At 35.1% G+C, this 141580-nt stretch overlaps 11 protein-coding genes, 2 long non-coding RNA genes and 1 pseudogene across 33 annotated transcripts in view; 7 read left to right on the top strand and 7 right to left on the bottom strand.

Annotated features, from left to right (window-relative positions):
- LOC100262933 (uncharacterized) overlaps positions 1–19399 on the top strand; it is an 80302-nt gene extending 60903 nt beyond the window's left edge. For both annotated transcript variants that reach the window (XM_010650286.3, XM_010650287.3), the window contains 14 exons: positions 4886–5047; positions 5282–5611; positions 5703–5785; positions 6086–6190; positions 8125–8353; positions 8581–8946; positions 10978–11079; positions 13873–14016; positions 14482–14570; positions 15585–15667; positions 15782–15897; positions 16800–16885; positions 18250–18349; positions 18790–19399. In XM_010650286.3, the coding sequence (XP_010648588.1) occupies positions 4886–5047; positions 5282–5611; positions 5703–5785; positions 6086–6190; positions 8125–8353; positions 8581–8946; positions 10978–11079; positions 13873–14016; positions 14482–14570; positions 15585–15667; positions 15782–15897; positions 16800–16885; positions 18250–18349; positions 18790–18855 (2061 nt within the window). In that variant the 3' untranslated portion in view covers positions 18856–19399. The remainder of the gene's footprint in view (positions 1–4885; positions 5048–5281; positions 5612–5702; positions 5786–6085; positions 6191–8124; positions 8354–8580; positions 8947–10977; positions 11080–13872; positions 14017–14481; positions 14571–15584; positions 15668–15781; positions 15898–16799; positions 16886–18249; positions 18350–18789) is intronic.
- A 1960-nt stretch (positions 19400–21359) lies between these two features.
- On the top strand, positions 21360–32322 carry LOC100242379 (potassium channel KAT3). Its single transcript, XM_003631783.4, has 13 exons — positions 21360–21832; positions 22690–22905; positions 23448–23609; positions 25470–25527; positions 25651–25968; positions 26613–26852; positions 27073–27171; positions 27250–27282; positions 28500–28685; positions 29030–29107; positions 30424–30499; positions 31261–31410; positions 31914–32322. The coding sequence occupies exons 1-13, from the start codon at positions 21657–21659 to the stop codon at positions 32015–32017; spliced, it is 1896 nt and encodes a 631-aa protein (XP_003631831.1). The 5' UTR covers positions 21360–21656; the 3' UTR covers positions 32018–32322.
- LOC100268084 (uncharacterized) lies at positions 22368–34377 on the bottom strand. 3 transcript variants are annotated; one of them, XR_785583.2, is made up of 5 exons: positions 34079–34360; positions 32637–32688; positions 32261–32422; positions 27964–28109; positions 22368–22852 (listed from the first exon to the last, which is right to left on the bottom strand). XR_785583.2 is itself a non-coding variant. In XM_002281971.4 (4 exons), exons 1-3 carry the CDS (start codon positions 34185–34187, stop codon positions 32266–32268), a joined length of 318 nt encoding a protein of 105 aa, XP_002282007.1. In that variant the 5' UTR covers positions 34188–34377; the 3' UTR covers positions 27823–28109; positions 32261–32265. The 3 variants fall into 3 exon arrangements, 2 of the variants coding, with proteins under 2 accessions (XP_002282007.1, XP_019074733.1); XM_002281971.4 differs by lacking the exon at positions 22368–22852 and having other exon boundaries at positions 27823–28109; positions 34079–34377; XM_019219188.2 differs by lacking the exons at positions 22368–22852; positions 27964–28109 and having other exon boundaries at positions 32115–32422; positions 34079–34365.
- A 4741-nt stretch (positions 34378–39118) lies between these two features.
- On the top strand, positions 39119–42285 carry LOC100247517 (FCS-Like Zinc finger 8). Of its 3 annotated transcripts, none has more exons than XM_002284638.5 (3): positions 39119–39552; positions 40474–41578; positions 41677–42285. In XM_002284638.5, exons 2-3 carry the CDS (start codon positions 40494–40496, stop codon positions 41825–41827), a joined length of 1236 nt encoding a protein of 411 aa, XP_002284674.1. In that variant the 5' UTR covers positions 39119–39552; positions 40474–40493; the 3' UTR covers positions 41828–42285. The 3 variants fall into 3 exon arrangements, with proteins under 3 accessions (XP_002284674.1, XP_059592194.1, XP_059592193.1); XM_059736211.1 differs by having other exon boundaries at positions 39153–39855; XM_059736210.1 differs by having other exon boundaries at positions 39172–40281.
- A 3322-nt stretch (positions 42286–45607) lies between these two features.
- LOC100252623 (RING finger and CHY zinc finger domain-containing protein 1-like) lies at positions 45608–54930 on the bottom strand. 4 transcript variants are annotated; one of them, XM_010650280.3, is made up of 12 exons: positions 51920–54930; positions 51197–51797; positions 51023–51110; positions 49958–50017; positions 49826–49858; positions 49535–49612; positions 49301–49344; positions 46991–47031; positions 46788–46870; positions 46583–46674; positions 46377–46488; positions 45608–46111 (listed from the first exon to the last, which is right to left on the bottom strand). In XM_010650280.3, the coding sequence occupies exons 2-12, from the start codon at positions 51400–51402 to the stop codon at positions 46001–46003; spliced, it is 948 nt and encodes a 315-aa protein (XP_010648582.1). In that variant the 5' UTR covers positions 51403–51797; positions 51920–54930; the 3' UTR covers positions 45608–46000. The 4 variants fall into 4 exon arrangements, with proteins under 4 accessions (XP_010648582.1, XP_010648583.1, XP_002284652.1 ...); XM_010650281.3 differs by having other exon boundaries at positions 54669–54906; XM_002284616.4 differs by having other exon boundaries at positions 51197–51458; positions 54669–54906.
- A 2175-nt stretch (positions 54931–57105) lies between these two features.
- Positions 57106–63775, bottom strand: LOC100245761 (uncharacterized). Of its 6 annotated transcripts, none has more exons than XM_002281963.5 (8): positions 63616–63775; positions 63090–63162; positions 60918–61189; positions 59875–60535; positions 59011–59210; positions 58693–58937; positions 57574–58410; positions 57106–57478 (listed from the first exon to the last, which is right to left on the bottom strand). In XM_002281963.5, exons 2-7 carry the CDS (start codon positions 63108–63110, stop codon positions 57716–57718), a joined length of 2094 nt encoding a protein of 697 aa, XP_002281999.2. In that variant the 5' UTR covers positions 63111–63162; positions 63616–63775; the 3' UTR covers positions 57106–57478; positions 57574–57715. The 6 variants fall into 6 exon arrangements, with proteins under 6 accessions (XP_002281999.2, XP_010648575.1, XP_010648576.1 ...); XM_010650273.3 differs by lacking the exon at positions 63616–63775 and adding an exon at positions 63486–63603; XM_010650274.3 differs by lacking the exon at positions 63616–63775 and adding an exon at positions 63278–63476.
- Positions 63776–72099: 8324 nt separating this feature from the next.
- LOC100250909 (molybdate transporter 1) lies at positions 72100–73969 on the top strand. Its single transcript, XM_002281953.4, has one exon. The coding sequence runs from the start codon at positions 72237–72239 to the stop codon at positions 73644–73646; it is 1410 nt and encodes a 469-aa protein (XP_002281989.2). The 5' UTR covers positions 72100–72236; the 3' UTR covers positions 73647–73969.
- Positions 73970–74096: 127 nt separating this feature from the next.
- Positions 74097–77006, top strand: LOC100266346 (molybdate transporter 1-like; annotated as a pseudogene).
- Positions 77007–77143: 137 nt separating this feature from the next.
- LOC109122422 (uncharacterized) lies at positions 77144–80050 on the bottom strand. The gene is made up of 2 exons (XR_002029855.2): positions 77530–80050; positions 77144–77330 (listed from the first exon to the last, which is right to left on the bottom strand). It is a non-coding gene; the product is annotated as an uncharacterized LOC109122422 (long non-coding RNA).
- A 5315-nt stretch (positions 80051–85365) lies between these two features.
- On the bottom strand, positions 85366–93690 carry LOC100853277 (probable ADP-ribosylation factor GTPase-activating protein AGD14). 4 transcript variants are annotated; one of them, XM_019219219.2, is made up of 15 exons: positions 93450–93690; positions 92662–92772; positions 91911–91972; positions 91583–91670; positions 91410–91471; positions 91229–91325; positions 90499–90936; positions 88627–89253; positions 88177–88338; positions 87981–88088; positions 87791–87874; positions 86691–86832; positions 86543–86588; positions 85884–85968; positions 85366–85699 (listed from the first exon to the last, which is right to left on the bottom strand). In XM_019219219.2, exons 2-15 carry the CDS (start codon positions 92758–92760, stop codon positions 85478–85480), a joined length of 2322 nt encoding a protein of 773 aa, XP_019074764.1. In that variant the 5' UTR covers positions 92761–92772; positions 93450–93690; the 3' UTR covers positions 85366–85477. The 4 variants fall into 4 exon arrangements, 3 of the variants coding, with proteins under 3 accessions (XP_019074764.1, XP_019074765.1, XP_059592190.1); XM_019219220.2 differs by having other exon boundaries at positions 85591–85699; positions 85814–85968; XR_009465475.1 differs by lacking the exons at positions 86543–86588; positions 86691–86832 and having other exon boundaries at positions 85604–85699.
- Positions 93691–95098: 1408 nt separating this feature from the next.
- Positions 95099–111887, top strand: LOC100254281 (heat shock 70 kDa protein 17). Of its 3 annotated transcripts, XR_785580.3 has the most exons (16): positions 95099–96162; positions 96949–97181; positions 100906–101065; positions 101894–102139; positions 102249–102385; positions 102518–102854; positions 102971–103132; positions 103316–103390; positions 103479–103579; positions 103719–103788; positions 104059–104115; positions 104253–104314; positions 105589–105661; positions 105765–106004; positions 107210–107247; positions 110580–111887. XR_785580.3 is itself a non-coding variant. In XM_010650267.3 (15 exons), the coding sequence occupies exons 1-14, from the start codon at positions 95407–95409 to the stop codon at positions 105981–105983; spliced, it is 2688 nt and encodes an 895-aa protein (XP_010648569.1). In that variant the 5' UTR covers positions 95099–95406; the 3' UTR covers positions 105984–106004; positions 110580–111887. The 3 variants fall into 3 exon arrangements, 2 of the variants coding, with proteins under 2 accessions (XP_010648569.1, XP_002281944.1); XM_010650267.3 differs by lacking the exon at positions 107210–107247; XM_002281908.5 differs by lacking the exons at positions 107210–107247; positions 110580–111887 and having other exon boundaries at positions 105765–106389.
- Positions 111888–112419: 532 nt separating this feature from the next.
- On the bottom strand, positions 112420–115812 carry LOC104879008 (uncharacterized). 3 transcript variants are annotated; one of them, XR_785578.3, is made up of 5 exons: positions 115509–115812; positions 114290–114352; positions 113144–113511; positions 112746–112850; positions 112420–112658 (listed from the first exon to the last, which is right to left on the bottom strand). It is a non-coding gene; the product is annotated as an uncharacterized LOC104879008 (long non-coding RNA). The 3 variants fall into 3 exon arrangements; XR_785577.3 differs by having other exon boundaries at positions 112746–113242; positions 113329–113511; XR_785576.3 differs by having other exon boundaries at positions 112746–113511.
- Positions 115813–116591: 779 nt separating this feature from the next.
- Positions 116592–127513, top strand: LOC100259403 (VIN3-like protein 1). The gene is made up of 4 exons (XM_002281898.5): positions 116592–116724; positions 123426–124039; positions 124869–125179; positions 126106–127513. The coding sequence occupies exons 2-4, from the start codon at positions 123588–123590 to the stop codon at positions 127281–127283; spliced, it is 1941 nt and encodes a 646-aa protein (XP_002281934.1). The 5' UTR covers positions 116592–116724; positions 123426–123587; the 3' UTR covers positions 127284–127513.
- Positions 127514–128161: 648 nt separating this feature from the next.
- LOC100264575 (uncharacterized) lies at positions 128162–138280 on the bottom strand. Its single transcript, XM_010650264.3, has 5 exons — positions 137969–138280; positions 135247–137808; positions 133245–134972; positions 129350–129605; positions 128162–129249 (listed from the first exon to the last, which is right to left on the bottom strand). The coding sequence occupies exons 2-5, from the start codon at positions 137722–137724 to the stop codon at positions 128672–128674; spliced, it is 5040 nt and encodes a 1679-aa protein (XP_010648566.1). The 5' UTR covers positions 137725–137808; positions 137969–138280; the 3' UTR covers positions 128162–128671.
- Between the last annotated feature and the right edge of the window lie 3300 nt (positions 138281–141580).

Genomic DNA, 141580 nt, shown 5'->3' with positions numbered 1-141580 from the left:
AACTTCCGTATGTTACTATTTATGTAACATGAAATGGTAAACAAAGATGAGGTTTCAACTTCATCTTTTGTTTTCTTTTAATCATCAGCAAATAATATGTATATTAAAGGGCACCTAGCAAAAATAAAGGCGGAAACTTAGGTATATAAGAAGTATACCTATCTATAAAATTTAACATAGATGAATCATCAAAACTAAACCATCTCGCCTACTCAATCCCCCACCCAAGCAACCTCAACAATGAAGGCGGATATTTGATGAGGAGCTCTTTTAAAGGCAATTTGTGCTGCTCCATCCTGTTGAAGATCCTTTGTTCTGCTGTTTCCAAACACATTAGAAAAGGCACGGCACAAGGGAGTCATCATCCTCCAAACCCTCTTCCCATTGTTACCAAGAAAATTGCTATGCCAACTAAACCAAAATGCTCCCTGAAGACAAGGTAAAATCCTAGACACCAAACAAGGAAAACAGAAAAAACCACAAACTATGAACACACTCACAGTTGATAATATGGAAGAATGAAATTAGGGAAGTTGTAATTTTGTAGAGAGAATTAGGCAATCTTGTGGTCAAAGGATTTGTTGTGATTGAGTTAGGAAAGTTTCTAATTTAGGTGCTAGGATTTTTTGTATATCTATGTGAGTCTCTATACAAGCAAAAGATTAAGGAAAAGAATTCTATACCTTTTATTCCTTCAATCTTTCTTCTTCTACAAATAAGAATGTGATTATTTGATTCCTCATGTTTGCACTGGCAGCACAAATTGATTAGTATCTCAACTCTCTCACAAGCTCTATAATTCTCCCCCTATATTGTTTCCTGAATAAAGAAACTGTTGAATATAATGAATTTATAGTGTACAATCTTTCCTTTTTAATATAAGTCACATGTATGGTAGTTAGGACTCCTAGCCTTGTATATATATATTTTCTCAATTGTAAGTAGACACAATGAATGAGAATCAAAGTTTTCTTCTCTCTCTCTCTTAACATGGTATCAGAGCCAAGGGAGAAAACCTAATTCTTTCCAGTTTCCCCGTGTCATCAATTCCGGGAAACCTTCCTGTGACCGTGTTTGTGACCTTGCAGGACCGGAGTACGGGGAAGTCGATTGGCATAGGACGTGAGTCTCAAAGCCTCTATCACCTCACCTCGGATTCATCTCCTACAGTTTGCATTTCCACTGATGCTCCTTTCCTCATTCACAGTTGTTTGGGCCACCCTAGTCTCTCCAAGTTCCAGAAGATGGTCCCTCGTTTTTCCACTTTGTCGTCGCTTTCGTGTGAGTCATGTCAGCTTGGGAAACATACTCGTGTCTCGTTCCCAAAGCGTTTGAATAATCGGGCAAAGTCTCCTTTTGAGCTTGTCCACACTGATGTTTGGAGTCCTTGTCGGACTGCGTCTACTTTAAGATTTCAGTATTTTGTCACTTTCATTGATGACTATTCTCGATGTACTTGGTTATTTTTAATGAAAAATCGAGCTGAGTTATTCTCTATTTTCCAGAAATCTTATGCTGAAATCCAGACCCAGTTCAATATTTCTATTCGTGTGTTACATAGTGTATTTATCTGGTTGTTTATGTGGACGACATCGTCATTACAGGCAGTGATTAGGATGGTATTCAGAAACTAAAGCAACATCTTTTTACCTACTTTCAGACCAAAGACTTGGGGAAACTCAAGTATTTCTTGGGAATTGAGATAGCTCAATCCAGTTCCGGAGTGGTCCTTTCCCAAAGGAAGTATGCTTTAGACATCCTGGAAAAAACTGGTATGTTAGACCGTAAACTGATAGACACACTTATGGATCCGAATGTCAAACTTGTACCAGGACAGGGAGAGCCTTTAGGAGACCTTGGGAGATATCGACGGCTCATAGGTAAATTGAACTATCTCACCATTACTCGTCCAGACATTTCTTTTCCTGTGAGTGTTGTTAGTCAATTCCTACAGTCACCATGTGATAGCCATTGGGATGTCGTAATCCGCATTCTTCGATATATCAAAAGTACACTAGGCCAAGGTGTGTTGTACGAGAACAGAGGTCATACTCAGGTTGTTGGTTACACAGATGCAGATTGGGTTGGCTCACCCACAGATAGATGTTCCACTTCAGGGTACTGTGTTTTTATTGGAGGTAATCTAATATCTTGGAAGAGTAAGAAACAAGATGTAGTGGTCAGATCTAATGTTGAAGCTGAGTATCGAGTTATGGCTTTGGCAACATGTGAACTCATATGGTTAAGACATCTTCTTCGAGAGTTGAGATTTGGAAAGGATGAACAGATGAAACTCATCTGTGATAACCAGGCCGCATTACATATTGCATCCAATCCAATCTTTCATGAAAGGACCAAACATATTGAAGTTGACTGTCACTTCATTAGAGAGAAGATCACATCAGGATGTGTTGTTACAAGTTTTGATCATTGGTCATACTCAGGTTGTTGGTTACACAGATGCAGATTGGGTTGGCTCACCCACAGATAGATGTTCCACTTCAGGGTACTGTGTTTTTATTGGAGGTAATCTAATATCTTGGAAGAGTAAGAAACAAGATGTAGTGGTCAGATCTAATGTTGAAGCTGAGTATCGAGTTATGGCTTTGGCAACATGTGAACTCATATGGTTAAGACATCTTCTTCGAGAGTTGAGATTTGGAAAGGATGAACAGATGAAACTCATCTGTGATAACCAGGCCGCATTACATATTGCATCCAATCCAATCTTTCATGAAAGGACCAAACATATTGAAGTTGACTGTCACTTCATTAGAGAGAAGATCACATCAGGATGTGTTGTTACAAGTTTTGTTAATTCAAATGATCAACTAGCAGACATTTTCACTAAATCTCTTAGAGGTCCTAGGATTAAATACATTTGTAACAAGCTTGGTGCATATGACGTATATGCTCCAGCTTGAGGGGGAGTGTTGAATATAATGAATTTATAGTGTACAATCTTTCCTTTTTAATATAGGTCACATGTATGGTAGTTAGGACTCCTAGCCTTGTATATATATATTTTCTCAATTGTAAGTAGACACAATGAATGAGAATCAAGGTTTTCTTCTCTCTCTCTCTTAACAAACCAACCTTAGAAGGAGCACTAGTACCTTACGCCCCTAGTCAAGATTGGAGAAAAGTCTTTTGGGCATATGATTTCACCAGGAAGCAACTTGACATATGAAGTCTGCATGCCAATCTATTCTCTCCTGCCACAGACAGCAATTGAATAAATAAGCTGCAATAACAACACCATCAACCCCACCTCCCGATAACAAAATCTTATTCAGAACCTCAAGATCCAATGATCCCTACACCTTCCTCTTGCCACACATCAGACACTCAAAGAGATTCTTGTTAGCATCATTATTGAAATGAATCCCAATAGCAGGATTTGTGACTCTTTAGTGGGGAGACAATCTAATAAGCATTCACAAGTCTTTAGTGGGAACACAACCCGATAAACACTGATATGGGGGGTGGAGTGGGTGGGGGTGCAGCTGCCCCTCTGAAATTGGGAAAAAGAATGCCCTCTAAAGGTTTTCTCCATGAAACTGAGATCAAAACCTGACTAATGGTCCTAATGAGATCCTCCAGTAATACTTTTTAGTTAATTGAGAAAAAAATTCATGATATTTATCAATGAAATTACTATTTTTTTAAAAGATCTTTTGCTACAAAATATTTCAGGTTATTGAATTTTTTAATAAAAACTGTCTTTTTTTAAATATATATCTTTTAATTTTTTTTTAAATTATTGAGCTCATAAATATTTGAAATGATTTTTCATAAAATAAAACTTATTTCACTAAAACATTTGGGTATTTTGGTTGTTTGCAACTTATACGTGACAAAGATGATTTGACAATTTTGACTTTGCTTTAAATTTTTTACAAGACTATTTTACTAAAGTACTTATTTTATATATCTTGTGTCTATCCATAAAATTTTTTTATTACCTTTCATACTATATGTAAATGTACCTAATTCATTGATTAATAATGAGGTGATCATATAGACTTGAAAATATGAAAATTTGTACACTTTTGTGTTGATTATTGATTTAGAACTTTTGTTTAATTTTGTCATTGATGTTTGAACTTTTCCGATCAAGTATGAAGCTTTCATCATGGGCCAACAAGCAGCACTTCAGCAGGGTTATTTTTTTTTATAATTTTCCACCAATTTCAAGTAGATATAGATGCAGAGACAAGCTGTGGTTTAATCATTCTAGGAGAAGGTTGATACTTTTAAGCTTGTCTGCAAAAGCATTCCAAGGTTGTCAGAATGCTTAGATGTACTAAAATAAATTAGATTCTCTTGTACATGCAGTTTATGCTTTTATTTTCGTCACAGAAGTGTGAGTGATGACAATAGTTCTCTGCTCACGGTCAGAGGAATGGGGGGAGCTTTGGGGATTCAACACTTGTTTGTGAGGCTGCTTTTTCGTTACCAGTTTGGTTGAGGGAGTTTGGTTTCAGTTGGGTTCAGGGGGGATTTTGTGTTCTCTCCAGGTTGTGTGTCAGTTAGTGTAGGTTGGGGGTGCCCTTTGGTTTTGGGGGGTTCCTGCTAGGGACAGTCCAACTCGCTTGGGGGCTGGTTGTTATTAGGGTGGTGAGTGTTTACTTTAGTTTTCTTTCTCTTGCTTGCCTTTTGGCGTTTATTGTATACTTCGTGTGTACTTTATTGCACCTTTTTGCAAGTGCATTTAATATATTTTCCTTATTTACCTATAAAAAAAAAAGTGTGAATGATGACATATTTCATGTAGCATTCAAGTTTGTGCATACTAGAAATGGAAGTCTTGTTTGCTTATAATTGCTTTGATTTCTTGTAAGCTGCTGTGTATCTGAAGAAGTTTTGCTTTTTCTGCTGCTAGGCTCTGCTTTCTTTGTGTTCTGATGAGTTGGTGTCTGCCAAAGGTGCACTGGACTTGTGTGTTAATCAGATGAAGAATGTATTGAGCTCCCACCAATTGCCTGAAAATGCAACTGTGGAAACTGTTGGTCGAGCATATCATGCCACAGAAACCTTTGTACAGGTATTCTCCTTGGTCAATCCTCTGGAATCCATGGATTCTTGTCCTAGTTTGGGGTAGACGCATAGTTTTAGCATATCATTGTTTAAACGGCTCTCAGAAGCTTCTATTTTTGAGACTTTACTCCCTACTTCCAGAACACCACCATGAATGAGCAACTAAGGTATGGGAAGAGTCTATCATATGATTCAGATTGAAATACATACTGTAGTAATAATTCTTCTGCTTTGTATGCAGGGACTTTTCTTTGCTAGATCTCTTCTGAGAAAGCTTGCTGGGGGTAGTGACTTGTCTAGTAATCCTGAAAGAAGTAGGGATGCTGACGATACTTCCTCTGATGCTGGCAGCTCTAGTATGGGCAGTCAATCCACAGATGAGCTGTCTGAAGTTCTGTCACAAGCAGAGATTTGGCTTGGACGTGCTGAGCTGCTACAGAGCCTTCTGGGATCAGGAATTGCTGCTTCTCTCAATGATATAGCTGACAAAGAGTCATCTGCACGTCTCCGTGACAGGTTGATTGTAGATGAACAATACAGCATGGCTGTATACACTTGTAAGAAGTGTAAGGTAAGATGTACTCCTGGGTTCGAGTACCTAATGATGCCTTTTATTTTCCTTTGAATGATAATAATTTTGTGATTTACGGGACTTCTTTCAGATTGATGTTTTTCCTGTGTGGAATGCATGGGGACATGCTTTGATTCGGATGGAGCACTATGCACAAGCCCGTGTGAAATTTAAGTATGTTAAATTTATATTTGGCTTGTGGTAAAGGGATTGGGAGGGTTTGTGGGAGGTTCTAAGTTCAAGTCCCAATGGGGAAAAAATTTACGTATAAAAAAAAAAGGAAATTATATTTGGCTTTTGTATCTAATTTTCCTTGTATCTTTCTTCACTTCTAATAAAGCGTTGTTTCTATTTTTTTATTTTTTTAATTAATGGGAACAAAATCTCAGTTTACTGCAATGCTTCTTGCCTTCTGCGTGAATTGAGGTGAGGTGTGTTGCTCTAATTCTTTGATGTTTTTCTTATGATGTCCAGGCAAGCTCTTCAGTTGTACAAGGGTGATCCTGCACCTGTCATTCTGGAAATCATTAATACAATTGAAGGAGGTCCCCCTGTTGATGTTGCAGCTGTTCGCTCCATGTAAGATGGCATGTTTCAAGTCATAATCTTATTTTATCTTAGCAATAGAACTCTGTTATTGTTCATGGGCTAGACGTTGGCTAAGGTTTTAAGAAGTTCAAGCCTACACGCAGTTTAAAGATATTATCGAAGTGTTGAGATCAGTCACAATTGGAATTTGTTTTAAGAGCCAAAAAGTGGATATGGATTAATAGCACCTAAACAAAGGGCACACCAAGGCACAGACAATGCAACATGCAAGTGATAAGAAGAGAGAAAAAAAAAAGAAAAAAAAAAAAAAGCAAGCTCCTCCTTACTTAGAGCTAAGCCAATCAATAAAGCCTATCATGGTCAATGAATGATCATCTATGTATGCTCTAACCCATTCCAAAACAAAACTTAAAAGAAAATTTAATTGGTTGATCCGACTCTTCAACATCTTCAAGTGACTTCCTATTTCTTTCCTTTCATAATAGTCCAAAATAGGTACAAGTGTATGACCCTCCAAGCTTTTTTCCTTTTTTTTTATTTTTTTTTTATAGGATCCAAGCTTTTTTCCTTTTCACGAATGATTCATGCCATCTCAAGAGAGTTTGTTTTGCCGTGGAGTTCATCATGTAAGCCACACCAAATGGAAAGAAAACCAACTGCAGCATATGATCAATAGATTCTTCATATTTGCACTTATAGCATCTATTTGGCATTATCCATTCCTTCCTTTTGAGCTGATCATTTGTCAAAATCCATTCACAAGTAGCTTCCCTTGCAAGATATCCCACCTCCATAGGCACCCAGTGATTCCAAACTATGCTTGTGGGAAAGGGCTCTCTTCTTCCATTGTCTAGGGAGGAGTAGAAAGATTTAACAGAGAACTTTTCATACATAAATTTCTTCCAACCCACTTCATCTGCCGCACCCCTCCTGATTGAGCTTGTTTCCAATCTACATAAAAAGGTCACCACTTCAAGTTCTCAATCACAGAGAATTGTCTTGAGAAGAAGGTACTTCATTGACCCCCACTCCGCTACCTGCTCCTCCTACACCTTTGCTACCCTTGGCTCTTTATCGGCGGTCATAGAGAGTAATGCTTGGAAAGATTCTTCCAAAGATAGGTCTCTCCACCATCCATCTTTACAAGATCCCTACTTTCATTGCCAACTATGAAGTGAGATCTACTTTTAAAGACCTCCCTCCTGTTTCTACTTGCCATACAAAACCCCATCCCGTAACCATCTTTCACAGTCCTAGAGCACCATCTGCCCTCTTCTTCCCCACATGTTTGTACGACTTGGAATGATAAATGTATTAAAGTGAGACAATCAAAATATCATTGTTGAGGTATGCTGAAATTTTCTACTTCACTTAAAATATTTCATTTTCAAAAAATATAAAAAAGTGAATATTGAATTAATGACAAATTGCATACCTACAACTACTTGCCTAATGTTATATAAACTTTGCTTTAAATTTAGATAGTGAATAAAACCCCAACTAGTCCTATATGGCATTCCAGTCTATCTTATCCATGTAAAGGTTATAGAGCTAATAAAACAAGTCCATAATATCAAAATGAAGTGCTGAATTATTATTTAATAAAAGAGAGTATGAAGCTTTTTTAGATTGGCCAGTGGTTAGTTGTTCTCGTTAGCAAGTGAAAATAATAGTGTGGATATCCATGTATCTGGGTATGGACTTGCAAGTTTTTTGGATGATCTGAATTCCTTTTAGTGTTCATATACCTAAATAGCTGGTTGGAACTTTCTGAGCATGGTACTGTTGCAGAGGCTATTCTGTCATTGTTTAAACATTATTCTCAAAATCAATATTATCTTTCACATGTATGAATAAGTATGAAGATGATCAGGCTAATTATACTTTAAATGAGCAAAGTGAACTGAGCAGTCTTCTGATGTTGGTTATTGCATCAAATCTGACTGAGGTGATTTGCACTGTAGGTATGATCATTTGGCTAGAAGTGCACCAACAATCTTGGATGATTCTCTTTCTGCAGATGCATATCTCAATGTCCTGTACATGCCATCTACATTTCCTCGTTCAGAAAGATCCAGGCGAGCTCTAGAATCTGCAAGTAGTAACTCCATATATAGTCCTGATTTTGAAGATGGACCTCGCAGCAACCTGGACAGTCTCCGATATCTTGAATGTGTTAACTATTTACAAGAAGTAAGCCAATCATAATGTGCTCTATAATCTAGAGATATAGCTGTCTGACCATCCATGTTTGTGAATTCTGGATGGATTAATTTGCCTACTTGTTTAGCTATTTCATGTTTGAGCATCTTTGCCATTTTATAGCTAATACATAAACATGTATTAGTGATGCATCTGAGAATGTTCTTAGTCTCTCATGGATGATGAGAAACTTAATGTGTACTTTCTCTACTTTGCAGTATGCACGTCAGCATTTGCTTACTTTTATGTTCAGGCATGGTCATTATAATGATGGTTGCATGCTGTTCTTTCCTACAAATGCTGTTCCTCCTCCTCCTCAACCATCAAATCATGGTGTAGTTACTTCATCTTCATCTCCTCAAAGGCAGGATCTTTTGGCAACCGATTATGGGTCCATTGATGATTTGTGTGACATGTGTATTGGATATGGTGCCATGTCTGTTTTGGAGGAAGTGATATCAACAAGAATGTTGTCTACAAATCTACAAGATGTAGCAGTGAATCAATACACTGCCGCAGCACTTGCTCGTATTTGCACCTATTGTGAAACTCATAAGCATTTCAATTATCTATACCAGTTTCAGGTACATTTCTCCTTTTTCTTTGAAGAATCTTCACATCTTAGGTTTTGGATAAAAAAAAGCTGAGAAATAAAATTTAATTGGAGCTTCTTCCACTTGTATGTTTGTTTCCAATTCAGAATGGTGAAAAGATGATTCACTCTCATGCATAGTACCAAATGCATGGGGCATTTTTATGACAAATGTATGCATCATCTCAGTTTGTCACCTGATTATTCTTTTTCTTTTTTTTTCTAATTCTGTCCTAGGGGTTTTTTTTTTAATTAAACCAAATAATCTTGTAAATTGTCAGAATGAGAAAAATGAAATACAAACGAAGGTCATAGTTTAAAAATTTAAGTAGATAAACCTCCATCTTATGTGAAACTTCCACTTATGGATTTATGAATCTTTGAGAAGCTAAAAAGTCCCCTCATACTTAATATCTTCATGGTTCAAAGCTCACAGTCAGTATTCCAAGGTTTGGGTCCCCATGGAGAGTTCAAAGGACTCGGCCATAAAAGATTCCTCAGTTATCAAAAAAGAAAAATGTTCATGGTGTAAAGTATCAACTTAGTGGTATTCGTTGCGACCATAATGGCAATGAGTCCTTTATACAAGTCAAGCATTGTGCAATTCAACAATAACTCGGTCTTGACTCAGCCAACTCACAAGAGAACTCAGAGTTACAACACCAAGACTTGGATTGGGTGAAAATGGAAGGAAAAAAAATCCCTATGTTTCTCAAAGATTCCCCTTGTTAATCAAGAAAAAAATTTCAATCCTTGAGTAGGAACAAGAAATCAAAATAGTGTAGTTTCAAATAATTACTGATGTTATCAATTACATTTCTTTTTATTGTTGTCATTTTTTATTTTCAAGATATTAATTATCAATAATTGATATTGGATGAGAAAATGAGTGTGGTAATATTTTAAGCGTTCAAATTCATCATGCTATTATAAACCAATTCGAATGTGTGTTTTTAGAACTATTTTGGTAATGTCAAACGTGATAGATTTTTTATTAATTTGTTGAGTGTATATTATTGTAATTATTTTCTAAAAATTTCCATTGATATTTTAGAATTTTTTTTTTTTAACTTTTTAACCAACATATTATGGGTATTATTTATTATTAATCCGAGATACCAAGACTAATCCACTATGGGATTTGCTTACTCAGCAACTAATACTGCGATGTTGAACCATGAATATATTAAGCATAATTACCTAGGAGAGAATTATGCTTGAGTTAATTATATAACAATGATTGAATAAGGCACTGGTTAGAGCACTAGATCCCTCGTCAGTGTTCTTGTTACATAGGAGCAATGTATTTGGATTCACTTACTTTTTCCTTTGGACTTCATGGATATATGTTAATAATCTATGTTGCATGGATTTGGTGAGCATCGGATACGGATATGTGTCTAGGTTTCTGATTTTTCACAACTCAAGTTTTCGGATAGGGGGACTCAGCTCAAAAGGATCCAAAAAGTGGCATGGGTGTTAAGATACAACATAATAAAAGGAAAATCAATTAAAAATAAATTGGAAGTTTAGATATCTTTTTTAAAAGCTCTCATCTTTTCCCGCTAATCCCTTTTTTTCCTTGTATCTCTAAATATTCTTACAAAAATTCACTTTTCAGCTAAATCTTCTTTTTTTATGATATAATTATTACTAAGAAAGTTGAAAGAATAAAAGGATATCAATGAAAAAATCAAACAGCTATGCCCAAAGTAAATTAGGAATATCCGACAAGGATTCTATACCCACACCCATGTTATGTCATGTCAACATAGGTATGTTGGATGAAATTGAAGGATCTAGGAATCATAGTGTTTAATAACCTTAGAAAATGCAAAATTTTTCTTTTGCTTTTTATTTTTATTTTTCCATTGAAATGCACCATAGCATCACAGTTCTATAAGGTGTAGTCAAATAATTCAATTTTCTTTTGCTTCATTTTCAATCATGGTTGACTTCCCTTTCATAGGTTTGCATAAGAAGAATTCTCATTGATTTAATTAAAATTTTCTCAATGGTTCAGGTAATCAAGAAGGACCATGTTGCTGCTGGGCTTTGCTGTATTCAGTTATTTATGAATTCTTCTTCACAAGAGGAAGCTATAAAACATTTAGAGCATGCCAAGGTAAGTACTTAGTTACTACTGTTTTGGAATACCTTCCTAAATGATAAATTAGCAACGAAACATGTCTTCAAAAGAAAACGAAAGGATTTTCCAAAATATTGCTACTTCTCCTTGCAAATACCCCAAAGGTAACAAAAATCTAGAATTTATAGGCTTATTTGACCATGTTTTCAAAAAAAATTCTTAAAAAAAAAAAAAAAAAAAAAAAGAAGGTTTTAAGAACAATTTTTAAAAATAGTTCTCAATTGTTTTCAGGAACAAAATCTATTTGAGAACTCAAATATAAGAAACAGTTTTCTTAGCTTATTCTTTGTGAAAGTGCTTTGCACTTATGTATAATCCAAAAGTTGTCAAAGTATTCTTCATATCTTCAGTCAAAAATTTACCCAACACGTTTCTTGAGTCAAAAAACTGTTTTCTGTTCTAAAAAATAGAAAACCGTTCTCAAAAAAAATTCGCTAATAGTCCTTGTGTTCTTCTACTCTATGACAATGCGTCCATCACCACCATCAAAATTTCCTTTACATGTTAGATCAAATGCATCTATATGACCTAAATGACCAGGCAATTAGAGTGTCAAAAAAAAATTAAGATCTATCAATGTTGAAGGTAAAGATAAGAGTTCACTTGCTTTCTATGATAAGAAGCCACCTACAAAGCCTAATGAAAGGTGTAAGAAAGAGTTTGTGACAAACAGACACAATTACTATGGTGCCAAGCTAGGAACAGAACCTATGAGTCTGATTGGTCCTTTAACGTGTCACTTTCAAGCTGAATCAACAGTTTTTCCAAGGTTCTAGTTGCTAAAATTGGAAACAACTTAAAATGGGACTCCAAACCATATCTATTCCTGAATATGCCAACCAATTGCAAAAAGATGTGTCCTTGGTAAGAAATAGCAAGGATATAACAAAAGTGCCTGATGTAATGGCCTTGGCTTGCATGTAGTGCATGCCACACACCTCCAAAATTTAACACCTTTCATCAGTAGCCATTAGAGCCTAATCTCTTCCTAAAGGTTTTCAATTACTCAAAGATACTCATAATTGCACCTGTAGAATTCGTTTATAATGGGAAGTCACAACCTCACAGGTTTATTTCCCACTAGAAGAACACCCCAAGGGGGGAACTAGAAGCAAATACCATTTGCAACAAACTAACTTAACTTAGATTCTTCCATTTTTGTGGTAATTCAATTCCCCTATGTCCATCAAGAATTTTTCATATAAATGTTTGGGTCATGAATAGTACAAGATCAATCTATTTGTTGTGACAGCGGAAGCTTTCATGCAAACATCGTTAATTCAAGAACACAAAGATAAAACAATCACACATATGGTACACGAGGTTTTAATGTGGTTTGGTCAACCATGTCTACGTCCACGGATGAGAGAGAATCATTTCACCATACAATAGAGAATATTATAGAGGATAGAATCAAATACAACCATTAGGTTCCTGAAACATCCCATGTTTCCCTACTCTTTGTATCCATACCCTACCACGAGCCCTTTCGCTCCACCGGGTACCTCCCATTCTTTCTCATATCTCTATCCACCTCGTATAGTCTCTACAGACCCATCCCCATCTCATTACTTTTTCCCCTCATGACCTAAAATATTTATAAAGATATTGTCAACAACTTTCCTTATTCTATAAGGAAATCTAATATTACAATAATATATTAATTTAGAAAATATTCTATATAATATTCTTTACAGAAAAGAATCTTTACTAATTAGGAATTTGGGACAATTCCCAACAATCTCCACCTTGGACCAAATTCCATGAAGTCAATCTTCAATCTCTCCATGAAACAAGCTTTTTGTATCATATCAACACGAGAGAGCAATCGACTCCACATTCAACTAAAATTCCTTTTGTCTTCATCTTGTGTGCTTTGTAATATTTTGCTCTTCTTTAAATCTTCAACCCAAGTTCTCGTACTAGTTTGTTGTGACAGTGGAAGCTTTCATGCAAACATCGTTAATTCAAAAACACAAAGATAAAACAATCACACATATGGTACACGAGATTTTAACGTGATTCGGTCAACCATGCCTACGTCCACGGATGAGAAAGAATCATTCCACTATACAACAGAGAATATTACAGAGGATAAAACCATATACAACCATTGGATTCCTGAAACATCCTATGTTTCTCCACTCTTTGTATCCATACCCTACCACGAGCCCTTTCACTCTACTGGGTACCTCCCGTTCTTCCTCACATCTCTGTCCACCTTGTATAGTCTCTACATATCCATCTTCTATCTCCATCTCATTACTTTTTCCCCTCATGACCTAGAATATTTATAGAGATATTTCAAACAAATTTCCTTATTTTATAAGAAAATCTAATATTACAATAATATATTAACTTAGAAAGCATTCTATACAATATTCTTTAAAAAAAAAAAAAATCTTTACTAATTAGGAATTTGGGACAATTCCCAACACTCCTAACCTCCATATTTGCTCAAACAACGAACCTTTTCCCACCTTTTCAAATGTTGTTTAATCCCATTTTTCCCACTTCAAAGAAGATTCAATTTTATTTTGGTATGTATACCATAATGGCATCTGACCTTGATATTATAAGTGCTTCTTTCTATCATTTACGGAAAGGAAAGAGTTAAACTTGCTTGTAAAGGTTACTTTTGGTACCACCTTTAGGAAGAGTGCCTAGTGCAATTCCTCTACGTTTCCTTTCTTCTTTTTTTGCCCTTTTCTTTGATGTGTGTTCGCTTAAGTCACAAGTGCCCTGTTTTCATTTTCCTTCCTGCTACAGATGCATTTTGATGAAGGGCTGTCAGCACGCCACAAAGCTGGCGATTCTACTAAACTTGTCACCAAGGGTATCCGAGGAAAGAGTGCCTCTGAAAAACTTACTGAAGAAGGACTTGTCAAGTTTTCTGCTCGGATATCAATCCAGGTAAAGACATCTATCAAGCACAGACAGAATATATTTTATAATATTGTGAAGTAAAATAATCTGAGGAAGACTTGAGGCAAAGGAAGCAAATGAGCATCGTCATCCCCTGAGCATTTGCCAGATTTTGAATGCATATACTCTGAAGTCATGCCACTTTACATTCATCCAGTGCATTGGCAAGGACATCATAGTAAAAAACATCAATACTGTTTAATGATATATCACTGTAAATAAGTGCTTTATATCTTCCTCGTTTATTTGTACATGGCTTAGTCTGATACTCAATGGACCAATCAATTTTGTTGGTAGCTTAGCTGTAAAGCTTTTTCTTAATTGTATAAAATTAAATGCAAAGGATCCAAATTGCCTGCATCCTTTTCTAACTCTGGTAGTTTGTCTTTATGGCCAATGCATCTTATTGGGTTTGAGTTCTCACATGCTTCCGGTGGATGTTACTCATTGCAGGTTGATGTTGTAAAGTCTTTTAATGATTCAGATGGACCACAGTGGAAGCATTCTTTTTTTGGAAATCCAAATGATCCTGAAACTTTCAGGTTTGTCTCTCTTGATTGATAGTGAGTTCTTGAACCAGCACTTAGCTATTAAATGCACTATGTTTCCACAAGGTAACTAAAACAATTAGCAGAGAAATCAAATCAACTTTGTTTTGTTTGGCTTAGTTTTAGGTCTCTATATATTATAGTTGGTAGATCCTATGCACCATGTAACAATTAATGATCAAGTCTTTTGACTTTAAAGAGCTGTCTGCTTTGTTTCTGATGCAGCACGCAATCATCATTAGTTTCTATTTTAGATTAGTTTCTATTTCCTACATCATTAGTTTATATTTTAGTTTAGTTTCTATTTTCTACATTATTAGTTTCTATTTTAGATTCATCATTAGTTTCCTATTTCATTCCTAATTTTCCTAGTTTCCAATTACCTTGGTTTCCTATTTCAGTTATTTCCTTTGTTTTTTTACAAACATTATTTAAAAGCTCATTGTAATTGTTAGAGAGGAGATCAATATATTTTTTCAAAATTATTCCCTAATTTTCAGATCCTAATATGATCTTTGTGTTTGTTCTCGAGTGTTTTTCTGTTTCTTTTCGAAACAAACCTTCCGCTGCACCAGTTTCAAAGTTGCCAATGTTTCAACCTGCATAGTTCTAAAATTATTGTTAATGGTTAATTTCTTATGGAAAATTTCCTTGAAATGCATCTACACATCCAGCTCCTTCCCTAGTGATGGATCTGAGTGTAATTTGGTAAATACTCATTAAAGCCCTGTCCAGACATTCAACATTTTAGTAATTCTAATGGTGAAAATGTCGTACATTTCCCTAAGAATGTTATCATCGCATTCAGCCCTATGGAAAGCTATGAGGTTCTAATCTATTCAAGTAAAAACACTCTCATTTTCTTCATTCTTCTAAACTGTTATTATTTTTCACACAAGCTATTATTGATGTTGCATGCTTTAAAGTATTATTTGTCCTTCTATCATGCAACTTCTGAGAAATATTTTATAATATTGATTTTACCTTCACTGTATTGTTGTTTTGCAGGAGAAGATGTGAGATTGCAGAGACTCTAGTGGAGAAGAATTTTGATTTGGCTTTCCGACTGATATATGAATTCAATCTTCCTGGTAGCCATAGCATTGTGAATTTCTTGTTTGAAGTATCATTTGTTTAATGTGGTACATTAGGTTTACTTTGGTACAATATAATTTTTCCTTTCTTGTTTTTTTTTTTTTTGGCAGCTGTTGATATATATGCTGGTGTTGCTGCATCACTTGCTGAGAGAAAAAAGGGTGGGCAATTGACAGAATTCTTCAGAAACATCAAAGGCACTATCGATGATGATGATTGGGATCAGGTATTATGATTTTATATGAATGAGATGTATAGTGCATTTGACGGTGTTTCTACTCAAAGTGTTTTCTCTGGAAATGTTTTTTTGGAGAATTATCTATCAAGTGTCTCTCCAGGAAACACTACAAATGATTTTTCAAAATTTTAAAAGTGTTTCATAAATTTTGCTAAACACTTGATTTTTCTTCGAAACACTTTTTAAGCTAAAAGTGTTTTTTAAAAAGACTACCAAACGGACTCTTATCATTTATCATACAATATTCTTAACTTTTATATAATTAAATAATCTGAGTGTATTACTTAATGTAAAGATTCAAACTTGAAGTAAACTACAAGGAAAATATTTATTAAGAATTAAAAAATGCATGATTAAATGTTTTATCATTTTTTGGCATTTGGACAGATTTTCGTTGTGTCTATAGTTGCTATTTATAGGAGGCTCGGTGCAACTTGGTTAAGCCTTACATTATGAGAGGCTACTAGATGAATTTTCTTCTGCCATTCTGCCCTCAGCCCTTAGTTTGTCTAAAACTTGGAAGGTTGTTGCTACAAATATATTTAACAAACTTGTGCATATAATCTTTGAAAATATTTCTCTTGAGGATGGTTTCATCTGTCAATTACCTCACAGGAATTTGTTGATCTACATTGTCTTGAGCACAAAGGTGTTTTTTGGCTTGTGTCAGCTTTTCTGTATGCTCCTTGTACATTTCTCTACTTCTGCAAAATTTTATTCATCAAGAACTTTTGCTTGCTTAGTTCCATGGAATATTAATATGGGTGGATGTCCCTTCAAAATTCTCAGTTGCTTCCCTTTTTGCAAGTTCTTAAAAACGAATAGTACTTAATAATTGTGAGCATATTTTATTAAATAAATCTTAAGGTGTTTATGTTGGAATGGTGTAGGTCCTAGGGGCTGCAATAAATGTATATGCCAACAGACACAAAGAACGCCCTGATCGGCTCATAGACATGCTGACAAGTAGCCACAGGTAATGCTCCCATTTAGTACTATATCTATGTGTGCTTCCTGTTGTTTCATATGAATGTACTGAAACTTCATCTAATCATAAATCCTGGACATTTTTCATGTTGTAAATTTCAGATACTTGCATTCTTTAGTATTAAAAAAATTAAATAAAATAAAGGTTTACCAAAAAGTAGAGGTCGTAAAATCTAACATGGAGCCTCTAACTCACCCCAACCTGCATGAAATTGAAGCATTGTCATTTGTCAAACAACTTGGTTGTGAGTACCTTGAAGGCAACTGAAGCTGCTGGACTACATGGACAAGTTGGATTTGGTTGGGTAAGGTACAGCACAACATGGTCATGGGCATGGGATTTGTGCCCTCAATGCCTACTATTAATATTGCCAAAGAGGAGTATTTTACAGAGTGTAAAGCATTTCTAGTTTACTGAACTAGAAACCTCTTTTTTATTTTGAGTGATAAAGAAAAATTGGATATCTTGAATATTCAATCATGTCCTTGTGTCAAGATTTGGAATTTGAAGAATCTAACAATTGGATGGAGATGGAAGACCCACATTTATTTCCATATATCTTTATGAACTGGTCAGGGTTCAGTAACCAGGTCAGGTTGGTTTCAGTAATCCAATCAAACTTTTTGCATGCTGTCTTCAAGGCATAAAAGAGATACTGTTTTTATCTTTACCCATGGAAAGTTGAGTTTGTTGTGCTTTTCATGAAATAATTTACCTTCAAATTTTCCAAGAAGACGAGGGATTTGAAGCAAATATTTGGACTATCAATGACAAGCAGAGAGATTTGGGTGTGTTGTGGGAGAACTTCTACCATATCATGATTCTGGATGTCTAGTCACAAAGGAGTATTTACAGATCCCCTTTAGCATGGTCTAGCTAAATTGGAGATTGATATCTCTCTCATAGAAGGGTGATGGCTGTTAATGCATAGTATGCTCCTCTGGTTGAGGCCATAGCCCAAAGCTTAATTCCTTGGGGTAGCCCACATTAGATGAGGATAGAGGTCAATCACAGGATCACAGAAGTGGGTTGTCAGGACTAGAAATCAGTGGATCAAGCAGCTTATATAATGATAGTGAAATGCTACTTGCACCACCGCTTTTACCACTTTGGTAGGTGGCAGGTGGTGATTGGATGTGAAAAAACTTTTATATTTAATGCATACAGGACGAACTTCTATTACATCCAATCACCACCTGCCATATATGCAGGTGGTCAAAAATGGTGGCACATTTTGCACCCTCTTAATAACAATTAGGTTATCTCCTCATTTTTACATTTCATTCTTATTCCTAAATTACCATATATGAATAATTTGAATGCTTTTTCATATTCTTGATTTATGTTTACAGGAAGGTGCTGGCTTGTGTGGTTTGTGGGCGTCTAAAAAGTGCCTTCCAGATTGCCTCTCGAAGTGGAAGTGTGGCTGATGTTCAATATGTAGCGCATCAGGTTCTTCATCCTCTCAACATAAATTTTCTCTAGATATCTTTGTTAATATCTCCTAAAGTAACTAAGAACTTGAGAGTTTGTTGAATGGTGCTTCCAATAGAAAGTTTCTATGATAAGATTCATAAGAATATGGTTATATGATTAATACTTTCATTCTAGAGGTGAACTTTGGTTGATAGAAATAAAACAAAGGGAAAGAAATTTCGTTCTCTATGTGCGGCGGCTTTGTTTAAAGCTGTATTTTCAAAATATGGTTTTTAGATTATAATATATGAAAATGCATTTTCTAGATTATGATATACAAACGTGCATTTTCATATTGCTGATCTTTTATTTTAGTAACGGATATAAACCTCTAGTCTTTTCGTCACATTAGCTTGCAAGAAATCCTTGAATCATTTTTGTGCTTTTTTTTTTTTTTTTTCTCATTTTTGTTGCAGGCATTGCATGCAAATGCACTACCCGTGCTCGACATGTGCAAACAATGGTTGGCTCAGTACATGTAATTTGTTCCCCAAGGAAATGCAGCTATTTCAAATCATTTCCATAAAGATGTAATTCGGTAACCTGGCTGCACATGAAGCAAGTTTTGGAGCTGCCAACCCGGCTTTGCTCAACGAAAATAGAAAGAAATCAGTGGTAACATTATTTCTGCCACTGTGTTCCAACAATCTGTCATTTGGAGCTGCTTTTGATCTTATGAGTTGGCTCAGTTTCATGGATATTGATGTTGTAATTTTTGCCGAAGCTGGGAGGATGTGAAGAGAATACTACTTGAGAAGGACAAATGCTCTCCCCCTCCTGAATTTCTTTTTACTTTCTATAATCTACACCTGTAGACTAAGGGAAAACAACTATATGTTTATTCTTTTGTTGGTTGAATTTGGCCTTGCCTTCAATAATCTAGCTTCTCAATAAACTCTTAAAAGAATTTTCTTCTTTTTTTCCCCCAAAAACATCTTTTTGGGCGGTGATTGTATTGACTACTTCATTGTGTCATCTGGAGATCCTAAAAGATTTGAATAAAATATTAAAATCATGTACACACAATGTCGTGTCTTCTCTCTTTGAAAGCACTTGTATTTGACCCGAAAATGGTAGATGGTATTTCTGTGGGCTTAAGTAGTGAATTTTGACTCTAATGCAACCCTTGTGCTCTTGTTGTTTATTGGAATTTGACGTTGTGATATCCGTCATGTTCATTGCATGTTTTAATATTTTTATTTTTTATTTTAGAAATTAAAAACAAAAAATTGTATCCAAATATTCACTTAAAAGAGAGTATCAGACACCTTATTGTTGGACGCTTGGGGATGAGCAGTCACGAATGGTGGACGTTGATGTATCGAATCTCAAATTCCATAAATCGTCTCACATGCTCTTTCAAAATTTAATTTTTTTTTCTTTTTCCTCTTCTACATACATGAATGAAAAGACATTCGAAAAGCTAATGATTAATTTTTGCTATATTTAATTGAAAGAGTTGATGGTTAAGTTTGCAAATCGAGGATGATGTTTTGGTAAGATGTAATCAGACCATGCCCTCGAACATTGTCACATCTACCCGTGCAAGCTTGTTCTGCCCTTGTCGCTTGTAATTGCATGTATGGCATTATAACATATTCGTCATATCATTTTTTGCATTATCTCTCCCCTCAGTTGACCTTTTAATTAAACATGGCTCTCACGTAGTATATGATGTGATTTACTTGGCTCCCGGGAGTTAACGCTCTTACTTCTTCATACATTCCTAATAATGCTTTATCAAATCTTTGAACCCAATCCTCTTGTGTTTTATGCATCTAAGAGATCAAGGGTATTTTAGGAATATCTTTTAAAATAGTTCTTTAAAAATAATTATTGTAAACAATTTAACAATATTTTCTAAAGCAAGGTTTATTTTGAAACTTTCATATTTTTTAAAAATGAATTTTATACGTACTACTTTATTTTCAATTATTTTTTAAAACAATTCTTAAAAAATTAGTAAAAATAACTAAAACATATTCCCAAATTATGTTATTAAAATGATTTTCTGGTTTTTGATTATTAAACATGTTCTTGTTCTCAAAAACAAAAACTATTTGACCTTGCTTCTCACTTGCCCCCTTCATTTTAAAAGCTATCCACAAATCCACAACCCAAAAAAAAAAAAAAAAAGTCAATTTGATTACCTGGTCTACAGATTTTTAAAGAGAAATAAAAAAAAATTTCAAATTGATCATCCTGTCTCTGTATATATTTGGCAAAATAAAAGTATATTTAAAACATTGTATTATATTGGGTTGGCCGGTTACGGTACTTCCATGAGACTGACCTCTCTCTCTCTCTCTCTCTCTCTCTCCATATATATATATATGAGCAAAGTGCAACATGCATTCCTCCGATTCATTTCCCTTCCTATAAATTTAATTGGCCAATGTCGAAAAGACTATACCGGTACACTTGAAAAGTGAACAAGAATTTCACTACGAACCACTATGTATCAATCAGAATCAACAAGTGCAACCACGGCAGATAAAAAATCCTAGTAAAATTAGTGTTCTAAACTCTTGTTAAGTTATTAGATCACTGACTAAACTGCATACCATCATAAGTATTCTTCTACTTTCAATCGTCGGATATCTCATCCTAACAAACAACATAGCACCCTGTTCATAGTCAATAACCTTTCCAGAAAACTCTTCATCTCGAATGTCTATTAGTTCCGAAGATCAAAGGGTCATCTTGAAAATATAACAATAAAAAATGGGGCATTGATTTCAACGATAATAGTTGTATTTTAAACGGCTATTATCCATAACAAATGGTAAAATAAGAAATCTGGAGCCCCCTAACAAGGAATACCTACCAAGGAATACAATAATTCAACAAGTAGCAGCAGTGATGCCTAATAAACAAGGTTTGAAATCCTGTAGTAAGCTTAGGCGATATCTGATCCGAAGGAGTAGGTGATACAAGAGATCGATGCAGAGGTTCAATAGTCAATGAGCTAGATGTACTAGTTTTTTTTTTTTTTTTTTTTTTGTGCTTAGTTTTCAAATGTAAATTTCTTAAAGTAAACAAGTTGCCTAAAGATCAAGACAAGATTGTATTTTATGCTTTGTCAATGATTCCGATCTAAAATTAATTTATTATGTAAAATAATGTTATATTATACTTGATAGCATGTAGTTCTGAAAGCTCACTGCCACCTTCCCTATATTATTCTAATTAGCTCAAGACACTTGCATAAACAAGAAATTCTCTCTCTCTCTCTCTCTCTCTCTCTCTCTCTCTTTTCTCTATCTGTATTCTCTGGCCAAAGATGTCATCGGAAACAAGGTCACCTCTACCTCTACTGCTCCGACGACACACAAGCAGTGAAAGCAAGAACTTAGCTACGGTTTCTAGCAGTCTCTTGCCAGCATTTGGGACTGTTATAGATGAAGGATATTTACAACTGAAGAAATATACAATCGCTCCCTATGATCGTAGGTATCGGTAAGTATCCTTCTCTTCTCCACATCATTATGGTACACAGTTGAGAACATACAAAATGTAAACATTGACCTGATCTACACATATTTTCTTTCTAGTTTATGAAGCGCTATAATTTTTTCTGCACTAGTGCTTATGTTCTTGTATGAAATTTGTCTCAACTAAGTGTTTTTGTATGTTAAATCTATGTTTAAGTCTCTATCCATAGTCCAAGAGTTGTGTTGTCTTAGAAAAATGACAATGGTACTTGCACTTTACTTTATCACCTGATATTCCACATGTAGCAGAGAGAAGAAATCAAAGCAATCTTTTTGCAGTTTTTCCTAACACAAATCCACCCGCAAACTAAGTATTTTCTTAAAAGAAGAATAAACTTTGTACTTTAATTCCATGATTCAAGTTCAATTGAAAATTCTTATTCTTTTCTATCTTCTCCTGCACATGGTCAAAGAATGCCTAAAGCATTTTGCTTTTGATCAGGTAATCTACCAAGTGGCTCCTTGCTAAAGAAAAAGCAATGGGATATAGCATCACTCTATTCAAGAAAAGACTTCTATTTTCAGAATTCCTTTTTCTGCATCAAGAAATTAGAGAAAAAATAAAATAAGGAGGACAACAAGAAATTTACCTGTCCATAAATGTTTGACTTTGACCTCCATGATAGACGGATCCATCAATAATCCATTATAGTGTGACAGAGTCGTGCACACCTATTGTGACAATGAAAATCAACAACCAAGATGAATACCTACCTTACCTGATTTGGACCAGAAGTGACCCAACACAATTATTTCCATTCCACTGGTCCATCCATCTGGCTTCTCTTGACTTAGTGTAACCACAACTTAGTTTCATTGCAGGTGGTGGCAGACGTTCCTAGTGATACTAGTCATATACTCTGCATGGGCATCTCCATTTGAGCTAGCATTCAAAAAGGTAGCAACTGGGTCACTCATGCCCGTTGATCTGACTGTTGATGCCTTCTTTGCAGCTGATATCATCCTTACCTTTTTTGTCGCTTACCTGGACAAATCAACCTATCTCCTTGTAGATGACCACAAGAAAATAGCAATAAGGTATGCCACTACTCTCCTAAATCATTCCATTTTGTTCAAATCAAATTTGGCCTTAATATGCAACAATCTATCATTGATAAGCATTTCATACAAACATATTCTTCTTTGGTACAATAGACATACTCTTTTCATGTGCATTGGCACATACCATGAACCAGCATGGGCATGCATAAATATAGGGAAAGAACCTAAAATAAGAAGAATAAAAAGAAAACAACAACAAAAATAAAAAATAATATAAGGACAAGAAGCAATAACAATAAGATACCTCCTAAGTTGATCTTATAGGTTACCAAATGATGGCTTTTCTTTCATGCAAGCAAACATGACTTTGCAATTAAGAATCATGAAGGAAGCTTAAAGACACCCAATATCGACAAAAACTATGTAAACATATTTTCTCCTATCACGACCAACATATTTGTTAGATGAGCCTGTAATATACTTTTGCTGATTTCTATTTTGTAATATGATTTTCCTTGAATAATCCAATGCCATATAAGCTAGCTGACAATATTGTTTTTAATTTTTTAATTGTTAAGGTACGCCACAAAATTGTGGCTCCCCATGGACATAGCTTCAACTCTGCCATTTCAGTCTATGTACAGAGTCATCACGGGCAAAATGCACCAAGGGGACATCTTTGGTTTTCTCAACCTGCTGAGACTGTGGCGGCTCAGACGTGTTAGTGAACTCTTCACAAGGTGCATGACCCTTAACATTTGATATCAACATATTAAATAAAACATTTCACAAGGCCAAGAACGTGCCCTTGTGCACCTACACCTTCACTGGCACAATCTAATGCTAACTCTTCGATTTCTTTTTCCCTTTTTCTTTATATATTATGATAAAGGAGAATGATTTCTTAATAATACTTATATATTCACTAGATATATTTACAGTTTATTTATAATGTTTACAATGAAAAAAAGAACAGGAAATTACTTTATTCTAGGCCTAGAATTAATTCACTAAATCAACTACTAATTACAAGAAATAAATCAACCACTAAGCCAGTCCCTAATTACATTAAATCCCAACCTATATAAGTTGTCTAATCTGGCAATTACTGTATCGATTCTCCAACACTCCCCTGCAAGCTGGTGAGTTAAATGTTCTTCATTCATAAATTGTTTGTGATATATTGGAATGGTTGAGCTACAAGTCATTTGGTTAATATGTCAGTCAATTGTCTTTTTGAGGATATATATAAGGGGTGCCTACTAACCCACTATTCAAATTCTCACTGATAAAATGATGATCAACTTCAACATACTTGGTTTTTAGTCATATTGAATTGGACTGTGGGCTACACTGATAGCTGACTTGTTGTCGCAGTAGAGCTTCATAGGGGCTTCCCAACCAACTCTAAGATCATTAAGAATAATTTTTATCCAGAGAAGCTCAATAGTCTATTTGCCATGGCTTGAATTCTTCATTGCAAGTCTTTTGCTCGAGCCTTTTTGCTATTGTATTTAAAGACTAATAGATTACCTTGTTTGGTATTATGAGTTCTAAGCTTTAGTTCATAAATCTGAGTAGGATTTCTTGAATAAGTCTGACAAACGACCTCCTAAATCACCCTTGATGTAGAGAGGAGAATACAAGCTCTATCAATCTTCATCTAGATTGAGTTCCATACCTAAGAATCCTCCTCATCCCAAGCATTGAATTTCAGGTCTTCTTTACTCATCTTTGACCCAAGTAAATGACTCGATTTCCCTTTTTCCTTCAAGTATGTCTTTATCAGCTGTGACCACTCTAGGTATTGCCTCCATTCAATTTAAATGTGATTGGAATTCTTCTGGATTAGAACTGGGTTTTGATTGTTTGTGGCTGTTTGGGTAATAGTGGAAGAGGCATCAAATTTTTCCGCCATCTTGGGGTGATTAGAGATAGGATGAGATTACTGTAATGGGGAAGACACACTAGGAAAAAACAGACACCAAAAAATGGGTGAATGGAAGAGAAATAAAGCTATTGAGCACAAGGCTCTAATACCATAAAAATAAAGAATGATTTCGAAATAATACTTGTATATTCACGAGATATATTTACAACTTATTTATAATGTTTACAATGGGAAAAAGAAAAGGAAATTACTACATTCCAGGCCTAGAATTACTCCACTAAATCAGCCACTGATTACACTGAACTGATTCTCCAACAATATATATATTGGTGTAATTGTAAAACAACAAAGATAATATAATAGTTCAAAATATGAACTCTGAAGGTCACTGAGTAAACATCCCTAGATTAAGGACACAATGACACTATATGCTTTTATATCTGTACATTACACATGAGGCCCAAGCCCAAAGCTCTGGCTATTTTCTCACTTCAAGTTTATTAATGATCTGAAGTATGAGCCCCTTTACCTAACCTGTTGAGTCAAAAAAATTGCTTTCCTATTTCCACTTTCACCTAACAGTTTAAGCCTCAGAATATCCTTGTAGCCATTTTGAAGACGTTTCTGTCACTCAAATAGGCTAGGGAAGGCACAAAATGATGACCACAAGAGCCTGATTTCTCTTCTAACTTAATTTTCTTTTCTCCAGGCTGGAGAAAGACACGCGTTTTAGCTACTTCTGGACAAGATACTGTAAACTAATTTGTGTAAGTATCTAATGAATACTCTAATTGAGGTAAGATGATTATTAGTATTTAAAGAATACTCTACTTGAGGTAAGGTGATTCTTAGTATTGAACTTTCACTTAGTTTTCGTTTATTGGTCACAGGTGACGCTTTTTGCAGTGCACTCAGCAGGTTGCTTTTACTACTGGCTGGCCATCCATCATAAAACATCAAAGAAGACATGGATTGGAGCTCAGATTACGGACTTTGAACACAGAAGCATCTGGCTAGGTTACACCTATTCTATATATTGGTCAATTGTCACCCTCACAACAGTTGGCTATGGAGACTTGCATGCAGAAAATACAGGAGAGAAGGTCTTCAATATATTGTACATGCTATTCAACATTGGCCTCACCGCTTATTTAATTGGAAACATGACCAATCTCATTGTCCACAGTGCTATTCGAACATTTGCCATGGTAATTTCTTTCCACCCATCTCCTTCATTTTTTTCTCTGGAAACCTATTTATTGGGCTTCTCAGTACTAATAAAATCTCTCAAACTGTCAAAACCTCAACTATCAATTAAGTGAACCACTAGCAAGACGAGCACTCAGGAAGAGGCAGTCGAACCAATAAAATCATAAAAAATTGCCTTTGTCTGTCTAGGCCTAAAATAAATGCCTTCTCCAAAAAAAGTCACATTCAAGGAAGTTAGTACCTCCATCTCACATAGCTGCTCGACTACTCAAGGTTTTGAATTTGAATGAATATTCAAAAGTTCAAACTTGTTATTTTCCAAAATAATGAGTCCAATATTACCATGAAATTTCTAAAAGAGAGCACTCTTATTAACATTGTGACCAGTAGACAGTTAATTCCACTGAGGATCATCATGCAGAAACATTATTTGCATTTGACTGTTAATTGATAACTCCTACTCCTGATCACTCTAACATTCTACTTCAAACTGCAAGAATCCTAGCCTGCAATTGACAACATTCACCAGAGAATTCCTAACATTCACAGAAAAATACACCCATCTAATTTTGGTCCCTCCAGACCAAAACATATCTGTCAGGCTATTTTAAGTCCTTTTGTTGTCTGGATGGTGGTTTTGCAGAGGGATGCAATCAATGAGATTTTGCGATATGCAAGCAAGAATCGACTTCCAGAAGGCTTGAAAGAGCAAATGTTGGCACACATGCAACTCAAGTTCAAGACAGCTGAATTGCAGCAAGAAGAAGTGCTAGAGGACCTGCCCAAGGCAATAAGATCCAGCATAGCTCAGCATCTTTTCCATAAAACTGTTGAAAAGGCCTATCTTTTCAAAGGGATCTCTGATGACCTTGTCACCCAGTTGGTAAAGAATTTTCCTTACCTCTTCATCACGATATAAAGATTTTTTCCCCCATGCTGAAGCAACATTAATTGCAATAACCAAAAAGGTTAAAGACTGGACGGTAACCATAAATATGGAAGATAATGACTACCAGAAAGAGAAAAAGTAGTCTTGTAGTAAAAGTATGCGGTTTCTTAAAGATTATTATCCCAGCAGTAGCTCATGGCCTTTCTTCTCACAGGTATCAGAGATAAAAGCAGAATATTTTCCTCCTAAGGTTGATATCATCTTACAAAATGAGATACCTACAGATTTCTACATTATAGCAGCAGGAGCAATGGTATAGCATCTTTCTCTTTCTTAAATATTTATCCTATGTCATCCCAGATGCAAAATCTGAATGTATCCGAAACTGCAGGATGTGCTGATATACAAGAATGGCACAGAGCAGGTATGTTTGAATAGTTTTTTATTTAGACAAAGAGCATTTCTTAGTAGCATATTGTATATTTCCAAACAAGGGTGAGTATATCAGCAGATATTGCACTAGTAAGGGAAGTATTATACAGACCTTAAGATAGTAGTCTGGTTGTTACTTTGCAAATGAAATTCCAAGTCAGAGATGGCAACTTCCACTTCATAAAAAGGAAATATATTTCCTATATCGTGGATGCCAAGTGGTCAAGATATCAACATGACATGGCAAACAATAAAACATGAGAAAAGATGTTTGTATCTATAAGACATCAATACATCCCATACGAGCAAACTACTTAACAAACTTGACCTGTTTGATATATATAACCAAAGACTTCTATTGCGGACCATACTACCTTAAGTCTATAAAAAAGGGCAATGAAAACACAACAAACTAGGTATTAGTGTATAACTGTGATGCGACCTATCAAAAAAAAGTGTGTAACTGTGATTCTGAATATGAGCCTCATTGTATGCTGGTTACTAAATCAATATGTTTTCAACTCAAGACATCTGTAGCATTAAAAACAAAGTATCAGTTCAATTAACTTTGAAAATATAAAGGGGAAGTTTATATTTTGTAAACTGCCAAACAAAGAGTCCATTCGATAAGGGATGATTATAAGAAAATATATCTACATAGAGTAATCTCCACCTGATGAAAGAGTAACCATCTCTTGGATTGAAGCATACAAGATTATATGTAACAGTCTGGTGACAACTTCTACAGTATCAGTGAGATGATGCAGCATTAAATCCAAGCAAAAATAGATTGCTGTCCTTTGGAATTTAAACAACATCCTGCATTAACAAGTTAACAAAAAGTTAAAAAAAAATTGCAGTAAACCATGTCGGGAAGGAGGAATATATTCATATAGCACTATTACATAAATGGTAAAACAGAAATCATGTAATATATCCCAAAAACGAAAAAAAAAAAAACTAAATACATAATCACTGACTGTTGACTAAGGGGCAGCATCCATGCTGTCAGTCCACAAAAGTGAATTTAAGACATGAGCTTTGTCAATGCAATCTTCTACAATGGCACAACTGTCGGTTTTAAATCTTTTAAATTAATAAAAGATGGATACTAACATAATAAAACTGGAGATGAAGAAACATTGAAAAACCAAAGTTTATTTGTCGTTCTTAATACATTAACCAAGTTCCTTTCTTCTTCTTTTTCAGTTTTTGACCAAACAAGGACCTGCAGAGATGGCAGGAGAAATTGGAGTGATTTTCAACATCCCACAACCTTTTACAGTGAGAACTAAGAGACTTTCCCAGGTCATCCGGATAAGTCATCATCATTTCAAGCAAATAGTGCAGCAACAGAACGAAGATGGAAAGACAATCATCTTGAATTTTGTTCAGGTTTGATAATCTTCAAATTTCACAATGAATTAACGTTTTATCTCATTATCGTCCCATTTTTATCAGTCAAAATTTTTCTACTGGGAAAATTAAATGAGATTAAGAGCCTGTTTGGGACTGATTCCAGGAGGGTTAAGAAACAAAACTGAAATGATCTTTTCCACAGAGAGAATTTAATCCCCATATGATTTATAATAAGCTAATCAACCAGGATTTTCCAGCTACAGTGTTTTCCATTAAATAGAAAAAGTAAGTAAACAGTCAATTAGTCAATTTCATTTCAGGAATATTTTCAACTCACTGTAATGCAAATGTATTTGACTTATTGACTCTTCCATGCTCAGTATTTGAGGAGTTTAAAGCAAGAGCTGCAGCAAGAAATACCATTTCTAACAGAATTGTTGGGTGACATGAACATAGAGGTAATTTTCATCTTGGATCAGAATCTATTTATCCCATGGTTTAAAATGTCTGCAGGAAATTTCAAGCCCTTGGGAACTGAAATTTATATTTGCAGAATAAAAGAAAGTTTCTATCTAACAAAATGCTTTTGTGTTCGAAGAGAAACTTGAAAAAAGGGAAAAAGTTAATGCACAACAATAATATTTATTTAGAATTTAGAATTTATCTAAACATGTTTGAAGCATAATCTAGAGGATAATCCAATCATAAACAATCAAATAAATAAGATAAGTTTACAAGAAATTTATAGCTATTACACTAACTAAATAAAGAGACAACAATAAAATGTTTCACACATCTCACTTAATCAAGAAAAATAAAAACTCTAATATTTTAAGTCTGACAGCTTAAAGACTGTGTAATGATCCTGCAGGTTTTCACATGATCACTTTTAGTTGTAAAATGTCCCTGATAAAAGAAAAGTACAAGACAGAATAGTTCGACCATGTTTTGTCCTGCACATGTGAAAGAATAGATGCATTTTTTCTTGGAAAGTTTGCTAATTTTGATCAATATGAGCCATATTATTGTTTAAAAAAACAAATAAAAAGGGAACATAATTACTAATCATGGTTTGATTCATTTTTTTTTTTTTTTTTTGATATAATCATGGTTTGATTCATGCTTACTGAGATGATAATTTATGCTTGTACATCTACGGTAGCAATTGAACAAGTGCTAGAATAGTGTCTAAAAACATCACCATAAACATGCACAAATGCTTTGCTCAAGGTTCTTCAAGAATGTTGTTGAACAACCAATTTCCTAAAAGTTTAATTTGGGCCCACAATGTATATCATGCTCTTCAATATCCTCCCTCACATGTAGTCTTTATTTTTAGGCTTCCACGTGGGCTTCATACATTGGGTAAATAAACATACGGTGGTGAGGTTTGAACACTTGACCTCCCGCTAAACAAGCTCTGATGCCATGTTGAACAACCAATTTTCTTAAAAGCTTAAACTTGTTGGATTTGGGCCCACAATGTATATCATGCTCTTCAACAAATATCATCCATAAATTGCTCTACAAAGTGACAGAAATGGGCATTCCTTCTAATAAAATTCTGAAGGTTCATAATGAAAAGGGTATTATGCATTTGGAAAGATTTCTTATCACACCTTCTGGGTACAATGTACTCCTAAAGATCTGTGGACACCTATATCTCTCTATCATTACAATGATATATTGTACTGTCACAAATTTGAGTCATGCTCTACTCATTGATGGTCAGGTTAAACTTAAGCTAATGTTCTTTATTGTGTGTTGTTTGCAGCATGTGGAATCAAGTCAGGAACCACAAAATACAGAAACATTAAGATCGGATAATGATGAAGGCGCACATATTGAAGGTTGGTGAGCTCAAACCTCACTGGCTCATGCCTAACCTCTATTGACATACACATATATATAGGTTAACTGGGTAAATTTTATGAGATAAAAGTAATAAGCGGTTTTGGCCCAAAATTAGATAATATTCCACATATTACAATTCAAAAATACAGCCAAAGCCATTCTTTTTTGTAAAAACCTTAACAGACCAATTGACAACCCCTGGATCAATGACGACCAAAAAAAGAAAGCAACTTTCACTGATTCAATAGTTCCAACCCCAAAACAAGTGAATTTTTCCTCTGTTTAGTTGGAATTGGAGTCCTCTGTTATATATGGAAGTGAAGTTTCCTGGATCAAGCAAATGAAACAAAGTGTAGGGCCTAGATTTCAATCATGAACATAGATAATTTGATTTACCTATATTTCCAGTATTTTACTTTGCTGCTCAACAAGGGAAGTCCATTTTCATCTATGATTCAAAAATACTTGAACACACTCAAGGTAAACCACATGAGCATGCACCCCCAAAAAGACATAAGAAAAACCAAAAATAAAGGAATGAGTATGTTTTACAAATTGGTATTCTTTGGTTTTCATTCCTTCTTAAACCTCTATATTCTACACCTGCACATGTTTTTGCCAACTTCACAGAACATAAATTTTCTTGTGCAAAAGATGAGGATTATTTAGCTATTTGTCAAATTTATAGGATAATTTGTGCTAGATCATTTAGCTATTTGACAAATTTATAGGGATAATTTATGCCATCTTTCTGCAGGAACACCAACTTCTTATCCATTATCAAGCACACTCCCAATGAGGGTGGTAATCCATGGGCATCATCCAAATGAAAATACAACAGACAGCAGTACAATGGGAAAAGTGATACATTTGACCGACTCGATAGAGGACCTTTTGGAATTAGCAGGTATTACACCATTGCTAGAGGGATACCTCCAAAAGTTTCTTAACATTTCTTTCTAATTTAAATGCACACACACACACACACATATATGAGCCTAAAGAGAAAACAAATGATTCCAAACTACCAAATACCACTGTCTATTATCTTTTCTGTTTTATTATAAAATAAGAGGCATTAACACAACAAATGATAGATAAAAATAAAAGGCCAAGATTGCAAGGTTGATTATAGAAGGCCCGGAAGTTCCAAATATTGCCTAGTTATATTGAACCCAATGTTTGTCAAATTTACATTAGTTACTGATATAACTGAGTTAGCAAGCATTTCCTTTTAGAATTTGAGTTTTCAACCCTAACCTTCAGAAAATTTACTTCTTCACTGAGAATATAATCCTCTATGCTTCACTTTCAAGTTTTACATTGAATGAGTAGAAAAAAAAAAAAAAAAACACAGGAAGAATTGGAGAATGTTAATAATTCTCAAACTTGTCACATTGGTGGATGCAGAGAAAAAGTTTGGCAAAAGGGGAAACACAATTCTCATGGCAAACGGCTCACAAGTGGAAGAATTGAATGCTCTAAGAGAGAACGACCACTTGTATATCTTTTGAGAATGGGAATGATATTTGAAGCGATATCAGCCTATATATTCCATTGGTTAGTTCAACTCATAATTTGCACTTTTAAAAGTTGAAGATGCATGATAAGTAATATTAAGGGAAACATCACTAGCTGTAAATTTTGATAATATTATAAGCTCTTATTACATGTCTGTAAGAACTATGAATAATCCTCTAAGCCTCATATTTGGTTAGAGCAGTGACGACTAGCAATAGAAAATTGTAAGCTCTTACAGCTTTTATCTGCTATCACTGTTGTTGAGCATATCTAAAACAGTATAAGCAGCTTTCTCAAAGTGTTCCTTCTCTTCCTCTAAGAGTTTCTTCTTCTCAAGAGCAGAGTCCTTGCACTTCTCTATCTCTTCCATTACTTCAGCAGAATTTTGATCAACTTCACTGTGAAGAATTATCAAGGAAGAGATGATGGATAATGGAAGATAAAGATCAGCAAAACAGGATAAGAAAGTGAATATACACTTAAGATTTTTTTCCCCTCTGAAACAGGAGAAGCTTTCAGCAAAGGCTCATGCCCTATCTCCATTGGTTAATGGTTATTAAGTCAAGGCTGAGAAGCAACTATTTCTAAAGTTGATGCATATTATCAGCTTACTTTATCATCTTAAGCATGTTCTCCATTGCTGCTTGCACTTGCTGTGACAAACCTGGACTCGTTAAAAAGAAATAGAATTGCCTTAAACCGAATGATCATCAAAATCAAAATGATACAGCATATGCAATCAAAGTCCAATTACGAACAAAAAAATTTCAGAAACTATCTACAGGACCAGAATCCTTGAGATGATTATAGGTTTGACAACAAGAGGAAATAGTACAGAAAGAATGGAAACTCTAGGACAACTGGTGAAAAGACATATATAATTGTTTAAAGAGGTTAACATGTGTCATCATCAGGTTTACTTGACTGTCCAAAGAGCTCCAACTATTCAGGTGATCACAGTTTTGATTATGTAATAAATCATTGTGAAAATCATACCATGAACATTGAATCTTCAAAAATTTGATGTAGAAAGTAAAACTACAGAAATGGTTGTGAAATTACTTAACCATGACAGAAATACAAAACTTTCACCCAATTAGATGGAAAATACTAAGAGAATGAACAACAGGGGACCCATTTGGCAATGTTTTTGAAAACAATTTTTGAGAAGATTTCTTATATACAGGTTCTCAATTGTTTTCATAACAAAATTATGTTCAGAAACTCAAACATGAAAAACAGCTTTCTTGGCTTATTTGCCATGAAGGTACCATACATGTGTGTACAATATAAAAGTTCCCAAAATATTTTTTATTTTTTCAATTGTTATTGAGAACACTCTGGAAAAAAAAAAAAGAATCACATCAAATTTTGCTTAAGAAATAATTTGTTGTCGGAAGAAAGTCTCAAAAAATGGTTTCCGGTCAGATACTTGTCAAACATGCTTTTTCAGTTAGAAATTTGTTTCCAATAACAGTTTCCAAACAAGGCAAAAAAATTTTGATACTGCAAATTCATAGATAATTGTGAAAAGTGGACAATTAAAACCTAATTGCAATAGAAATCACAGAACTCACCTAACTTAGTTCAAATTATATTGCAAAAATAGATTGTATGTTGAAGTAACAAAGATCAATTCATATTATCACATTATCATGCAAGAACAAGTATTCAAATCTTATATCAGAACCAAAAGTTTTTATTCATTTGAAGGAACCACATGCATGCAAAAAAAAAAAAAAAGAAAGAAAATAGTGACAGAAACACACGAAATTTCATGTGATTAATAAAATTTATAAACAAAATATTGAGATTACTGATTCTATGAAAACGTACAAATAATTGTGAAAATGATAAGAACAAAATCCTAACGGTAGCAATGGAGATACGTTAAACCACGCAATTCTCAATCATTGAATGCATAATTTAAAAAATAAAAAATAAAATAACAAACACTATTGCAATCGAGAGAGAACAGATTTCGGATCACATTTGAATAATTTGAAAGAAGCGCGTATGAATATAAGCATATAAAGAGGGGAAAGAGAGAGAACCATAGATGAGAGAAGAGAGCTGCGAATCGAGTTCTGGAGGAGGAAGAAGAAGTTGAAGATCTGTGGATGATGGTGACGTCGCCGCTGTCGTAGATTTTGAAGCTTCCATACCACAATTTGAGACCGTAGATTTAGCAGAATCGAGAGAGAGTCAGTCCCTGGTAGCTTGGCGCGGTGTTTCGGGGGTTTTGAGCGCGATAAAATGCCGAAAACACCCCTAGTCAGTATTTCCGGACCGGATCTGGACCGGTTCAAACTGGAACAAGAGGATTCGTTTGGGAGCGAAGATTAGGGCTTTGTTTGGTGACTAATTGTTATTTAATTTTCATATTTATTTTTCCCTTTTTATTTTACTTTGTATTCTTACAAATTATGTTCACTTCTCGTTTCATTATAACTTTTTGGAGTGAAATTGGGTTTTTTTTTTTTTTTGTATTTGATAGTTTATTAAATTGTTTTTAACGGCGGGTTATATTTAATTTTGATTTTAATTTTTTTTTAATATTTATTATCATAAATTATAATTAGGACAAAAAATGTCAAATAATAATAAAGGGAGATCACGAAGGTAACTATAAAATATTATGATAAAAAAATAAAATAAAAATATAGATTTAATAATAAGTTAATTATTTTTACTTATTACTTAAAGTTATTAAATAATTTTACCAAACATACTTAATTTGCTTTAATTATTTAAATTAAGTTATTAAATTATTTTAAATTATTAAGTTGACTTTCAAAACATTCACTTAATTAATTTATTGCCATAAGGAAGTTTATATTTTCTTTTAGTGATAAAACCAATATGACTTAATAAGATATTTTAAATTGTAGCCCATAAATGTAAAACACTCGTTAATTACTTTTTGAATCATTTAAATTCTTATTTTTTATTTTTTAAAAAAAATTGCTACACAAAAATATTAAAATTAATGATTTTGTTTTACTATTTAATTTTTTTTTAAATAAATGTTTTTGATAATTTTTATAAAATCTAACCTTTTTTCTATATTTAACCAAATTTAAAAAGTTGTAATAAAGATAGTTAACGTGGTTATTAAAAAAATTAATTCAGGTTAAATTTATGTTACAAAGATTGATAAAAAATCGATATATCAAACATATTTATATTCAATTGAAATCCATTGATAACATATTGAGTATGGGATATGTTGATGAATCATATAAAACTTTGTCACCCTTAATACGACGTGACATAATCAATATACAAAATATCGTATAATTAACTCACCCAGCTTCAAAGTTGAAGGATGTAACCTACCATGATGGTACACAATACCCACGCATACACTTGACGATCATTTTATCCTATGTATAATTTTATTTAATTTAAATAATTAAAAAAAATTAGACTTAGCAACATCAATAAAATAAATTTTCAAGTTGAAACACTTATAATATAAAGTGCAAACTTTATAGAATCTATAAGTTCACCATGTTAGGTCCAATGTCCAATCATAATTCAATGTGTCTCTCTCACAATCTTAATCAAAATTTCAATCACCCATAAATAAAAATATATACTATATAGTTTTAAAATAAAGTTTCATATACATGATTTTTGAGGTCATTCAAATCTGGAAGATCTCTCTACTGTTTCTTCTAGGGGAGACCACTGTGGATCAAAATGAAATAAAACAAGATATCTAAATTCCTTACCCAATGGAATTTTTTGGTAGATGTGAGTGGAGAGTGGGGAACATATACATATATATTTGGAAAAAATAAAAATAAAATAATGACATTTATTCCATGTCTGGTAGCTGAGGAGCAGTTGGGAGTGTTCACATCCTGGAAGGGAGGTCCAAATTACTAATTCCACTCCTCTTGATGCTTGTTCAGAATTTGGTCTCATGTGATTGAAGCCACTTCAATGCATGAGACAAAGGGGTGGTTGAGTTCTCTTTTTCACTTTAGATCCCTCCTTTTTCCTTTTCAGAAATGCCTTTATTTATTTATTTTTTGAATATTTGTTTGCATGATTAATTAGTTCACATACCTGCTATATATGTTTTTTTTTCATAAAATTTTATAAAAATATAATCTATTAAATATTTGAACATAATTTAAGATTAATAATTCTTAAAAAAATTGAGAACTAAATTAAGTATTTGTTTGATAGTAATTTTAAATGATTAAAAGTGTTTATAAATGTTTTACGGTAGTTCGTTATAAAAATTAAATTTAATGTCTTGTTTTACACAAAGGTTTTAAAAAAAATAACTATTATTATTATTATTTTTTTAATGAGGGTATTTTTATCAAAATGTGATAGAAAAAAAATAAAGATTTAAATTTGAAAATTTGAATTTTTAACTGTCTTGATCAAACAAGCCTTAAACTTAAAGTTTGTAAGATTTGATCTCACGATGTATATTATATCATTCAATAATTAAAATGCAATTATTTGTATGTGTGAAAATGAGAACCTAAATAAACTAAAATTTCAAAATTAAAAAACTTTTAAAAATAAATTAAAAATTATAATTTTTAATTTAACATAAAAAAATATATGTCCCAATCGTAATTTTTAGATTGGATCCAAAAGAAGATTAAGAGACATTGTCATTTACTTTTCCCTTGAGTGGCATGAGGTGGGAAGAAAATTCTCACCCACCTCACATGAGACTCCAAAATCCCACCTCAAACAAAGCCCCTAATAATTTTATTTGTTTTATAAAAACAAATAGATAAAATTTTATTTTATAGGAAAATAAAAAATATATATATTTTAAGGAAAGCCTGAAAATGGGCCCCCGTTGGGCTAAATCATGGGCCGACCTTTAGCCCAACTCGTACGCATCCGCCCTCCTTTTCATTACTTCCACCTTAAGCTAGGTTTATTATCCGGAGTTTAAATAGCCAAAAGAGGAGGTGGGAATAACATTTGCTCATTCCATTCCAAAACGCCACGTGGCTAGAACTCGTGCGGTGGGCCCCGCGAGAGGGCGTAAGAATTCATTGTACGAAAAAGGGCAGCGAAACCGTCCGATGGCCTGACCGGAGAGGGGAATCTTGGAAGGAGAACCGTCGGATTGCGAGTGGATGCGCGAAGGGAGGGGACACGTGGCGGTGATGTCAGTCACCCGAAATCATCAAAAGCTGAGTCACGAAAAACGACAAAAAAAAAAGGACAGTACCAAAAAGAGGAAAAAAAGGGGCCTCAGAGGGTAGAATGATAACTTGGGGGTTGGGTTTACTTCTTTTTTATTTCTTTCCACTTTTTACCATGGTTAGGTTAACTCTGACGCGATGACGTGGCACCTGAAAGTGACTCCCTAATTATTTTGCTAACGGTCTCTTCACGCCGTTTTCTGCCGTCTCCTGTCGTGTTGTGGAAGTTACAGGGCAGTTATGGTTTGACTGTTTAACCCCGGTTTAAGACCGTGAAGTGGTTGTGATTGAGTACGGAGCACGGATGAAATTCTAGATTACTCGCCGATTTGGAAGTTTGGGTTTCTGAATCCCGAGTCATAAGACGGGAATGACCATAATGCCCTCCATCAATTTAAACAAAATATTAATAGTGTCAGAGAAAATAAATAAATAAATAAACTAATGTTAATAAGATATATCAAAATAAATCATAGTTACCTTCTAAAACGGTACTTTAAATTTCTTCAAAAGTACTAATAATACAAGAAGGTGTGCTAATTACTTTCTTTTACAATCCAACAATATTTGCTTATTAAATTCATTTGGTAAATTATTTAAAAATATGTAATATTTCTTTTATATATATATATATAGAAAAATAAATTTTAGATTTTTAAAATTAGTTTGATAAAGTATTTTTGGTAACAATATAGAGAAGGAACAATTTTTTTTTTTTTACATATGAGTTTTCAAATAAAATTGATTTTTGAAAATAATTAAAAATTAATTTAATTGATTTTAGTATGGATGAGAACTCTTTTTGATAAGAATTAAATGTTTAAAAGGATTAAATAATATTTATATTTACGAATTTATTATTTTTTAGGTTTGAAGGATAGTCTATTTTTTATATAAATATTTAAATATTTACAATATATTTTAAAAGTAAGAAAAAAAAAAAAGATATTTTTATCAAAATGAGACTAAAAAATATCTTGATGAAGAGTTTGATTTTTAAAATAAAATTTTGATTAAAAGGGACAAAATAATACCCAAAGATCTAATATTTGATATATATATATATATATATATTAAAACAACCAATTTCTAACATAAATATTTTTTATCATTTTAACTATTTACACATAAATTTTTAAAGAAAATATTATTTTTATAAAAAATAATAAGAATATTTTTATTAAAATAAGACAAAAGAACGATAAAATGTTAAATTTCAAATTTTGGATTTTCAAATACCTATTTAATTAAATAATTTTTTCAAATTTGGGTTTTTAAATGACTTTTTTAACCGTATAACCCTTTTTGGAGGGTTATTTTTCCGAAGCCTCAGGGTACATTAGTCATTTGCCAAAGTTACTTCCAAAGCACCATGTTTTTAACAAACTCGGGGCCGATTTATATTAGCCTCGGAAACTCAGAAACTAACCATGGTTAACAGGCGTGAGGGTAACAGTTTTAAAACTTCCACAGGTGAGTTTTGTCGTTTAGTGATGACTAGCCTAAGAAAGGTAAAGAAGAGACTCAAGGATTCCTTTTCAAAATGCTGAATTTTTTCTTTCTAAATTTTCCAAAAATTCAACAAATACTTATTTTTGTACTCCAATATAGAATTTTATAGGTATAAAGCATAGAGTCACAAGGAAAAATAACAAAATTCCCAAATTTTAGACCAAAAGCTAATTAAAAAATTCAGAAAATTTAAAAATTATACTTTTTTTATTAAAAATTTATAAAATTGATTAAAAAAGAAAAAAATTAATTTTTTTTCTTTTTACAAAAAAATTTAAGAGAAATTTGTCATTTTCAGGCATGTATTTATCTATCCTTTATAATAATAATTTCCAAAATTGGACAAAATTAAAAAGGAAAATATGTAAGAAAGATGGGTTTGTGGGTATTAATATTTTCCATTTTGTTTTTGTATTTTTGGGTTTTGATTCAGAGATGATGTTTCAAAAGCAAAAAAGAAAGAGTTCACTGCAAATCATTTCCTTTGTTGCCATCAGATAAATTTATTTCCATTAAAAGGATGAATTCTTAGATTGGGGTTGCAGAGCAAGAAAATCATTTCTACAGTATAGAGGAAAAATACGGTATAGAATACGTATATTCCTCTGGTGGGAGAGAGAAGAGTATTTCAGAAGCTCACTGGTGCTCTGATTTTGATGCAGGAGATGGATAGATAGATAGAGAGAGAGAGAGAGAGAGAGAGAGAGTGAGGAGTACTACACAAGTTTCACACACACACATACACCTTGTGAAACCTATATTTTTTTTACTGCATTTGGGGGTCTCCTCAGCATCACTGTGAAGTTTTCAGAGGAGAAACCCAGGTGGGTTTCCATCTTCTTCATGATTCTCTGCTCCTCATTCCCTTATCTCAGTGATTCCACTGAACCTCATGATGGATTCATACATTTTTTTTTGTTGGGTATAGATTTTTCTGGTTTTTGGCTTTTGGGTCGATGGTGATGAGCAAGAAAGATTAAGTTTGATCCTTTTTCTTTGATGTGTGTTGATCATCTTGGTAGGAGTTGTTTTCTTTGTTTTGGGAGCATTTTCTGTTCATTCATGGAGTTTCATCATCTGGATATCTCATTTTTAGTGCTTTCTTGTCCATCAATGAATATTTGGAGGTGGGTTTCGTTATCTTTTGAGTGTTCATGTTAATTTTTTCTTCTGATGATTTTTTTTTCTTTCTCATTTATCTTGGGATGGTGTGTGGTGATGTGATCGAGGGTTTTCTTACATGGGGTTTGGAATGTACTTGGCACCTGTTTGGTTGCTGGGAAAACTGGAAAAAAAGGGAGGGCTATCGGAGTGTTATTTTTTCTGTTGCTTTGATTTTTGAAAAAGGGTAACAGTGACACAAACGAATAAAGGCAAGTGCTTGTGTTTGGAGTTTCCAGATTCAAAATTTTGCTTTCCTTCCTTTTTCCTACGTTTTCTCAGCGGCCAAACAAGCGGTGACAAATGGTCCTTATTGATCTTTATCTGCATTTGAAGGATGCTTAGTACTGAATGTCTCTGCCCTTATTAGACCCCTTTCAATCACGGATGATGTATTTCTTTTGATCTTCTATACATGCAAGCTCATTCATCTTTTTCTAAAACTACTGTTTAGCAGTGGGTTTTATTTCTTAAGCTCATGGATTGATGGTGTTTTCTTTACCATTTCATTTGGATCAAAATTATTTTCCATTTGATTTTTTTTTTCCTTTTATAAATCAATGAATCTGTTAATTTTAATACAGATAAGGGAGGTTTTGAGATAATGCTGAGGAAGAGGAGCAGATCATTTCAGAAAGATCAACACATGGGTCATCCAACAATGGCTGATGCTGTTTCTGAGCTCTATTTTCAGTCTGATGTTATGGGGCAGAAACACAAAGGCAACTCCTTTTTCAGTGTCCCTGGCCTGTTTGTAGGATTGAATTATAAGGGTTTATCAGATTCTGATTCAGTTAGAAGCCCTACCTCTCCTCTAGATTTTAGAGTATTTTCAAATCTAGGCAGCCCATTTAGGTCCCCAAGATCATCCCAAGATGGGCAGCACAAGAGCTGGGATTGCAGTAAAGTAGGTTTAAGCATCATAGATTCTCTTGATGATGGTGGGAAACTATCCGGTAAAGTTCTCGGATCATCGGAGAGTAAGACTATTCTTTTTGGACCTCAGATGAGGATTAAAACCCCTAATTCTCCAAGCCATATCAATTTTTTTGATGGTTCAAAGTCTCTGCCTAAAAACTATGCAAGTTTTCCTCATACCCAGATCAAATCTCGACCCCAGAAGCGGGATTCTGATGTTGTGTTTGAAATTGAAGAAACCCCATTAGAACCCGAGGCATTTGGAAGGATTCGATCTTGTTCGTTGGATTCCAGCAGGTCATTCTCGTCCCTAACTAATTTAACCAAGCGCCAGTCCAATTTGAGTTCTGGGAATTTATGCCCAGGAAATATGACTACCCAAGTTAGTTCACCTCCTCAAATACTTGGAGGAAACCCAAATCCGGACAATTTTTTGCCTATGAAACTGAATTCGATTCCAGCATCGGTTGGCTCTGGCCAAGGATTGATCGGATCTCTCTCAGCAAGTGAAATTGAGCTTTCTGAGGATTATACATGTGTGATTTCTCATGGTCCAAACCCCAAAACAACTCATATTTATGGTGACTGCATTTTGGAATGTCACTCTAATGACTTAGCCAATCATAATAAGAATGATGAACATAAGATAGGTTCTCCCCTGATAGTCGAATGCTCGGATAATTCTACCCCATATCCTTCTAATGACTTCTTGAGCATCTGTTACTCTTGCAAGAAGAAATTGGAAGAGGGAAAAGATATCTACATGTACAGGTTTGCCACAAACATCTACAGTAGCCTCAATTTCATGTACTGCTCATCTACTTGAAAAGAATTTGAACTTGATCTGGGTTTGCTTTGTTTTGTTTCAGGGGTGAGAAAGCATTTTGCAGTTTGAATTGCCGCTCACAGGAGATTTTGATTGATGAGGAAATGGAGAAGACAACAGATGATTCTTCTGAGAAGTCTCCTGTGTCAAAATGTGGCGAGGATCTTTTTGAAACCGGCATGTTGGCATGCTGATCACTTCATAAAAAGGCACATTGGTTGCTTCATGCCATAGCCACCATGCCCATGATTGATGAAACAAATGGGTCGGAAAGGTAGCCGGCTGCCTGTGATCATCTGTTTACTAAGAGCTGTTTATGTGCATCTTTCAGCAGCCATGGATGATCCTTCTATGTAAATTGTTTGGTTTGCCTATTCTGTTTCAGCTTTCATGGTCTTGGTGGGTAATGGTCACAAACAGCTATTTTTGCTTTCTATATAATTCCCAACATATGGATGGATATATATATATATATATATAATCTCAGACCCTTAATTTCCCTTATGATTCTGTTAAAAGGGTGGAAGCCGAAGTTTTCAGGCTCCCCATTTTTCCCCCCCTTGTCTTCTGATGCCTATCTTTGCAAGAGTTGATGTATAAGCCTCCAAACTCAATGAGTTTTCTTTTAATGAATTAAAATTTTACTTCTCTATATACAATCCTGTTTTTGCCTTGTAATTTCAGTTATGTTAGTGTTTGATTGGGAAATTGGAAGGATTCAAGCAGTTTTGTTATGACTTAAATCTCTGATGGTGTTCTTTCTAGCACAGGCCTGAGCTATGAGCTTTATCAGTGAGTGACAATCCTCTCTCTTTGGAATGTTAGATATCATCCAACATAAGTTGCAATCATGGATTGAAAAATCGGATTTTATTATGGGCAATATTTCGTCAATATATCATATATCGGGCAGCCTCGAAACGAAATTCAATACCGATTATCGAACGGGAGGAATATCAACAAAATCGGCAATATATCGGTTTGGAACCGATAAATTGGCGAAAAAATCGAGAGTGAAGCGACGTGCGAAGCAGTGGAGGGAGCTTGTCAAAATATCGGATATATTGTTGATATATCGGGGAAATATCGGAGATTTTTTTGAAAGTTTTTTTTAAAAATATTTATCATTTTTAACAAAAATTTTAATTATTTATTTTAAATCTATATTATCGTTTTATTTTTAACTATTTTTTATATTTATATCATTTATGCATGACATGTTCGAACTTACAACCAATACTATCGAAATTTCATGTCTTGGTATAAATATTATTTTCAACAAGATGGATTCCTTTTATCTAATAATATGATGGAACCACATCTATCTTCATTTTGGTATTTTGGTATTAAGGATCTTCATTCTGGTATTAAGGACTATTGCAATATCATATGTTTATGTGTAAATTATTTTTATTTAATAAAATTAAATATTTCTTAACTCAATTATAACTTTTTAGGTATACAATTCCAAAATTTATATTTTCGATTCTTAAAATCCAAGTATCATAAATTGTTTATCAATATTTTTTTTTATCATATTTATGTCAATTACACATATAAAATAATTTTAACATGTATATCCTCGTTTATTTTATTATTCTTTGGATTTTTCTAAGCAATTTCATTAATTTTGTATTATTTTGTCTTATTGATATTTGTGTAAAAATATCTACGGATATTTCTCCAATATTTTTAATATATTCATAAAATTCTAGTATCGATATATCCGTATTTACCGGTCCATGTTGCAATTCATTCACAAATACAACCACATTTTCTTCTCTCCACCCTGCTGCTGTAAGGAGTGCAATGAAAGTGGTAGGATAGCGTCATCTTGGTTTCCTTCATTGGATGGTAAAGATGAATTGCTTCCTGGGTTTGCCTCTCCATGTCATGGACCACCCCACAAGAATAATTTTTTATTTTTGGTAGTTATGTAGGACCCATTTAGGAATATTTTTGAAAATAGTTCTCTCTTCTTTTTTCTTTTGTATTTTCAAATATTTCTTAAAAATAATTTTTTTCTCAAGTTTTTATTTTATTTTATCTTTAATAATTATCCATATTTATATGATTTTTTAAAAATAATTCCAAAAAACTAATTGTTTTCTAAAATGATCTATTTTCATAATAAGTTATTAAAAGCTTTGTTGGGGAAGCGTTTTAAAACAAAAGTTTCTTCGAGAATTTAAAATATTTTTAACCTATTTCCCCTATTTGTATAATTATTTAAGAAAATTGTTCTATGCTCCTTGCTCTGCCTAGACATTGGGGCAGCTCCGAGTTATTGTTTTGTGTCCTACTCATACCACCATCTCCTTTCACTAAGCCACCAGATTGTGCTTCAAAGATCTTCAAAATCCAAAGTCATATGTTAACTTAAATTAGGAGTTTGTTTCAAATGCAGAAAATAAAAAACCAAACAATATTTTTTATTCAAGCTGGTCCATGGAGGAAAAGATATGGTTAGTCAAGATGGGTCTATACCCATTTTGAGTGCTAGGCGTTGGGTCCACCCCAGCTCCAAAATAATCAGAGCTATACAATTATTTATGAGTAGACCATTGAGATTTGAGACCCATGATACATATTGAATGGAGGAGTGGGTCCCAATTTCAAGTCTAGCGTTCTGTTTGGGAATGATGGAACCTGCAAGGTGAAGGCCCCACCCTTGTGACTAACAACAACAAAATTTCCTATTAAGACATTATAGTCTATACTTTTTGTTTACAAACAGAAAGAGAGCAATAATAACCAACAGGAACGACAACAACACACACAAGTTACAGGTCCAAATACAATAGGGTTTTTTTTTTTCTCATCAATCAATCTCAATAATTGGGTTGCTTGAATTCTTGGGTTGCTTTGAGTTGAGCCAAATTGGATACTGTTTTTGCTCTCACCCTAAAGCCTGATTTCATGGGTGGATCTCCAAATCTTGCAATTGATTTGGTTCACTGGAGTCGCCTTTATTGTTTATTAAGAAAAATTTTACAACATTAAGTTTTATTCTTGATATGATGTTTGATTCAATTCATAAAACGATTCAAACCAGGTAAATTTTTTTCTTTGCAAGTTTGGGTTGATGATATCCGTGCTAGATTCAAATTTGTGTCGACACACATAAATAAAGTTATTATTTATATATATGAATTTGATTCAAATTGATTTATTTAATTTATATTAATTAGATTTTTGACTAAATGGATTAATTGAGTTATAAATATATTATATTAAAAACTAATCATATTAACTAATTTAATAATATTAATTGAATTCATACTTTTTAAGGATATATTATTCATGTCAAGTTTTAATTTGATATGGTACGAATACCACCTTTGTTTTGGAGCCATTGGGACTTATCTTCACATCATGGCTCCATACTGAGCAAACGGAATCTCGAAAAAACAATCCCATGACACCATCGAAGGAAAGAAAATATTTTTCATATCCCAGACACGATTCTAAATGTGGAAAATCCTGTCCGGGGGGCAAATCTCTTTCGTCATGACAACAGCAAAGCTCAATCACTTTCGACCACCATTGGTGATTGGAGATTGCATAGACAAAATGGCTGCCCTTTTCCTCCTAAAATCAACACTTTTCTTTTCTAGGGAATGGGATGTCAAAGCGCTTTTTGGAGCAAGACTTCATTTGAACAAATCGCCACGGCACGCGTCTGTTCCAACTTTGAACACTTTTTTTAGCAAGTTGCCGCAACACGCAAACGCGTCCCAGGATAAAGCGTTTTCGGTGCTTTTCATTGAAATTACATGAAAATGTCACCACTCTCACATCACTATAGAGACGCGAGAGAGGCTGGATGGAAATATTCGTTTGACAAATCCCCCATTAAGAAAGGGCATCATTTTCTTCTCCTCCATTGGTTTTTTTTTTTTTTTTTAATCCCTGTTCGTTTTTCCACAGATGAACAGTGTTGGTTGGGTTTTCTAGAGGGGTATAGCAGCATATTTTGTTCCCAAATGGTAATAATATACTAGTATGTGATATGATCAAAGTACACCACGCCACTAGGATTCAAGGGAAAAAACAACCTAACTACTTTATCTACAACAAAACCAAGGGCGGTGGGAGTGCTTTCAACATTTAACATAAGAAAACAGAATACAAGAAAAGGACATGAAATGGAGAAGAAAGCGAAAGCTTAAGACTATTCAAGGCGGCATAGCCCTGAGAATGGCTCGACAGAGCAAGTTGCGCGGGACCCATGAGTCCTTGTCTCCAGTAATTCACGACCTGTGAATCTAGTGGTTGAAAAAGGTTCTCAAAACCCAGATTGTGACGAATTTAAACTGAGTGTGGGTCATCATTGTGATCTCCGGTTGAGGGTTGTTGCCACTATCTCAGCCTCTGGTTTGGCGAGTGTTGTATGACTTGCAATTTAGGCATTTCTGAGCCAGGACATGGAAATGCACTTTCGAGGTTTTTCCACAATCGTTGCAAAGGATCCAAACCTGTAATGAGTGTGTGCCATCAATGGTCTATTTCAGTTAACTTATGTGAGGTGCTTCAGAAAATGATTTGCAATGGTCTAATACTAATATCTCCTTTTCCCCATTACAAAGGGAAAATGCGAGAAAGTTCAAAGCTTAAACCAGATCAGGGTCTTGAAATTTCCATAAAACTATGACGTAAACTAACTGCTTCTGCCAAATAAATTGAGATCACACTCAGGCATGAATATATGGAGAAAAAAAACGAAGAGAGAGATTAACCGACCATTTTGTTCTGATAAGGTTCTGGCATTGGTATAGCTGCAATCTCCATGTCAAATTTTTCCCACACCTTGGACATATCACAAACAGACTTGGAGCAGAGAGGGCATGCATATCTGTCACCATAACCAACATGAATTAGTGGAAATATAAAGGCAAATTTCAAACTGAATAAACAGATAAAATGGTAGAGTTGCTGAGTCAACTCACTGTAAATGTTCCCTCATCTCCTTCAAACAGTTTTGGTGAATCGTATGTCCACACGGCATAACAGTCACATCATCCGTTGACTCGAATAAATACTGCAAATTTTTATGTTATTGTGATTGAGTATCAATAATGTAAGGCCATGGAACTTCTGTTACATTGTAAATTAGAGAGCCAAGAAAAAGGAGGGCAGAATAGTGTATTATACCTCAAAGCAAACAGGGCAGTCATGATGCATTGCTCCTTCCACACAAGGATGGCTGTTCTTTAGCAGAACAGAGTAGCAGCAACCTTCACAATAAACCAAACATAATAAGCACAAAAGGTTATGATGATTAATATTGTAGTCACCTGTAAGCTAGCAACAGGCATGCTGATGATAAATGAATAACAATGCAATAAGTGACTTACGGCATTTGTAACAGTGGAAGAAGTTCTCTCGCCCTCCAATTCTGCAACAGGGCAAATCTTGGTGTAAATTAAAATGAACATGAAATGAATACTAACTCTTCAATATACTACAACAAAGGAAGGAGGAAACAAACTTCAAGAAGTGTATTCATTTTCCCCTTTAAATATGGTTCCAGGTATTATGTAGAACAGTTTCTTCACTACACTACTTCTATTTCATTTAGGGGAAAAAGGGAATTCCAGAAGAATTTGTTAATCATCTGACGCGCTAGTATATGTGGAGACGGACAATAGTGTTTCCACACAAACATGGGCTTGCTGACTCTGCAAAGACTTCTAGAGAAGGGGAAAATGGTTATATGCGTATATATTCATTGAGTTAACCATGCGCAAATACTTTAGTCAAAGCTTATGTTTGAAGGCAGAGAATGAATAAACTGTGAAACATAGATATTTTAAGTATCTATGGACCACTTTAATAGGTGAGTATCTATGGACTACACCCCAATATTGTTATTAGGTGGTCTCATTGGTGCCCTTGGAAGGTCATCACACAAGTATTTCCTGCCTTTTCTGGTTTTACTCATTAGTCTATGGGTGATGGTACTAAAATTCAGTTCTGAAAGGATATTTGGTGGAGTAATTAACATTTTTGTGTCCAATTTCCAAACTTCCATAAAATGGTGAGGTCAAGAGATTATTTTCTTCAGTTCTAATTTCTTCCTCATCCTCTTGATCTTGGAATTTCAATTTCTGGCAAAGTCTTTTTGACCACGAAATTGAGAAACTTAATCTCCTTATGTTGACTTTAGTCCATGTGTATTCAACATCCACTTTTCCAGATATAAGGTTTTGGTCTTTGATATCCTCAAGTCTGTATTCAGTCAAGTTCATTTTTTAAAGCCTTCTCTATTTCTAACAATCTGAGATCTTGTACTCCTACAAACTTCATTTGGAAATCTAAAGCCCTATGACTGGTGGCAAATATGAAGTTCAATACAAATAAAATGCTGTAGAAGAGGAAATCTCACACAGCCCTTACGCTAGAATCGGTGTGTCATGTTTAGGAGGAGAGGGGAACAAATGGATAGTGGCAGTAATTATGGCATAGGTTGTCTAGACTTGCTGGGATTGACTAACTTCCACTTAGAGGTATGTGAAGATGAGAACTACTGCTTACTAGGGTTTTGTCAATGTCGAGTATTACTAGTCACACATTAATTTGGACTATATGGGGGGGAGGAATGCGAGCATTTTTAGGACAAATAAAGTACTTTGAAACCAATGTGGGATTTAAACTATATTTTCTCCTCTCTTGGCATCAGCTAGTGCAACATTCATGTGCACCCATTTGAGCATTCTATTGCTATATTGGTATCTAGCATGCAGATCTGTCAAGTTGGTTGAGGAGATACATTGATGCCTCCTCCAATGGGCTACATCAAGTTAGATGATGGGTGCTCCTTAAGTAATCTAAGGTAGTTAAGAATTGGAGAAAGGCTTTTGAATCATCATGGACCATTAGTGAAGGCATTATTATTAATATTATTATTTTGATAGGTAAATTTTTGTCCACATTGGGACTTGAACCTGGAACCTCTCACAAATCCTCCCCATTCCTTTACCACTTGAGCTAGGCCTCAAGGGTTTAGTGAAAGAATGATCTAAAATGCTGAAATGAGTCTAGCCATTGAGGTAGGGATATTAGCCTTACTGGAAGGCATAAAGACAGCTAAACCTGAGGGTCTATCCAACTTTCTGGTAGGGAGGAATTTTGCAATAGTCCTATCTTGGGTAAATAAGAAGGAGAGAAGCTTGTAGAGGCTTTATGGATGGCTTTGCCAAATTTTTTATGTTGCTTTAGAGTTAGGGTAGTCCTCCTATTGGATCCTTCAGGCAGCTAACCAAGTGGTAGATATGTCAGCAAAATGGGAAGCCAATAAGTAGATTTCTTTTCTAGGGGATTTTCTAGCCCTTTAAGTTTTGAGATCGTAGTTGAAACCCTCTTTAGCTATGCATTTCCATTGATCTTTATAGTTCTTCTTATGTTTGATTGCTTTTAATTAAAGATATACAGTAGTTGTTTTTGGAAGAAGGATTTCTTATCCTTCTCTGTAGTTACTTATTTTGGTAATAAATGTTTGTTTCTTATTAAAAAAAGGAAACATTCGTGTCAAAAGCTACTTTTCATTTTCTATTTTTGTATCTTCTCTTCAATGACCTAGGAAAAGGTATAAATCATATCCTAGGCCATTCTGAGTCAACACATGTAAATCTGGATATCTAAATCAGGGACATGGATAACCATACCTGCAAATTCCACACCCATTGCAATGATACTGTTTCTTAGATGTCTGCAGATTTCAGAAACAAGATGATTAGATGAGTTTGCACTCTGGATGAATGAAAGCAACAAGAGAGATTCATGGCAAAAAGCTTTAAAAAAAAATTAACATTCTGACTTTCTTCAAAGTACCACCGTGTCCACACCATTATAAGACAGTGAAAACCAGAATGGGTAAGAGATAGGGTTTGACCACTCACATCATCATCGAATAGTTTGCAGGTCTCACAGAAGTATTTCCCCATACATACACCACAGTTAATACAAACTTGACGAACCTGGTAAGAGTATTGCCAAACATAACAAAAAAAAATTGTCAGTCCATGGAGTTATGTGCAAATATTAACTCCCAAGATGTCAATAAGATAAAAATGAGAATGAATTATTATTGGGTCCTATCTCTACATTCTTTTAAGATTCTTTATGGTTCATGTTACTTGAATTATTTTTAGCAAAGGACTAGATATGACATCACCAACATTGTAACTTACCTCTTGTTCAGTGTTACAGAGTGAACATATCACCTGAAAAAAGAAACAGAGAAATATAAAGATTATGCTCCCATAATTTACTTTTGTAAATTGGGAGAAACAAATTTAAAAAGTACTTATGACCGAACTTACCTGCTGGACTTGGTGCCGTGGAATGTCATGTCTCTGTGCCTTGTCAACCTTAATACTATTCTGTACATCAAAAGATATCAGCAGCATTTGATGATGAGTATGAATGTCACATGTTAAGTCATCAGGCAAAAAAAATGAAAACAATAGCTTTGATGAAACATTGTTCAATATACTACATAGAATTTTATCATTAGTTGTCATAACTAGGGAACTAACCCCAAGCACTAGAACATACACAATGAAACAAAAAAGGAAAAAGAAAAACAAAGAAACTACTTATACAAAACTGTTAACTTATCAATGATGATGACTCCACATACAATACTAAATTTTATCATTCCTACAAGATGTTATGTTGAGCTGGAAAGTATGATTCTTATACAGGATGAGTGAGGAATTTTCAATAAAAAAAGGTTAAGCAAGGAACTAAAAATTTAACTTAAGTCATGCCTAGCCTTGGCTCAGATCAAACTTCTATGTTCAGCTTTGCACTAGGGGAAGCTTGACTGGGAATATTGCATCTAGGATAAGACAAAGCTTCAACTTCAAAACAAGTAACAATATGATGAATCAGAGACATCCTGGAAGTAACCATCGCTAATTATAAAGTCCTTTCACATTTCAATCAGATCAACTTATGATTAATAAGACATTTATTTAACTGCTGCAATTTGGTGACTGTTAAAATATTGATATTTTTCATCTTTATCACTTTGAACTATGAAAAAAATGAATTCCGCTAAATTTTAACATCAGACCTATATAATGGAGCTAAAGATTTACAAGTTCTGAATAAAGTAGTTTTCCGGGCATGGAATCACTTCTAATAGCAAGCATTTATATAATTCAAGCACTGAACTCCATTAATACCAGACTGCACAATAATCTGAAGACGATGCAAAATATTGTAAACCCCTTGCACATTAACATAAATCTTTCAGGGAGTTATGATGGTAAATGAGGTAAATACTCCTTAACTATCTTACACGAGCAAATAAAAATATAAATGAACCAATCAATTAAGAATTATGAAATTTACTTGAAACTAGAATGAGGGTAACTTGCCTTTGCTTCATTATGACAATGGCGACAATCAAAAATCTCATTGCAACATGGAGCTCTAATGCGGCACCTTCTCCGATAATGTGGACATCTGTCAAAGAAAAAACACATCATATTAACAAAAGAAACTGGAGAAAAACTGCACTGAACAGGATGGAAAACAGACAAAAGCCATACCCGTACTGCATATAGCCTTTCTCTAGCAATTCCTTTTCTGTGATCTCTACATGATCAGTTGGCTCTTTGATCTCCATACACTCTCCATTGGAATGCTGAGCACATGACTTAACAACGTCTCTTTCATTCACATTGAAAATCATTTCTTTCAGGTTTTTCAGCTCAAAATGTTGAGAGTCAGAATGATTGGCCATCATTTCTGTCATAGTATCTTCAGACAAAAGTTGTGACTATCTAGAAGCTGACAATAAACCAAAGGCACCTGCATATAGGAATATATTTAGCAACATTCTAAAACCTAACACCCGATCAAACCAGGCAAACACGGCATGACACTGTTGCTTTCTTCTAGCTGCAAACCAATTGAAATCAGCATGAACACAATCCAAGAAAGGTTGAACAGCTCCACTCAGCACTATGAGAAGGATTCATCAAAACAAGTAGATCTATAAGAATCCCCTATAATAATTATAATGCAGCATTGAGGACCTCCCGAGCCTCCAGCAGTGGGATAGTAACCAATAGCATTGCATGATCACTCGACTCCTTGAAGTCCGAAATCAAATCCATCTAAACTGGACACCACGAATTGACGCCCAACCTATGGTAAAAGCAATAGATCACAACATCAAATGTCTTCTAGGTAGCAGTAAAAAATACAAGGGAAATGTGCATGAGATTGCAGAAATGTATGTGTTGACTGTCCATCATGGACAAGCCTACCTCAATCAGCGCTTCTGGACCAAATCTTCTTCAGAACTGAACTTACCAAAAACTAAATTTCATTATGTCATCTGGTTTCCAGGATTTCTTCTCTTCAATCAGGATATTCCACTTCCTTGACCCTTGATCAGTTTCCACTTGTTAACTGATATTAGGTTTCATATTACCTGGAGAATTCATCCCTATGGGGCCTATTTACAAAATGGGTATCCTTTACTCAGTCAAATACTGAGTTCATGGTTTCCAGACAAAGAAGCCCCCTACCCAGAAAATTTGTGTACATTATCTCAACTAACACGGTTCTAGTTTTGCTGGGTTCCTGATGACAGAAAGGAATATCACCTATGAAAGTATGCCCAACATGAAGCAATGGAACCCCCATTTCAGCCACTTGAATATATTGCTCATTTTACTTGGAAAATTTGAATAAGACAAGTCATAATACCTATTTCTGGTGCCTGCATTTGACCATTGGTCCAAAATGCAAAACCCTGCACACACGTCTTGCATCCACTAACACATGTTTTGGATATAATGAGTTTGTGACAATTTAGAGGTTGCAGAGGGAAGGGAAAGATGAAAAAAAGGATGAAAACACAATAGTCAAATGTTGGGCATAGGAAGGCATGTCCATGGTGGAAATGTGGATTACCTTTTCAAGAATTTTATACCTTTAGATGAATACAGTACCAACATTTAAACTGTCTGAAACACACTTTTTTTAAGTATGAAACAAACCTCTTTTTTTAAGTATATCCCTGCATCACAAACCAACATGTATAAACCACCTATTTCTACTTGGTTTATTAAGGTCCCTTAGCCTTCTGAACACCTGCATAGGAAATCCCTGTACAGAATACCACCTTTATCCTTTTAACTAAGGAAGATTACTGAAATGAGAGAAAAGAATCCCTTAATCATTTCTTACAGTTTGGGCATGCAATTAGATTGTGGCAATCTGCAGGGCAATCACCAATATCATTTACCGACATGATGTCTTCATTCCCTTATATTCTTGTTAGTGGAACTTTTGTTGTAAACTTAACCATCTACTTAACTAAGATTAGTAGATGCCACAGTCACCAAATTTTGCCCTCATTCTCTTAATCTATCAAGCACAAGAAGAGGAAATAATAGAACTATGAGAAGCCCATCAGCTGTTCAGTTCATTAAACTTGCAACATCTTTTATAAAATGGTTCTGATCCTTCTTACAAACACTTCACATGTTAATTTCAGTTTGATATCTCTTAATCACCTATTTTTCCTGCTTATCAAATTCATATCTATGTTAAATTTAATAGTAACCAACCACTCGATAACTCGATAAGTATAAAATTTCTACCAGTATACACAACAATAAATAGGAGTTAGAAATCTTATATTTCTTATATGTTCCAATGGCACTAAAATCCTCAAGAGGCATTCCAAGCAAGTTACTTAAACCCCATGCTCTATTTACTTATTATCAAAATACAGTAAGGCCGAAAATTAAGTTATACAAATTCTTTGTTGCAATGCAACAAATCTATTTTTCCTGCCTATCAAATTCATATCTATGTTAACTATAACAGTAACCAAAGTTGTTTTGAAACTGACACTGGATTAGATAAGCATAAAACATTTCTTATGTCTTCCAAATAGCACTAAAATTCCTCAAGAGGCATCCCAAGCAAGTTCAACTCCATGCTTTATTTGCTTAGAATTAAAATCCAATGAGGCAGAATATTAAGCTATATAAATTCCTGGTCGCTCAACTGAATCTAAAGAGTGGAGTTTACTGTTGGTCTCACAGATAGAAAATAAAAGATACAACTAAAGCAACATCCTGAAATTTCCATTTTCAGTGAACATAGTGCTGAAAATTTTCAAATGCAGAACTTGTAAAGTAAGGAATCGGTGGAGGTGTATGGTTATCAAACACTAACAAAAAAATACAAGTGCAAAACTTGTAAAGTAATCGATCAATCAACTGAATTCACTAAAAATACAAATATCCAGTTAAGAGTAAAGGGCATGACAATTCCACATAAAAATAAAAATAAAACAACATTATCACTGACATCATACGATAATGAACAGATTTAACACTTCTCAGCCAGAAAGACAAACAAAAAGCCATGTCACAGGACAATGTAATGTTTGCAGTTCAAAAAAAATATCAGCATAATCAAATATAGAATACTATTAACAAACAATAATGAATTAAAACAAACAAACTACAAGCAATTAATTTTAAGAATTAAAAGATTCCACAATCCGTTTGGTTGCTGAAAAATGTAGGAGAAAAAGAAGAAACTAAAATTAATAAGGTAATATTTTTGGACAAAAAAAAAAAACAAATCAACACCTCCGTTCAACTGAGCAACTACCAAAGTTTACTCTTAGAATTATCATTAGTCTGGATCAAATGATTCAAAATCTCAATTTCCTCAGTTTTCTTATTAACCAAATGGAGGAGAAAAAGACGAAATATAACTTCCTGATAGGCGATTTTTCAAAGCCAACCAATTAACAGGAGTAATACATTGAAATGGTTACAATCTTCCTGCAATTTACAGAGAAATTGCAGAAAAAGAAACCAAAACAAAAATTAAAAGAAGAAGAAGAAGAAGAAGAAGAAGAAGAAGAAGAAGAAAACAAAAAATTTACCTAAAAACTCGAAAAATGTTTTTCGGAAACAAAAAAGGGTTCAAATGAAAGCAGCAAAAACAAATTACGATTCAGAAAAACAATACTGAATAACGAACTTCGATCTGAGAAGTGTGATCGCCGATCCGATTCCAGCTAAACGGTATGTCAGAAGCTCTGACGCTAATAGACTCCGATTCTCCTTTTAACTTGCTTTGCGTTGGCTTTTCTTAAGAAATAGTCAATCGGAGTAGCCTTTTATAGCTCTGAGTTCGGACTTCCAGAGCCTTCTGATTGTGGGAGACGAAAGTGAAAGCTGTAGGCCGCGCCCACATGTCTCGTTGGTGATAGATTTCATGCCTAAAATTACCGAAATGGGCTTGGCTTACGAAAATATCACGAATTATTCAATTTAATAATGAGAGTAGTTTGAACAAACACGGACTCAAGGTAGCCACCTGAGCTCGCACTTGGCACCCGTTGGATTGAACAACATTTTCGGATTAGATAGATCGCACGGATTGTACGAGACTTCATGAAATCTACGATGTAATCTCATGCTGCATAGAGCCCCTCAGTTAAAATGTCGGTTACACTGGGCAGGTTCGGGCGTAGGTGGAACCCTGCCATCAAGAGACGTGGCATAAAATGATTCGATGAAATTTGAAGAGAAAGTTGAAAATACGAAAATGACCACTGATAATATAAAAAGACGAAAATGCCGAAAAATGGCCAATCAAAGAATGAAACGTAAGGGGTTGGACGGTGGTATAAAATTGAGCGAAGGAGGCGAGATATTCTAAGATATATAAACATCCACGTCAAACTGGGACGATGACAGGTCATCTGCAATATTAGGATTTAATTAAGAACGAACGAAAATGACGGAAAGCGAGTGTGGATCTGACGCGTGCTGGTAAATCTTGCCTTGTCCGCTTCATTGGACACGTGGACGGATGCACAGAAGATTATGGGAAAAGGCTAAAAAAATGACATGGATGGATTAGAATGTGATTAAAAAATATCTAATGATGATTACCCATCACGTAATTACTCTTCATGGATTTAGCGTATAATACATTCTGAGGGCGGTGGTTTGATGGTGGAGAGTGGGAATAGGGTTGTGCCACGTGGGAGGGAGGAGGGCACATGACATACACGTTTGGATGGGCACAGATTTGGATTTTCATTGAAACTAATATTAGTCACGTGTAGAAAACGGTGTCACACAATGGCAAAATACAAGTTGGGTTCTTCAAATCAGGGTCTATCCAATAATAATTTTATAATTTATTAAAACAAGTAAAAATTGATGATACCAAGAGACAAACAAGTTCTTTGCTTTTTACTTGTGTCACTTAAATTCAGTTTGGATTGCATTTGAAATGCTAAAATCCTTTTTTTCAGCTCAATAAATTTTTTTATTTCTATTCAACTAATTTTATTATTAAAAACTTAATATTATGAAAGTAAAAAAATGTATTATTAGATATTATTAATGATAAAAAAAATCGATTGATCAAATATCAATAGATATTTTAATAAAAATATTTTTATGATAAAAATTATTTAAAACTCATGAAAATACTTTAAAAGAAAATGATAAAATAAGTAAGAATCAAGTATTAAAATTATTTTGTAAATGGAAGTATAATTGACATATGATCCAGGATAATATTTATCAATTTTTTAAAAAAAATATTAATTTAATTTTTTTAATATATTTATATTCCTTTAAAAAATAGAAATTATTTTTATTTGAACATGTTTTATTATATTTTAAATAAAAATTAAATTGAGGGACAATTTTTTGCTATTAATATTAAACTATTTAAATAACTAAAATTATTAAAAATTATATTAATAATTTATCTTATCAAATTAATTTTGATTTATAAAATATTAAAACTTCATTAATTTTTTTTAAATTTTTTCAATTTTTGAATAAATTTAGATTTTTAATATTTTAAAATAAAAACATTTAAAATTCAAATGATAAATATAAAAAAAATAAAAATGTAGTGATAATAATTTTTTAAAATAGTATTAATGAGATAAATATCAAAAATAATTTTAAAAAATAATATGAAATAAAGGGTTATATAAATTTAAAATAAAAGATAAATTAAAAAAAAAACATGGATAAATATTTTTAAAAATGACATTTTTTTTTTTAAATCACCAAGAAAATCAATGATTTTTTTTTTTTTTTTTTAAATAGTCCATTTTGTTTCAAACATCTCAACATTTTCATCCATAGATATTATACAAAAAGTTCTTTCATGTTAATAGAGCTTTAGGCCCAGTTATTTTTAGAAAATATATTTTAATTAATTTTAATTATTTTCACTTCATTTTTTAAGAATGTTTTAAAAAACAATGGAACAGAAATGAAAAAATAATTAAAAATAAAACACTTTTTATAAAGTTTATTTTTAAAAAACATTTGATAACATTGAGAACATTTCAAGTTCTCAAAATGGATTTTTATTATAGTAATAGCCAGAAAAATGCTTTTGAAAAGAATTTTCAAAAGCTGTTTTTAAGAACTATGTTAAAAAACATTCCCAAACAAGCCCTTAACTTTCCACCAAAGTCAAAAATAGAAAATTATGCCAAACAGGCTCTTAATACAAGAAGGAAATTATAGACAAAGAACAAGCTAAGATGCTATTTTCTCAAGAAAAGAAAATTTGCTTCCTTTCTCTGCAGGGTTGTCAACAAAAGCTGTATGCACCGCACCCTACAAATATTTCACATGCTTCTGGGAAGATGTCAAAAGGCCTATGCCATGGTATTCTTTCAAGGGAAATCCATCACAATGCCACCTCAAAACCTCATGTCTCCCTAGTACTTTTTCACCCTTTTGCAGAGCCTGCCTATCATCCAAAATTGCAGCTCAGGAAGTGGATCCTGCTTTCCAAGTTCACTGCAACAGGGGAAGTCGATTAACCTTTTTCTCTCAAGAATGCAAATGATGAAGTAATAAATGAAATTCTACGCATGAAAGCGATAAAAAAATACCTTGACATGCAAAGATTTTGGGTTTCATTGAGGCAAAACTCAAGTTTGTCAAGCAATGCAGACGAAAATTCCTAACTCTTGCTGAAGAAGGGTGAAAAAGCAAATTCCAGATGAAATATCGATGTCCTCTTCAATGATGAAATCAGTGCAGACGAGGAAAAATTGGGATATTATCCACCATCTGAGAGTTTGTCTCAGGGGGTAAAGGCTGGAGCAGGCCACTGTTGGATAACTCTTCTAGACCTTTGATGTCTTGTTGCAAGCGAGTCACATGAAGAATGGCATGATCAAGGACCAGGGGATCATCTGGGGGGTTCTGCAGAAGGGTAAGCAAGGCCTGCCGATAAACTTGAGCCGACAATAACGGCCTTGCGACCTGCCTACTTTTACATAAAATTGCCACCTTTATGGCATGCTTGCAGAGATTTCCCAGCCTAGACCAGGGGCAATCACAGATACAGAACTCAGACCCAGGGTTCCAAATTGTATATGCCAGGGTTCTGTCTGTTTGAGAAATGACCTTTGCGAGCTGGAGATTTTGCTCATCCAGTAACACATCTGCATCTGGGATATGCAGGGCCCGATACCATGAGTTGGTTGTGAAAGACACATCCCTCAGATTTTCAAAGTATCCAGTCTCTATTATGTATTGTTCAAGCCAATAAAAAGAGTGAATTTCGGTTGTCAATATGTGAATCAACCAGTCAACTCTTGGCCAGTGATTAGCATATAACTCGTTGAAAAGCTTTGTTTTCAAGCTTAGATGATAGGACTCAATTGCAGCATTAGGCTCTTGACTTGCCACGGGAAGAGTCTTTATTCCATTCACCCACAGTTCTGTGAGACACGACAATAACGTTACAACAGATGTTTTATCATTGTAATGGACATAACAGCAGTTCCAATGTTCAAAACAGTAATAGAAATAGAAGTGCTTTGAATGATATTAAAAAACATCTTAAGACAGAAAAAATAACAGTATACTTAAAATCTATAAGAGTGAAGGGGTTCCTCGATCTCAGGCAACAGCAGATTTATGTTATGAGGATAATAAGACAAGGAAGAGTGGACAAAGACTTATTTTATGTGGAAGATAAAGACAAGTGAGCAGAAAAATACCTATCCTTGGTAACCACCGTCTCCTGAAATAATTCATGAAGGCGCATTGGTCAACAAATATTTGCATGAACTCTTGGATAGCATCCACAATGATTGGCCTGTTTTTTGTGCAGTACAGAATCTGACCTAAGTGCTTAAACATCTCCTGTTGTACATCCAAGTTACAGCATTTCTTCAGAAGGCTTCTCATCCAAGCACGACGAACATGCCAGAGACATAGAAGGACCCGACACTGAAATACTTCTCTGGATTTGAGGAGCATGGTTTTAGCATTCTTTTGTATCAAACAAAGCCAAATGACTGCAGCAAAAAACATACCTGATAACACCAATTTCAATAGAAGGATCATCTACTAAGAAGGCATTGGGTCTCCATCTGGGATCTTTTGTTCGGATTCTTTCAACAAAGATCCCCATCCATTTATGGATGCCTTGACCAATAGAAGAAGAGGTAATGACCCAAGCAACTGGTATCGCATTCCGGGATGAGTCAAAAACAAGTAAAGAACACAAAGGATACTGTCAAAACAAGAGAGGAAAAAACAGGGTACCAGGTATTAAATCATCATGCATAAACAATAGGCATAAAAACTCCACTATTAATGAATGTTGGCTAGCATTTTGTACCATGAAATAGAATAAGCTCCACTATTCTTCACATATTAGCCAATGTGATTTTCAAAATGCAAAATTTTTGCCAATCATATTGTTCCAACAGTACGGTCTCACAGGTTTTTAAGTCATGCAAGGGTTAAATAAACCCAAAATGTTCACATCCCCCATCCCACCACATCATAATGACAAATTGTAACCATATTCTGTCCCAAAGAATTCAACAGTTTGCAAAATATTAACAAATTGTACAATTCCATTTGTTTCCCTTGAATAACCATATATCTTTTTCCAACATGCATTTCTGTTCACTCAAGCATTCTAGAATTTTATTTATTGTGCCACAGATTATTACCATTTTTGTAACTAGTGACGCTTCAAATTATTTACAAATCCTGATACATTATATCAGATGCTGACTTAACTCCCCAATCCCAAATTTGCCTATGCCCCAAACAATGTGTTCTGCATAAAATGCAGCTAGATGAGGAAGCACAAATGGAGGAAATGATGCAAATACCAGTAAAATTAAAAATATATATATATATTAAAAGAGAAAACAGCACAGTACCTTAAGTTTCTTACTGCCAAATGTTGAATGAGAAGCTATTGAACCATTGTGCCCATAATGAAGCATTTGCTGCAGCTGCCAATCTGTTTGTATCCCCAAAATAAATGGTTCTGAACCAGAGTTAGCTTGGAAAAAGAAAACATGCTTCTGATGGCGTTGCATCCAAGCTTTTACACTGCATTCATCATTGTCAAGTAACATGTGTGATGAATTACGGATTACTCTTTCCATGTTACGAACATCATTTCGAGTGAGAAAATCATCACGGTTGTGGGGCCCACCATGGTTCTGCACCACCTCCATGTGATGCTGGATTATATTGTCTAAAGATATTCCAACATAAAGCATAGACATCACTTTCTGGCGTAATTCTTCTGAAATCCGAGGAGCATACATTGCTCTTGTTCCCACAGCATCCCGATCAAGTATTCCATGACATGGAGCCCCTGTTTTATCTACATGTTTTCTTTGATTATAGATGATAAGGGCAAGGGAGGGGCGGGTGTATAAGCGTTTTACTGTGAAGTGGCAAAGACAGCCCCTCATCATGTGACGCCTCCCTGGCCTGCTACCCTTCCCTGATGCAGGTTTATTATTTGAACTGTCCCCAAGACCAGATTCGCTATCTCGGTAGTCTTCGGGACCATAAGAACACCAGTATCTAAAGAGTCACCATAAAAATAATACATTACTCATATGCAACTTCAGGCAAATTAGGGTTCATAACTCTATAAGCATTATTTTCAGAAAACTAGTGCTTGTAGAATGTGTTCTCTCAGAAGTGTTTCCCCAGTAAGTTGGTTCATTGAAGACAGGAAATCAACTCATGCTATGCACAACCTTTAAGTGCTGGCAAATAACAATCCTGGGAAAGATTTATTTAAATCCACTGTTGCCAGAAAACACATTTCAGAAAAAGGCGACATTAAGCTGCACCAAGTATCTGCTATTTTTTTACATGGAAAACCAGGTCTAGAAAGCAGGTCAAAAGGTGTCATCCAAGAAACATCCAAAAAAATCCAAATTATGAAGAACAGACATACAGAGTATATTCCAGATAGCCATCAACCCTCGGTTTGCTGATGCTCCCTTCAGGTCTCTTCCTCCTGGACTCAATGCGGAAGCTAGCAGGGCATTCTGCATTAGTAGACTCTCCTTTCACAAAATCATCTACTCTAGAAAAAGGGATTAAAGCAATATCATCACCACCTTGGCGACCACCTTCTACCTTTTTCCAGTTTATATGAGCTGCAGAGAACTCCGCACAAGGAGGATCTTGCACAGGAAGGTTAAGAATGTCCTCCATTCTTGGCATCTGCAGTTAAAAAAAGAAAATCATGTCACATCGAACAAATACCAGAAAGCTAAGGCAATAGCCAGAAACATTTAAATAGAAGAAAGATGTCCACATGATGTTGACTAACCAAAAGCTTATAACTTGTTTCCTAAAAAGATAGTGTGGTACAATTTAGAAAAGAAAAAAGTAGTCAATAGATATACTGTCGTGGTCAAGGAAATGCACATGGACTAGTAAGCGAGGACAATTGGCAGAAAGACAAGTTAATCCTCAATCATCATATGCCTCAGCATAAGCTCTAGCCACATATGGATGAACTTACTAGGCATATACAAGATGAGATCTCATGGGGCATGTTGTGTAGACGTTGTTTTAGTAGATGAAACTAGAGCAAGGCCGATTTTAAGTTAGAGAACTAGGAGAGAAACCCTTAGCATCTAAGGATTTTAGGATAAGTAAGACTCAGATGTACAGTATTGAATGTAACTTTAGAAAAATTATGTGAAGCAATGAGTGAATGGTTGAAATTGATAGTGAGGAGATGCCTAACATGACTTTGTTCCTCGCTTCAAGCCAAAAATTTATCATGGAGGGGGGATTGAAAACACTCTACAAATAAAAGTGTAGCAGGATGTAGAAGGTAGAGGAATGCTTCTCGTGTAGTTGATCATTGCATATACATCAAGTTAAAAAGAAAAATTCAAGGCAACTTGCTCTGCTCCCTGGATCAACAATGTTAGGCAGTCAAGAAACAACATGTGCAGGAGAAGAGCCATCAAGAGTATGCTAACAATGATGAGGGGCAAAACAAGAAAAGAAAAATAAGAAATAAGTTTATCAGCGGGAGAAATAGAGGTACCACTAGTTGACGGTAAGAAGTGGGAGAACATTTAAAATAGTAGAGCCATGCAATGGAAACCAATTAATGTGCCATGGGAACAGACATGGTAGTCTTCAGTTTAACAGACAACAAGGTCCTTGATAGAGCTGAATGGCAGACAAGGATTCACAAAGCCAACCCCAAATAGTGGTGATTTAAGGCCTTTTATTATAGTTATTGCTGCTGTAGATAGGAAACTCCAATTTCATCACCATGACATAGAAAAACAGTACAAATGACACTAATTTCAGCCCCCTTTTCCTTTGTCAATTTTGTTCAGAAGATAGCAACTACAATTTTAAAACACTGCTATAACAAACAATAGAATGATAACTCAAACCAAACACAAGAAAAGAGACCTCATCAAATGAATGGAAGCGCATACTAGGAGGAAAAGTTCCCCCATTTTCTCATACTTTGGCAGTGAAAGTGGTGCCTCAAAACCAGTTGAACATATCAAAGACAGACAAAGCTAAAACTCTCGCCAATTATAGACATGAAAGGATCCTTCGACAACAACCATATCCATTCCCACTCATATAAACATGAAAGTTATGTTTGGGTCCAGGAAAACTTGAGGGAAAATGCGAGGAAAATAAAATAAAGAGGAAAGATAAAAGGAAAGAAAAAACAAAGGAAAATAGAAAATACAGTTAAAAATCAATAAATTGTTTTTATGTTTTACTTCAAAGCTCATTCATTATTTTTGCTCTTTTATCAAGATTAAATCATTTGAAAATACATAAATTTCTAAATAATTTTAATTACATTTGGTTTTTTTTCGTACTTTTCATAATAAATAAAACATGAAAAAAATCATTTCCCTTAGTATTTTTTTTCCTTAGGTGGTCTCACTAGTTAATTCAACTAGCAAATCCTAATTAATTATCAAACTGGTCTGTTTACCATATGCAAAATTCAAATGCATTAAAGTTAACAATAACAAAGACTTCGAAGTATAAATGATATCATTGTAAATAAAAATAAAAATAAAAAATTGCTCAAATCACAATCTTTGACTAGGATAAAGAATGATACCTTTGATTCATGGCCCTTCATGTTTCTTCTCAATGCTGAAACAATCAAATTCTTGTCAAACCCTTAGCTTTGCCTGCAACCAAACCCACGCAGGATAAAAATCAACATATGAGGAAATTAAAAATCAAAATTCAGAAACAGATCTGCTTGAGAAATATCAAACACAATCCATTAACCAATCATTGTACATAATTTCTTGAACTGAACAAAGAACAGTAAAACTCGAAGGAACCCAGAAGAAAAACAACGGAATGAACAAGATGGAGCTTGTAGAAAAAGAAAACGAGAGCCGAAGGGGAAAATGGAAGAAACCCAGTGAATAACGGAAACGGTGAGAAAGGGAAATTCAGAAATTGGTATTAAAAAATGGAATCAAAACCCAGACGAGAAAATTACCAAAACCCACAAAAGAACAATATTGAATGATGAAATTAGAGCTCCAATCAAACAATCAGAACCCCAGAAGATATTATAATTAAAATTAAAAAATAAACCGAGAAAACGTGAGAAAGCGAAAGAAAAATACCTTTTCTGAGGGTTTTGAGAGGTCTATGCGCAGTGCGCACTGATCACAGTGCCCGGTGTTACGGATCACCTGTTGGAAACACAAGGACGTGCTTGGTTCACCTTCGAAAACGTGATTTTGTGTTTCCGAAAACAATAAAAACAAAAACAAAAAAATTACACAAAAGGAGACAGTTTCCAAATCTTTTTGTTTTTGACTTTGCATAAAATTTTTTTAAAATAGATTAAAAAACAATAATTTGTAATTTTGTAATAAATATAACATTTGATTAGAGCTACACCTCCATTTTAGTATATTTTATAGGTATTGTTTGTCAAGATTCAATTCACTGACTAATTAAAAAAATATTCAATTTTTTCTTTCTAAATTATTTTTTATTGCTAAAAAATTCATTTTTAATTATTTAACAACTTTTTATAGAAACTCTCGTGCCAAACCTATAGTTAAATTCTAATATTTATTTTATTTAAAAGTGCATTTAACATTGATTTTAGAAAACATTTTAAAAAAATATTTTTAGGTTAAAAAATGTTTTTGAAAAAGAAATATTAATTAATTTTAATTATATTTGATTTTCCTTTCATATTTTCCTCAAAATACAAAATAATAAGTATCTTTTACATTTTGTTTTTTCCTTTCATTGATATTTTTTGAGAACAGAACCTAACCTTAATGTTATTTGCTAAAGCCCAAATCTAATATGTATTAAACTTCACTTATAGACTTATAGTCTTCATAATTTGATTTAAAATCGATATCGAACTATTAATTATGATCAAGAATTAATTTTTAAAATCAAAGTTAAATAAAGAATAATTTTTAAAATCTTTCATTTCTTATTCTCTCTTCACTAACAATATTGAAAATATTCAAATATATATTTTCTTAATTTTGTTTAATTTCTCTAAAATTTTTATTAGAAAAATAAATTCTAAATCAAATAACACTTAATAAATAAGATTTATTAATTTTTTAAAATAATTTTAAACTCAAAAACCAATATAATTAATTTTAGTATATTCAATTAGTAAATCGATGTAAATAATAAAAAATAATAATAATCATACACCAAAACTCATTGTTAGTTTATTCTTTACACATAACTATTTTATTTTTAAAAAAATATTTTCGAAAAAATAAACTTTAAATCAAATAAAACATAATGCTTTTAATTTTTTTTGACAAGTCTAACAGATTTTTAAAAATAACTTAAAACTCTAATATTGACCCAATTAAAATAAACATTCGTCTAAAAATGACTCTATTATGCATAAAACCTATTTTTGTTTTTTTATTTTGTTTTTTTACTAAGTAAGTAAACTTCAGATTAAGTAAAACTTAATGTGTTAATTTTGTTGATAAGTTTATTAATTTTCAAAAATAATTTAAAATTCAAAAGATAATTCAAACACACTAAAAATTCACAAACTAGGGTGATGTTTGTTTTTTATCAAAATCAAAAAATCAAAATATTTAACTTTTTCCATTCAGTTAAAAGTAACTCATTGACATCAATCAATATAACTAAACTAAATTTATTAATAACAAATTCACTTTAGTCATATTGATTAATATTAACAAGGTTTTTTAGCTTAATAGAAAAAATCAAATATTTTTTATTTTTCTATTCAATCAAAAAACAAACATCATCTAAAACTAGTTCAAAATAACTTTGTTATTTATCTTCTACATAAAATTATAATTTTATGAATTTTCTTAATAATAAATAAATTTCAAATCAAGTGAAACTTGATGGGTGGATTTATTGACGAGTTTATTAACTTTTAAAAATAATTTAAAACTCAAAAATAGAACGAATAATATCAACAAAATAATAAATTAAAATTAATCTAGACTAAGTCATGACTCTATTGTTTTTCCTTTGCACACAATAGTATTTTTCTGAATTTTCTTATTAGATAAATAGATTTTTAATCAAGTAAGATCGAGACTTAATATATAGATTCTTTAAAGAATTTATTCATTTATAAGAATGATTTGGAAAAAAGAAAAAGAAAAACTGAGTCAATTAAGTATTTACACCAATCAACAGTAGTCCAAAGCACCATGTTTATAATTAAGTATTAAATATGTAAATAAAATTTTGTGTTATTTACATATTAAATTTTTTTTTACTTGTTTTTAAATTCATTTTTAATAAAATATTATTAACCATTATTATTGATTTAAAAATAACAATAATTATGCCTTTACAAAGATGTTAGTATTAGTATTTTATCAAAATAAGTTTTTTATTTTTTGTCCTTTATTTTATTTTTTTAAATAACTTTCCATTGACTTATTGTTTTAAAAATAAATAAATAAATTATTATTTTTTTAATTTAAAAGGAATTTTTCAAAATAAGTTTCAAAACACATCACTAAACAAGACATGTACTTATTAAATCTGAACTCGTTCTTATTCTTTCACTCTTTTATTTTATTTTTTCTCAAAAATGTTATGATTTGAATGGAACCTTCTAGATTGATATTTACCTCAAACTTCCAACAATTTAATTTATGTTAGTGCACAAATTCTTAGATTAGGTTGATAAGCATGTGAGTTCAATAGCTTCTGACCCAATTGGTTGGAGACCATGCAAATGACCCTACCTCTCTCTGGGTCGAACTCTTGTCCATAACGGATAGGAAGGCGATGCTCAACTGCTACCCTCCTATGCTCAAGTTGATAAAGGCCTGATGGAAAAGATGATTTGACATTGGATTAGAAATATAATCTTCTTTTTCAAAGAAGGAAGTGAGTGAGCTCAGGACAACCCTTGGATATACTTACTCGTCTTCTAGGCCCAAAACGTCTTTTATAGATAACACTAATCTTAGTTAGACCCCGTTTGATAATAATTTTAGGAAGTGTTTTTAATATCTCTAATACTTTAAAAAATTTATCATTCAAGTATTAAAAATAGTAAAAACACTTTTTAAAATCAGTCCAAAACGCACTCTTATACGTTGTCTAACCTTGGTTGGGTCGTGGTTATTGTGTCAGTTTGCGGGCATTCCTTGGAGGTGTCATCATGAACATGTTAGGGCCCTCATTGGTTAATCAAGACTAATACAATCTACGGCCAAGAGAGGTGGAGCATGCACTGTATGATTACGAGCAAGACAAGATAGCTCCGGCCCATGACAAGTTCTTTTTGGTTTGGTCGCGTTGTTGTTTGGGCTCTCCTAAGTGCTTTTGCCATGGTATGGGGCTTGGTACCGCCTAATAGGGCCCAAGCCCATGAATTTCCATGTCCCACAAGCCTAAGTCAATTTCAATACATCTGGTTGCATAGTTAATGGTTGATAAACCATGTGCTCAAAAGATGCCCTAGTCCACAACTAGGGGCCCATATTCTTCTTTGGTATTGGCATCTCAATCAATCTTAATCTTTATTTTACTATAATTTTTTATACATATTTCATAAAGTGTAACGTTGCTTTAAATAACTTTTAAACAAACTACTTTTTTAAGCTTCAAAATTTAATTTAAACTATTCAAAAAAGTTGAAACCAATAGGATAATATTATAACTTATGACAATTATAAGAAATAGAAATATTATTGATATAAAAAAAATTATACAAATAAATATTATTTTATATATATTTGAAAGTAAATATTATATACCTTACAAATATTTTTGTTTATATATTATACTAGATTATTATAAAATGAATATATTCTTATATTAAAATAATTCAGTGATTAATTATAAATGTATTATAAAATTTTATTAAAAATATTTTAAAATAAAAAATTGAAAATATTAAACAAATGCAATATAATATCGGGGTGTATAAAATATAATATATGGTATAATAATATAAAATGATATAATATCACATTATGTATGTTATAAAAGAAGCAATATTTGATAATAGATGTTATATTATGTCATTTTATATATTATTTATAAATTATTTAAATATCTATATCTATATCTATATATAGATGTTATATAATTAGTTTAAATTATTTAAAGAAAATAACTTATCTTAAATATCTATATCTATATTCATTTTTATACTATGAATTTATTATTTAGAAGTGAAATTTCTAAAAATGACTATACACGTAATATTGAAAAATATATTAATAATTTTCAAAAATAAGTTCAACACATATCTTGTCTATAATTAAGTACTAAAATTATATATATAATTAAAATTTTGGCTTATTTACATATTAAAAAAATAAAATTTTACTTGTTTTTAGTGTAAATAAACTCTTATTAACCATTATTACTTTTAAATTATTATTATTCTTTTTTGATAAAAAAAAATCAATTATGTCTTTATAAAGATGTTAATATTCATATTTTTATAATGTATACTATAACAATATTACTTTTAATAAAAATATAATTTGTAATTTTACTATAATATATTAATACTAGTATTCATCTTTTATTAAAAAAATATTTATTTTCAATTTATTTGTAATTAAAAAACTATTTTTCAAAAATAAGACTTGAATTAATATTATAGAAATTGAAGTTACAATTTTTTTATAAAATAAAAAAAACTAATCAAAATTATTTACCAAATAAGTTTTTCTTTTTCTTTTTTTTTTTCTTTTTTTTTGTCTTTGAAAAGCGTTTCTAAAAATAACTTGCCCAACACTTTTGTTTTTTTTTAAAAAAAGTTTAAAAACATATGATTAAATGGGCCCTAAATAATTCAAATTCAAGAAAAAAGTTTTGAAAAACATTATAAAGAATTTATTAAATTCGAACTTGTTTTGATTCTTTTTTGTCCATTTTCCTTTTTATTTTTTCATTATATTTTTTCCTCATAAATTTGATGATAATTGAGATTTACCCTAAACTTCAGGGAGATTGATATATTAGAGAACCATTTAATTTTCCTTGGTGCACAAATTCTCATATTAGATTGATAGGAATGTGAGTCCAACACTCCTCACCCAATTGGTTGGAGACCATGCAAATGACATTGCCGGTCGAACGCTTGTAGACAAAGGATAGGAGGGCAATGCCCAACTACCATCCTCTAATGCTCAAGTTAGGAAAGGTCTTATGCCAAAAAAAAAAAAAAAGGGGTTTGAAATTGTACTAAGAACATAATCTTCTCTCTCAAGAAATGAAGTGAATAAGCTTAGGATAGCCCTTTTTAAGTGGGAATGAACATATTAGCAGCTCTTCTTCTAAAGTCAATCCGTCATTTATAGATAACACCAATCTTAGTTAGATGTTGTCTAACCTTGATCAAATTGGTGGTTCTTGTGTTGATTTGCAAACTTCTCTTAGACGTGTCATTAGCTAAACGATTATGACTTTTTGGGTAACTCGTGAACATGTAGGCCCTTCATGGGTTAATCAAAATTGTTATAATTGACGGTTAAGAGAGATCGAACGTACCTCCTATGGGTATCAATAGGAGAAGTTAACTCTTACTCGTTGAAATTATTAACAACTTTTCAAGCCATAACTTTCTTGTTAATTTGGATTGGACATTTCAAAGATGATCATCTCAGTTAGGCTATTGTGTTAGTCAATCTTTTTTTGTTTTTTGTTTTTTGATTTTTTGCTTTCTTGGTGTTGTTGCACTCCTTAAGAAGTAGGGTATGAATATATTCTATGGTTCTCCATTTGCTAATGCATCCCTGCTTGGTCATAGAGGGTCAATTACGGCTTTTGGGCTCTCCTAAGGGCGGGGCTCGGGCTATGGGACCCAATCCGGCCAATAGCCCCGAGCCCATCAATTTCCATGTTCCACAAGCCTAAGTCAATTTCAATATATCTGTTTGCATACTTGATGATAAGCCGTGTGCTTGGAAGATGCCCAACTCCACAAATAGGGGCACATATTCTTCTTCATTATTGGCATCTCATTCAATGACTATTTACACATATTTAATGAAATACAACGTTTGACCATAAACATTAGACATCCTAAATAAAATCAATTAAAAGGATATACTACATATATTCTTAACTTGGAATGAATATATATATATATATATATATATCTATATATATATATATATAAAGAATTACATCTTTCCAACTTGCATATGAAATATTAACATTCTTTTTTTTTCTTTTTTTCATGGGAAGTCAACTTTATACTATTGTTTTTTAATGTATTTGCATTGTTAAAACAACCTTTCAGCCATTCCAGAGACACTTTAGAGTCTAAGCATCTATTTCATTGTTCTAACATATATTAAATATAATATATGTTTTTTTTTCTAATTTTAAAACTGTATTTGATAGTAATTTTAAAAAATATTTTTTATCTTTTAAATATTTGAAAGATAAAAAATTTCAACTTCTAAAAATAACAGAAACACTTTTTAAAATTACTATCGAACACACTCTAATTCTTGATAGTTTAAGCATACTATTTTTTAGAAAAGTGACTCACTTTTTATCATTCATAAACAGAAATCAGCAACACAAGTGTATATAAAAATAATCTCAATTTCGATATATTTTTTGTTTTCTATTTTTTAAATAAGAAAATAATGATTTAATTTTTTTTATTTTTAATTTGAGGTATCGAAAAATTCCTGCTACCTTAAATTTTTTTAAGAAATATTTTTAATGATATAAGATAAATCCATATTTGTTTCAATAAGATGTTGAAATTTTATGTAGAAATTGTTTATTTTAAAAACAAAAAAAAAGAAATATATATGATAGGACACAATAAATTAAAAGCCACCCTTGAAAGTCCCCATATAATGGTTAACTTAGCTATAACATGTCATATATAATTTAATTTCATTGCTTTATACTTGTTTTATACTTTTTGATAGACTTTTGATGTAATCAACCACGGGATCGTGTGTAAAATATGAAGTTAATAAAATTATATAAAATCTTTATTACAAACCTCTTCAGTTCAAAGCCTCGAGCTTATAGTAGATAATAATAATAATTATCACAAGAAAAAGAGAAAAGAAAAAAAAATTATAAATATTACTTGTTTTACTTATTCAAATTATTTTTAAAAAATTTATATACTTTATAATAGTTATATAATTTATTAATTATATGTGTTTAAATATAAAATTAATATACGTAAAATTAATGTTCTTATAATTTATAAAATAAAATATAAATAATAATATAAATAATAATATAAATCAAAATTTGATTTTAATATGATCAATGCCATATCCTTGGTAAGTGTGAAATGGGATGATTCTATTGATAAAAATGTTACCGTTGCTAATTTATTACAATAGGGAGTTTTATAAAAATATTATCACAAAATCTTGATTTGGATTTTAGATTGAAATTGGCTTAAGACAACTTTAATTTAATATTAAATTTTTTGGACTAAGATTACAATTATTTGAATTAAATTATAGACAAAATGACTTCAAACTTTCGAGTAACTAAATTTTGTTTTAGTTTAATAGACTAAATAAAATAAATGAATATTCAGATAGAAATTTCAATTTACAAAGGAATTTATAAAAATCTAAAATTAAATATTGCTACTAATATTGTTAGGAATTTTGTATTTGAAAATTGTAAAACTTGGATTGTAAAAAAAGATATGCATTAGCTTTAATGGTCAAACCTTCGCTTAAATTGAATTTAAATATATCAAAAAACTTCAAAATAGTGATAAACCATTTAAAAAAAAATACAACAATGATAAAATAACACAAGATTTGTATGGTATAATATTGAAAAAATAACCTCCTGATAGAGTGAGCTATTATCTCCAAACTTGAAAATAGTCCGTATTTCTTAAATTTGAAGATTATAAAGATAAAATATTTCATACAAATTTCTATTTTGCTAAAATTTGAATAAAAAACATATAACGATTTTGTTCCGTTCTATGGATGATAACTTCATTTAACATGTTAATATTCGTTATTCGCCTTTTTATCATCCATTTTCAAAGACTTTGAATATATCCTTTTCGATACTCTTTTTCTATTTCAATGAATAAGTTGGTGTTGAAAATTTAAAAATCTACATCTCATGTTTGAAAACCTTTGAATGCATATCTTTTGCCTATTAAAAGGGCATGCAATAAAGACAATGAAATCTGATAAACCATAATACAATTATGAAATGGGAAAATTAAGTAAAAATTATAAAATTGGATTAATAGGAGGACAAAACATAAACGTTCATAATAAATGCATCCCAATATATTTAAAAATGAAACAAATCAAATAACAACTTATGAATATAAATTTAATCATAGTAGTAGTCAAACAATTATAAAATTAATTGAGAAGATTAAAAACGGTACTACAAATTACACTTAAATCCTGTTAAATTAGTTGGTGAAATAGAACTTGGAGGCAGAATAATTGAGAGAAGGTTAAACTTTCAATTATTTTTTAGGTTTTATTATTAGTATTAATAAGGGTATTTGTGGAACTAAAAAAATGACAAACAACTACCAATTTTATAGATGGTATAGATTTTGATTTTGACCTAATCTTGTATATTTATATCTGTACCTCTTGATGTTTATATTTCATTGGGATTTTCAATGGTTAGAGATTACAAATTGTATATCATCTGTGAACTGTGATTGCGTTTGTCAGAGACTCAGACGCCAAATCCTTCATTTTTTTTTTCCTTTTGATTCTCTTCATCTGTCTTCATTCTCAACATCATGTACCAGTCCCCTTCCATGGAACCCCAACCCTGCCAAACCATGGATAACCCTAAACCATTATCGGGCTTTGCAGCCACCACTCTCCAGAAAGTGAGAAACAATCTGGCTTTTCGATCCAAATGGTTAGAAGTGAATGGTGCAATGGGGGATTTAGGCACATATATTCCCATAGTTTTGGCCCTGACACTAGCCAAGGACCTCAACCTCGGCACTACACTCATCTTCACAGCTATCTACAACATCCTCACAGGCGCCCTTTACGGCCTTCCAATGCCGGTACAGCCCATGAAGTCGATTGCTGCAGTGGCTATATCAAATGGGTCAAGCTTTGGGATACCTGAGGTCATGGCCGCTGGAATCTGCACTTCTGGAGCTCTGTTTCTCCTAGGTGTAACTGGGTTGATGGAGACGGTGTACAGGCTCATTCCTTTGCCTGTTGTGAGAGGAGTTCAGCTCTCACAAGGGTTGTCTTTTGCTATGACTGCGGTGAAGTATATTAGGAAAGAGCAGGACTTTTCCAAGTCTAAGTCTGGTGGGGAGAGGCATTGGGTTGGGCTGGATGGCTTGCTTTTGGCTCTTGTATGTGCTGTTTTCATAGTAGTTGTGAATGGGGCAGGTGAAGAGAGCAGAGGAGGAGGGAGTGATGATGATGGTGGTTTGGGGGGTGACGAAGAGAGGCCTGGGGCGAGGCGAAGGAGGAGGTTGAGGAGAATCATATCTTCTCTTCCTTCTGCTTTTATTGTTTTCTTGTTGGGTGTGGTTTTGGCTATTGTGAGAAGGCCTCATGTGCTGAAGGAGATGAAGATTGGGCCATCCCCTATCAAAGTAGTGAAGATATCCAAGCATGCTTGGAAGGAGGGGTTCATCAAGGGTGCAATCCCCCAATTGCCTTTATCGTTGCTAAACTCTGTGATTGCAGTATGTAAGCTATCATCCGATCTTTTCCCAGAGAAGAACTGCTCAGTGACATCAGTGTCAGTGACTGTTGGGTTGATGAATTTGGTGGGGTGCTGGTTTGGAGCCATGCCATGCTGCCATGGTGCAGGGGGGCTAGCTGGGCAGTACAAGTTTGGGGGAAGGAGTGGTGGGTGTGTGGCACTTCTTGGTGCAGCCAAGCTGGTTTTGGGATTGGTTCTGGGGAGTTCTTTGGCAAAGCTGTTGAACCAGTTTCCTGTCGGGGTATTGGGTGTTCTGCTGTTGTTTGCAGGCATTGAACTAGCCATGGCTTCTAGGGACATGGCTTCCAAGGAGGAGTCCTTTGTGATGCTCTTGTGCGCCGCGGTTTCACTGGTGGGGTCAAGTGCAGCCATTGGGTTTGTGTGTGGGATTATTGTGCATTTGCTTCTTAGGCTAAGAAATATGACTAAGGATCAGTCATGTTCTACAACATTTGGGAACCAAGCCTAGTAGTACTTCATAGCAATTCCACCTTCTCCTACTTCTTAAATAAGCCTTCTAGCTATGTTTTCCTTCTATTTTCCTTTTTCCTAATTTTCGAAAAAGGCTTGTACCTATGTTTTCCTTCACCCTGTCTCTTTTTTTTTTACTTTTCCTTCCTGTTTTCTCCCCTTCACATTTTCCCTCCAACTTTCTAAAACCAAACTTAGCCTGAAAGATTCAAAGCTCGTACAACAAATCAGTGTGCTAAAAAAACCGAATAAGCCCATCTAGTGTGGGCAGTGTAATAACCCCATCTAGCAAATGAAAGCAAGCCCAAATTTTATATCAAATGTCTAAGACCCAAATCAAGATTTAAATGAAAAGCCCAAACCAAGCAACAACCCCAAGCAATAAAGCCCAAGCTTAGTATCAATCAACGACCACAACTCAACTCATATCACACTTAAATAAATACCAAGGCTAATATCTATTAAGCCCATATCTGATTTTTTTAGACCTATTTTAAGGCCCAAACCCATGTAAAAGTCGAATGGTATAAAGCCCAAGCCCACAAACAGAATCTAAATGCATGAAGAAAAAAAAAAAAAAAATTGAAAGGGAAGGTTTACATGTGTTTGAAGAAGAAGCCTAAGCGGAGAATGGACATGCATGGGGCCATGGACGGCGGCAGCGGGCTGCCACTAGTGGCGGTGCGCGGTGGAGACAGCGCCATGACTGGAGCGTGAAGACTAAGGAATGGCAGCGACTGGTGGATCTATGAGGTGGCAGAAGAGATGAGAGTGGAGGAAATGGCGTGGGCAATACGGCGGCAATGGGGGAGCTTGCCATGGACGGTGGAGGAGGCACGCGGCGCCGCGTGGTGATGTGCAGCTCCGGAAGGCGTCGCGGGGAGGAGCGGTGGTGGTGTGAACGGAGTTGTGGCGGCAAGGGAGCAGCCGGCTGTAGCAGGCCGTGAGGGTGTTCGTATGGAAAGAAAATGTGGAACGGAGGGGAAAGAGAGAGTGAGAGATGGAGTCATGTTTCAATTTCTCCTCACACCATTGCTCCATGCTGATGGAATCTGAAACGAATTCCATGAGGACTGAATATCACTTTCATAAGCAATCGGAGGAAGATCCCACGATTTTTGTCGGGAAATCCTCATTTTTAAACAGGTAATCCATTTTTGACATATTTCATCCCTTTTAATCAAAGAATCTAAATATTTTTTACATCCCAACATGATCCTAATATTTTAATCAAAGATTGCGCAATCAAATCTTTTTGGTGGGTGGGAGCGACTACAAAACTCAATCACTTTAACCACCATTGATGATTGGGTGGGTGGAGGCAACAATAAAGCTCAATCACTTGAACCAGCATTGATGATTGAGATCGCATATATAAAATGGATGCCCTTTTTCTCTTTATATCCACACATTTCCACACTTTTCTTTTTCTCTTCATATCCATACTTCTTTTTGGGGATTAGGATCTCAAAAGTGCTTTGAAAGAAATCAACATTTCTCTTTTTTAGGGAGTGGGATTTTCTAAGGAGTGGAATGTCAAAAGTGCTTTGCATGTCTTTTTTTTTTCCTCTTCATATCAACACTTCTCTTTTCTAAAGAAGAAGATGTCAAAATGGCTTTTTGAAACAAGACTTTATTTTAAGCTTTTAACAAGTACCACAATACTCACTTGTTCAAACTACTTAGAACAACATTTTATTTGAATAAATCTCACAACACACTTATTCAAAGTGCTTATTGTTCACAAGGAGAAATCTGGGACACCAATTGTGATATGAGAATAATTTGTATTTCTATCATAAATGATATGAGAACGCCAGATTGTTTTTCACTTTCTGGAGAGTGAACCCCAACCCCACCAAACCATGGAAAACCCCAAACCGTTGTCGGGTTTTGCAGCCACTCTCCAGAACGTGAAAAACAATCTGGGGTTTCGATCCAAATGGTCTGAATTGAATGGAGCAATTAGGGATTTAGGCACATATATTCCCTTAGTTTTGGCCTTGACACTAGCCAAGGACCCCGACCTCGACACTACACTGATCTTCACCACTATCTATAACATTATCACAGGCGCTCTTTGTGGTGTTCCAATGCCGGTGCAGCCCATGAAGTCGATTGCTGCAGCGGCTATATCAAATGAATCAAGCTTTGGGATACCTGAGGTCATGGCTGCTGGAATCTGCACTTCTGAGCTCTGTTTCTTCTGGTGTAACTAGGTTGATGGAGGTCGTTTACAGGCTCATTCCCTTGCCTGTTGTGAGAGGAGTTCAGCTCTCACAGGGGCTGTCTTTTGCTATGACTACACTGAATTATATTAGGAAAGAGCAGGACTTTTCCAAGTCTAAGTCTAGTGGGGAGAGGTATTGGGTTGGGCGGGATGGCTTGCTTTTGGTTCTTGTATGTGCTGGTTTTATAGCAGTTGTTAATGGTGCAGGTGAAGAGAGCAGAGGAGGAGGGAGTGATGATGGTGATGGTTGGGGGGGGGGGGGGGGGGGAGGGGTGAGGGAGAGAGGCCTGGGGGAGGAGGAGGTTGGGGAGAGTCATATCTTTTCTTCCTTCTGCTGCTATTGTTTTATTGTTGGGTGTGGTTTTGGCTATTGTGAGAAGGCCTCATGTGATGAAGGAGATGAAGGTCGGGCCATCTTCCATCAAAGTAGTGAAGATATCCAAGCATGCTTCGAAGGAGGGGTTCATCAAGGGTGCAATCCCCCAATTGCCTTTATCGTTGCTAAACTCTGTGATTGCAGTGTGAAAGCTATCATCTAATCTTTTCCTGGGGAAGAACTGCACAGTGACATCAGTGTCAGTGACTGTAGGGTTGATGAATTTGGTGGGGTGCTGGTTTGGAGCCATGCCATGCTGCCATGGTGCAGGGGGGGCAGCTGGGCAGTACAAGTTTGGGGGAAGGAGTGGTGGGTGTGTGGGACTTCTTGGTGCAGCCAAGCTGGTTCTGGGGTGTTCTTTGGCAAAGCTGTTGAACCAGTTTCCTGTTGGGGTATTGGGTGTTCTGCTGTTGTTTGCAGACATTGAGCTAGCCATGGCATTGAACTAGCCATGGCTTTTAGGGACATGGCTTCCAAGGAGGAGTCCTTTGTGATGATCTTGTACGCTGCGGTTTCACTGGTGGGGTCGAGTGCAGCCATTGGGTTTGTGTGTGGGATTATTGTGCATTTGCTTCTTGGGCTGGAAAAATATGAGTAAGGATCAGTCATGTTCTATAGCATTTGGGAACTAAGCCTAGTAGTACTTTCATAGCAATTCCACCTTTTTCCTGGCTTTTAAATAAGACTTCTAGCTATGTTCACCTTCTATTTTCCTTTTTCGTAGTAAGGCTTGTACCTATGTTTTCCTTTCACTTTGTTTCTTGTAGTTCCCAAATGTTGTTCCGCTTCTATAAAAGTAGTAGTGTTGTTTCTTTCACAAAACAATCCTCAGGGAAGATGAAAAAACACAGTAAAAACAAAAGTGCAGAAAGAGAAAACAGAGCATCCGGATCACCACGATGGAATCTTTCATTTTATATACTAATCTGATTCATAGATGAAGTGTAACACGGCTTTATTCATTATATCATATATAAAGGTGGCTAATCTTGAACATGGAGACAATGCCAAAACATTGAGACTTCACTGGCATGGATCAGAGCATTTGCTTACACAGCCGTCCATTTGCGGTACATCTAGCATGTAAAATACACTCCTTGTTAGCTATTAAAGAATGAAAGGGCTTTTCACAGACCAAAAAAACAAGGAGAAACAGTTTATGGGTTTATTGTTAGGATTAAGATGTGACATAAAAGTACGAAGGAACTGTACTGGTTTAAACGCATGCTTTTGTCCTAACAATGAATCATTTTTAGAGGGGGAGAGGACTCTTACCACCAGAGAATTCGATGCACCTATCCAAAGAGCAACCGAGGTAGCAATACTTACTGGAAACAGAACCTAGAGAAGGAAGACAGCCATTTAAGCATTTCCAAGTACATGGCAGATTTGGTATCTGAGAATGACCTATTTCGATAACACACTGGTTATAGCACCCACCCCAACAGGTATATATCCCTGCTGTGACTTGAGGGGCTAGCATAACCACCAAAATGACCATCACACACATAACCTTAGCACCTTTCGCTCCCATGCCCACCTCCTTACCTTCTTTCCTTTTGAGTATATCTCTTAAATTAGTTTTATCTCAAAGTAAGGGCTGATTTTATAGGCCAAGCTCATCAACTGCTCATTAAATCAGGTTATTCTGATACAAGGTAAGTGCACCTATATTATGTAACCCAATTAATTAATCTGGGCAGAGAGTCAGGATATTCTTAAATGAGCTAACCACTGCACTTTTGTGGCCTTATCTGATTGGGATGCAAGAGATTTAAACGGGAAGATTGCAATAACTCATTGAAACTATTTATAAATATATTTACTCTTATTAATAATTCACACCAAAAAACAAGGACTTCTCCCTGAATAGGATATCTAGGAAAAGTTAAAATAGCACAAGTAGTAGCTGTAAATGTTTTGGTAATGGAACCATATTCCTATACTTCTAAAGTACTATAAGGTGGCATGCTGTGTGAAATGAAGTTCAACCATGAAGAAGTAAAGGAAGGAAGAAACAAGCAGGATGGTTACTAGGTGGGGGTTAAAACAAGCCTGGATTAATATGAATTGAAAAAACATCTTAGGTGTACTCATAAGAATTTAAATGGGATGTGCCCATAAGCAGCTCAACAACTAACATGGTTCAAATCAAGTTACATTTGAGGGCGTAGGGAAACAATTGAAAATGCTAATGAACAAGTGATAAGTGCAAGAATAACACAATTTTTTTTTTTTTTTTTGATAGGAAACCACGCATGAATATATTGATAGAAAAAAATAGTACAAAAGGAGGATGAGAAATCCTCCTACCAAAGGTAAAACTAAACAACACAAAAAAATAACAAGACACTACATTGTCCCATTGGAACTACACACTGCTAGCCAATCTAGTTGTAATACGTTAAGGGGGATGCCCTTAAAACCCACAAAACAAAAAGCCCAAAAAGAAGCGAGGAAATGAATGGAGTCCCAAAGATTCTCTGAATTCCTAGCTTTGTCCTCAAATATCCTAGCATTTCTTTCCCGCCATATAACCCAAATTAAAGTTATGCACGCGTTTTGCCACAAAACTAACCCTCTCTTGGACTTGCCAAAACCTTTATAATTGATGAACATCATGTCTGAAATGCTTTTCGGAGGAACCCAATCCATCTTGGCTAGCTGAAATAGTTTGTGCCACAACCCCAACGTCACAAAACAATGAAGGAAGAGATGATCTGTTGATTCTCCTTGCTCCATACACAACTTACAAATGTCAGGGCTAAAAGCTTTGTGGGGTCTCCTCAATTGTAGCAAGTCATTGGTATTTACCTTCTTGTGTGCCACAAGCCAGACAAAGACCTTAACTTTGAAAGGGACTTGAGATTTCCACAAACTTAATGGGGAAAAATGGAAATGAATCAGGCATTTGGGACAAGGTTGTAAAGAAAGACTTGACTATAAACAATCTTGAAGACAATAAGGACCAAGATCTCGCATTTGAAGCGGAAGTGGATAAATTCATACAATCAAGAGCACATGAGGCGTTCTAGATCTTCTATCTCAGAATCGGTTAGATTACGACGGAAATTAAAGTTCCATGAGAAAGGGCGAGCCAAACCGAGAATTGAATATATAAGAATATTTTTATCCGTTACTACTCTAAATAGTCTTGGACATTGGTCTTTGAAGATTTGGTCCCCCCACCACAAATCTTCCCAAAAACGAATTCTTTCCCCATCTCCTACAACAAATTGAGTATACTTGGAAAAATCCTGAAAGACTTATGCAATAGCCTTCCAAAGACAACGATGTGACCACCTGACTAAAGTGTTGACATCACAACCATTTGAGTGTGTCCCATAGGTGCTAAGAATGACCTAATGCCACAGAACTGTACTCTCCCTAGGAAACCTCCACAACTATTTCCCTAAAAGAGCGCGATTCCTTAAAGGAATCTTCCCAATCCCCAAACCCCCTTTTACCATCAGCTTACACACTGCATCCCAACTAACAAGATGGTCTCTTTTACCTTCCCCAACCCCTGACCAAAGAAAGTCCCTTTGCATCCTCTCAACTTTTGCAGCCACTGAAACAGGAATCTTAAACAGAGAAATAAAGTAGTTAGGGATGTGGGATAGGCATGAGTGTAGGAGAGTTATCCTACCATCGAAAGATAAATAAGCCTTTTGCCACCTGTCTAATCTCCTAGAGATTCTCTCAATCACTGGATCCCAGAATCCACAAGCAGTTGGATTCCCTCCCAAAGGAAGACCCAGATAAAGTATAGGTCAATCTAAAGCCTTGTAGTCAAGCAACAAGGCTAACCTAGAGAGATGATTCTGATCAAGGTTGATGCCAAAAAGATTACTCTTGTCAAGATTGACCTTAAGCCCAGAAACTTGACCAAACACTAACAATAAACACTTAAGAGTTTGCAGTTCTTCCTCACTAGAGCTAGCAAAAAGGATGGTATCGTCTGTGAATTGTAGATGGGACACCCTACACCTATTTCTACCTACCCTAAAGCTTTCCAGCAAACTTCTTTCCTCAGCTTTCAACAACATTCTACTCAACACATCTGCAATAATAGTGAACAGGAAAGGGGATAAAAGGTCACCTTGCCTTAAACCTCTAGATTCCTTGACCCACCCTTTAGCATTACCATTCACTAGAATAGCATAAGAGACCGACGACAGACAACCTCTCATCCAACTCCTCCATTTAGAACTAAATCCCTTATTCTCCAACACATGATCCAAAAAATCCCATTTAACATGGTCATAAGCCTTTTCAAAGTCTATCTTGAATACAACTCCTTCCTCCCCTAATCGGCTTTTCTCGTCCATAATCTCATTGGCTATAAGAACTGCATCCAGAATTTGTCTCCCTTAAACAAAAGCACCTTGAGTGGAGTGGATGGTCTCCTGTGGTACTCCTCTTAGTCGCCCTGACAAGACTTTTGCTATTACCTTATAAAGACAAGTGATCAAGCTGATAGGTCTAAAATCCGAAATCTTCTTTGATTGACTCTTTTTAGGCAAAAGAATTATGAAGGAGGCATGGGTGTTTTGATTAATAATCCCGCTATTGTGAAACTCTACAAACATCCTCACTAAGTCATCCTTGATCACATCCCAACAATCCTGAAACACTGCTATGGTGAAACCATCAGGCCCCGACGCCTTATCCCTATCTAACTGAAAGATGGCATTAAAGATCTCTACTTCGGAAAAAGGGGAATCCAGCCTAGAAACACTCTATTCTGATATAGGGGACCAATCAATACCTTCTACTCTCCAAGACTCACCAGGAGGACTCGAGTAGAGCTTTTTGAAATAAAGTAATATCTTCTCTGTGATGCTCTCGGAATTGTCCAACACCAAACCTCTTTCATTCTCCAAGAATTTGATGAAATTCCTGTTTCGTCTCCTGTTAGCCACTTTGTGAAACAGCTTTGAGTTGCAATCCCCGTCCTTAACCTATTTTTCCTTAGCTTTTTGTCTCCAATTAATTTCTTCCCTCAAATCCTCTAGCTCCCCTTTTCTTACTGCTCTTTGAACAACAAGATCAGAAGAGAGAGCCCCTTCTTGTTCATCGGCATCAATGTTAGCTATTTCATCCAAGATGGTTTTTTTTCCTTTCCTTAAGCATTCCAAAAGTATTCTTATTCCAATCTTTCAATTTTGCCTTAACAAATTGTAACTTCCTCATGAACTTGTGACCTTCTCAACCATTTCCTTCAAATTCTCTCCACCAACTGCTAAAGCACCCTTTGAAACTATGATGTTGCAACCACATATTCTCAAACCTAAAAGGTGTTGGACCCCACTTGAAAGGATTGGTATCCAATACAATCGGCCAATGATCTGATGTCCATCTAGGAAGAACTTCTTGAAGGCTTTGAGGGAAGGAAAACTCCCACTCATTTGAATAGAGAAACCGATCCAATCTCTAACACACTGGTGACTCTTGCATATTTGACCAAGTAAAAAAGGCATTCCGTAATGGGAGATCATGTAATTCACATTCTCTTATAAAGCCATCAAAATCCCTCATGCTAGAAGTGAATCTAAAGCCACCCAGTTTTTCTGATCTTCTCCTTATAACATTGAAGTCACCTCTCACACACCATGAAGAAAAAGTAAGGTCAAAAAAGTCTAACAGCTCCACCCAAAAATCCTTCCTAGTTAAGGGGCTGTTTAGACCATAAACTGCGGACAAACACAATGGTCCACATCCATCCAACAAGAACTTGACTGAGACAGAAAAAGATCCAATTACCACGTCCTCACTGCTCATTTTCTTTGAGTCCCAAATGATCAAAATCCCTCCTGAAGCCCCACATGCCGGGAGAGCAGCCCACTCCTTATTCCTAACCGACTAGACACTTCCTACAAACCTTCTGCCGCACACCTCTCTTTTTGTTTCCTGAAACATCACTACATCCGGATTCTGAAGTCGCAAGAAATCCTTAACCACCCTTCTCTTTTTCCTAGATCCCAACCCCCTAATATTCCAGCTTATGATCTTCATAAAAACACCTCACTGACCCTATACCTCCAAACCAACGCCAACAGAACTCAAATGTCTGTGGCAATTCTATTATTTCACCTTGAATACACCTTAATATCCAAGGAGCTTAAGACCTAACAAACTTTAGCCATTTTGCTAGGTGAAAGACCTTCAATTTGGAACCCACCCATCTGGGAGAACTCTGTGTCTCCCTGGCTAACTATACCCATAATAGGGGCCCCATGAGGCGAGTTGGGTTTGGTCTTATCATAATTAAAGCTTTCAGACAAAAGATTCAATCTAGCCAGTTGGGGCACCTCATCATCACGGTTAGGAATGCCAACAGACCCAAGATGATAAGTCCCAACGTCATCTTTTTTTGAAAAAATTTCAGATAACACTCGATTTTTTGTAGGAAACTGGGATTGAAAGCCTGAAATGGAGAGATTGGGAGCAGAAGGACTTGGGTATGGAGGAGCCACGCCAGAGAAAGGAGAATGAAAAGGCAAAGAAGGTTGAGAAAAATGATGAGAAGATACCTTGAAAATTTCCACTTCCGTCATTCCACAGTACCCCTCAAAGTTGAGCCATTTTTATCTGGTTGCGGGATAAGAAATATGATCCGTGACTAAAGATTCACTATGAGAACAACCCACAAAACCCTTAAAACCTGCTTCGTCTTCTCCTTTAGCAATATTGCGCATTTTCTCATTCCCTTTTGACTGAAAAGGAGCCCTAAGAAGATTCCTTTGCTCCGCGTTTTCCTTCATCGGCGTCATTCCTTCCTTGGAACACCCTTGAACCAACTGTGTTCCCGCTACGGAGACGTCTTCCAATGGAAGAGTATCACTAACTGGCATTGATCTCTCAGTCGTGAGTGGCTCGCTTCGGCTTCGATCCCCTTGTTGGCATACAGAGCTTGAAGGAAACAGAGCATTCCACAGCTTCTTTGAACCGCACTTCAACGCGGAGCCCTTCTGTTGATTTTTAGAATCTTCGTGGCCTGCCTTCGCCTTCCCCTTTGCAGAAAGAATAGCTCTGTGTAAAGGGCCCTTCGAATATCTGTCTTGATTGTCTCCCAGCTCTTGGCCTAACAACTGAATCGGGCCTTTCCCATGGACTTCCTTCTTCCAGCCCACGTCAATTTCAGATTGTGGGTTGGGCTTACTAAAAGAATGGGCCCTTGTCATATATTTGGAGGCCCGAATCCCATCCTGGAGAGTTGACTGGGTTTTGACCCCTCCAGCTTGCTTTGGCCCAGCAGATCCTCCTCTCTGCCTTTTTGAATTCGAATACAGTGGAGGTTGGGACCAACTGTTTCCCACTGACATCCTGTTCTTTCCACGTGTCCCCAGGAGCGTTCTCATTCCACTTCCCAAACTCCATTTTCAGTTACATCTCCTTTGTTTCTGATACTTGGCAACTATTGTGTAGTTATAAGGTGAAGTTTAAGAAACTAATTGCTTTTTGACCCTCAAAATATTGTGTTCTAGTTAATGAATTTTACCCTAAGTTGGCAAGTGGCCTCACCAAGTTTGATAGAATGAAAAGTGAAGATTATATATGTGATATAATATTCCACACTGGTTAAGGGAAAAAGTTCCTTACACTATATATGTGGCAGGTTCCTCTTAATTGGATAGACACATTTAAAGATCTGAGGGCCCATTGGGCTTAGAGCCAATAATATTTACACAAGAGGGGGTGGGTCATTATAGATAGTATCAAATCCTTTAACAACCCTGGTGTAGTAGGACTCTATTTAGAAAGCCTCATAAGGGATGTCTATTTATTGGGCCCCCCATAGTAGGCTTCTCTTACTAGGTAGATAGATTTTAAATCCATGAGGGCCTATAATATCTATGGAATAGGGAGTGAGTTGTTACATAATGATTTCAAAGCAATCTTAGAGAATGTCTACACATGAGGGAGTGGGTCACTACAGATGGTATCAAAGTCAATCTCCAACCCCAGTATAGGACTCTATCCAGACAACCTTATAAGAGATGCATGTTTGTTTGGTCCCATATAGTTCTTAACTAGGTAAACACATTTTAAAGCTGTGAGGGTCAATTGGGTTGAGAACCAACAATATCTATATTCTATACAAGGAGTAGTTGTTACATAATGGTTTCAAAGCAATCTTAGAGAACCCTCTCTATAAAACATATGTAAAACTAACCCAAAAAACTCTTGATCTTAGCCATTGTGGTATGTTTCTTCTTGACTAGGGTCCATGGAAATCCCATCATTGGAAACCAAATGATTGAGGAGAAAAACTTTGTCAAGCCAAAATTCACATTTATCGAACTTAGCCAAGAGATGGTGGTTTCTTAATGTTTGCAAAACAATATACAAGTCCTATTCATGCTCATGCACTTCTTGAATTTTTTATCGAACTTAGCCAAGAGATGGTGGTTTCTTAATGTTTGCAAAACAATATACAAGTCCTATTCATGCTCATGCACTTCTTGAATTTTCAAAACAATATACAAGTGCTACTCATGCTCATGCACTTCGTGAACTTAACAAATGGCACTAGTTATGTAGTGGGCTCCCCTTAATTGGGTAGGCATGTTTTAAAGTCATAAGGGATAACATTTGTATAAGGAGTGGATCGTTACAAGAGATTTGTTGTAAGTTCATCAAAACTTCACAAAATGGGGTCTAGTGTTTGGAGCAGTAATAAAGCCAAAAAATTATCATGGAGGGCAAGACAAGGAGAAGATATATATTTAGAGGGGGCAGAATTACATAAAAGCAATGAATTTGGCCCTAGCTTAATGGTAGCTCCCATTTCCCCTTTTGAGTAAGAGCTTGCTTTCAAACCCACTAAAAAATAATATAAGCCTTCCCCTACCACCATTAGTAGTTTGGAGACTGAAGTTTAATTTCGCTAGGAAGGGCAAATGAGACATGGTTTGTTATAACATGCGCCACACCGATATAACATTGAAAAGGGTCATGATGAACTTTTCATTACATTCAACAACAATCAGCAACTGCAAAGTATTTCATCTCCAAGCAAATTTTCTTGCTTAGTCAATCCTTGCAAGAAAGAAGGCTTCAAACATCCATATAGAGAGTATAGCCTAAAATGAGATTACTGCTGAATAGAAGGCAAAATAATTTAATTCTTTTGCTAGGCATTTCAAATTATTATGGACACAAAGCACTCTAGCCACGGTTGAAGAAATAAAAATAGTAACAGCAGCCAAATGCACAGTTACAAATCATTCTTGAAGAGGACTAAGACAACAAGTTCGTACCAAGCACTAAAAATCCTAAACCAGCAAGAAAGGAGAATGATGGTAACCAGTGTATTAGATTTTACAGAAAATGTCATGACCTCAAAAAAAATACCTTGATACCTGATGAATGTGTAGATGCTCCTTCTGGTTCTACATCCAATCTTCTTTCCATGGTGCAGAAGACAAACCACCTCATTCTGAAAATTATTACGTTTAATCTTCAACCAGAAAGGAACTGAACTTCATCCCCATGTCTTTGGAGGCCAGACAGGAAGATTATGAAGCCAAGATGAGATAAAGAAAACCCTTACGTTCTTGAATCTACCCAAATGGGTTTCCCCCTAATGAAGAAAAAGAATGAGAATCCGGTGTAGAAGGTACCGAGTATCTGCCTGCTGGCAGCTGATTTGTATTTGCAGAACCAAAAACAGCAGCATTACTGGTGATGCTACCAATTCCTTGATGTCTGCAATGAGAATTAAGAAGAGTTGAAGTTACCTCTTTATGGTGAAATATGTCGTGTCATTTTTAGTGTATGTGAGGGAAATGGAAACAGTCTATTCCTGAAAAACATTAACTTCAGTTTAATATTCATGCGGCCTTGATAAATAAGATTTTATACACTATGTAGCTTTGTTTCATCTAAAGCTTATCAGAGCATTATCAAGGAAGCGCATTGTTGGTGGCCTTTTAATTCGGGTACCACTATTTTCAATGCAGGGAGCGCCTGTTTTCTGTTCACCCTTGCTTTGTCAACGTGTTGAAAATTTAGTACTACCCCTCTATTGGATATTTTTGTTTCAAACAATGAAGAGTAACTATAAATTTTCAATGCTTTATTAAAGAAATAGTGTTGTCCCTACATGAAAAAGGAAGAACCCAAACCACTAGCATTAGAAGAATACACTGAATAGTTGAGACAGTTTTGTGATGTCTAAGAGCTATCCCCAAAGATTCCTTTTTTTTTTTTTTTTTTTTTTTTCTTGAAAGAATATCTTCAAGGGAAATGTTAAAAAGAACTGTCAAAAACAAGAAGTTACCTGGAGGGCAACATTGTATGGGGTACTTGCGGTCTTGCATAAGGACCTGAGATTATTGAATTAGACATAAGGCAAAAAGTAAATGACTAAGTTTTAGATGAATGAATGGAAGTTGAAAAAAGACAAAAAGAAAACAATTTGATTTTACTTGTAGACAGGGCCAATGCATAAGGTGATTGTGACTGAGGCTGCATCATCTGCGGAAGAACACCAAGACTGGAAGCATGTGATATGCCCACAGGAGCTGACACACTCGGTAATGCTCCTTGCAAGGATGCCATGGAAGGGAACTACATCAATGAAACAAAATTTTGATGCTTTTTCTAATTTACAAGGAATAAAATCCCCACAAGAATAATAATAAAATACAAGTTTAGGAACATTTAACTTAAGCAGACCATATAAATGAATGATTAGATGAGAATCAACTCAACTCAACATGTCTCCATCCCATCAATTTAGACATAAATAATTCATTTAAGTTTGTGTAGTCATGTTTAATTTATATATGCAAGCAGGAGTAACATATCAATATTCCCAATCTAAGTATGCTGAGAATAGAAGCTTCTATTCCAGAGGCTCCATCTGAATTAGTACATGAACAATGCTCAAGTTTTTTGCTCAAGATATCTCCTTAAATTTCTAAAACTGTAAGGACAAATCAGATATTATTGCAACATCTAGCTTGTTCTTCATGTATGAGTTTATAATGAAGTACAAATCATGCAACTATCATACCAAATACCCGCGCATCATGTCTCATACTCTATTAAACCAATCTTCCTGCTGCACTTTATTGTTTCTTCATCTCTACTCATTCTAGTGAATAAAGATTCAATAACATTCTCCCATACCTGAATAGCATGTTTTGCTATTCAGCATGATACTGGGCGAAAACAGCCAGCAACAAATTGAACCAGAATTATTTTAAAGAAATTTAAAATTTTCCTTACTGTTGGGTCTTGAACACAAATGAGCATTCTATGATCATGATAATCAACTCATGAGAATATCTCACTACAGGCATGTGACTACAAGTGTACACTTCATCAATCTACAATCCTCATTATTTTATTCAAAAATCAAAGTAAAATTTTGACATCACTCCTGACCTATTGCAGACACTCAATAATACAAGGATATGTACAAACCTGTAGCTTATACTGCTCACAAATTTAAGATACACTCAGGTAAGGGGGAAAAGGAACCATTGACTTGAGTAAGAAAAAGCAGTCCAAATGTGCGTACCACTGGGGCTTGAACTTGAGTTGTTTCATCATTGAAATCGAATGGGTTTGTTGATTTTACAGAGCTGGGAAAGGCTGGTGTAGTCTGTAATAAAAAATTCATTTTCACAGATTAATAATCCATGTGTGGTACTTAGGCCTAAGAATTAGCACAGAATTAATTTGACTTCATTATCTCAGAGTGAAGATACCATTGTAGCAGGATGATACTGCATCCTAAATCCCATGCCATAAGGTGAACCAGTTTGCCAACCTGGGAATGGTGATGGGGTTGGTGAATAGGTTGCAGTGAAAAGGTCCTGCAGAAAGTTCAATATACTATTAAGAAAAAATTGAAGAAGATGGCGAAGAAGAAGAAGCTGAAAATATATGCAGAAATGATATTACCGCTGGAAGTTCCTTTCTTCCACTGGGCTTTGCTTCCATCAGAGGAGGCTGTGATCCAACTGGAGAACTTATACCTTGTCCCAGTTCTGAGACAGATTGAGAGGATTTTTCAGAAGTGCTAAAAGGTCCTCTTGTGTTTGACAGAAATGATGAAGTTTGTGGCTATACATATGCACAGGAAGAAACAGATTTAGTCCCCCAATGCATCTAAAGAAAACATAACAAGAGATAGCAGGGTTCTACATTTCAAGTACTTATTACATTCAATATTATTTTCAAGCACTCCTAGAAGTGAAACATTTCAAAAAAAAATTCGACTTTGATGCAAATTATGTCAAAATCCCATTATCAGTGGAATTCTAATGGTTTTGTATCAGCAACCATCTGAGGATTAATGGGGAAACTGCAGTTCGAGGCTTGATATGAAAATGGCCACATTCTGCATCTTACCTGACTGCATAGAATTCCACCCAATTGAGAAGTCTGTTGACTGGTTGAGCTACTAGCCGCAGAAGGGGATGCAGAAGGTGAGCATTTCTGCATGTCTCGCAACTGCAGCTGTTCAGGAACTTCATCAATGAAATCACCACTGTCACCAGCCAACATTGGCATCTTCCCCACTTGTGAAGCTGCTGGAGCACCTTCACTAGGGATTAGCATTGATTTGTTGATCATTGATGTGGATATAGAAGCACCGCTGTTATTAGGTAATTCCAGCATGTTCACTGGAGGTGAAGTTGAAGAAACACCAACAATGTGGGTTGTTAGCATGTTACCACTACTCAGTCCTTCAGAGATGTTACCACCAGGTACAACTGCCGGCACTGATAATTCTGACAGCAAAGATTCCAAAAAATTTGTACTTGGAGAATCAGAGGCTTTATTTTTTGATGATACTTCCCCAGAGGCCAAGTTTCCAATATCGGTAGATGAAGGTGCTGGCTGTGTTTGTGAGACAGCTGCAGCATCAGCAGGACCAGGATTGGAACTCAAATCAATCAAGCTTCCTGAGTTTGCCATTTTAGGTTCTGTAGGGTTCCGATCAATAGATCCTATGCTACTGGAAGATGCAATCTTCTGCAATGATGACATTTCAAAGAATAAGCTCATGTTGCATTTTAGAAACTTAGGTTTCCAAACTCATGCACTATATTAATAAAGTTCAAGCTGCATTAAAGAATAGCAAGTAATCAAAATTCTTGCACGGCCTCATGCAGGGTTTCCTAATCATGCTTGCTATCATTGTGGTGTGTGATTGCTTGTGATAATGCAGGCAGGTGGGGGGGTGAGAGAGAGAGAGAGAGAGAGTTGCCACGTCCAAATTATCCACCCAAGTAAGCACCATTAAATTCATTAAGTATTTGCCAACATTAAAAAATGACTTTTGGCATCGAAGGACAAGCATCCTATGAACTAAAATGTGGAATAAGGCTTCCATGTCATGTCAACCTTCTTCACAAACTTCCAAGTCTCTCAATAATCTCAACTATTGGAATACAAATCTTTGACCCTCTCAAATGCAACAAGGTGTGGAGAGCTAAGGACAACTTGCCAACTAAGTGCATTTGTGAATTCATTAATTTGCAAGTTTTATTTTAAAATCCTACTTCCCCTCAATCCCCTGGCCATATCTCTGTCGAAAGGTTTCATGTAGTTTCCTGAGGGATTTTTATTTTTCTTTCCTGAGAGGGGTGGTTTGTTCCTCATTATGAAGTCAGTAAATTTGGAAAAGCAACTGGCTTATCAATATGCACATCAAGGGTATGAACAAATATGCACGCCAGACTAAAAGCATAAGCAAGTTAGACCTCATGGGACAGCTTCTTGTTTGTGGCTTTAAATAGAAGTTGAACATTAAGCCAAAGCCATAATTGCAAAGAGACAATCTTGGTATTATGAAACTTTTATCAAATATGAAACAACTTCTTGCATAAGTCAAAAAAGAGCTTCTTGGCAAAGCGACAACACTGTTGTTGCTTCCGCATTAAGCTCCTTTTTAAGTTGAAAGGTCATTTAATAAAATTCCGCCAACATGTTCATAAACTCTTATTGAAGTTAGGAAAGGACCATTGGGCTTCTTATAAGCCAAGCCAACCATGGCTTGTTTAATGCAAATTATCTGATTCCTCATAAAAAAATTATGATAACAATTATATTTCTCAAAGTCAATCAAGAAAAGATGTAGAAAATGACAGGCCTCAGAAAAAAGAACAACATCGAGAAAATACAATTCAAATTAGTAGAAAAGAAAACAAACACATTTCTTAGGCAATTTTCTCATACATAAAACAAATTCCCAGCATGGTTCAGCATGTAACTGACCTTTGGATGAGCTGAGGCATTGGCATCCTTCTTGTCATTTGTATTAGGAAGTTCACCCGCATGTAGAGGAGAAACATTTTCCCCCAGAATATTGCTTACCGGGCGTACCTCTGGGGAACTGGATACATCCACCTTCCTTTGAGAGTCAGGCAATCTACTAATTTGCCTTGATTCTCCATTAGAAAATCTGTTGCTTTCAGTTCGTCTGCCACCTCCAAGTCTATCATCTCGAACCCTGTCATCAACTACCTCAAAACGGACAGGATTTCTCCTGAAACCACCAGATCTTGAATGTTCGTGGGAAAATCGAGGGCTTCTTCTTTCATCGTAGTAATATCTGATACTATTGTCACCACTTCTTCCGCTAGGACTAGATCTTTCACTGTTACGCCATTCACATGCAACCTCAAGACTTGAGTTCCTAGATCCACTGTTACCCTGTATGGCACCCCCAAAAAAGAGACGTCTTTAACAAATAGCAATAGCATTAACAGGGAGAGGTTTGACATCACTTATAACAGATAGCATCACTATGAAATTAATGAGATCCAGATGTATTAGATTGGCTTTTGCTGATACTTTATGTGGGCCGTTTAGTCCATCGAATAAACAATGGTGAACCTCTGTGTGTGTTTTGTAAGTGCATGCTACCAGGTGGAAGTTTACCACTTCTAAAAAATGGTGAACCTGTGTGTGTTTTGTAAGCGCATACTACTGGGTGGAAGTATACCACTTTCACCATTGGGAGCTTGTCGACATTCCTCTCGCCAGTATATTTTCTATCCACATAGACATGCTTAATAAATTCCCGGAGTTTGTGAAGGTTACTGGAAGCAGACACGGGAATCAGAGCAAATTTATAGAGTGATTCTGAAATAACGTCAAATAATAATAATAATAATAATAACAACCTGCTGTCAGGGAGGGAATGTCGTTGTGGATCCCAATCTTTGAGATAAATTTCCCTTGCTCGCTGTCAAAATTAAACACAATGCATGTGAATTAGAATTTAGAAACAGAGAAATTGATTAGCAGAAGGAAGATAAAAATAACCAGGTCATGGTTTTAGAGTCTGCATGAAAACCTCATTTCCCCCTGCTTGAAGAGCAGTGACTTCTTCTGTAGTAAATTTAGCCATCGATACAGATTTTATCCGATGTGTGAACTCTCGACTGGAATTGTTTTAAAATACATAATCAGTCATAACAGGTAGGTGCCTCTTAAAAAGAGTTGAATAACTTAATATTCAAACAACTTGGTACTATTTATAAAAACTCCCACAAATGTCATATAGAACCTCATCATGCATCATGATGACATGAACAAGAAGAGTACAGTGTCTTGACTTCAAAAACAAAGTAAGTAACATTCACATAAAGACAATGGGTGTAGCAACTCATACTAAGACTTACTGAATTCCACTGCAGTTTGTGCAAACAAATGTCAAGAAAGTCGTGCAAACGTATTGTGGCCCCTGATTGAAGAAGACATGTTAGCCTTGAAATCATACTTGATAAAGGTAAAAAGTAGAGAACAACCCTGAATGTTGCCAAAGAAAACTCCCACTTTCAGTTCCCAGGCATATATGTATGCGGGCACTTGGCCCACAAGCGAAGTGTATCACACACAAGGGAATGAAGAAAATAAGTTTCAGTTCCATTTGTTTTGCACATGCTTAACAAGTGGAGACCCGCTAAACTTTATCTTCACCATAAAAATAAACCACTACAACACAAACCCCAACACCCCAACAGGAAAAAACCCGGAAAAGAAAAGCTTGTTTTTCTTCAGAAGACCAGTGTTACTAAAATTTTGTGCACAGTGCAAATTGCCTATGCAATTAAAATTTTTCCTCATTGATAATTGACGAGAGATTTCTTGATAGTTCTTTAGACACTTTTGACATCTTAGTCCTTGTCCAAGTGCAGATTCCCTATACAACACAACAAACTGACATTTCAACAGAGCTCAAATTAAAATTATCTGATTGTTAGCTCAAGAACAAATTCCTCATTTTCTTGTTTGATATTTAAATTGCATGCACTTGTTTGATGCATAAAACAATGCAGTAAACAAACATGCCCTATAGTAACCTCTCAGAATTTTAAATAGAAAAAACCAAACAGTTTGGTTAATAAAAGATATGTTGAAGCAAAATCATACCAAACTGTTGCAATTGATACATCTCCGGTTCTCAGCAAGCTTCAAAAGGCCCCGAATTGTCCTCTCAATTTTCTCTTCCTCCTTCACCTTATTCCCCATTTGTACAAATTCCTGGTACAAATATTATCAACAAAACAAGAAATTCTATGACAAACAAAAAACACTGTTTTAAACAAATGATTCTTTCATCTAAAACACATTAAATGACAACACTTTTTCTTTTCTTTTCTTTTCTTTTCTCTTCTTCTTCTTCTTCTTTTTCTCTTTTTGTATTTTTTTTTTTTTTTTGCTCTCCGATTTTTTTCAGCTGCCATGCAGATTATCAACCCCTTTTTGCTTAGGGCTTGCAATTTGTTTTCAATCCAAAAACAATAGAAGCTTAAAATTCCAAATCCTCTTTTCTCTTTTCTATTCTTTCCTCAGTTTCCTCAGAAACCAAACAAATGATGAACTATTTAGAGAAATACGTCAACTTTTGTTAATTGAGGTCCTATTTTATTTTTAAACCAAAAAAACAACATAAACATTTTACAAATAAATAAATATTGAAAAAAATTATATTTTCTTAGGAAACAAAAGACTTTTAATTTTCTTTTCTTTTCCTTTCTCGGTTTCTTCACTCCCGAAATGATAAAAAACAATTAGGTAATTTTGCAGTACGTCTAAACCAAAACAAATAAACATAAAAAATTCCAAAATCGCATTTCATTTCTTTTTTTTTCCCAGCAACCAAACAGAAATCTACATTCAGATAGAGAAAAAAGGGATTGAAGGTTTAAACAAAGGACCTGAATGGAATAAACAAAATTAAATCTGCATTGGAAAATGTGCGGAGAAACCCTAGAAATGGAGGGAAGTGAACATGTGGAATTTGCAGATGTTTGGAAACCGACATCAGGAAGTGAAAATCGATGGTAGAGAGAGAACGAGAGAGGGGGGTCAAAGGAGAGAAAAAATCGCCGGTTTCAACGGTGAGGGTACCGGTGTTTGGAAAGATGACCGTTGAGCTCAAACAACTGAAAAATTACAGTTATGCCTGACGTTGCTACGTGGACCTTTTTTAAAGCTTTTGTTTTTCGTGAAATAAATAATAATAATAATAAGGGTTATGCTATGGTACCGACTTCTCCTTTTTGGTACCATACCCACAATTTTGGACCAATACCCACAAACCACGTGTAAAGTTATTGAGGCATGGCACCCATTTCGGAACCATAGAATTCTCCATTATATAACATTTTACTTATATATATATATATTTTTTTTTTTAAGTCAAACGAAAATATTTTTGTTTTCTACAAAATATTCTTTTATGTTTTTTTTTTAACTATTTTATTTTCTTTTAATTTAAGTTTTTTTTATATTTGATACGAGTTAAATTTCATTTAGTTAGAGTGATCTTAGTGGATCAACTCAAAACTAGATTCAATTACTTGAATTTTCAATATTTATTTTTACAATAAATTTTTTCTAACAAAAATTGATTTGAAGAACTTTTTAAATTATGGTAGAATAATGTGTTTAATGTGTGTAGCATTCAGTCAAAAGTTAGTATTCAAGTGACTTGATAGGTAACATTCAAGTAACCAATGAGGTAGCATTTAGGTTAAATATGATAAGTAAAAGCATTTAGACAAAACAACTATGCATCTCGGGGTGTTCTTGAACCTTTGGGAGCATTCACATTTGGTTCAAAGGATGCCCGAAGGAACGCTTACATTATAATGGACGAGCAACACCAAAATCATGTGATATTAAGCATGAAAAGGTGAACATGTCATTAAAACATGCGATCACGTAACAAATCATCACGCACATAGCAATAAAGTGCAATAACTATACATACAATTGTGGTTATTAACTTATAAAATGTGAAAAAATCGAAAAGAGAGTGTAAGAGAAGTGTGTGGTACATTTGGAGAAGACCTTATTTCCAATTTGTAAATAAAATGTTACAATTAAATTGAAAGAGAGGAAAAGAGGAATTTTTTTTTTCTAAAATGACTTTTTCATCCCACAAAAGTAAATTACCAAGTTATTTTTATCATTAAATTACTAAATTTAACAAAATGTTGATAAATAATTTAATGGTGTAATACACGAATGGTCCAATAAAAAAAAAAAAAAAAAAATACACGAATGGACAAAATTTGGGTCTTAATAATACTATTTTTTTTATTTATAAAATTATAAAACAATTAAAAATTTATTATTCAAAAGTAACACATTCTCATTAATACTATTTTAACAATAGGTCAAAATTTTGATTTAATTAAATAATAAATCCACGTGGATAATATTTTAAATATACTTAGAGGATGTAATTAAATTATGATTTTAATTTTTTAGTAACTTAATAAAATAAAGTTAAATAAATAATTTAATATATATATATATATATATATATATATATATATATTTATTTATTTATTTATTTATTTATTTTAACTTTTTTATTTAAATAATAATTTGGAAAGAACAGAGAACGAAGAGGGAAGAGTCGAGGACCATACCTGGAGTTCATGTCGAAGCAACAAGAAGGTGCCTAATCTACCTGCGCCGAAGCAAGTCGCCGCCAACAATCCACCGATAGCGACTTAAGAGTTAGGGTTCTTCGTGTTTTGTCCTCTGATTGCTCTTTCCATGGGCACTTTGGCCGCCCTTCCACCGGTGGTAACTTAGTTAAAACTTCATACGTGCTTTTGATTTGTCTGTAGCGTGTAGGAAGATCAGGTTTGGTTTAGAATGAACCCTTTTTTCAGATTGGGGATTTTTCTATCCCTACTTCTGCTAATCCCAACCCCGGCTCAATCAGCGGTTTCAAGCATAGATCTAGGTTCAGAATGGGTCAAAGTCGCCGTAGTAAACCTAAAACCCGGGCAGAGCCCAATCTCAGTAGCGATCAACGAAATGTCTAAACGCAAATCCCCGGCATTGGTAGCATTTCAATCTGGAAACCGCCTAATCGGTGAAGAAGCGGCCGGGATAGTCGCCCGCTATCCCGACAAAGTTTTTTCCTTTATCCGGGATATGATTGGAAAACCCTACAACAAAATTCAAGATTTTCTCGCGAAAATGTACTTACCATATAGTATAGTGGAAGATTACAGAGGCACGGCCGCGATTAGAGTTGATGATGGTACTGTTTATTCTCTGGAGGAGCTGGAAGCTATGATTTTAAGTTACGCGATAAAATTAGCAGAGTTTCACTCTAAGGTTCCAGTTAAGGATGCGGTGATTGCGGTGCCTCCATATCTCGGGCAGGCAGAACGCAGGGGGTTGCTTACTGCTGCACAATTGGCGGGTGTTAATGTGCTTGCGCTGATCAATGAGCATTCGGGTGTGGCATTGCAATATGGGATCGATAAGGATTTCTCGAATGGATCAAGGCATGTTGTGTTTTATGATATGGGATCAAGTAGTACTTATGCTGCACTTGTGTATTTTTCTGCTTATAATGCCAAGGAGTATGGAAAGACAGTCTCGGTTAACCAATTTCAGGTAAACTTTTATTGATTAAAGATTGTTTGGGTTAATTGCTATACATGTGTTTTGTATAGAGCCCTGTACTTGAAGCTTAACAATTTTTCATGATGACTAGTTTACTGCAATAATGTATCAACTGTTTGATAACAAGATCTTATGTTGAAAATTTCCACGGTGATATAATCTAGAAGTGTGAATTTGAACTATAAAATCAAAGCTGCAAACTGGGGCTTCTTTTTTATTATCCTAATCATGTTTATCCTTTTAGCTGCTTGAATCCTTAAGTACAACATATTCAACATTAAAAAAAAAAATTTATGCTAAACTTTCAGTTTTATCAAACTCTGTTTTAGTTTGTGGTACTTAGGTTCCTTTGTAGAAAGTTGTTGGTTGAGGATTTAGTTATTTTTTCTACTTAATTTTGTGTAAATATTAATTAATTTGTGAAGATTCAGTCTTCTGGGAATCACTTGTCTCTCTAATTGGGTGGTTATATAGCTGTTGATTGAGATTATATTACAGAATATTGATATACAAGACCCCAATGATTAATGGTTCTGTTAACTTGTTTTTAATTTTTAGTTTTTTGCCACTATTGTCTGTGCTATTGTTTCAATCTGTGCATATGTATTTACATTGTTGACTGGGTAATTGTAACCCCCCTTTAAATCATTATTCATGTGTCACCATCCTCATTTTATATGCAGCTTCATTCCTATCCAATATTTTGCTTGATGTTGTGCATATCTTTGTAACTTCTAATCAACTTGGTGTTCTATCTACCTGTGAAAACAATTGTAGGTTAAGGATGTTATCTGGGATCCAGAGCTTGGTGGCCAAAATATGGAAATTCGTTTGGTGGAGTATTTTGCAGATGAGTTCAACAAACAAGTTGGGAATGGAGTTGATGTGAGGAAGTTCCCCAAGGCAATGGCTAAATTGAAGAAACAGGTTAAGCGGACAAAAGAAATTCTAAGTGCGAATACAGTTGCTCCAATATCAGTAGAATCCCTTTATGATGATCGAGACTTCAGGTATGTCAAATCATATACATCTTTGCTAGTCTTTTCTGTCCAACATCAGTTTTTGGTTACTCTTTGTTTAGTACAGAAAGAGGGTTAGAACTGTAGGGACATAGTGAAATAAGTTTGCAGTCTGGTTGTTTTTTGTGTATACTGCTTGTATACATTGGGTGTATCCCCTTTTTTGGCGCTTCTTAATACAAGCTTTTGTCTATAAAAAAAAGTTTGCAGTCTGAATATGCTTTTAATTCTGGTCCAAGTGTTGATAAATGAGTCTACGGTGGACAATCACCAAAGTAATTCTAGAATGAGCTCAAAATGCCTATTTTTTTATTGCAATGAGGTGAATGGGTGTTAAAAAATAATTGATAGTATAACTTCTGTTTGACCATACATTTTAGGTTGGTCCATCATTAACCAAAGAACATACATTCAAAGTTGTTTCACAAAGTCGCTAACGGGAGACGAAACAGGAACTTCATCAAGTTCTTGGAGAATGAAAGAGGTTTGGTGTTGGATAATTCCGAGAGCATCACAGAGGAGATATTACTATATTTCAAAAAGCTCTACACGAGTCCTCCTGGAGAGTCTTGGAGAGTAGAAGGCATTGATTGGTCCCCTATATCAGAAGAGAGTGCTTCTAGGCTGGACTCCCCTTTCTCCGAAGAAGAGATCTTTAATGCCATTTTTTAGTTAGATAGGGATAAGGCGCCGGGGCTTGATGGTTTTACCATTGCAGTGTTTCAGGATTGTTGGGATGTAATCAAGGATGACTTAGTAAGGGTGTTCACAAAGTTTCACAGTAGCAGGATTATTAATCAAAACACCAATGCCTCCTTCATAGTTCTTTTGCCCAAAAAGTGTCGGTCAAAGAAGATTTCGGATTTTAGACCTATTAGCTTGATCACATGTCTCTATAAGGTAATAACAAAAGTCCTGTCAGGGCGATGAAGATGAGTACCACACGAGACTATCCACTCTACTCAAGGTGCTTTTGTTCAAGGGAGATAGATTTTAGATGTAGTTCTTATAGCCAATGAGATAGTGGACGAGAAAAGGCGATCAGGGGAGGAAGGAGTTGTATTCAAAATAGACTTTGAAAAGACTTATGACCATGTGAAGTGGGATTTCTTGGATCATGTGTTGGAGAAGAAGGGGTTTAGTTCTAAATGGAGGATTTGGATGACAGGTTGTCTGTCTTCGGTCTCTTATGCTATTCTAGTGAATGGTAATGCTAAAGGGTGGGTCAAGGCATCTAGAGGTTTAAGGCAAAGTGACCCTTTATCCCTTTTCCTGTTCACTATTGTTGTAAATGTGTTGAGTAGAATGTTGTTGAAAGCTGAGGAAGAAAGTGTGCTGGAGGGTTTCAGGGTAGGTAGAAATAGAATTAGGGTGACCCGTCTGCAATTCGCAGATGATACCATCTTCTTTGCTAACTCTTGCGTGGAAGAATTGCAAATTCTTAAGAGTTTATTGTTAGTGTTTGGGAAAATTTCTGGGCTTAAGGTCAATCTTGACAAGAGTAATCTTTTTGGCATCAACCTTGATCAAAATCATCTCTCTAGGTTAGCCTTGTTGCTTGAATGCAAGGCTACTGATTGGCCTATACTATACCTGGGTCTTTCTTTGGGAGGGAATCCAATTGCTTGTGGATTCTAGGATCCAGTGATTGAGAGAATCTCTAGGAGATTAGATGGGTGGCAAAAGGCTTACTTATCTTTATCTTTCGGTGGTAGGATAACTCTTATCCACTCATGCCTTTCCCACATTCCCAGCTACTTTCTTTCTCTGTTTAAGATTCCCGCTTCAGTGGCTGCAAAAATTGAGAGATTGCAAAAGGATTTTCTTTGGTCAGGGGTTGGGGAAGGTAAAAGAGATCATCTTGTTAGTTGGGATGCGGTGTGTAAGGCGAGGGTAAAAGGGGGGTTGGAGTTTGGGAAGATTTCTTTAAGGAATCGTGCTATTTTAGGGAAGTGGTTGTGGAGGTTTCCTAGGGAGAGTACAACTCTATGGCATCAGGTCATTCAAAGCATTTATGGGACACACTCAAATGGTTGGGATGCCAACACTTTAGTCAGATGGTCACATCATTGTCCTTGGAAGGCTATTGCACAAGTCTTTCAGGATTTTTCCTAGTATACTTGGTTTGTCGTAGGAGATGGGGAAAGAATTCGTTTTGGGAATATTTGTGGTGGGGGGATCAGATCTTCAAAGTCCAACATCCAAGACTATTTAGAGTAGTCACGGATAATAATATTTCTATATCTTCAATTCTTGGTTCTGATCGCCCTTTCTCATGGAACTTTAATTTCCGTCGTAATCTTTTTGATTTTGAGATAGAAGATCTAGAACGTCTCATGCGATCTCTTGATTGTATGCATATATCCACTTCGGCTCCAGATGCGAGACCATGGTCCTTATCATCTTCAGGATTGTTCACAGTCAAGTCTTTCTTTATAGCCTTGTCCCAAATGCCCGGTTTATCTCCATTTTTCCCTAGTAAGTTTGTATGGAATTGTCAAGTCTCTTTCAAAGTTAAGGCCTTTGTCTGACTTGTGGCACACAAAAAGGTAAATACTAATGACTTGCTACAATTGAGGAGACCCCGCAAAGCTCTTAGTCCTGACATTTGTAAGTTGTGCATGAAGCAAAGAGAATCAGTAGATCATCTTTTCCTTCATCGTTCTGTGTTGTTGGGGTTGTGGCACAGATTATTTCAGCTAGCCAAGATGGATTGGGTTCCTCCGAGAAGCATTTCAGACATGATGTCCATCGACTATAAAGGTTTTGACAATTCCAAGAGAGGGGTGGTTTTGTAGCAGAATGCATGCATAGCTTTAATTTGGGTGGTGTGGCGGGAAAGAAATGCCAGGATATTTGAAGACAAAACTAGGAATTCAAAGAATCTTTGGGATTCCATTCATTTCTTTGTTTCTCTTTGGGCTTTTTGTTCCGCGGTTTTTAAGGGCATCCCCCTTAACGTGTTACGACTAGATTGGCTAGCAGTGTGTAGTTCCAACAGGACGATCTAGTCAAGGGAGATTGTTCGTAGTTTTCTTAGTGTAGTGTCTTGTTATCTTTTGGTGTTGTTTAGTTTCATCTCTAGTAGGAGGATTCCTCATCCTTCTATTGTACTTTTTTTCTATCAATATATACTTGTGTTGTTTACTATAAAAAAAAAAACCAAGTAACAAGAGGAATCACTTGGAAAGCCTAATTTTATTTTCTTGTTTCATTATTCACATCCCATGCATTTATGTGAATGGTTCCTGAAAAAAGACAGGGTAGAAAGTAGTCATAGATGTTTGAATTTAATCTTTATCAGTTTGTTGTTGGAAGTTATTCAAACCATGCAAAGTGTTGTTAGGATCTGCTCATAAGAGCGATAGTGGGTTTTCTGTTAAGGAAATCCATTATTTTGGAAATATCTATTCCATAAAATAAAACTTCGGAACTAAACTTCATTCTAAGTAGGTGGCATAGAACGAAGGGGTTAAATAGGAGAGGACCTGTTAGTTTGATAAAAATGTACTGCTTTAACTCTCTATGACAGATATGGGTTTTATTTTGCAGGTTCTATTGCCTATCTACATATACCCTAGATAGGACAAATATCGTAGATATAGGTTATATTTTACTTTCTTTACCTTGGAGTTATGCGTTTGATGGTTGGCTTAGGTAGATAAACTAAACATTATTAATCTTGCTTATCAGAGATTGGCCTTTTCTCTGCCAGGAGTACCATAACTCGTGAGAAGTTTGAGGAGCTCTGTGAAGATTTGTGGGAGAGATCTCTTATTCCTGCGAAGGAAGTGCTTAAGAATTCAGGTTTGAAGGTTGATGAGATATATGCAGTGGAGCTGATAGGAGGTGCCACTCGAGTGCCAAAGTTGCAGGTTTGCATCACCTTTCTCCAGTTTTATATATTGCCCTTTCTGTGCATAGAAGCAGCACTGACTTTAGTTTAATTAACTCTCCCAATGCACTAGATAGTTGTAAATGTGGAGCTGGATAAAATTATCTTAAATTCATTTTTTTACTTTAAGGCTTTGTTTTTTGTCCTTGTAGGGCTGTTATGTCAAGGCTTTTGCATTCCTCATATCCTCTGCTTGAGAACCTGTTTTGGGAAAAATATTTATATTTTGAACTTCAAGGTGGAAGAGTACTAAACAAAATGGCTATATATTGAATGTAATAAAAAAAAAAATCTCAAAGACTCCTTGATGACTGTTAAATCAACATTACATATAGTATAAATGAACCTTGCACAAGTCTCAAGCATGCATTTAATTGTAAAGCTGCTGCTGTCATTATCAGTGATATCCACTTTGAGCGAAGCACCCATATTTAACTTGCTCTGTCTCATAGATGCAATAGACCAATCTTGTTGTGTACGCGAAGTGCATGACAATATTTTGGATTTCACAAATGCCGGTATTGTGGGTTTTGACTGTTGGTGTCAGGAGGCTTGCTCATACTTATAATGCACTCTGCATTTGTGTATCAATTCATTGCCACTTAGTTCCCATATGTGATTTTAGATCCTTATTTATTTGCACAACTGTTTTTTTTTTGAAGCTTTTACTGGTTTTTGGCCTTCTCTGTATTCTGTATCAAAGCATTATGTGTGTGTTCTGCATTAGTGTGCCTTGTATTATCTCAGCTGTATCAATTGATGATGTGCTTGTTGAAGTAAAATTCATTGTTTTTCTTCCTTTTTACAGGCAAAGCTCCAGGAATTTCTTGGAAGGAAGGATCTGGACAGACATCTGGATGCTGATGAAGCTATAGTTCTTGGTGCTGCACTACATGCTGCAAATTTAAGTGATGGAATCAAATTGAATCGCAAGCTAGGAATGGTTGATGGTTCTTTATATGGACTTGTGGTTGAGTTAGATGGCCCTGGTCTTTTGAAAGATGAGAGCACTAGACAGTTAATTGTCCCAAGAATGAAAAAACTCCCCAGCAAGGTATTGAACCAATTCTATTAGAGAGGAAAAATAGTAGAACAGAATTTCAAGCTATTGATTCTGTATTTTTAGTTCTAGTTAGTCATTTTTGTGTCTTCGTTTGTAGCAGATGTTCAGATCCATTATCCATGACAAAGATTTTGATGTTTCATTTTCATATGAGAATGAAGATCTTCTACCACCTGGTGTTTCCTCTCCTAGATTTGCTCAGTATGCCGTGTCTGGTTTGGCAGATGCTAGTGCAAAGTAAGGATCAACAACTTCTAGATGCCATGGAGATTTCAGTTTTCTTTAATGCTTTTTAAACAATGATGACCTATTCTGCATGAAACCTTCAAACAAATTGGTCGAATTCTAAGTCCTTATTTTTGTTTGCAGATATTCTTCTCGGAACCTGTCCTCTCCCATTAAGGCAAATCTGCATTTCTCTCTCAGTAGAAGTGGAATACTTTCTCTGGATCGAGCAGATGCTGTTATTGAAATAACAGAATGGGTTGAAGTTCCCAAAGTGAATGTGACTCTGGAGAATTCAACTACTGCATCCCCCAATATATCAGTTGAAGTGAGTCCTCATAACACTTCAGAAGACAGCAATGAAAACTTGCATGGTGATGGTGGGATTAATAACACCTCCAACTCCACTGAAAATCAAAGTGACAAGGATCTTGGCACAGAAAAAAAACTGAAAAAGCGAACATTTAGGGTTCCACTGAAGGTACAAATTAGCTTAAAACTTATCCCCACATGAAAGAGACAAACATGCGGTATCTTTATCAGAATCTGTATCTTGCATGTCCTTCTATTAATGATTGCTGTTATTAATGATCATAGGTAGTTGAGAAGACAGTGGGACCTGGAATGCCCCTTTCAAAAGAGTCTATTGCTGAAGCTAAACGCAAGTTGGAAGCATTAGACAAAAAGGATGCAGAGCGGCGAAGAACTGCTGAGTTAAAAAATAATCTGGAAGGATACATCTATACCACTAAAGAAAAGGTTTGAAGCTTTTGATGAATTCATCTTGCATTTATTAAGGGGAAATGGGTTGTTTCCTATTATGTTCTCATTCTTTGCATTATTCCCTCTCATATCTAATGTTTCTTTTTTCCCCCATATTATAACTGGATAACATGTATAACTTTTCCCCCATCTTGCTGATGACATGATTGATTATACCAGCTTGAATCATCTGAGGAGTTAGAGAAGATATCAACCACCCAGGAACGCCAGTCCTTTATTGAAAAGCTTGATGAGGTTTTATCCCAAGTTCAGAGTTTGTTATATATTTACACACACACATTCAACTTAATGTTTTGACTTGGTCATCATGTTATATTTTCAGGTGCAAGAATGGTTGTATACTGATGGTGAAGATGCTACGGCTGCTGAGTTTCAAGAACGTCTAGATTTGTTAAAATCTATTGGTGACCCGATATTTTTCAGGTCTGGCCCAATTCTCAGTAACAACTTAGAAGACCTAGCCTATCAAAAAACTTAGAAAACCTAGCTTATCAGAAAACTTAGAAAACCTATACTTTGTTAACTCCAAGACTCATTCTAGCTGATGAAATACTGATTGTAGATTGACTGAGCTTACTGCACGGCCAGCAGCAATGGAAGATGCTCGCAAATACCTTGGTCAGCTGAATCAGGTATTTTAGATGTCTGAGACTTTGGTGGCTTACAGTTCTTGTTATCATTTCTGGACGTTATGTCTTTATATGTATACATGCATGAATGCACTGGCTGCAGTTCTGCATGATACATGGGTGGGATAGATGGTGGTTATTGAAGAGTTAAAGAAGACAAAATAGTATTGATAAGATAAATTCACCTTCTTATCTGTACATTAGTGCACTTTTGCAGTACTTCTTGAGTTATTTAAAACAAGGATTGACTTTTTCTCTTCTGAGTGTCTGTAGATTGTACAAGACTGGGAGACAAAGAAACCTTGGCTTCTGAAAGATAAAATAGATGAGGTGCTTGATCACATTTTCTTTGATTTGAATCCCATTTAATTTCACTTGGTTATGCTTAAATGAATTTGAATATATTTGAATTAGTATTGTGTTATGTTTTATGAGATATATAGGTAAGCATAATTTTTTATTTTCAGGTCCTGAGTGATGGTGACAAGGTCAAAAATTGGTTGGAAGAGAAAGAGGCTGAGCAGAAAAAGTAAGTTGGTTTGTACATTTTGTTGGTGTGCCAGGTGATGTCTGATACCTAAACAAACTGCTTCTCTAGGATCCTTTTGTGGGACAAAGTGGTAACTAATGAATGAGCTGAAGCATTGATGATATCTAGACTTGGCTGTTGCCCTAGCAGAGTGTTCCATGACTAACCCATTTTCAAGGTTGTTAAAAAAATAGATTCTAATGCAGATAACTGGGACCTAGTTCTTTTAACAGGGATCATCTTCTACAAACGTAAATTTACTTCATATAGACAAATTTTATCTTGGTATGGTCACCTTCAAATATCTAGGAAAAGAAATGGAAAAGAATACGGATCCTTTTAAGGGCTGTTTAGAAACTGTTATTGAAATAAATTTTTGTTCTTTAAATCAGAACACAGGTTTCTAACCTCAAAAAACATGTTTGACAAAATTTGTTCTGAGAATGGGGTAGGTTTTTAGAACAAAATTTGAGGTATTTTCAGGTTTTTTTGTGGAGTGTTCTATAAACAATTGTAAACATGGAAAATAGGTCAGGAACTCTTGCATCATACATGAGTAAACAGTGTCTTCATAAAAAATAAGGTGAAAAAACTGTTTCCCATATTTGAATTCTCAAAACTGAATTTTTTTTTTCTTGAAAACAATTGAAAAATATTTTAAGAACTTGTTTAAAAAACTTAATTTTGGAGATGTGTTTTATGAAAACATTACCAAACAAGCTTTTAATTTTTGTTGAGACAACAGATATTGAGTCATCTGCTCTCGTTATGTGCTTATCCTGAGAATCAAACTAAAGTAATGTTGGTTTGGTTCTATTCTAATATATCATGTTTCAGTTTTGGTTCAAAATTTTGGGAACTGAACATGGTTGGATTAGTTTTGGATTGGCACCTATGATTATTTTGGTTATTTTTCTATTTGCTTTGAAACACCTTATTTATAAAGATTTTTTGTTTGTTCTGCACATTTATAGTAGAAGTTGGGTGTTATAAGTTGAGCAGGATACCGCACACTAGGGTGCTTTTTGTGCTTCCTGCTTGATTTTGCTTTGAATATTCTAATGCAAGGACTTTGTCTTCTATTTTTAATTGTACTCTCTGTGCTGCAGTATCATATGTATAATGATGAGAAGGATGCCTTTAGCTTTAAATCATATTTTTAGTTTTTGTTTGAATTCATGTACAATTTTTGACATACTCAAAAAATGCTTGATTAATCCCTATATGGAGTTATGCCTGCTGTTCTTATTCACATTTTTTTTTTCTTTTTACAGGAGTTCTGGATTCAGCACTCCTGCATTTACCTCAGATGAGGTGTATGAGAAGATTTTCAAATTTCAAGAGAAGGTATAATTGCAGTTTCTTCCTTAAGTAAATGGAGATGTGATTTGCAGTTCATTATATGGATTTGTGATACCCTCTTGGACTGAATTGATATGTATTTCTCTAGGTTGCCAGCATCAACCGAATTCCTAAGCCAAAGCCAAAAATTGAGAAGCCTCCAAAGAAGGAAACTGAGAACAATGGGGCTAGCAGTGAGGAGAAGGCGAATGCTTCCAACTCAACATCAGAAAAGACTCCCTCCTCCCAAAACGATCAATCAGCTGCAGGGGATTCAGATGGCAAGCCCAACGAGGAAGCAGAAGGAGATGCCCATGATGAGTTATGATCAAACCAAAGCGACATATAGGTATCCATACTGATCACTGCCCTCCTAATTCAAACAAAAGACATGGAGAGGCAAATGTAGAATTAAAAGGGATGAGGCAGGTGCAACATTGCGAAGCATGAAAGAATACAGAGATGAACCCTTTTTTCCTTTATCTTTACTAGGAAGACATTTTTTTTCTTATCCCACACCCCCTCAAAGTAAAGAAGAGAAAAAGGGATATTGTTCCCATGTTCTACTCAGTTGAAAAAGAGGATATTTATTTGGAAAATCCAGTTCGTCTAATGGGGAATTTTGGTTTTTTATATTGAATATTCTGACCATATAATCTAATGCGAAATTACTTTTGGAGGAAAGAAGGTGATGTAATGGATATTGAATAATATAATATTCTCTTGTCGCTCAACTAATCTATTATTACTACTAGGATCATAATTGATGGAGTATCTCTATAATTTTCCTGGTTATATTTGGCCAGTTGTAGCATAGGGTTGTGATGAAGATAGAGCTACTAGTAACCCTTTTGTTTTGGGGAAAAGTATGTTATGGGTTTTTGATATGCAAATAATTAGGATTTCAGAACCCAAGTTTACCATTTTCAAGTTAAGTACAATGATCCCAAAAATAATTTGGATTTTGTGCACTTCGGGTTGAGGTGTGATTTCATACCCAAATTGCCCTCCCCATTCAGCCATGTCAGCGTCCACATCTGATAAACCAAAAAAACAAAGAACCAAAAAACAATACATCCCTCCTCACATTTCTCTCTGTGTTTTAACTTTCTCTCCACCGGCACTGAACTCAAAGACTACATCTGTTCATCTCCCTCTCAAAACCCACCATTTCTGAAACCCTAACCTCCGCCTAGTCTTCCTCTCAATCTGAAAAACCTAAATCCCGTGAAGCCTAACCTGTTATTTTCCTATATGTCCCCGAAATCTCTAAAACCCTGGGAAACCAACCCTAATCTCTTCTTCATGAGTCAACAACGTAGATTGGAGAATGTGGGGAAACTGTAGCTGCTCTCTTCCTCTAGCTGCTCTCTTCCTCTCTGTTTAAAGATCCAGCTCCAAATCTCTATCTTCATCACCATCATCAGGTGATTATCTTCTTGACTAGTCGTTTGAATCATGTTTCTTTCCCTCGTTTTCTGTTTTTGTTGATGTATTTTTTGTGTTGATTTATTTATGGTTTATTTGTGTTGGTTTATTTTCACATTGATGCAGGGGAGATTATGTAGGGCTACAACATTTTTGGAATCCAGGTATTATGATTTGATTTAGGTTTTGAGTGGTGCACATTTGGAAACAAATAGGCTATAAATTTCTGAACTCTGATATTACAATTAATAATTGTTTTTGGAGATATGTGTCATGCTAGGCTGATAAAAGCATATCTTAAGATTCCTTCTTATTTTTGTATGAATTTTCATGTCAATATAAAGTTGAACAATGTTCTCCATGGTTTAAAATTGAACAGCTTGTATGAATGGTTGGAAAGGATTACATCACATTGTATAAAATCTTGCAAATGCAAGTTGCTTTTGAATATTATTAGTATCCTAATAATTTGCTTCGGCAAATTGAAATATTCTTTTTTCTTTTGGTGAGTACATTGAAGATTGGGTTGGTGCCTTATCTATCTTTAACTGAGCAAGTCATAATTCTGTATTCTATGAAGTCATTCATTGTGTAAGTTGTAATGGAAACCATCATTATAATATTAGCCTATTGCTCCTGAAGTGGTTTGTTTTAATTGATCATATCTTCTTTTTTTTTTTCATTACCTTTCTCCTGTGATTTTATTCCCATTCTCTCAAGTATGCCTGCCTTCTGGGACCATCCTGATTTTGTGATTGTGGATAATTTGTAATGCCCTATTTATTTCCTTAAAACTCTTAGGCTATGTTTGGTTCTCGGAAAATTTGAGGGAAAATGCAAAGGAAAGAAAATAGAGAGGAAAAGTAAAAGGAAAGAAAAAGTGAAAAAAAATAAAAAATAGAGTTAAAGATGATAAATTATTTTTATTTGCTACTTCAAACTCATTTTATTTATTTTAACTCATCAATATAAAGATTAAATAATTTTAAAATGCATAAATTTCTAACTAATTTTAATTATATTTAATTTTCTTTGGAATATTTTATAGGACAACCAAATATGAGAAAATAATTTTCCTTAGCAGTTTTTTTCTTTCCTTTGTACTTTCCAGGAACCAAACATAACCTTAAAGTCATACTTGTTCTTCAAGTGATGTTTTAAATCAGTTAACATAAGGCATTAATTTTGGTTAGTGGATTCTTGAAGTGCCTCAATCTTTTCCTTTAACTCCGAAGAAAACCTTTGCCCTTCAAGTGATTCTCTTGTTGTAACTCTTCTAAAGTAACTTGATGGAGACTTGAAGGGCACCCTGAATATTACACAAGCTTAGGGGTTGTTTGGTGATGGTTCCCCTGTAGGTTTAATGGAAGCATTTCTCCCTTGTAAAAGTTATTTTGGAGTGGGTGAGAGTGTATATAGAAGAATGCTCCCTATCAATGATGGACTTTCTTGAATGGTTAAGCTCCAAGGCATGGTTGATGTTTTTTGTGTACCCACTCACCTTGTTTTGGTCTTTTAGTCCCCCCCGTATACATCATGTATGCTTTTGTGTACCCTTTTGGTAACCACTGTTAATATATTTAATCTTTATACAAAAATTTTTATTTTTTATTTTTACTTTTTCTTGATTGGTCAGCCAATTTAATTAGATCACAACTCATGTTCTCATCTAAGGGCTTAAGTGGATGATGGGATTTGATGCTTCCTATTGTGTGATTTGATCCCATAAGCAGGAGCACCATCCAATGTCATGCTGCTGCTAGAAGTAGAACTCCTTATTTCGTCTAGAGAATATCCTACATATTCCAGAGAAATTTGCCTTTCATTCCAAAATCGGCCCTCTTGCCCTTTAAGAAGTTTGTAAATTCTAGAGAAATTTACCTTCCATTCCAAAAGGATGGTATCTTGATGTTCTCCTTGACACAATTGGCCCTCTTGCACTTTAAGAAGTTTGTAAAATGGTTTACTTTGCCTTCCTATAAAGCCTTGGGTTGTGGCAACTTTCTACTCCTCCTGAGGTGTCTTATTGTACTAAAATATCTTTGAGCATCCTGTAGAAGGGATTATGAGATGCATGTTAGTGAGGTTACAAGGTGCCTGAAGCTTTTAGGGACTTGTGGATGTTATCATGGGAAGATTGGCAAAAATTTGAACCTATGACTAGGGCTTCATGAATGTACAGTTCTATTGCTGTTTATTTAGCTATGATTGGAGTGGGATGGCAAATGTTTGATCTTTTTCCTCTTGGCAATTAGTGAAGATTATTGTTTGTAGCAGGGTTAAAGTTCCCAGTTTCATTCCAGAAACTTGAACATATGACCTATCCCATATCCTTGCATCACCCAAATTGGAGTTAGCCATATCAAACATTTGGTATCATATCTGTGCTTCCATTTGATTTCAGAAACAAGAGTTTTAAGGTTTTGTTTGATACTTCAAGACTTGATAGAAAAAATGGGGATATTACATGTTTGAAGAATTGCCTCTAAGAAAAAGTGTCTGCATATATGCATGACTTGGTTGGGGGAATGGGTCTGCAGTTGTGGATTGCATATATGTATTCTGCTGCTGCCTCTGAGTGCTTGGTTATTGTGTTGAACAAAGTATGTTGTTTATCACCTTATCTACTGAGATTTTCATTCTCCTACCAGTTTTCTTATATACATTTCTAAAAGAATAAATTTAAATCTAATTATGAATGAGCAGAAGTTATATAAAAATGCTAACACTTATTTCATATTTGGATATAATATTGGATTTTGTTGTCAGAAAAGATAAAAACATGTTTGGAAAGAGTACTATTTGATCACATTTTGTTTTGGGAAAAGTATGTTATGGGCTGCTGATTTCAAAACAATTAGGATTTTAGAACCCAACTTTTCCAAATTGAAGAAAAATATACTAATCGAAAGTGGACAACTGCACTCTAGCTACTCCAATCTCATTCGATAAAAGGCCCATTATGTCTAATCCATTTGTTAGGGATTGCCATTTGATAAATGTTCTAAAGGAACTAAGTTTATTACATTCATTAAAGAGTCCCCACAAAAAGTAATCACAGAAGAAGTATTACAAAAGCATGAATACAAACAACCTCAGAATGCATTAGAATATTCCACGACATGGCTACAGTTTGAACACCACGGAAATTACAAATTGAGTAATTTAAAAAAAAAAAATTAATGCAGACTGATAATGCTATAAAATTGTAGAAGAATAACCAAAACAACCAAAAGGCTAAGCATATAAATTATAAATCACAAAAGCAATATTTCTGGTATTACCTTATTGGAACTTAGTCCTAGTGCCTGGGTAAGTCATAAGCAAACTCCTTGTACTTCTGTAGTCTCTCTTGCTCTAATTTCAGGGCACTCTCTACAGACCAAGTATATTACCTGTAATCACAAATTGTGGGTTGCATATTTCCATTTATGAATCTAAAAGGTAAACTTGCTGCAATAATGTTATCAAATTTATTTATTTATTTTTTTCTCAGGATGACTGTCTTGGAGAAAGAAGACTGGAGAAGTGTGATAGGTTTAGTTACAAATGCAAAGCAGGTTGTGACTCCGGTGCAAGATGTAGGTAGTAAAGTTGCTGGTTATGCCAAGTGTTGAAGTGTCAATAGGTTCTTCTTATGAGCCCTGCTCTGCTCTTGCTAAGAAGCAAGAAAATTTTATTATGTCAGAAGTCACCTATTCATTAATATTAGTAATCTGATGACTGAGTAATCTACTATTTTTTATTTTTTAAACCTGTTCTTATGCTTCAGAAATGAAGTTTGTGTAGAATATATATATATATATATATAGCATGGATATTGATTACTTATCAAAAAATATATAGCCTGGATATTGATACAGCACAGAGACATGACACAGAACACAATAGATACAAGAGAGAGACAAAACACAAAAAACTAGGATATGGATACACTAGGTATTCATTACATAAAAACATCCATGTACATGAACTAGCTTTAGGAGCAGATTTTAATTTCAATACCTACTCCCATGAACTTATCTGTTTAGTTATTTTTTACTTTAGATGTCTTGTTTTAAGCTTCCCTTTGTAAGGCCTAGTTACCAATTTCATAATAGTTATGCCTCCACACAATGTTGGACCAAAATGCATCCTTAGTATTTGTTTTAGCTAAGGGAATATTCTTAATGAATTGAACCATATGTTTTTTTCCATTGGCAAGAAGGTTACCAAAATATTGGACCATAGATTCATTGATTAGTGATATAAGCTTAAATACTTATTTTCTACTGGATTGTCAAAGTATTCATATTCTTCCAGAGGTATCTATTCATGTTTGTGTCCCAGATTAATCCTCTCTTCATATTTGTGCCTGTGATTTGATCAATCGTCTTGCTTTCCAGGTAACTCTACAGATTTATTATGTTTCCATTTTATGATTAACAAGGAAGAGTTTCAAAGAATGGTGTGGTCACATGGAAATTTAAATTCTTTTTTTTTTGTTTAAATAATTTTTATTGTTATTTTTTAAATTATATTTGGTTAAGGCACTATGTATGGATTGATATTGCTGATGGTCTTCTCTTCACAGGCACAAAAAAGCTTAGTCTTGTCTCAAAAGTATTACATATTAGACCGGGAGGGAACTCAGCTCCCTGGCATCAACTTTAATGTCAGATATTGAGGACAGAATCCTCTGATATGTTTCATTTTGTGTTGAAAACACTTGAGTTTCTTAGTATACCAGCCAGAACTTATATAGTCTGTGCAAAATATATTGGTTGAGATGCTTTATGAAGATGAAAATCAGATTTTTTGCTTATCCAGATTTTTTAATGTGCTGGTTTATTGGAACGAAGTGGTTATGCTGGTGGTAGCTCTTGAAGCTTATGCAACATACAAAGAATATAATTGGAGAAGTGTCTAAATTCTATGCTTGGGATACAAAGAATCACTTGATGTATTTTAAAATTTTCAATTTCTTTTGTGTTCTTTGCGGACCAAATTGCTATCAATTTTCTATAACAATTACATAGCACGGCGCAGAGAAAAGCTCATCAATTTCCTGCTATTATGTGGTTGCTATAGGAACACTAGTTAGGGTTGTGGTTCTCCTATAAAATCTATGTCTTGCTTAAGCTCATCAATTCAGTTCTTTGGACCCAAATTCTATATCCTGCCAGCAAGGCAAATATCCCCTACCTGAGATCAAAACAAACTCAACAACTGCTAGCAATCAAGTTCATATATCTAATTCATCCTTCCAGAACAAAGCAGCCAATTCATAACCAAAAATGATGCCACATGTTACGCAAGATTCATTCCGCTGATAACTGATATTGTTGCTGAGGAAATTGGCAAATCTTAACAAAGATCTAAATATGATAACAAGAATTACAAACAAGAGATCTCTGGTAAATTAAACAACATACTCCTAAATCTGCATTAACTAAAAATCCAGTAATCAATTCACCTAAACAAAGTACAACTACTAGATAACAATAAATATTTGGAAGACCCAGACTACATCTACAAAGTCCACAGAAGTAGAAGCTACAACTCCTAGTCCTTCGTCTCCAGTGCAATCCAGTATCTGCATAAATCATGGGAACTTGTCATGCATCTCAATAAAGAAAAAGCATTGATTTTCAGAGACAATAGTTACGTTAAAAGTTAGTACCCAGAGTCATTGAAATTTCCTGCAGTGGCGGATTAGCTTTATCAACTCAGCTCCATGAATCCCTAGAGCATAACTCAGGTTTAAGGAGACAGGAGTTTTCAAAACCTGCATAAAGGGGGAAGAAAGGGACAGAACGAAACATCCATAGAAAGAAAGAAGTTGATCTCAATCTACCAAACCATGCCCAACAGATAATTTCTTAGGATACTTTGTCCATAAGTAATGGAAGTCATATCACAAAAAGCTTTCAGCATTTAAACTTTCAAATAAAATGCATATGTATCCACTATTATTTACTAAATGTGATAGGTGTTTAAAAATATGAAACCATTAAAGAATGTATAATCATGAACTTCATAAACATGAGCACATAATGGAGAATGCCAAACAGTAATCACCTACACAACTGCTTTGTCACCATAAACTTCTAGGACTTGACCACGTCGAGTTGTTCCATCTCCCAGACGAATATTGACAATCTCTTGATACTTGGGTCCCTGGTGCACTGAGAAAGTAAATTATTGATCGCTAGATTCTGAACAGATGAAAATCATATGAGTGAAAAGGGAATAAATAAAAATACTAGATAATGGGTGAAGCAAGGAATATCTTGACTTTATTGAGGATAACCAATGGCCCAGCAACTCCAGAGATTGTTCTGTACTTTGTGATGTGAGCATAAAGGAGGAAGATTCCAGTCAATATTATGTAGAACCCCAACTGTGTTTAACAAAGCCTCTTTCATACTGCAATACCTTCTACCTACCTATAATGAGAAAGAAGAGATTCTCAACAGCTTTTTGAGCATTTGGACAAGATAGTAAGTGATAACAGCAGCATAGGATACCAAGCATATATCAAAAAGCCTTCATCCCACTTATTTGGTATCTTCAATCTACACTACCCCACATCTCTTAACCAGTGCTGCCTTTATTTTTATTAATACATGTTTGAACATAGTGCTTATCTCAAAATCTATTAGTACTACTGGGCCTTCAAGCTCATTTCTATTTTTTTTTTTTTATCTTCAATATGTTTATAAATAAGTTAATAATCCATCTCAAAATCTTCATAACATCACACCTATGTTATAGGAAGATATGCCATTTCAGGGTGGCCAACATTTGCGCTGAGCTAAAATTTTCTTTATAGAAATTTTACATTCTGTTCAGATCTCAAAAATGATGAGGGGAAGAAAAAGGGCTGACAATAGCTTGAGAAGATACTCCAATTCTCAACTTTAGCAAGCCATCCTAATGCCATCTGTGAATACTTCCCATCTTTTCCACTTTACAGGTCATTGAGACAAGGCAACAAAAAAATTTGGAGCTATAATGCATCTCATGCTCATGGATCTTAGCCATCATTATAACTCAATTTATGCCCTTCCTAAAATTGAATCTTCTAGGGGTTTGGGTGAGGATCAAGCATACTTGAACAGTGTTTCAAGTCCATCAATCCCTAGAGTTGGGCTTCAGGCTTTATAAAGTTGAATGTGTGTGCTAGCACTTGAGAGTGTATACTTTACAGACTATACAGCTTACCCATGCCAACCAACAGAGTTCCCTCCTCCGTATCATGATTGTTTTGATCCACCCATATTGAACCTGAAAAAACAACAAAAGTTCAAGCAATATTGCCAATCAATGACACAAATATCATATATCACAATGACCAGCAAAATTCTCATCATCAAAAGTGTAGGTTAGTTGGAAATAATCAATAAGTAAGAAGCATCAATTAAAAAAGGTAGTATCTAAGGTTTAAAAAGGTAGTACCTAAGGTTAAAAAGGTTGTACCCAAGCATAAAAAAGATAGTACCTAAGCAGTGAAAAGGTAGTACCTAAGGTTTCATTTATATGGTGATCTAAACAAATTTAATAACTATTAAATAATAGCTTTATAAGTATGTTTTTCTAATATTTGTCATGAAAATATCATTCATTATAAATAATAACGATTAATTAAGAAATATTATAACTATTAACTATTATAGATTATTATGTATTTGTTGTTATAAAATATAGTTTATCACAAAATCCTAATTTCTCCTTTGCCTTATTGGCACAAAAGGCAAAGCAAACCCACCCACAAATAATGCCTGGGAGGTGAAGAGAGTATGATTCTATGCAGAATCAAACCCAAATTGCAGGATTCATCCTAATAACAAAATGTCTCAAATCATAAGCCCAAAGATAGTCAAATTGACAAGGGTAATAGCAAGCAAAATGTTGCAAATCATAAGCCCAAAGATAGCCAAATTGACAAGGGTAATAGCAAGCAAAGTGTTGCAAATCATAAGCCCAAAGATAGCCAAGTTAACAAGGGTAATAGCAAGCAAAGTGTTGCAAGTCATAAGCTCAAAGATAGCCAAAAATGCAAAAGTATTCATAAAAATCACCAAATCAGCTCCCAAATTCTCTTCCCTAATATAATGAACATTGTACTCACTATTGCCATAAGGTTAAAGATATCTCAAGACACTTGAAGTTGCTATAAATAAAAATTGCTTTAAGAAGAAACTTGAAATTGCTATATAAGTGAAAGTTGCTATAAATGAGTGTTTATTTGAACTACACATTGCACAAATAACCCAATCCAGAAGAAATTATTCTGCAATTGCAAGGTTTTTCCTCAAACTTAAAATATGAAAAATTAAATATAACAAACGGAAAGAAGCAGAATCGAGAATAAAAAGAACCCAAATTTTTAAATAGGGTCATGAAAAAGACAAAGAATCTTTCAACACTATTCAAGAAAAACCTGAAAGCCAAGGAATCGGAAACCGCTGATGCTAATCTGGTTTTCTTCCATCAGCCTCATAGTTGTGGTTTTTAATTAGGTTTTGTACTGTAGAGATGAAGGGGAGAAATGAAGACGAGGACTGTGGTTTTCCATTAGGATTCATACTAGTTAGATATGTACAAAGGGAGGGGGAAAATAAAGGAGATGAGAACAGAAAGTGAACGGAGGAGGGTTTGAACGCACAGAAAGTAAATTTTTTTTTTCAGATGTGGAGGCTGACCTGGCAGAAAGAGGAGAGCATGTTGGGCATTAAAAAAACAGCTCAGGCCAAAGTGCATGAAACACAAAGGCTATCTCTGTATGCCGAAAAGTAATAAGTAAATAAAAAATGTGTTAAAAAAGGAAAATGATTTTTTTATTTTTCATTTCACATATAAAAAATAAAATTAAATATAATTAAAATTTATAAAAAATTATATATTTTTAAATTATGTAATCTTTATATAACATAGATAAATAAGTAAAAATGAGTTTGAAAAAATATATAAAAATAATTTATCGAGTTTAAATCTATTTTTCATTTTTTTATTATTATTTTTTTCAAATTTTATGGGAACCAAACATAGTCAAAATATTTATAGATATAATATTGTAAATTTGAAATTGATAAACCCGAGTTATCCGTATCATGATATCTTGATATTGCTACCTTAAAATATTTTTTTTCATCATATTTTTTTAGGAACCCAACTTTGCATACTCATGTTTTATTTGATTACGAAGAAAATTAAATATAATTAAAATTATTAAAAAAAAATATTTTTTAAATTACTTAATATTTATATATAAAAATAATTTATTGATTTTAAATTAAAATTTTTTATTTTCCTTCACTTCTTTTTTATCTTATATTTTTTTTTCTCTATTTTCTTTTCTTTCACACTTTTCAGTAATCAAACATAACCTAAAATTTGCATGTGCTTGAGGATTTTACGAATTAATAATTTAATAGCATATAAAAGAGAATTAACATTAAAACTTATTTTTAATTTTGTTATTAACGTGTCTGAATCTAAAATGTGTTGTACCAAAAATCCGTGAACTCAATGTCACCCAAATCCCTCAACTTCCACTGGAAGAACAAAAAGGCAATACAGCGCCATGGGGACAGTGCCATCTCTAGGGCTTGGTCGATCAAAACCCTAACTTTCATTTTTCATCGCCATTTTTCCGGGTAGTTTTCCCATTAATCTTTTCATTAGTATTAATCTGCAATTTTTAATTTTTTGTTCTTCATACTCTATTTCCAAGTCAGATCCCTTATTTAGTTTCCTTCATCTCCATTCCATTTTGACGTTTACATTTGTATTCTTGTTTATATGTTCATATCATTTATGGGAAATTTTTTTAATTGAACTGGAATGAGTGTGTAAATATTTATTATGTGTCATTTGATTTGGATTTCATTTGTATTTTGATCAGTTGATTTTTGCTCATCTAGAAGTGTGATAACTTGAAATTATCAGATGGGGCACATGTGTATCAATCATTTGCTTTATTTTATTTTATTCTTTAAGATGTTTCTAAATGAGGAATTGAGTATCTACAGCACACATAGTTTTTCTCTATGTGGAAGAGGAAATTGTGATTGAGTTTGCAAGAGTAGTGTGTGGTTGGAATATCTTCTCAATCAGCTTCTAGTGGTGCTATGAGGTGAGTGCACAAGTTATTGTCTTTTTGTGCTAAATTTAGAAAATGATCAGCTAGCCACAGATTATTTCATTCAATGATGCTGACATATACAAGGCTCGGGGGGTTCTTATTGTTATAATGTATAAGAATTCAACAACTACAGAAATCCCATTTAATATCTCTCTAAATAGAATCTAATGCTAAAATGGGACTTGTGTAGCCAAGCCCAAGAAATTAGGATAAGGTTTTGTTGGGTCAAGTATATGAATTGATGTCATGATAGTGCCAAAACTCATGTTTAGGTAACTGTTTTTGTGATTATGATGAGAAGATTCTCGGAGGTGATTGATGAGCTGGAGTTGAGGGACCTACCCCTTCAGGGGGGGCCGTTTACCTGGATTGGAGGTTTGAACAGCCAAACTATGTCAAGAATTGATCGCTTTCTGGTGATGGAGGACTGGGAGGGCTACTTTAACGGGGTGGTGCAGAGTGCACTGTCCAGGCCAGTGTCGGATCATTTTCCCATCCTCTTGGACGGGGGAGGGGTGAGGAGGGGGCCTGTCCCCTTTAGGTTTGAAAATATGTGGCTTCAGGAGGAGGGATTTAAGGATTTGCTTGGCGGGTGGTGGCAAGGTTTAAGATTCAGTGGTTCCTTCAGTTTCATCCTTGCTGAGAAATTGAAGGCACTGAAAGTCATCTTAAAATCTTGGAACAAAGAGGTTTTTGGAAAGGTGGGAGTGAATAAGAAGTTGGCTTTGGATAAAGTGGATTTTTGGGATAATCAGGAGAAGGGACGTGTTTTATCCATGGAGGAGCTGGAGGCTAGAAAGGAGGCAAAAGAGAACTTTGAAAAATGGGTTCTCATGGAGGAAATTTCTTGGAGGCAAAAATCAAGAGAGGTGTGGTTGAAGGAGGGAGACAAAAATACTGGTTTTTTTCATAAGATGGCCAACTCTCATAGAAGGAAAAATTGCTTGTCTAAGATTAAGGTGAATGGAACTTGGTTAACAGAGGAGCAGGAAATTAAGGGAGGGGTGGTTGGAGCATTTAAGAATCTTTTGATTGATCCTGGTGAATGGCACCCATCTATGGATGGTTTGGCTTTTAATAGGATTGATGGTGAGGAGGCAGCCAGGTTGGAGGAGGTGTTTACAGAGGAAGAGGTCTTTTCTGCTTTATCAGATATGAATGGAGACAAGGCTCCTGGCCCAGACGGCTTCTCTCTTAGCTTTTGGCAATTTAGTTGGGAGTTTGTGAAAGTAGAGGTTATGGGCTTCTTTAAGGAATTCCATGAGCGTGGCAGATTCGTAAGGAGCCTTAATTCAACTTTTCTGGTCCTTATCCCTAAAAAGGCGGGTGCGGAGGATCTTAGGGATTTTAGACCGATAAGTTTGGTAGGGGGGTTGTATAAATTGTTGGCGAAAGTGTTAGCTAACAGACTCAAAAATGTCATGGGAAAGGTGGTGTCTTCAGCTCAAAATGCATTCGTTGAAGGTAGACAAATTCTAGATGCAGCCCTAATTGCCAATAAGGCAATTGACTCAATGCTGAAAAGTAAGGAGAGCGGGGTGTTGTGTAAGCTGGATATAGAAAAGGCTTACGACCATCTAAACTGGAATTTCTTGTTGTCGGTTTTGCAAAGAATGGGATTTGGGGAGAGGTGGACTGGTTGGATATCTTGGTGTATTTCCACAGCAACTTTTTCGGTGTTAATCAATGGTACCCCAGAGGGTTTCTTCAATAGTTCAAGGGGTTTGCGTCAGGGAGATCCTCTTTCTTCTTATCTTTTTGTGATTGGGATGGAGGCTTTTAGTAGGCTTATTCATAGGGTTGTGAGAGGGGGTTTCCTTTCAGGATGCAGGATAAAAGGTAGAAGAGGCGACGGGGCGTTGGTTTCTCATTTGCTGTTCGCCGACGATACTCTAGTTTTCTGTGATTCATCCCAAGATGAGATGGCTTATTTGAGCTGGCTGTTGATGTGGTTTGAAGCCTTATCAGGATTGAGAATCAATTTGGATAAGAGCGAAATCTTGCCGGTTGGGAGAGTGGAGAATTTGGAGTTGTTGGCTCTTGAGGTTGGTTGTAAAGTGGGTAGGCTGCCAACTTCTTACTTGGGGATCCCTTTGGGGGCGAATCATAAGTCTGTGGCCGTTTGGGATGGAGTGGAAGAAAGGTTCCAGAAAGGGCTTGCCAAGTGGAAAAGGCAATTCATCTCTAAAGGCAGGAGAATGACCCTTATTCGGAGTACCTTGTCAAGTATGCCTATATATTTGATGTCGTTACTTCGAATTCCTAGAGCAGTTAGTTTAAGATTGGAAAAAATTCAAAGGGATTTTTTATGGGGAGGAGGAGCTTTGAAGAAAAAGTCTCATCTAGTAAAATGGGATACCGTGTGTTTGGATAGGAGTAAGGGTGGTTTGGGAGTTAGACGTTTGTCTATTCTCAATAGGGCCCTTCTTTGTAAATGGAATTGACGCTTTGCGAATGAAAGGGATAAACTATGGAGGTGTGTCATTAGTAGGAAGTTCAGGGAGGAAGAAGGGGGGTGGTACTCTAAAGAGGTTAGGGAGGGCTTTGGAGTTGGTTTTTGGAAGGATATAAGGAAGGAAGGTGCTCTTTTGCAAAACAAGGTGAGCTTCTCTGTGGGGAATGGTAGAAGGGTGAAATTTTGGAAAGATAATTGGTGTGGGAACTCCACTCTCTGTAATTCATTCCCCTCTTTGTATGCCTTTGCATCTTATAAAGAGGCTTGGATAGAGGAGATGTGGGACCATTCTAGAGGTGAAGGGGTTTGGAGTCCCAGATTCTCTAGGCCCTTTAATGACTGGGAGGTGGAGGAGGTGGAGAGATTACTTGTGATAATTCAGGGGAGGAGGCTTAATCCTCTTACGGAAGATTGTTTGTTGTGGAAAGAGACAAAGGATGGGATTTTCTCAGTTAAATCTCTTTATAGCATTTTAGATTCAAGAAGAGGTGTTCAATTCCCTATCAATATTATATGGAATCCTTGTGTGCCTACTAAAGTGAGTTTCTTTGCTTGGGAAGCTTTTTGGGGTAAGGTGTTAACTTTGGATCAACTCAAAAAGAGGGGTCGGTGTTTAGCCAACAGATGCTTTCTTTGCTGTGAGGAAGAAGAATCTATTGATCATATTCTTATTCAGTGCTCCAAGGCTAGAGTGTTATGGGAATTAGTATTTGCTCTTTTTGGTGTTTCTTGGGTCCTGCCTTATTCGGTTAGAGATACCCTTAGTGGGTGGAGTGGATTTAATATGGGCAAAAAGCGCAGAAAGGTGTGGAAGGCTGTCCCTTCGTGTATCTTTTGGGCGGTATGGAAGGAAAGAAATAGGATTGCCTTTGACAATGAGGAGCTATCGTTGAATAGGTTGAAAAATTCTTTTGTTTGTAATCTTTGGGTGTGGTCTAAACCAGTTGTAAATGAAGGTCCTCTCTCTTTACTCGGTTTTTTTGATTGGCTAGGTGCTAGGTGAGGGTTGGTATTGTATTTCTGCTTCTTTTTGTGCCCTAGGGCGCCTCTTGTATACTCCCTGTATGTTTTTGGGCCTGTTTTTGGGGCTCCTTGCTAATATATGCTTCTTTGTGTGTTTGCCAATCAAAAAAAAAAAAATGACTGAGTCTTGGAGGTGTATAAGAAGAGGAGGTTGAGAAACATCATACCGATTTCCTTCATTGTCGTGCGTGATGATCCTTGAATTTGGCCTCCCCTCTTTGTTTTTGGTCTCAGTGTCACGGTTATGGGTATGTAATTGGCTAACAACATTTTCCCTTCTACCCTCCTCTCTCTCCCCATGATGTGGGTGAGTAGGTGTGCACTGTGTGTGAATTGGGAATTTTAAAAAAGGTAGTCATGTGCCATTTTATATCATAATTTAAGGTAAGATTTTATAATCTATTATTTTATATGACAATAGCTTATTATTTTATATGTTAATCGTGCGATATGAATTATATTAGTTTAAGTAATGTATTATTTTATATGGTAATGATAGCATTTATGATTTATTAATTTATTTTTAATAATATGTTGAAACCATTTAATTTATTAATATTTTAATATATTAAAATCATTTAACTAACAATATATTGTATTTTATTTGATAAATGTATTTTATATTTATATTTAAATATAAAGCTTTGTAATCATTTAATCGAAACTAAAAATCGAATTGATGATTAAATTGTATTCTTTTAGTAAAATACCATTATATTTGAAAATAATTTTCAATTCTTAACACTATCATAAATTATATTCTACAGAGACTTTATAACTATTTAAATAATGTTAAATGTGAGAAAATTTTATTTTATTAGTTTTTAAGCTTATTTAATTGTATTAATTTTTTTTTTTAATTTTTTAAACTTTTCAACCATCTTATTTTGTGTATCGCTCGATACTGAGCCGAGACATAAAGACTGATATGCCTCTTGCGTTTTGAGTCAATGATCAATACCGTGACCATGGAAGAAAATATATGCCTCTTGCTTTCCGAGTCAATGATCAATATCGCGACCATGGAAGAAAATATCGCGATATGTCGGCGATATATCGTTGATATATCGTGTATTAGAAGGTATTGATATGATATTTCATGGAGAAATATCGATCCAGCGAAATTTCGGGAGAAATCCCTAAAAATCGGCGATATCTCGCAATATGTCGGCGATTTGGCAATAAATCGCCGATTTTTCCTGATATATCATATGGTCAACGTGGTCAACACATGCTACAGTGAAGTCAAATGCGCTACAGTGCCCCCATTACAATACCTCAAAAATGCCCTTTTGCTATTGAGGGGATTCGAACCCCAAACCAAAAGGTTTGGGGTTCAGCTCACTTACCATTAGGGCAAGCTTGCCCCTTGTTAAATATTATGCACTAAACATATATATATTTGAAGTCATTATATAAAGAAAATATTAAAAGAATATTTTAAAGAGCAAATTAATTATAATTATTTTATAATTAAATGCAAAAATTTCTTTTAACTGATTACCAAAAATATAAAAATTATCATGATAATTTTCTTCATAGTGTTTTTAATATCATTAATAATGAATTAAATATTAAAAAATTGTACATATATCACAATTTATTTTATATTATTTAATACAATTGAATTAAATGGATCATAATTTTAATATTAATATATATTTTAAAATTAGACATATTATAATCAAATATCATAATATTATTATGAAATAATATTTTATGTAATTTAATAATAAATGTACACTTATTAAATTCATATTTTTATCGATACACACGGTATTATTATCAAATATGATAAATCACATTATACATATATCAAATTATTTAATAAAACAATTTTAAAATATCATTATACTTCTAATTACATTTTTATGAAGTTTTTATTATATTTTTATAAATTTTGATCAATTTTAGGCTTATCGATATTTTTTTCCAAAATATCCGCCGATATATCCGTAAAATCGAAGTATCGATATATCTGTGATTACCAATATTTTCATTCTTGACCGTGACTTTGAACTATGAGTTACTCAATTAGTTGTGTGCTTCATCTTATAGCCTGGGTGAGTCACCTTCCGCCCCTCTTTTGAGGGGAGTTGAGGAGCACATCATGTTGCAACTCAGGTACAATTTTACTAGTAATCTATGTTGACCTGTTCTGGGTGTTTATTGGCTAGTTCAAAAATCACTTGGAAAATTTTTTCTCATGAAGGATAAGAATCTTTCCGCTAAAGATAAATATCCTTCATCATGCAGATGCTTCACCCATCAAGCTTGCACAAAACCAAGCTGGAAGGAAATAAAGAAGCAAAAAATGGTATTGCCAAGCATTGTTTTAGAACATTACTTGGCATTTCTTCAAACGGGGGTATTCTACCATTTTGTCGTTTCTCTTATGGAGTTGCCAACCATTGTCCTTAAAACCCAGAACAATTTCTTCTGGTGGATATAAAACCAAAGTAAAAAAATAAGACTACGTGATTGAAAAATTTAAACATAATTGCAAATTTGCAATACAGTTAAGTAAATAATGCTTTGGATGAACCATTTTTAGATGCAACATGATACTTCTATTGTATTGCATATATTACCAGGTTGAGACAAATGACAAGTTTTATGGGTTGAGCTGGTGGCTCAACCAAGGTTCCATGACAACATTGCTTAGATCTTATATTTTCTTTTGTTATGTGTCAATAAGTTCTCTCTTATTGTTATGCTACTTCAATTCCTTCCAGCTTGTTATATGGTCTTTCTTTTGCACCCAAAAGAAGAATGAGCATTTAGACAATGCTTTCTAGAGATCAGGAGCTTCTGCAAGAGTATCTGTTCCAAAGAAGAGATTTCTTTAATCGTGCTTTGACAAGGAAAATAAGCCTTCAGCTTCATAAAAATGAAGAATGACTGAACAGTTTGTGAAGATGAGCAACAGGAACCAGGAGCAGAGGAGACATTCCAGTCAGACAACAGGCACTCAGCCATCTAGGAAGCAGCCAAGAAAGGGAGGGAACCCAGTCCGGCTTCCATCAGCTGCTGGGCTTACTCAAGATGAGGAGTCTTCAAACACAAGGATATGTAAAAACTCAGCTTGTCGAGCTGTGCTATCTTTAGATGACATATTCTGCAAGAGGTGCTCTTGCTGTATCTGCCACTCATTTGATGACAACAAGGACCCTAGCCTATGGTTAGTCTGCACATCTGAGTTTGATAAGGGTGACACTTGTGGGTTGTCTTGCCACATTGAATGTGCAATTCTAAGGCAGAAAGTTGGGGTGGTTGATCTGGGGCAATTGATGCAGCTAGATGGGACCTACTGCTGTGCTTCTTGTGGAAAAGTCACAGAAATTCTTGGGTTAGTAATATTTTCACATAAATCATGATCAGAAAACTACTTGGCATGCTATGAAACTCGATTTCATTTACTTAAAATAGGTGGTTGATAAGTTCTGACTGTAGAAACTCTTGGCTTGGGCTGAACTGCAAAAATGGTAAATGAAATAAATGTAATGTAAGGGTAATTAAAAAATAGGTGCAACAAAGTTTTTGGCCAGTACAGCATTCTATAAATTTCCTTATAAAATTACTCCTTTCCCATGACAGGTTTTTTTTTTGTTTGTTTTGATAGGTAACATTTTCCTTTTTTGTGTCCTTGGGTTCCACCTGAACCACTTGCACTTGAATTAGGCCTCAAGGTCACTTTTTTTTCATAACAGTTATACCCACCAGCTTCTATTTTGAGCTTAAAATATTGTTAAATATACTTAATTTTTCTTTTTGTGCAAGCCATAGGTTCAAAAAATGTAGTATGACATGGGATGGTTGCTCAAAAAATGAGGAGCCTTGCACTGCTGTGTAAAACTTTTTAGAGATGTGTAATAGTCATGTTAAACATCCTGAATTGCCAACAATATTAAAATAATGTTTTAACTCGAGTCTGGAAGTTGGAGTTTTTTGGATTAATTTGCAGTCTTGGATAAGAGCGAGATTGTATATTTTAAGATCAAAACATGACCAGACAGTTAAGATTGGGGGATTAATTCTCTAATGTCCTTGTCCTTCACTTAGTGGCAAAGGTTTTTTATCTCTTCTTGCCCTTCTAGTACTTTCCATTAGTATTGTGATTATCTTGATAGCATCTCCTAGACTGAATTAGTTGTTGGGGCCTTGAAAATCTCCTGCAGATGTTGGAAGAAGCAGTTTATCATAGCGAAGGAAGCTAGGCGGGTTGATGTTCTCTGCTATAGGATATCATTGTGTTATAGGCTTTTGGATGGGACATCCAGATTTAAAGAGCTACATAAAGTTGTAAGTGATGCCAAGGCCAAGCTCGAAACAGAGGTGGGTCCAATTAGTGGGGATTCTGCCAAAATGGCACGTGGCATCGTGAGCAGACTCTCAGTTGCTGCAGATGTGCAGAATCTCTGCTCTCTTGCTATTGAGAAAGTAGATGCAAGGCTCAACTCCATTTCTACTGCTAACTTCAATCACCGAGGTTAGATTCTGTAGCAGCTCTCTCATCTTTTCTGATATTGATTATCATGATCATAATCATGATCATATCATGATTATCTGCTTTAAGGTTGTCTCTATACTTTAGAAGAAGTAGCACAGAGCGACTGTTTAAATTTTCAAAACTCTTGATTTGTAGTTTAGACATGTTGGTACTTACATGATATAAAACCATGGAAAAATCTAACTATATTAACATAAACAACAACCAGGTTTAAATAGACTACAGATATAGAAGATAAGATGAATAATTTATTTGTCTTCTAAAGGAAGAAAAGGAAGAAGTGAAAGCCTCAATGGAAGAAAAAAAAAGACCTTTTCCAGTGTCTGCTGAATGCTTAAGCTCTGAGGTGGGAGAGTGTGAGTCCAATTGAAGGGTTGGGTCTCAAAACCATTGAAGATGCGGGTATTGCAGTACCAAGTAAAGAAGGGACTGAATTGCAATAGCTTTAATCCAAGTGGGGCAAATTAAAGATAAAGAGAATAAGAGGTAAAATAGTTTAAAGATACCCACCAAACATTCTTCCTAATTTAAAGATACCCACCAAACCTACTTCTGAATTTAATCCTAATGAATAGACAGTGCAATCCAGTATTAAATATATGCCATATCACAGATTGGCAACAAGTATAACAATTTCCTGGTATTTGTTTGTCTTCAACAGAAGCAATTCAATTTTCCCCCAAAGTGAAACTACCTTCTTCCCTTCTTCATTTAGAAATCATTTTTCAGAGAATGGGACCCCATGAATGATGCATTTATTCCAATGATAACAATAACATCAGAATCATAAATCCTTCATCCAACATTGATACTCTTCTCTCTCTCTCTCTCTCTCTCTCTTTTTCCTTTTTCTGCTGAATTAAGTGATCCTAAATTAATTAATCTGTTTCCTCTTGCTGTTGCAGAAAACTCACTTGGTGCTGCTTTCATATTCCTATTTGAAGAAGTAACAGCTTCTTCTCTTGTTCTTGTTTTGGATGAACCAGATGCTTCACCTTCTGATGCAGTTAAAGGGTACATGCTCTGGTATTGCCCAAGCAGGGAAGAACCATCCTCCAAGGAGCCTATGCGCATCTTCCCAAGGACTCAGAAAAGGGTTCTAATATCAAATTTGCAACCTGGCATTGAGTATCTTTTCCGGATAATTCCTTATACTGATTCTGGCAGCTTGGGTCATTTTGAGGCAAAGTGTTTCACTAGGAATGTGGAGATAAACCACAAGAATTTTGAATCTGAAGTCGTCGTTCCACAAAATGAAATTAGTCCTGATAATGAAAGACTAGATACCAGGAATGAAACAGTGCCAAGGACTTCCAGTTTTAAGGTCCAGGACCTAGGAAAGGTTCTCTACCTTACTTCAGCAGAAGAACAAGGCTCTCTGGAGGGATTATGCAGTGCTGATGTGGAAGAATGCAGTGGTGGGAGCAGTGCAATGAGATATGAAACCCCAGAAGATGAAAAACCAATGCCAAATTCGCGTGAGCTTGACTTAAATGTTGTTTCTGTGCCTGATTTGAATGCAGAACTAACACCACCACTAGAGTCCTCCAGAGATGAAGACAATGAGTGCACCTTGGAGCAGGTGGTTGAAGCTGAGGATGATGCAGTATCACATGGCTTGGAAAAGAATGATCAATCAAGATCAAGTGGTAGCCACGACTCACAAACTTGCAAAATCAGGGCAATCAGAGAAGTTCCTGCTGTTGAATCCAGAACAGAGTTATGCAGGAAACAGACTCTGAGCTCAAAGAGTGAGGCATATGATTGCGTTAGCACTCTAATTAATGGTTCCCCATTGCAAGTCTGTGCTGGATCAGGCCATTTGGACAGGAGCTATGAGTATTGTGTGAAGATCATTCGATGGCTAGAGTGTGAAGGGCACATAGGACAGGAATTTAGGATGAAGTTCTTAACTTGGTTTAGCTTGAGATCAACCGAGCAGGAGCGGAGGGTTGTGCATGCATTTATCCAAACCCTAATCGAAGACCCAAGTAGCTTGGCAGGCCAGTTGATTGATTCATTCTCAGACATTGTGAAAAGCAAGAGGACCCGTAATGGTTTCTGCAGTGAACTATGGCATTGAACCCGGAGCAGGCAAAAGGATGGTTTTATTCTTTTTCTATGTGATATTATTGCTTTTGTATGTACAGGCTTTCTGGGATCTTGAACAAATATGTTTGTGGAGTTTATAAGTCTTTGCAGGTAGAGCTCTTCTGATTTTTCTTTCTTGAAGAGCTCATGGTTCATAGCGGTATTGTATTGTGAGATCTTCCTATTTTAATTTGAACTTTAGTCAAGGCACATATTACAAAATTTTGTGGCGGATTCTGTTATTTTGGATATAAACCCTTTTCTGGAAAATAGCAGAGAAATAGGACAATGGAATACACTAGTAATAAGATCTGCCTGTTTCAGTTCAGAGCTGCTCCCATAGACCTTCCCTGCTCCTTCCTTTTCTTAAATGTCTAACACCTAATTCATAAAATCTCAACTGCAACACAGCCTACCATCCCATCCCTGCCACTGGGCGTCATGCTTTTTTATGTTCTACACCGTGCCCCTACTGCCATTGCCACCACAAAACTACTCTCATTTCACCCACAGAGACTTAACCACATTTAGAAAGACATATTCTTTGACCTATTGTTTTTTTAGGATCTTTTTTCAGGTTTTTCAATCTTCAAGGCTGATTCACATCTGCTTCAGCTGTAGACAAACATCATGCACTCCACAGAAAGAGGCAGTTTGAGACCATTGAAGGACTCCGTTTAATAGGTAAAAGCAAGCATTCAAGCATAAAATGAAGAAGCAACAAAATCTTAAGCCTCTGATGAAACTCTATAATATTATAAGATAATTACTTACAGGCTTTTCTTTCTTTTCTTTTTTTTTTTTCCTTTTTTTTCTTTTGTATTGGAATGGAGAGCTCTGATCAGTACATATCCAGTAATTGCTCCAAAGTTCAATAAGAGAAGAATTTGTGATTCGATTCCAAGGGGTGTAGCGTATTATTTGGGCCAATTGCACCTTTAATATCAAACACCTTAAAACTGAGGTCAAAAGATAAAGGAACAAGAAGAGGGGAAAAAAAATTCTGTACAAAGGTCGGCAACCAAAATTCCATACACCCCTTACCTGCAGGAGCAGTACAACAGTTGCATTGAACTGGGAAAACCTGCTGCTGGGAAAAAACCTAGTCGGTAGAAGATCTGGGAAGCTGTGCACCAAACTACCATGACCATAGAAAACTAATGGGGCAGACCCAGTAGTTTCTTCTCCAACCTTACCACCCACAGCCATCAAGTTGGAAGTTCCTTCAGAATCTACATACAAGCGCCCACCACCATTGGCAAAGGAAAAACCAGATCAATTTCAATGTCAAATCTTTATGTGACTGCTGCAGAACAGTGCAGGTTAAGGAGCTGGCCAACTTCATTGCCTCTCCACTTCTCATACTCCCTCCCATTGGTCCTACCCATCACCATTTAAGTCCTCAGAAGACGCTTTGATTGCCTCAGCAGTCATGAGAGCAACCACAGCCTTGTGGATGGCCAGATCTGCTCTGTAAAGAAATCTCTGAGCTTTTTCTCTCTTCAGTTTAGCCATGTTAAGTGCATGCTGAGCTGCACCAGATGCATCACGTAACCTGAACTCATCAAGATCCGATCCATCCAACAGCTCACTATTGTGCCGCTGTGATACTTCCAATTGGTAATGCTTCTGACTTGGCCACTCAGGTAAGCCCATGTTCCATCCATGAACCCCATTTCTCTTACCTATAGTTCTATGACTGTATGAGGCCCCCATCTGGATATCACTAGAGGGTAGAAATGCCCCCATCTTCTTTGACTTGTTCCTGTGAAGTCTAGGGTGATGACTCCACTCAGATCCATCACTGCTTAATGAGAAATAGCCTGTGCTACCTGCATCCCGTGGTGAAAATACCCTTGTTGATGACTGAAACAATTGGGAAGCATCTGAGGATTCATGGTAATGACCTGGAAACATAGCTTTCTCATCTCCAACAGCATACCCATTTAATCTTCTTCCTGGCACAACAGAACAAATCCAAATAAGAAAAAGGTATTTAGAACTAAAACAATGGACTGTGACAATAAGCCAATGGAATATGTAAAAGGATGGAGTTACCAAATGCATGGAAACCATCCTGATCTCCCAAATTGGCATTGCTTTGTCCTGCAACTGGAAATTTCCTGTGTGATCTTTGTTTTGACCCCTTGTTGAGTACTTCCAAACCCCGTGGTTTCAGACAGAAAGCAAACATGGCTGGTTTCTCAATAGATGCAACTTTCTCCTGCCATCCATGGGAGGAGACGGTGTTGTTTTTTATCATTGCTTGCTCCCATTCTTTCAGTTGTTGTTGATACATTTCCCATAGTGGAGGCTGAATCAAGCACAAGAAATTTAGATATGTACTAGACAACATTAATCTGGTTTAAATTAAATAAAACAAAAGCAAAACAGAAAACAAGAAAAAATAAAACTCAGGGAAAGAAACATAACAAATAAATAACACAGGAATTTGGTAAGAGCCAAAGAATTGCCCTTTTTTTTCTCCCACAAAGTATTAAAATTAGAAGACAGACTGAAGTTAACATGAAACAAGAAATCCAAATTTAATCCATGTTAAAATTTTTGAAATCCATCAGACTAATCATAAGTATGCAAAACATAAATGGTTCTAAAAAATATGCAAATAGGGCAGGTTTTATTTATATTTGCTGAAAATAAATTCAATAACCAGAAAAAAGACCATATACACAAAAAATGGGAGATTTATATTTCCAAATGCCTTTTTTCAGTTTGAGCACAGCAAGGACCACAACCTTCAGAGTAACACAAACCAAATATGGCTAAACAGAAAACTCTTATCATCTGAGGGAAAAACATAAAGCTGAAAATTAAAGAAATGACACATTGAATACAGCATAGATCCTGTTCCAAAGTAAGATTTAGTTACATCTATGTTGCATGGTAGGGTTCAGTGCAGGTGGGCTCATGTAGAGAATCTGGGTATCATAGGTTTACAATAGAAGAGAGACAAAAATAATGAAGTGGAATTGTTCAATAATTCTAAAGCACTCTTTTGAATCAGAGGTATAATGGCATCACCAATTGACATTAGAGTGCAGCTCATCACCAAATTACCAATCATGGCATGGAGTTGCAGTTCAGTAAAGAGTAACATAGAGAAATCATTGTCTCCATATGGTGGATAAGTTTAACAAAATAAAAATAAAACTAGATCCTTCAATAATCCATTACTTCAACAACATCAGATTTAATTAAATTAGACAATTTGCACAATCAGCTACAACCTTGTAGTAACCTGTGTAGCATGTGTATGTGTATGAGACAGGCGAGGGACAATCTAATAATTAAATTGCATAAAAATGTAAAAATTAGACAACAATAAACCAGAAAGAAACAACCAAGGGCAGGTGGAGCAACAATGCATTAACATAAATGTTACCAACACTGCTTTTACGATTTAATTAGAAAAAAATTGTTCAGCACTTCCCATTAGTTCAGAATTAGGACTGAAGCAAATGATCAATTACAGAAATTTCATGCTTTTGAAAATTTTCATCCATACACTTGATGGACAAAATTCCATGTCACACTCCAGCACACCTTAGGCAGAATGTTTAAAACTGGAAGTGATACTGAAAAAGCATGACAATATACTATGTTACATCCCTCTCTATCTAATTTGGTTCATTTGGAGAGGGCATGCAAAAGATGTTTTCAGGGTGTGGAGAGCTCAGCAGTGACGATGAAAAATCTTTTGCAAGAATTTTTCTGTCATGGTCTAAACATGGTATCAGATTGTAACTATGAAATTTTCGAGACTCAATGGGTGTTTGGTAAACCAACTTAATAACTTAATTTAAGTCATTTACTTAAATTAAGTGTTTGGTAAAATATCTTAATGGTATGACTTAAAGTCAAAAGCAACTTTAAGTAATAAGTAAACACGATTAACTTATTCTTAAATTCAAATCTTCATTTTATTTTTTCACTCCTTTGCCCTAGTTAACTCCATGATCTCCTTTGCTACTCCACAACCTCCACTATTACTCAACCTCCTTTACCCTAGTTATAATTTATGAAGATAAATATGTCAATTTGAATTAGTTTTAAATTAATTTTATCAAACAACCTTAATATTTAAACTAAAAATTAAGTAATAAATTTTAAGTCAACAACTTAAGCATAATTTAACTTAAAGTCAACTTAAGTCATTAAGTAATAAGTATTAGGTTTTACCAAACACCCCCTTAGTCAACTATTTAAGTGGGGTTTAAGGTTCCTTTTGTGTCTTAGATGCTCACTGTATTACTCATGTGTATGTAGGGTGTGTCCCATATTGTTAGGCCATTTTCAATAAATAAAATCATTATTGCCTGTCAGAAACAATGTCACACACTGGAAGATATAGGCAAGATATTCTAGCAAGAACGCTATAACTGTATTTATATTCAAAATCACTCACTAACCCCTCAAATAAACCTAACCCCAAACATTAAAACAATCAAACTTCCAAGATATCATCCACTGGCCCCTAAATAAAATTTCCCACTGTCAATCTTAAACAAAGTCAAGATCCACCTGCCATGGCTAAGATCTAATGATCAACTTACTGATTTGCTCAACAAAAAGCTAAATTCTAGGACACTTCTGATGTTATCATCAACCATATGACAACTGAATAGAGAGTGTAAGCCTTTCTGTTAATCATTCTAGCTCATGAAGAGGAAGGTAGTGATGGTGGTTTTGGTGTATAAGATAATGTGTATGTTAGTATCATAAGACCAATGGTTGTGATTGGGAGTGGAGCAGTGCTTCTATGGTGGGCCATTGTGATTGCAGCATTAATGATTACTGTAGTGGTGAATAAATGTCAGGAAGGTGATTTATCTTTAGAACACAAATAAACCATCTTGTCAAAGGGCAAAAAATAAATAAACCATCATGGAAGTGGGGTGCTTGATTAAATTCCAAGTTTGGTGACAATGATGCCTACCAATCTATGTACTTGAAATCCTAATAAACTCCTAAGATTAAGAATTGTTGATTCCTCCTTAATGTTTCACTTATTTTGCTTGACCATGACCATACAGGGTTTCATTTATTTGTTGAATCCATTCCTAGATGAGGTTTAGATCTATATGATATCTAGATTCCAATTTCCTTGGGCAAATAAAAGGCCATATGCTTCAAGTTTTTGTTTTGTATTTGTCTAATTTCTATCCATTCTTGATAACATTTATGATTTTTTTTTGTCACTCCTCTATCCACTATTAAATTATTTTTCCATTCCCAAGAACCTTTCAGTTCTAAATTTTAATCTATTGTTCAACGATCTGTTAACAATCTTGTTTCTCAGATGCTTATTTGAACAATGGCTTAATTAACAGTGATTTGAAATGAAATCATCTCCTTGTTCGAAAGTATTTTGGGTCTTTTGGTAACTCAAGAGCACAATGGCACTAGACTTAGGAAGCAAACCTAGAGATTAAATCCCCCAATCCTCGTTTTCCAAATAACCTTTCCCTCTCATTTTCTATTGTCAACAGTGTTTCCCATTGTTGTCTGCACCCTCTATGAATTAATAAGTCATCATAACCAAAATTCTTTAGAGTCTACTCTGCAATTTCAAATCTATCCCACCATTTACCTTCTAAATTTGAGAGTTATCCTACATCAAGCTATAACGCAATTGGAGAGACAAGGGAGAAAGTATTGGATTCATCAAAGAGAACTTAAAAACCATAATTATTCAAGAAAGAATCATCTAGGAAGCATTTCTGTAACCAAAGATAGGATGTGGTAGAGAAGGCTATAAACAAATTTCAACTAGAAGTAAATAACATTGAGATCATTTCCACAAAGCAAATACTAAGTAATGTGCCATCTCAACAAAATTGGAGCTTTAAAATTAAGCATATGCACATACTAAACTCGAAAAGCATAAAAAATAAATAAATAAATAAAGAATAATGACAGCTTCAAAAGGTACCTGGAGATGTCGGATTAATGGCATTCCCTTTTTCTGCCTCTTTCGTTGCCAATACTCGTGGATGATTCTGACTAATTTTGTTGGGCCAAATCCAACCATGAGCTCATCTAATTCATCAAATGTGAACTCATCACACTGTTGAACGTATGCAGCCTTCTCAAACATATCCATCACCTTCTCAAACATATCCTCAGAGAACTCTTCCCAGGTACCCTCGTTAACTTCTGTAGAATTTTGAATTTTTGAAATCCAATGTTCATCATCACTATCCATGTCATATAAGATACGAGATGGATCCAAAGCCATATCAACATCAGTTTCAATCTGCCGGAAGTACTTAGGAGAATTGCGAACAAATGGTACTTCAGTTCCATTATCATCAATTTCCTCTATGAAGCGAACACCAGGAATAGGTATGTTTTTGACTGACGCAGCACGAACATTCCGGTTGTAGCACTCTTCATGCATTTCCTTAAAAAGCGCCCACTGGTTTCGGTCTGGAAACTCCAAAATCCAATCTTTTCCCCCTTTCCACATCATAGCATGTGTGAATCGATTTGCTGTCCCGGGCTGCAGAAATTGATGTGCCTTGTATGAATACTTTGTAGCCCCAGAAACTTTTACAGCAAGTTTCCATTCATTATGATCACCAAGCTCTAATATAACTTGGGCTCCAGATTCTCTCCATCCTCTGTCCCCAAATGTAATCAATACATTTGCCTCACAAGATAATGATTCTAGGTTTCGTTGAGAGCTTCTAGAACCATCTGATAACCTCTTCTCATTAGCCCGCCTGATTCTTTTGTTAGGAAGCCCTTTCTGGTGATGGCTTCTCTGCTTTGAGCTAAAATCAAAACCTCCAACAGGCAGTGTGTATGAGACCTGGGTACGTGGTTTCTTAGGTCCATTACCAAAACCATTGCCGAAAAAGTCACCCTTTCCATCGGACCACATATGCGAGGGGTATCCAAACGATGAAGAAAAACTATTTTTATTCCTTTGCCACATACTCCTGGGAGCAGTGGGGTTTGGGCTACGAATGACACCATCATTCACATTCCAACTCAAATCAACAGACTGTTGGCTGATACTGATATCTGCTCCCCTATCAAAAGATTTCTCAACTTGGTCAAATGTTGGAATTTGAACATTGATACCATTCAAACGGGAATAGCACCCAACATTGGACTTCCCAGTAGAAGAATGGCCATTGAGAAGCAAAGGCTGGGGAGATAGAATGCATTGTTCTGCCTCTGAATGGTACCCTTGCTGCTCCTGCAATTGGACAATGGCATCTATTCCAGTTTCTCCGGTATCTTCAGAACAGGCAGAGGTTCCAGCAACATTAAGGTTGCTGTTTTCATATTTCTGGAAGGAATTTATCCGATCATCATCATTGCATGCAGATTGAGCCTGCTTAGCAATCTGAGGGTTAGCACCAGAAAACTGTCCAGACCAAGTAACATCCTCTGTCAGACTCTCCAGATTTTGCTTTGGGGATGTTGGATTGTGATCATGCAAGCATGTACTATCAACTCTGTGCTCCATGAGCAGCTTGAGATGGAGGCCCAGGAAAAAAGTAGGTGCAGCATTAAAGGATAGGGCAAATGGAGGAAGTTTTCCTTGATTCACATCCAAACTAGAAGATGACTGGCTCATATTCACAAAAGTGGACTCTCTGGAGACCCCCATGTGGATAACACCCAGCCTAGACCTCTTCCGCGGACACTGTGTAGTAAAACAACCAACAAAAGTCAATAACAAATATGAAACAAATACAATTGATTGCATTACAAAAATTTCAATGCCTAAATATGCGACAGCAAGGATAATTTTTCTATTTAGTTGATATGTAAACTCATTAAGAATATGAAAGCAAGAAGGATGCATACAGTTGATAGCACAAAGATCAAACAAAAAATAAATTAATTAAAATGGGACTCAAAAAAACAGAGATCACAGAGAAACAAACTTGCAAAGGGAATAAAAATAAAAAGCATACCTCAGTTGAGGCTGGCTCGCCCCAGGCAGAAGTAAGAAACAACGGATTTGTTCCACTTTGAAGCGCCATAATGTTATCATATGTGCACTCCGACAAAGGTAGTTGTTTGGTGAGCAAACAATATCTTTTAAGCTTACAGTCTAGGTAGAACCACTTAGAGTCTTTCACTTTAGAGAAATTATAGAACGCAAATACAAGCTGCTTTTGAAGATCTTGAACGCAAGACAACTTGAACTTGATTGAAGTTACTGGAAATTGCAGGTCAACATACCTCCCCTGTTCATTAGGTTGATTGAATATTGTCAGGACCAGACAAACAAAGGCCACAGCCTGCTTCAAGCAACCTTCAAACAAGAGAAACCTCAACCCAACAAGATTATCAACAAAAAGCATCTCCAAACGAACCTTTGGCCACTTAGGCATCACCACACCATACTGATGTAACAACACAGTGTGAAACAACCAAAAGTTCTCTGCTCCAAATGCACAATTGAGAACTGGAAGTGCAGGGAGACTGAATTCAAATCTGAAATGCCTAGAATTTATCATTGGGATAGATAATTTTAGTAACCCAGCACCATCACTGGACCACAATAACGCAAATTGATCAGACTGTCTCAAGGAAAGAAGGAATTCTTCCAAAGTCCCCAACCTATCAATTACAGGAACAGGTGAAGGAACCAGCTCAGATGCACTTCCGCATACATTGTGAACCTCAGAAACATAATGCAGTCCCTGGAACCTCTTCAATCGCCTCCTGAAATAAACAATTGGAACTTTTTCATCTTTGTAGCAAATGGTGCTTCCAGGAACAGACTTCTCAATTTTTTCAGCATCAGTAAATTCATCAGGCATTGCAGAATTATTTAATCTATCTTTATCCCTTTTCAGGGAGCTGCCATCAAGGCACCCCTGTGCATTGCTGTCAGTATTATCAGATAACAGTGATGGCACGGCATTTGAAGATGGGTAAGACGTTTTCTGTTTCTTCATAACGTGAAAAGGGGAAGACTTGATCCGACGGGAAGATCGAGCCAACCATGAGATGATGGGTTCTGAGTCCATGTATCCGCCTATGCAGCTATCATCCTCCATAGGCAAGTCTCTCTTTCCTCCTCTTTTTCTGTGCTTTCTTTCTTCATTTTCATCATCAGGACATTTATCTCCCATTTCCATTTTTTTCCTGTCAGCCTTACCAGGAACCTCACTAGGAAGTAGCAAGAGCTTGAATCTCTCATGTCGCAGGTCAATCCATTCTTCATCTCGGTCATCATACTTCACATGATGAAGCTTTCTTTCTGGGTCATAGTCTTTCACAAGACCAAAATACCAACTCTGGTCCAATGGCCAAAAGACTTTGATCCTTCGGTTCAATACCCAGTAGGCATCCAAGTTCCTGGAGAAAATTTCATAGAAATGACGCCTTTTCCTTGAGAGACCCTTCTGCTTGTGCTGTTTTCGTGGTCGTAATACTCTGCCAGCAGTATCAACAGATGCAGATTCAGAACCAACAAGAGAATTCATCCTGTGAATCATACAATCCTGATCAGGAGATAACAAAAAGGACAGCCCATTTGTTGATTGAGGTGTTGAAGCTTTGCCATTTGACGAAAACCCAGTACAGTTTGGATCAAACCGAGATGAAAGCATCCTTGCTGCATTCTCTTCAAGATTCTCCTCATCCTCTTCATCACAATTTTTAATAGGATTATCAGCTAAAGGCACCGCCTCCTCCTTCACAATACTTTTACCTTCTGATGACAAATTCTTCCTTTTCACCTGCTTCTTCCGTGGCATTCTCTTTCTCAAAGATGAATTGCCATTGTCTACAACCTTGATCTCATCACCCTCCTTGTAGTGTGGAGCTGAACTAGACCCACTAGACCTATTTTCCTTAAAATCATCAAAACCCTTTTTGCGCTTAATTTTCAAAGGGACAACCCGAGTGGCCGAATCATCACTTAACTTAGTTATCTGATCAACAAACACATCTTTACTACTAGCTGGTGATGACCTCCCTGGCTGCAACATGTGATTACCATCAAATCTCCTCCGCCGTACAAAGCCACGTGGGCGTTTTGGAATTCGAATAACATTATTATCCAAATTACGCGAAATGCTATTTAACCCACTATTGTCATCCAATTTCTGACTCAGCCCCAATTCTTTCTTCTTTGAATCAGGCAAACCTGAACTTGAGCCCGATCCCAACCCATCAGCGTACACTTCATCTAAACTCTTGTGACTGTTTTTAAGAAGGGATTTCAGACTACTCAGAGATACGGCTTTTCTACTGTTACTTTTCTTCTTCCCCTGTCCCGACTCAACCTCCCCATCATTTTCTGAACTATGTTTTCGCTTCAAGATCTTATTATCACCCTCTTGTGAAACCTTAGATCTATATATGCTCTGAAGATCTAAAGATCTCGATTTCTTCGAAATTTCACTACCACCTGAGTTTTCTACGCTATGTTCCATCAACAATCCCTCAAACCAAACAGCCCAAACCCAAACCACCAACTTTTATATTCCATCATACATATTTCTACACAGAATCCAGATCTGAAGCACCAAAAAATCGCCCAAAAACCCCCCAAAAAACAAAATTAAACGATTGTCACCGATCAAGCCTCATTTTACACAGAAAATTAAATCATTCCTAAAAAACAAACTTTAATTAATTCACCAAAATTCAAACAAAAAAAAACATACAAGCTCGCACCTGGATCAAAGCGTAAACATCGAACACGAAACATCGATTTCTCCACCAAACCGCCAAGATCACAACACCGAACAAAATTAGGGTTCGAATCTGAGATTGGGAACCGAAACCCTAAGTCGATTTTTGAATAATTTTTTATTTTTTATTTTTAAAAAAAAAATAGAGAGAGAAAGAGATGAGAGAGAATGCTAGGGTTTCTTTGGTTTCACGAGAGCGAGAAGGGTTTAGATTGTAAAACAAAAAATAAAAATAAAAATAAATAAATAATGAAATGAAAATAATGTGAAACTACTGAGGATGATCTGGGCCGTCTGATTAGAAATCTGTGGTGGAGATTTCGCTTCTCTGGTTGCGGCCCTATGACTAATAAATTTGGGTCATGGTTTCGTGATCCGGAAACAGAAAATGGACGGTGGAGATTGAGAACTTGATGACGTGGACGGATGAGATTCGAAGTAAGTTTGCCAAAGAGCTATTTTTGACAGAAAAGCTTTTATTCAGCTTTTCCTTTTATGGGTTTTGAAATTGACCCTGGAATGCTGTGAAATGTCGGAAATGCCATTCGGCTTTTGAGTCGTGTCGCGCCATTGTGGAAATCCGTGACCACTCGCTCGAGTATGGGTAGCCTCTGAACTCGCTCTGGGAGAATGGCACGTGAATGGCGCAGGACTGTGACCACTGGACTGTGAGTTGCATGAGCTACCGGTGGCGAGTAACTGGGGTTCGTGTACGCGAGGCCGTGGTGCTTCTTAGACACGAAAAGGTAGTAACCGTACATAGTGACGTGGTCAATGAGAAAACGAAAAGGGCCATTAGAGAGACGGCAGCATTGATTTGAGAGTGTGAACAACCAATGGCATTGATCCACGTGGAAGTGACCAGCAGAGTGATGCACCGCTGGACACACAAACTGCGTAAATCCAGCTGACCACTTTCCTCCTGGAGTTTCCTTCTGGCCTAGGTTTAAATATTTTTTATAATTTATTTTTCTAAATATATTTACCGTTATTTCTAGTAAAACATATTTTACAAATTTACTTGCATTCATCTCCTAATATGCTCTTCATCATCACAGTTGTGAAAACAGAAAAAGAGAAAACAATAGCTGGTTTAACACCGGTTTTTGAGAATAATTTTTATTAAAAAAAATCATAAAAACATGTTTAATAATAAAAAACTATTTTTTTATTATTATTATTTTTAAGAACAAAAAAATATGATTTTTTTTATAACAATTTCAAAAATTATTTTCAAAAACTGTTTTCGAAAACAATTATTAAACAAACCTCAATTCTCCCCTAAAATATATTTTAGAAAGTTTTTGAATATGTGAATAAATAAATAAAATCAAATATTAAAATTTTTAAATTTATTTTGATTCACCTTAGTTCTCCACCCCAAAGGTTTTGTTCCTTTCATTAAGAACAAATAAATAAATTATAAGAGAACGTACATCAAAGCTAAAATGTGAGTTATTATAATTTTGAAATCCATCTACTATTAAGAATTTTATTTTATAATTATACTTTTTTCATTAAAGAATATCTCATAGAAATTTTAAAAAAAAATTATTATAAGTTTATATACTTCTTATTTTAAGTTCATATTTATCATGTATGTTTAATCATGGGGTGTTTCGAATATCCATGCACGAGATAAATAAAAAGTTGTTAAAGTTAAAAAGGAAAAAAAATTATTTAGACATATAGGAAGAGTGTAAATAATTTTTTTATTTTATGTTATTCTATTAGTCTTATATTTTTGGGAAGAATCCTTGGGAATTATTTTTATTTTATTTTGTTCTATTAGTCTTATGTCTTTGGAAATAGTTCTATTGGGATTGTTCTAGTGGAGTCTCATTCATTTTATAAGTAGAATCATCTTCCATTTTGAGTCATATTTTAATTACAAGTAGAGTCACATTGAGATTGTGTTAGTGCCCTATAAAAGTAGGTCACCCCTCACTCTCTAAATATGAATACTATTTTTTTTAAAAGTATTTTCATACATCTATCTATAGGAATTTTTTCAAAACCCAAGTTATACACATTTCACTTACAAAGTGCAATGACAGTGTTTGTCACGCCTTATTAATTCTGTTATTTGTTTGTGTCTTTTGGGCTAGTCATTTATTTTCATACCCTTAATACCAACAATCTTGAAATATATCAAAATGGAAGTTTCTCAAGTTCACACCCGTCCTAACATCTCTAAAATTGATCCCTTCAATGGGACATTCTTTAAGAAATGACAGGAAAGAGTTTTCTCTGCAATTGATGTAGTGAACTTAGGACACATTTTGATTGACCCAAAATTAGAAGATATTTCTCATCTGTTACCAACCTAGGAAACTGGAAATAAACAAGTTAGGCATGCTATTCTGAGTACCCTTTCTAATGAACTTTTTGATATTTATTGTCAATTTAAAGTTGCAAAAGAAATTTGGGATGCAATGAATAAAAAATATATTTTGGAAGATGCAGAAACTTAGAAATATGTCATAGGGAATTTTAGAAATTTCCAAATGACTGAGGATAGAGATATATCATATCAAATCCATGACTACCACTTGTTGATTAATGACTTAGTTATTGAAGACATTCAATTACCCGAACCTTTTGTGGTTGGTTATTTAGTAGAGACTCTTCCAGAGTCTTAGAAAGACTACAAAAATAACATGAAACATAAAAAGAAACAGATGTCCCTAGAGGATGTCATAATCTATATTAAAACTGAGGAACAAAACCAAAATAGGGATAATGTTGAGAAAGCTAAAGAATTTTCTTCTGAGGCTAATGTAATAGAAGAAAAACTCCTTTAATTCTTTGTGAAAATCATGGGATCATTCACGAAACTACTCTTCCTTATTCCCCTAAGTCTAAGGGAGTAGCATAAAGGAAAATTAGGACCTTAAAAGAAATGATGAATATAGTGTTAGTTAGTTCAAGAGCACCCTTGAACTTGTGGGAGGGAAGCTATCCTATCCGCTTGTCATATTCAAAATAGAATACCTTACAATAAAACTGGTAAAACTCCTTATGAGTTGTGGAAGGGTTATGCATATAATATAGCATACTTGAAAGTGTGGGGGTGTTTAGCTAAAGTTCTTTTCCTTGAACCTAAAAAACAAAAACTAGGTCCTAAAACCTTTGATGCAATGTTCATTGGCTATGCTGAGAAGAGTGCGGCATATAGGTTTCTTGTTACTAAGTCATAAAACAGTCTTGTAGATGTCAATACTATAATAGAAATAAAGAATGCAAATTTCTTTAAAAACATCTTTCCTATGAAACTAAATGGTGAACAACAAGTTCATAAAACAAGTAGAGACAATTCTATTAAACATTCTGAATTTGAACCTGGAAGGAGTAAAAGAGATAAGAAAAAAAACAAACCTTGGAGATGGTTTATACACCTTCCTAATAGATGAGAACCCTAAATCCTACAAATAAGCTATAACTTCTCTTGAAGCATCATTTTGGAAAGAGGCCATAAATAGTGAAATCGAATCAATCATGTATAACCATAATGGGAGTTAGTATATTTACCTCCTGGTGCAAAGACTATTGGTTGTAAATGGATCTTTAAAAGAAAGTTAAAATAAGATGGGTC

This window comes from Vitis vinifera, chromosome 4 (genome assembly GCF_030704535.1).
Source record: "Vitis vinifera cultivar Pinot Noir 40024 chromosome 4, ASM3070453v1".
NCBI classification, from domain to species: Eukaryota; Viridiplantae; Streptophyta; class Magnoliopsida; order Vitales; family Vitaceae; genus Vitis; species Vitis vinifera.
Note: the sequence above shows the minus strand (reverse complement) of the source record. Positions and strands in the feature narration are given on the sequence as shown.

Bases quoted from the DNA above. Each gene is read 5' to 3' on its own strand.
- LOC100242379 (XM_003631783.4), top strand. From the start codon at position 21,657: ATGTCATCGGAAACAAGGTCACCTCTACCTCTACTGCTCCGACGACAC. The intron at 21,833-22,689 runs GTAAGTATCCTT...GTTTCATTGCAG, and splicing joins CCCTATGATCGTAGGTATCG to GTGGTGGCAGACGTTCCTAG. The intron at 31,411-31,913 runs GTATTACACCAT...TGGTGGATGCAG, and splicing joins GGACCTTTTGGAATTAGCAG to AGAAAAAGTTTGGCAAAAGG.
- LOC100268084 (XM_002281971.4), bottom strand. From the start codon at position 34,187: ATGGAAGCTTCAAAATCTACGACAGCGGCGACGTCACCATCATCCACA. The intron at 32,689-34,078 runs GTTCTCTCTCTT...TAACGAGTCCAG, and splicing joins GCTCTCTTCTCTCATCTATG to GTTTGTCACAGCAAGTGCAA. The intron at 32,423-32,636 runs GTAAGCTGATAA...AATTCTTCACAG, and splicing joins AACATGCTTAAGATGATAAA to TGAAGTTGATCAAAATTCTG.
- LOC100247517 (XM_002284638.5), top strand. From the start codon at position 40,494: ATGCTGAGGAAGAGGAGCAGATCATTTCAGAAAGATCAACACATGGGT. The intron at 41,579-41,676 runs GTTTGCCACAAA...GTTTTGTTTCAG, and splicing joins AAAGATATCTACATGTACAG to GGGTGAGAAAGCATTTTGCA.
- LOC100252623 (XM_059736209.1), bottom strand. From the start codon at position 51,402: ATGACAGAAATGATGGCCAATCATTCTGACTCTCAACATTTTGAGCTG. The intron at 50,018-51,022 runs GCAAGTTACCCT...TTTGATGTACAG, and splicing joins ATTGTCATAATGAAGCAAAG to AATAGTATTAAGGTTGACAA. The intron at 49,613-49,825 runs GTAAGTTACAAT...TACTCTTACCAG, and splicing joins TCTGTAACACTGAACAAGAG to GTTCGTCAAGTTTGTATTAA.
- LOC100245761 (XM_002281963.5), bottom strand. From the start codon at position 63,110: ATGAAGGGCCATGAATCAAAG. The intron at 61,190-63,089 runs GTATCATTCTTT...TTTTAACTGCAG, and splicing joins TGAAGGGCCATGAATCAAAG to ATGCCAAGAATGGAGGACAT. The intron at 59,211-59,874 runs GTACTGTGCTGT...TTGTTTTGACAG, and splicing joins TTGGCAGTAAGAAACTTAAG to TATCCTTTGTGTTCTTTACT.
- LOC100250909 (XM_002281953.4), top strand. From the start codon at position 72,237: ATGTACCAGTCCCCTTCCATGGAACCCCAACCCTGCCAAACCATGGAT.
- LOC100853277 (XM_019219219.2), bottom strand. From the start codon at position 92,760: ATGGGGAATAAGGTGAAGGAGGAAGAGAAAATTGAGAGGACAATTCGG. The intron at 91,973-92,661 runs GTATGATTTTGC...TTCTTCAATCAG, and splicing joins GTATCAATTGCAACAGTTTG to GGGCCACAATACGTTTGCAC. The intron at 90,937-91,228 runs GTATACTTCCAC...GGTGCCATACAG, and splicing joins AGCTCCCAATGGTGAAAGTG to GGTAACAGTGGATCTAGGAA.
- LOC100254281 (XM_010650267.3), top strand. From the start codon at position 95,407: ATGAACCCTTTTTTCAGATTGGGGATTTTTCTATCCCTACTTCTGCTA. The intron at 102,386-102,517 runs GTAAGGATCAAC...TTTTGTTTGCAG, and splicing joins TTGGCAGATGCTAGTGCAAA to ATATTCTTCTCGGAACCTGT. The intron at 103,391-103,478 runs GTTTTATCCCAA...TTATATTTTCAG, and splicing joins TTATTGAAAAGCTTGATGAG to GTGCAAGAATGGTTGTATAC.
- LOC100259403 (XM_002281898.5), top strand. From the start codon at position 123,588: ATGACTGAACAGTTTGTGAAGATGAGCAACAGGAACCAGGAGCAGAGG. The intron at 124,040-124,868 runs GTTAGTAATATT...AATCTCCTGCAG, and splicing joins AAAGTCACAGAAATTCTTGG to ATGTTGGAAGAAGCAGTTTA. The intron at 125,180-126,105 runs GTTAGATTCTGT...TTGCTGTTGCAG, and splicing joins TGCTAACTTCAATCACCGAG to AAAACTCACTTGGTGCTGCT.
- LOC100264575 (XM_010650264.3), bottom strand. From the start codon at position 137,724: ATGGAACATAGCGTAGAAAACTCAGGTGGTAGTGAAATTTCGAAGAAA. The intron at 129,606-133,244 runs GTACCTTTTGAA...TGCTTGATTCAG, and splicing joins CATTAATCCGACATCTCCAG to CCTCCACTATGGGAAATGTA. The intron at 129,250-129,349 runs GTAACTCCATCC...CTGTTGTGCCAG, and splicing joins GGATGGTTTCCATGCATTTG to GAAGAAGATTAAATGGGTAT.